This window comes from Chlorocebus sabaeus, chromosome 9 (assembly GCF_047675955.1).
Source record: "Chlorocebus sabaeus isolate Y175 chromosome 9, mChlSab1.0.hap1, whole genome shotgun sequence".
Classification (NCBI taxonomy): Eukaryota; Metazoa; Chordata; class Mammalia; order Primates; family Cercopithecidae; genus Chlorocebus; species Chlorocebus sabaeus.
The window spans coordinates 125,537,852-125,682,030 of record NC_132912.1 but is presented as its reverse complement, the minus strand read 5'-3'; the positions used below and the strand labels follow the sequence as shown (position 1 = coordinate 125,682,030).

At 41.2% G+C, this 144,179-nt stretch overlaps 4 protein-coding genes across 12 annotated transcripts in view; 2 read left to right on the top strand and 2 right to left on the bottom strand.

Moving 5' to 3' along the window:
* Positions 1–35,523: 35,523 nt before the first annotated feature.
* ACADSB (acyl-CoA dehydrogenase short/branched chain) lies at positions 35,524–77,040 on the bottom strand. The gene is made up of 11 exons (XM_007964320.3): positions 76,914–77,040; positions 56,315–56,474; positions 52,955–53,055; positions 50,085–50,291; positions 49,378–49,548; positions 47,567–47,692; positions 46,250–46,342; positions 43,410–43,499; positions 39,498–39,635; positions 37,514–37,613; positions 35,524–36,980 (listed from the first exon to the last, which is right to left on the bottom strand). Exons 1-11 carry the CDS (start codon positions 76,953–76,955, stop codon positions 36,910–36,912), a joined length of 1,299 nt encoding a protein of 432 aa, XP_007962511.1. The 5' UTR covers positions 76,956–77,040; the 3' UTR covers positions 35,524–36,909.
* Positions 77,041–77,160: 120 nt separating this feature from the next.
* On the top strand, positions 77,161–95,922 carry IKZF5 (IKAROS family zinc finger 5). Of its 9 annotated transcripts, none has more exons than XM_007964312.3 (5): positions 77,161–77,290; positions 78,804–78,954; positions 88,065–88,230; positions 90,536–90,718; positions 92,011–95,922. In XM_007964312.3, the coding sequence occupies exons 3-5, from the start codon at positions 88,098–88,100 to the stop codon at positions 92,952–92,954; spliced, it is 1,260 nt and encodes a 419-aa protein (XP_007962503.1). In that variant the 5' UTR covers positions 77,161–77,290; positions 78,804–78,954; positions 88,065–88,097; the 3' UTR covers positions 92,955–95,922. The 9 variants fall into 9 exon arrangements, with proteins under 9 accessions (XP_007962503.1, XP_037865601.1, XP_007962501.1 ...); XM_038009673.2 differs by having other exon boundaries at positions 88,065–88,700; XM_007964310.3 differs by having other exon boundaries at positions 88,052–88,230.
* Positions 95,923–96,333: 411 nt separating this feature from the next.
* PSTK (phosphoseryl-tRNA kinase) lies at positions 96,334–106,489 on the bottom strand. The gene is made up of 6 exons (XM_007964316.3): positions 105,826–106,489; positions 103,461–103,752; positions 103,018–103,216; positions 100,349–100,424; positions 99,768–99,861; positions 96,334–96,555 (listed from the first exon to the last, which is right to left on the bottom strand). Exons 1-6 carry the CDS (start codon positions 106,039–106,041, stop codon positions 96,356–96,358), a joined length of 1,077 nt encoding a protein of 358 aa, XP_007962507.2. The 5' UTR covers positions 106,042–106,489; the 3' UTR covers positions 96,334–96,355.
* Positions 106,490–130,800: 24,311 nt separating this feature from the next.
* LOC103216650 (ATPase PAAT) overlaps positions 130,801–144,179 on the top strand; it is a 19,628-nt gene continuing 6,249 nt past the window's right edge. Inside the window, exons 1-5 of the mRNA XM_007964318.3 lie at positions 130,801–131,229; positions 132,256–132,459; positions 133,260–133,332; positions 136,507–136,713; positions 143,804–144,179. The exon at positions 143,804–144,179 is cut by the window's right edge and continues 79 nt beyond it. Coding sequence (XP_007962509.3) covers positions 131,066–131,229; positions 132,256–132,459; positions 133,260–133,332; positions 136,507–136,713; positions 143,804–144,179 — 1,024 coding nt within the window. The 5' untranslated portion in view covers positions 130,801–131,065. The remainder of the gene's footprint in view (positions 131,230–132,255; positions 132,460–133,259; positions 133,333–136,506; positions 136,714–143,803) is intronic.

Below are 144,179 nucleotides of genomic sequence, written 5' to 3'. Positions count from 1 at the left end.
CAGCTAGAAGAAGGTGGCAGTGCTGTCCCTCGGGTCTGTGTGCTTTGCCACTATGCCAGATGACCTCAGGAGCAAAACCCTTTAGATGTCAGGAGTGATTAATCACAACAATCATGTCTAGTTGCCATAGTGCCTTTTGTCTTGAGGGAGTTGGGAACCAACTCTGCCATGGGGGAAGGCTGCTGCTTCTGGAGCAGGAGGTCTGGCAATGTCATCCACTGGCCAAGTGCAGCAACCAGGGCAGGAAGCCCCTCAGCAGAACCTCCACCCCAGAGCCCACCCTGTCCATTCCATCTGCCCTCCTGACGGCAGGAGTAACTCTTGCTTTAAGCATCAAGGCTTCTCTTGGTGTGCCCTGGTCATATTCCAACAGCAGCATTTCCCCAGAGTGGCTCCCCAGAGTGTTCAGTAGGATGATGGCCTGTGTCCCCTCATTGTTCCAGAAGTCCCCAGGCACATCTCATGGCATCTGAAGGGGTCTCTGGTGAGCTGTCTCACTCTCTGAAGAAAAGTTATCTTTATTCACACCAAAGAATAAACAAGTGGCAGATACTGTCGAAAGAAGGTAGAGGGACATGTGCTTCTACGATCTGTCAGTATGCCCACGTGACCACCGCTCCTGTATGACTCTAGATGGCGGGCAGGTGGGCACCCACAGATGGCAAAGATAGCCATGGCCTGTTCTGTGCCCTCCCCTTCTTTAAGGAAAGTGGCCCTGTCAATATGCATATGTATATTTAAACCCAAAACGCCCCTGTCTGAGGCTGAGGATAAATCTGCAAGGGCTGAGAATTCCATGGCACATGGAGAAAAAGCCAATCACGAGTCCCCACTCGGATATTCGAACTGCTTGCAGTGCAGATGCTGAGATCCTGCCTTCTTGCTTGAACAGGGATCAGGCTCAGGTTTAAGGAAGGAGGAGCCATTTGTAGAATTTGTAGTTTAAGATTTTCCAACCAAATCTCCATTGATACTCTCAAACTGTGTTTTTTAAATGCCTCTGGTCAATCATTTAAGAAATGTGGATTGAAGGCTTATGTGATTATTTCTTTTTTTCTTTTTTTTTTTTCAAGACCCTGGGCAATCTGCTGAAGTTATGTGATTATTTCATAAAAGGGGTTCACCAAAAACATTGGTGGTGGATTTCAAAGAATCTCCCATTATGTGACTGACTGAATTTTACCTTTAAGTGAAATTAAAGAGGCTTGTAGATGCTGGTATCGGCCCCATGACCCACGCATTGGGCTTTCTGAAATATCCATTTTACAGCTCTCCAGTTCCTAACAGGAGAGAAAATAGAGGTGCCAGGTTGTTTGACCTTGGGACCCTGAGGGTAGTGGGGGCCCCCAAACAGCAGCAGGAATGTTAGGTTTGTTTAGGCCCAAGGGCGGGACAGAGTGCCTATGGTGGATGGAACCATCTGGCTCAGCTCTCAGGCAGCAGTTTTGGGTAAGGAGGTTTCCATTCCTCCGATTCATTCTCCAGGAGAGGCTGGGCCTCTGAGTAGTATATCTGGCCCTTCAGAGTTTGTAAGGCATGTTTATATCTATTATCTCATTTGACTCTCACAGCTCGTATTGCTATTTTCTCCATTTTATGGGTAAGAAAACCAAAGCTCAGGGAGAAAAGAACTCACCCAAGGCCACAGTCCCGGTTAAAAAGCAGAGCCAGAACTCAAACATAGGTTTCCTGACTCCAACCCACTCATGTGCAGTCACAGGAGTTGCATTCTTCTGCTCCTTCTTGGGGACTGACTGAAGAGAAGGGATTGGTTGGATTCTAATAAAGGTAGTTCTGAAGATTCATCTGAAGCTGCTAATTTTGTTGCTTTTATGCAAGGTTTGTATTTTCTTGGTGCAGTTCTGGTTGTGCTGAATTTAATTATTTGTAACAAAGCATCTTCACAGCCCCTAGTAAAAATACACATAATTATGATGTATAATGATGTAGGAATCCCCGAAAACCCTCAGCAGCCCCTTCCCGGAGAAGGTGAAACTTCCTGAATGAAGCACCCCACTGCTTTACCAAAACATCCCCCGTAATTAGGGCACATTAAGGATGCAATGCCCGTAAAATTGGATTGTTTAAAAATAATGAAACTTTAAGCAGCAAAAAAAAAAAAAAAAAGGAATTTTAACAACTAAAGATTTTCAGAGGGTAATTAGCAAAGATTTCCTTCCAGTTTGAACAGATTAAAATGTCACTGAGAGAGTGGAATGCAGAGAAGAAATGAAAGGGACACCTTCCTGCCCCTGAGGTGGGTGGGCCGTGGGAGACCTGGCTCCACCAGAGAGAGGGGCAGCCACGTGTTGCTGAGAATAGGGTCTGCAGGCATCATCAGCTACGGTGGGATTATGGGTTAAATAAGGCTCCCATTCTTTGAAAGAAGCCCAAGTCCTTGCCTTTGGTCTTTGATTTGAACACTGTGAGAAACCACTGAACCCCAGTCCCCCAGGTCCATCTCTCCCACCTCCACCTCAGTGACCCTGTCTGGCCCCCAGGTACGGCCATCACCATAACCTGCCCTGTGGTACGACAGCAGCTGATGGGTCTCCCTGGCCCTGGACTTCAGGCTCAACATCAGAGAGAGGAGGACAGGAACCTCCCTCACTCCTCTGAGCTCCCAGAGGCTCTGTGGAGCTTCTGGAATGCTCTCTAGAGAGCCCTGGAAATCAGCCCTGTGAACGCAGAATGGTGGTGGATGGGGGTGTGTGTGGCAGAGGGTCGTCTGCACTTTCCTGCTGAGCTGTCATCCTGATTCTGAGGACCCCTCCTTGCCATCTGTGAATATCGGTGTGGGGCTTGAGTGCCCCTCTCATTCACTCATGCACTCATTTATCCATTTGCTCACTCATTCATTCATGTATTCACTGAAGCACTCATTCACCCGTTCATTCACTCACTCACCCACTCACTCACTCACCTGTGCACTCACTCACTCAGTCACACATTCACTCATTATCCATCCATTCACTAATTAATCCATTCACGAATTAATCCATTCACTCAGTCATTCATCCATTCACTCATTCATCGATCACTCATTAATTCATTCATGCACTCATCCACTCACTCATTCATTTATTCATTCACTTATTAATTCATCCATGCACTTACCCATTCATTCATCCATTCACTGAGTCATTCATTCATTCATTCACTCATTCATTCACTCTCTCACTCATTCATTCATCCATTCCCTTATTAATTCATCCATTCCCTCACTCACTCATTCTCCCATTCACTCATTCATCCATCCATTCATTAATTCATCCATTCATTCACTCATTCACCCATTCACACATTCATTCATCATGCAGTCATTCACTCATTCATCCATCATGCACTCATCCATTCACTCACTCCTCCATTCACTCATTCATGCATCACTCACTCGTTTATTCATTCACTCATTCATTCATTCACTCACTCATTTCATCCACTCATTTACTCACTCATTCATCCACTCATTTACTCACTCATTCATCCATTCATTCAATATTTCCTGAGTGAGTTCTCTGTGGCAGAGAGGAGGCACTGAAGTCACAGCCTGGTATATCCAAGCACTTAAATTTTTTTTTTTTTTAGATGGAGTCTCGCTCTGTCACCCAGGCTGGAGTGCAGTGGCATGATCTTGGCTCACTGCAACCTCTGCCTTCCAGGTTCAAGTGATTTTCCTGCTTCAGCCTCCCAAGTAGCTGGGACTATGGGCGTGCACCACCATGCCCAGCTAATTTTTGTATTTTCAGTAGAGACAGGGTTTCCCCATGTTGGCCAGGATGATCTCGATCTCTTGACCTCATGATCTGCCTACCTTGGCCACTCAAAGTGCTGGGATTATAGGCACGAGCCACCGTGCCTGGCCCAGGCACTTAAATTCTTATGAGAGACTGACAATAAATCAGGACAAAATACACAATTTCAGACTGGGTTAGGAGCAGTGAAGAAAGAGTGAGGATGATATCACAGAGGGTGACTTGGCAGTTAGTGAGATCAAGGAGGTGGGTGACTGTGAGCCAGAAGAGGACCCCAAGAGGGTGCACTGCCAGGCAGCACAGGTGTGTCTGCAGGAAGAGTTCCCTGCACCTGGTTGCAACACCTGCATGTTTTCTGGCCAGGACCCACTCCCGGACTTGGGGTGAGGGCTTCTGAGCAGCCTACTCCCCTGAGCGGGTGGCATCTGGACGCTCCTCTCAAACATGAGGCCTCCTCATCTCCTGGCAAACCCACCCAGATGTACACGTTCCTTACCCCCAGTCCCACTTCCACTTTCCCTTTCTTTCTCAGTGACTTGGCCCCCATCACTGCTGCCCATTGCTGTGGGTGAAACCAGGGGCAATGGCCTCTGGGATCACTGCTGGAGGACACCTCCCAGGTGCACACTGGGGCTCCCTGGCTATGGCTCATTCAAGAAGGCCCAGGCCTTTTGGAAGGAAAATGCCATTTCCTTTCTTTCCTCTTGCCTCAGCTACACCTCTCAGTTGTCAGGGCCTTTCCAGGCCAGTGTTCCTGGGGTCTCCACGTTTATCATCAGATTGGGTGCAACAAATGGGGACATCGAGGTGAACACCCATGATCTAGGCTGCTCAGACTCTCAGATAGCAAGGCCAAAGGTCATGATATTCTGCTGTGTGTGGGGCAACGCTGCGGTTCCCAGGCCTGGCTAGAGTGCTGTGGGTGCCACTTGACCCGGATGCATATGCGGGCAGGCCAGGATTGGCTGTCACAATGGCAATGATGCATTACGCAATGGGAGTGCGGGGAGGAAACTGAGATCAGAGAAAGCATAAAGTGCCTGGAACTATCAGGTGTCAGAGCTCCACCTGGATCCCTGGCCTGCCTCTCTGCATGAGCTTCCTGTGCTGCTGTAACAAATGACCAGGAATGTGGTGGCTTAAAACAGGATTGTTCTCTCACCATTACCAAGGCCAGAAGTTTGAAATCAGTATCAAATCAAGGTGTGGGTAAGGCCTTGTTCCCTCGGAGCCCCTGGGGAGAAGTCTTCCTTGCCATTCCCAGCTTCTTGTAGCTGCGGGCTTTCCTTGGTTTGTGGCTGCATCACACTGTCTTCAAGGCCAACATCTTCAAATCTCTTGGCTCTGTCTTCCCAGTGCCTTCTCCTCTGTGTGTATAAAATTTCCATCTCCCTCCCTTCTATAAGGATTCATGTGATTGCATTTAGGGCCCACTGCCAGAATCCAGGATAATCTCGCATGTCAAGATCACCTATGCAAAGATTCTTTCACTGTATGTGAACATTTTATAGGTTCCAGAGATTAGGGCCTGATATTTTTGAGGGGCCATGATTCAGCCTACCACACTCTCCCACACCACAGAGGCTGCAATGTCAGCTGAGAGTGTCTGAAACATCTTCCAGCTGGCCGTGGCTTTGAGTTGAGTGGTTTCCCCCAGCAGCCATCTACTGGAACTCACACACATATCTGTTGACTCTGCCCCCCACAAACATGTGGGAGGCACATGATTGCCACTGGGGAGACCCCAGGGAAGGAGTTGGATATTCTAAGCTGGGAGCTGCCTTTCAGTTTGCACTAAAGCAAAGCAAAGCAAAGCAAAGCAAAGGGTATGAGTGCCCAGCTTCCCCTGGGTGACAGGAGTGGAGCAGGGCACAGCCAGGAAAGGCTGCCATGACACTCCCATGAGGACAACCGTTGGTAATGAGGCAAGAACTCTGGCGTCCTGGTACCTCCAGCAAGCACGTTCTGTCTCCTACTAGCCACCTGGACTCCTCAAAGCACCACCATGCTCTAAACACTCAGACACATTCCCACTCCCAGAACTGTGCCGGGCTCTTTGCTTTCCTGGTATATTAGTTTGCTAGGGCAGCTGTAAAACATAACCGCCAACTAGGTGTCCTAAATGACAGAAATTTATTTTCTCACAGTTCTGGAGGCTGGAAATCCAAGATCACGGTGTCAGCAGGGTTGTTCCCTCTGAAGCCTCCCTCCTTGGCTTGTAGGTGGCCATCTTCTCTGGGTCTTCACAAGGTCTTTCCTATGTACCCATCTGTGTTCTAATCTCCTGTTTTGAAAAAGACATCAGTCAGATTGACTTGGGGCCCACCCTAATGGCCTCATTTTAATTTTATCATCTCTTGAAAGACCATATCTCCCAATACAGTCATATTCTGAAGTTCTGGGGGCAAGAGCTTCAACATATGAATTTTGAGGGGACCCAGCCTGTGGCACCTGACATGCTGTTTCCTTTCCCATATGGGATTTTCCCACGTTCCTTTCAAGCTTAGTTCTTTTGGGACACCTCCTCTGTGTCACCTTCCTAGAATTCCTTTCCTATGGTAGAGATCTTCATGACAGAATGGTGTCTACACTACTGACAGAGCTCTCACAGTGCATCTCACAATTAGTCACATATTTGCCTGTCCTCCACCTGAAGCTCAGGGACTGGGGTCACTTCACTGTGTCCCCACTCTGGTGCTCCTGGTCCGGGGTCTGGCTTGGGGGACACACTCACCAGACATTTGATAAGCTGAATTGAATGACAGAATCCTCTCTTTTAGACTCTGGCTCTGAAGTCTTCCTTCTTTCTTGCCTGTGGTTCTGAGCTCGGTACAGCTCCCAGTCTGTGTTGCACCCCTAAGACCCTCAAGCTTTAACTGAGTCATGGAGAATCTAAGGACTAACAGAGGGCAGAATATATAGGAGAACTTACCATCCCGTCTATTGTCTGCTTTCTTATTGTGACATTCTGGCTTGTTGATGATTCTGCTTAACTGAGAATCAGTTACCATGAGTATTTCTATCTGATTGTCTTTTCTGAAGGATGAAACACAGTGAAATTTACTCCTCTATTTGGAATAAAGCACCACATCCTAATAATGTGCTGATTCTGAAGGTTGTTTCCAACCTGACAGCCCTGCAGAGCTACCATAGTGCTCCCTGCTTGTCACTGAAGTGAGGACAAGTTAACTTTCACGCTAACACACATTCCTGGTGGGTAGAAAGCTGGCTACGTTTCATTTCTTTGCAGCCCTTGGGCTTCCTACCCACTGCTTTCTTTCCCTTTCTTCTTCCTACATTTAGTGGACAGTGACCTGGTTCTGCTCCTACATGCAGAGTGACCTCAGACTAGCCTGACCTCTCTGTGCCCCGTATATCTTCCAAATGGAGATAATCAAATTTGCTCTGAGTCTCTCCTGGGCTTCTTGTGAGGGCCAAATGAGCTAACGGATGCAAAAGAACTTTGAAAAGAGTTGCTTAAATATATGATTAAAAATCATCACAATCACTGAAAAGGCCTACAGAGCAGGAGCCACTTCATTGAGAAAGTGGACTAGGATGGTCTGCACCAAAACCCCAAAGGCCTGTGGACTGTGGGGGAGAATCAGGGGACCAAGCTGCAGGAAGACACACTTCTGGCTTCCAATCCCCCTGGCCAGTTTGCTCAGGCAGTCCATCTCAAGACAGCAAGAACCAGCTGGGCAAGCCAGGGGACTGTCACTTGCCCACAGGCCTGGAGCCAAGCTCCCAGGGAACGGCATCTGCATGCAAGCCGGAGGACAGATGAGACATTTAAATTTTACCAGCTCTCAGTTATGGGTTTGACAAAGATAAATGACTGCAATTCTTTTTATCAGCTGAGAGAACAGGCATTAAATGACAAAATATTAGCCAGGGCCTAGATTCACAAAATCTACAAGTTCTGAGTGTCTTCATGGAATCTAAACTTCAGGCGAGGCTGGAGGAAGACTGGGCTGGGCTCTCATTTCCAGGCCAGCTCTGGGAGCTCCTTGTCCACTTTTATATTTATTGTTTCACCCAATCACTTTATTCATCTGTCTGTTCATCTCTGTCAACCGATTTTTTTAAATTTTTAATTCTTATTTATAGACTGACCTTAATAAACTCTCCTCAAGTACTGCAGGTTTGTCATTGTCACAGATGCAAACGTTATTAATGGCAGGCTGGCTGACCAGGGACGATGGCTGCCCTTTAAACTCCTCTGCAGCTGCCTGGACAGCAGAACCTGGCTAGGGAGAGGGGCGGCGGTCGATGAGGTCGAGGGTCAGCCGCAGTGGCCCATTACTAACGCGCTTCCCATCATCGTGGCTAGCCACACCCGCAGGTGGAGCGTTCTGCTCTCGCACTCATGAATTGTCCCCAGGTCTCAAATGCATGGAAAAATCCATAGCAGAGACCCTGGCCTATTTATTTAAAATAAAGACAAATCAACGGGAGAGGGAAGGAAGAGGCCCTGGGGTCGCCGCTGAGGGAGAACTGGCAAACACTGTGTGCCAAGTTGGAGAAGTGGGATGCCTTTTGACTGAGCCCCTCCATGAGGTGCCCCGGCCAGATTTTCCCGGCCTTGAAATAAACTCCCGGTGAAAGATTGGAAACTTGGACCCTGCAGCACAGGTCAGGACGGCCATAGCCATCAGGCACAGCAGGCACAGCACCTAGGGCCCACAGAAACGTTTTTATTTTCATTTCTTTTAAAATCAGAAAGAAAAAATAAACAGAATAGAATAGTAATGTCTGTATAATAAGAAGTCCAGCCTAGATTATATGTATCTTTTTGTTTTATTTTTATTTTTGTATTTTTCATTTTTTCTGTTCTCCCACTTGGAAAAGTATCTCATTTTTAAACAGTAATTTTATTTTTTTAAAGGGACATGGTTTGGCTATGTTGTCTAGACTGGTTTCAAACTCTCGACTTCAGGTGATCCTCCTGCCTTGACCTCCCAAATTGCTGGGATTATATGCATGAACCACCATGCCCAGCTGATTATATTTGTCTTGATCCCCGAGAAGTTGTAAAAATATATATATATATTTTCTTATGGAGCAAGGGGCCCACACAAGCAAAAGTGCCTAGGACCCATTAACCTCCTAGGGCAGCCACTAGTCCAGGCTCCCAGGCTGGCTTAAACTACATTCCATATTCTTCCTAGATGGCGAATCCGTAATCTCACTACAAGATTCAACCTGGCTTTGTGGCTGTCTTGTTACCTAAAATAATAAACATTCCAAAGACATAGGCTTGGCACGGTAGAAAAACATTGTGTCAAATTGTAAGTCAGAGCTGCTCCCATTAGCCTTAAAATGAGACATTTCTGCATTAAGTCTTGGGCACATTCTTAACAGACAGTAGTCACCAGTCTAACCGGGAAACAAATTATGAATCCTGTTTGTTGGTGGAAGACTAACCTGCTTGAAATTTGCAGTTTTCCCTTTGTGACTTGAAACAAGCTTAGCAATTATTTGGCAGAGAATCTCAAGTACCTCTTATTTTCATCTCTGGAAAGATCTGCCATGGTCAGTGACACAGTTTGGGTACTGAAGGCAGAGTGGAAGGGCAGAGGTGGCCAGGGCTTCCCTTCGCATGTGGCCACGTGGCCGAAGGAGTCCTCCCTCACCACCGAGCCCAGATCCCGAGAGGTAAATCACGCTACATCCCCATTAACGCCTCATGTTGTTGCACGGTGGTAATTTTGACAGCAAAATAAGCCACAAAACTGCATATGCTATTGGGTGACACGTAATTTTAACTTCATTCGGGAGCAGGACTTTTGAGACATTGTTACTTGCGGGAGCAGGCAATAAAACAAGGATGTACGGGAATGTGTCAAATAGAGGGCCTTCCTAAATTACGCCGGGAGGCACAGATTAATACATTTAATATATTCTGGTCATGAGTGAGGTGCTCATAGCAGAACAACTGCTCCTTCAGCGATATCATTCATGGGAATGAACTACAGTCACACTGACAGGCTGGAAAAATGCCCCCACTTTTCAAACTGTACAAATGGGGGTTGGACACAGTAACTCAAAACTGGACACTTCATTTCAAGTTTAAAGCTAGTGGCCCAGCCACAAACTATTACTCCATCTTCTTTATTTGTGGTCCATGGTTTTGTACTCTTTAAGAATCAAATAAATACTGGTGTAATGGTTAGCAACTGCCAGTTCAACGAAAAATACTGCTAAATTCACCAATAAGTCTTTTTTCCACACACACAAATTTATGCCCGAAGAACAGAGCCCATTCCTGCCACAGGGTCTGGATAGTTTTTTAATGTAGAAGGAGACTCACTTTAGTGATAAGAGTTTAAACCTGAACTCCTTTTTCCTTTCTCCTTGCTCATAGATCTAGCGTAGGGAACAGAGGGAGGTAAACGATCAATACATGTAAGTGGAGGCACATTAGCTCGAGTCATTCGCCGCTGGCAGGACCCACACAGGGCTCTTCCCCCAGCTTCCTATCCCATGGTTCTAGCTGGACTTGGTTTCTGGACTTCCAGCCGACGCTGGGAATGTTCCAGGTTGCTAGCGGCCAAGGGACCTCCTGGGCAACATATTGTTGATATTGTTGCCATGGATACAAACATCTCCCATTTTTAAACTTTTATTATTTATTTATTTATTTATTTATTTATTTATTTATTTATTTGAGACAGGCTCTTGCTCTGTTGTCCAGGCTGGAGTGCAGTGGTGTGACCATGGCTCAATGCAGCCTCCGCCTCCTGGGCTCTAGTGATCCTCCCACCTCAGCCTCCCAAGTACCTGAGACTGCAGGTGTGCACCACCACACCAGGCTAATTTTCATATTCTCTATAGAGACGGGATTTCACCATGTTGCCCAGGCTGTCTCAAACTCCTGGGCTCAAGCAGTCTGTCCACCTCGGCCTTCCTAAAGTGTTGGGATTAGAGTGGTAAGCCACCATGCCAGGAGTTTTTCATTTCCAAAAACTGCTTTATTGACTGGGCTCACACCTGTAATCCCAGCACTTTGGGAGGCTGAGGAGGGTGGATCACTTGAGGTCAGGAGTTCAAGACCATCCTGGCCAACATGGCGAAATCCTGTCTCTACTAAAAATACAAAAATTAGCCCGGTGTTGTGGGTGCATCTGTAGTCCCAGCTACTCGGGAAGCTGAGGCATGAGAATTGCTTGAACCCAGGAGGTGGAGATCACAGTGAGCCAGGATTGTACCACTGCACTCCAGCCTGGGCAACAGAGCAAGACTCTGTCTCAAAAAAAAAAAAAAAAAGCTTTATTGAGCTCTAATTCCCATACCATAAAATTCACCTATGTAAGGTGTACAATAGGTTTTAATATATTTGGGGATACATGCAATCATCCCCACAGTCAATTTCAGAATATTTTTATCACTCCAAAAAGAAACCCTGTACCCATTAGTAATCACTCTCCGTTTCCCCTCCATCCCACAACTGACTCTAAGCAAGCACTAATCTACTTTCTGACTTTCTGTCTCTATAGATTTGCCCATTCTGGACATTTCATCTAAATGGAATCAAACAATATGTGCTCCTTCGTGACTGACTCCTTTCACTTACCATGCTGTTTTCAAGGTTCATCTTTGTGTAGCATGAATCAGTGCTTTATTCCTCTTTATGGCCAAATAATATACCATTGCATGGATGTGCCACATTTTATGTATCCATTCATCAGTCAGTTGACAGACCAGAGGACCTGCTCTCCCACCATATTTTCATAGCAGGCCTACTACGTGCCTCATATGCAGAGTGCAATAACCCATGTGTTTATCCATGGCTTCACGGTCTTCTTCTATAGGCTGAACACTACGCCAGGTGCTATCAGTTTCTGGTAGGTGACAACTAGGGCATCAAGGCAGAAAGGAAAGCAAGTGGCATACGCTGCCTCACATGACACAGCAGCTCAGGATCTCTGCTCAAGGATTTTTCTCCCCAACAGTAGCCCGACAGTGAGCTGGGAACTTCAACTCCATCTAATGAGGAAAGGAAGGGGCTGGACTGTGTATTCTTTAGAAAGGTGATCACAGGGCTCCAAGGAGGTTAAATTACCCTGGCAAAGATCACACAGGGTACCCGTATGACACAGAGATCACACAAGCTGTACCATTCACAGACTAGGGGCTCAACAGGTCTCCTCTCCATAGGGTGAGGAGTTGGTGGTGCCTTAGTCACCATACTAAGGGAAGAAATTCTCTAGGAATTTGGGTGAGACCAGGAGGCACTGGTTCCAACAAGGAAGGCAAGGCAGCGCTTCAGGCACCGCAGCCCCTGCTCCTCTGTGTGCTGTGCAGAGGGGTTGAGAAATTGAGCCCTGGGCTGAGGCTGTGAGCTCCTGCCTGACAACCATTCTCCCCTTCTTCCTCACTGACTGAATGTTGATTGTTTCAGGCACCAGTATACCCAGCTCAAAGACTTCCCTTCCCAGCCTCCCATTCTGCGAGGGAATGAGAAGAAAGTAAATGTTGTTGGGCATTTTATGGGTAATCTGTCCTTTAAAAAACAAGAACAGGCTGGGCGAGGTGGCTCATCCCTGTAATCCCAGCACTTTGGGAGGCTGAGGTGGGCAGATCACCTGAGGACAGGAGTTTAAGACCAGCCTGACCAATATGGCGAAACCCCGTCTCTACTAAAAACACAAAAATTAGCTGGTCGTGGTGGCATGCACCTGTAATCCCAGCTATTCGAGAGGCTGAGGTGGGAGAACTGCTTGAACCCGGGAGGTGGAGGTTGCAGTGAGCTGAGATTGCACCACTGCACTCCAGCCTGGGCGACAGAGCAAGACTCTGTCTCAAAACATACATAAATTTAATTAATTAATTAATTAATTAATTAATTTTAAAAAAGAACAAAACGAAAACTATTTTTTTCTTTAAGAGTTGGAGTCTTCTTTTGTCTCCCAGGCTGGAGTGCAGTGGTGCAATTATAGCTCACTGTAGCTTCAAGTTCCTGGGCTCAAGCGATCCTCCCACCTCGGCCTCCCAAAGTGCAGGGATTACAGATGTGAGCCACTGTGCCCAGCTCAAAACTTTCTATTAGAGAATGTTTGGGAGGCTGAGGTGGGTGGATTGCCTGAGGTCAGGAGTTCAAGACCAGCCTGGCTAACATGGCGAAACCCCATCTCTACTAAAAAAAATACAAAAATTAGCCAGGTGTGGTGGTGGACGTCTGTAATCCCAGCTACTCCGGAGGCTGAGGAAGGAGGATCACTTGAACCAGGCGGCAGAGGTTTCAGTGAGCCGAGATCGCACCAGTGCACTCCAGCCTGGACAACAGAGTGAGACTACATCTCAAAAAACAAAGCAAAACAAAACAAAAAACTCACAAAGACAATTTTCGAACATAAAGAAAGGTCCAGAGACAAGGGTAATGGGCATCATATATACCCCTCATCCAGATCTAATAGTTGTTAACATTTTGCCATATTTGCCCCCTTTTTTTCCTGAAAATTATTAAAAATACATTCACAGACATCATGGTATCTTATCTTTAAATATTTTAGGATGCATCACCAAAAAGGTAGGACATTTTCTCATATATCCATAATGCCTTTTACATCTAGCAAAATAAACGATAATTTCTTATTATTATCAAAGAACAAATCTAGCACAAACCCATATTTAGTAGAGGAAATCTCTTACAGAGAGCTGACTCAGATGGGAGAGAGGTGTCCTTTCATCCCTTCTCCTTTTATCCTTCTGCTTTCCTAAATCACAAGCATGAAGGCTGGCGCTCCAGCAGCCACCTTGTGACTCTGAGGTCACAGTCATACTGATGATAAAAGCCAGGCATGATTATGGCTCAGTGAAAAGAGGGAATGGTAGGTTGCCAGATTAGTAAAAAATAAGCAAAGAAACAAACTTTAAAAATAAGATACAAAAAACAAATATGCAAATAAACAAATAAAAACACCAAAAACATGAGTTTAATTTGAGTTTTAGAACACAACGAATAATTTTTTAATAAATATATCCTGTGCAATATTTGGGACACAGTTATTCATTGTTGGTTGGATGCAGTGGCTCATGCCTGAATCCTAGCATTTTGGGTTGCTGAGGCGGGTGGATCACTTGAGCCCAGGAGTTCCAGACCAGTCTGGGCAACATGGCGAAACCCTGTCTTTACAAAAAAATACAAAAATTAGCCAGGAGTGGTGGCACATGCCTGTAGTCCCAGCTACTTGGGGGACTGAGGTGGGAGGATCGCTTGAACCTGGGAGGTAGAGGCTGCAGTGAGCCAAGATTGCACCACTGCAGTCCAGCCTGGGTGACAAAGCGAGACCCTGTCTCAAATAAATAAATAACAAAAACTTATTACTTGTCTGAAATTCTAGTTTAACTGAGCATCCTGCCTTTCTTAAAGCAACCCTTTAAGAGGCCCATTTGCTCATCACATCTGCTCACCACATCTGCTTATCTCACTTCTTCCTCTCATTCGTTAATTCATTCAGCAAACCTTGCTTAAGCACCTCCCGTGCTGTGGGGTCTGTGATGGTTGTGGAGCTGCCATACAGGCCCTGTAGTGTCCACCTTTTTGTCCTCCTACCTTATCCAATTAATCCATTTAAGGATCACTTATTAAGCGCCTACTATGTGCTAGGTCACAGGCAAAGTCCTGTGAATAGTCAGTGGGCTTATGGGACTCACAGTCCAATGAATAATACAGATATTAAGGCAAATACACAAGTACCTGTGAGGTGAGGAACAAAATGGGGCATTAGGGTGCCCCCATGTTCATCAGTGCTGATTACTCCCAGGTCCCTGGACACTGGGCTGCTTCCTTCCACTGGCCTTTGCCTACCCTGCCCCTCCCCCTGGAGTGTCATCCCCCATGCCTCCTCATGTCACTTCTTCCTCTCATTTGGTAACTCATTCAGCAAACCTTGATTAAGCACCTGCTATGCCAAGTGCTGGGGAGCAGAAAGCCCTGCCTCCGGGGTTTACAGACTCATTGTCATTCGTGAGGCCTTCCAAGTGCCACTGTAAAGGAATGGCCTGTGTGACGATGGTGGTTCAGGCAGGGAGAGGTAGGCCTCATTATTCCTGGGAGTGGGCAGGGGGACAGCAGGGAAAAAAGAGTGGAGTCTTGAGGGACAAACAGGAGCTCCCTGAGCACTCAAAGTGTGAATGCAGCCGTGGATGGATGGACAAGTAGAATAAATTAAGCAATGAGACTGCCCCTTCCTTGGCCTGCCTCAGCCATGGTCCCCCTTCTCCTCCCCATAGGGAGAGGGTCAGATGTAGGGAGCCTTCAGAGTCCCCACAGGGTGGACAGAGCTGCCTGGGAGCCAGATGGCATTTCCTGGCCTCTGGTCAGGCTGCAGTCACGCCCCCACTGTGACAGCCCCGGGTTGCTGGGCATTTGAATCACGTGGTCCAGTTTCTTTGGTCCAAAACTTACCACTCTGCACAACAAGGCTGGAAAGCCCCTGGGTTGGCACATTCTGCAGTCCCTTCCAGCATTTTTGGAGTCCTCTAGAAGGTCAGGGCTGGGAAGTTTCGTAGCCACTATCTGGTACAACCACCCATTTAACTGATGAATAAACTGAGCTTCAAATTCTAGAAAGAACTTTCCAAAGTCACATCCCACAGCATGGTCCAGCCCAGCTCTGTTTGAGCCCTGACCTTCCTGGCCCACCATGGGGCCTTTCTGTGCAACCTACAATAAAAAACTGTACCCAGTAGATTTATAAAGAGCACCTTGCTACCAATTGTTTGGGGCACCCAGCAGTGGTCAAATGTCCTTTCGCACAGACCCCAGTCCTGTTCAGGATGGGAGCCGCAGGTGGCTCAGCTTGCATTGTCCACAAACACCAGCCACCTTGCAGGATAGAGGCCACGGCTCCAGGAGTCAGCTGATGTCAGAAGGTGCCCTCTGGAAGCCAGGGGACATCCTAGGGACCCTGCCTCCTCTCAGCCTTATCTCCCTTTCCTTCCCCTGGAGATTCTGTCCTCCAACTCAGACCTCTGCTGTGGCCAGAAGCAAATACAGGTAAGAAGCCAGCCTCACTTTCTCCCACTGAGTGAACAGGGGAAGGTGCTGAAACTAAGCCAGAGAATGTAGCCAAGGGCAGGGGGAGCTGGGTCAGAGCCTGTGGGAGGCCAGTGGGGAGTTGATGGAGTTGTGGCTGGTTTTCCAGGACTGGGAGAAGTTGAGGACTGGGTTAAAAAAAAGGCTTCTTGGGAAGGCAACCCTGGAGTTAGGGCTCAGAAGACCTCTCAGACCTGCCAAGGTGACCCCTGATTTACTGATGAGGCCAGAGAGGACAAGCAACCAGCCTGAGTCCCCCACAAACAGTGCATGGAACCAGCAGAGGTCAGGGCCTCTCCCTCGACCCCTTGCTCTTTGTGGAGTCCACCTGCTCCCTGGGCCTCAGACACAGATGTGGCCTGCATGGGCCCGTGGAGGACGTTCCAGAGTCCCACGACGTGGCCGTCACAGGGGAGTGCATCTACTCAGGAGTGTTTGGGGCATTACCCTTCATGGACTCAAAGGTTAGGTGCCGATTCCACCTTGCTGCTGGTAATGAGGAGCACAGAAGACAGATGGAGGCGGCTCCCATGCACAGTATGCTAATTCCCTGACCAGTGGACCAGGAAATGGCCAGTCATTTGTGAGGCCATCGAGACTCAGAGATGCTGCCTTAAAGCTGTCTTGTCTGTAATGCCGTGTCCCCATTGAGGCTCCTTAGAGCGATCTCAGCAGCCAATTCCCAGAGTTCCAGGCAGCATGAGAAATGGGACGAGTGATGGATGTGTAGGGCTTTCCAGGGGGTGCTTTGAGGAGTCCTCCATCTGTGCTAAGGCTGCCCTGGTTCTCAGTACGCACTGGGTACCCTTGGGCTGGTCCCAGCACCTCTACTTCTGCTTCTGAGAAATCGAGATTGCTGTGCTCCAGGGCCTCCTCCAGGGTTGTGGCCGGGACCAGGTGGCAGGTACACAGCTTCGAGGGCCAGAAGGCTCCTGGAAGAGAACAGCAACATTTCTGGACTCTCTGCTGACTCTCAGCCCCATCACTCTATGACTTACGGGGCAGTGGGCGAGGGTGGTATTTGAGGAGTTTAGTCTTCATACTCTGTGATGTGCTCCTGGCCCCTTTCCTTCTGACCACCAGTCATGGAGTCCTTTGCTATGGGAAAGCCACCTGAACTGGGAAAGCCCTGCCTACCATGATAACACAGGCCTGGAGAGCCTGACTTCGCCTGGAATCTCCAGGTGAAGAGTGTGTGTGTGTGTGTGTGTGTGTCCTGCTCACACTGACCAAAGTATGTAAGGGATGGAGCTCTGCAGCATTGAGGCCTTAATGTAAAAGGGTGTGCACTGTCTCCTGCAGCTCCCAAGATATCACCTACAGCACATGAGGTCCTTGCTGAACCAGCAAATTGGTGCAGGAAAAATTCCACTTTAAACAAATCTCTTTAAAATAGGGACCCGCTCCTAATAAATGGTGGAAACAAAAGAGGTTTGATGTAGAGTTTGATTTGAAACTTATAATTTGCCTTAAAATTTATGAAAATGGATATATCTCATTTTTAGATTAAGGCTATAATTGCACCTATAATCTTAGACTGAACAAAGAATGAATCGAATGTTAATTTTGGGGGGGTATACGTTTTTCAGTACAAAATTGTATGATGGCTCACTCTGTGGGCCATTCTTTGTGGTTGATTTTCACAGCATGGTCTTAGAGTGTCATTTTTGCAAAATTATCCAAAGGCTTCATGCATTTTCACAAGGGCATATCTTCATCCACGGCACTCAAATCATTCTCTTTTGAGTGTCGACTGTGTCATCCCTCTTGCCCATTTTTTTCTTTAACTCAAGAATGGCCAGATCCTCATTTGTCAATGGCTTTTCATAGGATTCTAATGGCTTTCCAGCGTCATTTTCACAACTCCATGAACTCCTGCAACTGTGGCACAATTTGCAGTTTCATTTTGCCATCAATTTATACGGGCTTTGCAAAGTATTGTTGGAACATCTGACAATTAGTGAGACAGACAGTAAAGATGATCAGGGTTGAGGAAAGACAGCTAGAGTTCAGCAGAAGGGGAAGTTCCAGTGGGTGCTACTTTCATAGGTACTCAGTTCTTTAGTGAGCATAGCTTTATGATGGCTTTCACTGCCCTAAGGAAATGATCTGGATGCAGGCAATGAATCCTAAGATAATTAGGAGCCAGGAGTGTGGTGGTTCTCTTTTTATGTATCCAGAGCCTCCTTCCTGTGAGAAAGAGCAGTGCAGGTAGCCTGCTTCGTTTGGCGTTTGCTCTGCTGATTCTCTCTGGAACATATCCGGCAGGAGCCTCTGAAAAGAATCAAGTCACTTCTAATGTCGTAGAACTTTACCAAAACAGCTCCAGACCTAACTGTGACCTCCTTAAATTGGGCTCTGGCACCCTTCCCATTACTGGATAGGCATAAGGTTCAATCCAAGATGACGCTTCCCTTGCCATTTCCCCAGGACTCAAGGAGACAGTGGGCAGTCCTTTGGGAAACTCATTTCATCAAGCACCAGTGGTCTTCCAGGTCTTATTAATAAGAGTAACAAGTAAAACTGATTGAATACTTCCTTCCTTGAATACTTCCTATGTACCGGGTAGTGTTGGAAGCATTTTACAAGTATGCTTTTATTTATTTCTCACTGTCCTTTTGGTGTTAATTTCATTTTAAAGTTGAGGAAATATGATCAAATTAACATGGGAACAGAAAACTGAACACTTCATGTTTTCACTTACAAGTGGGAGCTAAATATTGGGTAAACATGGAGGTAAAGATGATAACAATAGGCCGGGTGCAGTGGTTCACGCCTGTAATCCCAGCACTTTGGGAGGCTGAGATGGGTGGATCCTGAGGTCAGGAGTTCAAGACCAGCCTGGCCAGTATAGTGAAACCCCATCTCTACTGAAAATTAGCCAGGTGCGATGGCTCACACCTGTAGTCCCAGCTACTCGGGAGGCTGAGGCAGAAGAATTGCTTGAACCTGAACCTGAAAGGCAGAGGTTGCACTGAGCCAAGATTGTATCACCACACTCCAGCCTGAGCGACAGAGCAAGACTCAGTCTCAAAAAAAGAAGAAGAAAAAAAGATGTTAACAATAGAAATTGAGGACTACTAGAGGGGAATGGGGGCAATGGAGCAAGGGCTGAAAAGCTAACTCTTGGATACTCTGCTCACTTCCTGGGTAACGGAATCAGTTGTACCCCAAACCTCAGCATCACACAACATACCCATGTAACAAACATGCCTATGTACTCCACGAATCTAACAAAAAGTTGAGATACATATACATATATCCAAACTATAAAGCAAATACCAAAAATAAATAAATAAATAAAGTCGAGGAAATACAGACATAGAAAGATGATCGTCTTCCAGGTCACACAGGAAGTAAATTGTGAACTGAGATTGGAACCCAGGCAGTCTGACTCTAGACCTCATCCTCATAACTAATACTGTATTGGGGACTAAGTTGGCTTTTTCCTTCTGGGTTTGAATAATGCTGGGGTAGAATGGAGACATTGTGGTAGTCGCACATTCAGGATCGTCTCGCTTCCCTCTCACACTGGGTAAGTGAAAGAAATGAAGACCCCAGGAGATGGTGCCCACCTTGCCTAATAACTTGCTCAATGCAATCTCCCAAATGAATAGCAAAGCGCAATTAAAACCCAGGGTCTCCTAAAACTTTAACAAGCATACTTGCTGTTTAATCATGAACCCATTTTAAAAATTCTATTCCTAAGTCAAGAAACTGTCTTTTAGGAAAGGGCATCCCAGAAAAGCTGTTGCCACTGTCTTAACAGGCACAGAGGTATTTTCTCAGAGACGCCTCATTTCTTGAAACTAATAAAATAATTGGGTTGAACAGGCTCAATGCCGACTTTCCCCTACCAGTGAGCTCTTTTATAGCCACTAAAAAGTCACTTTTTGGGGGGCTCATTATCCCTCAAGATCTTGTGCTGCTCATTTGCATATGAAAGAGGAAGTTCATAAAAGCCCTTTCTTATTTTCTAACACGGGTTCAAATCAGGGGCCATTATCATCCTATAGAAAGACCCAAATGGCATATGGATCATTCTGAAGAAGGGGCGAGCGCCTTTTAAGAGAATTGTTTTAGTTTTTGCAGGAAATTAATCAGAGGGATGGGCTTTGTGGAGCGGGGAGCAAATCTAATCTGTCCTTTGTTCGAATTTGCCTTGCTCCAATTCCTAGCAATTGCAGACAACATGCTCTTTTGTTTGGGAGACACTTGTTACATGCATAATTAGAGACTGCAGTAGCTGTGTTTAAAGAAAAACTGTTTTCCAATGTAATGTGTGATCTTGATAATAGTATTTTCATCAAAGGTAGCAATTACATTCATTAAGCTGGGACTGGCGTGGCGGCAAGGAAATTAAGTGGAAAGTGAATAAAAAGCTCCCCTCCCCCCCTTTATCTCCTTCTCTTTATAAGTTGAAATGCACCATGGTGAGCTGTAACTGGGAAATACATAGTGAATATAAAAAAATAAAGTCCTCCTTAACCTTTCTGAATAATGACCCTGCAGATATCCTAGGGATGGCAACTATAGATGCACTTTTCAAATTAAAGGGCTTTATTCTACCTTAATTTCCTATGCAAGTTTTAAACGAGCTCAACATATGATTCAGGTCTTTAAAGGCTGCAGGGCTCTTTAGGATTAATTCACTGTTCTTTTCACACATAAATTAATAGTTTTGTGTTCTCAAAAAAAAAAAAAAACCACAACAAGGCATAAATCAACCAGTTTAGGAGAGAAACAAGGACAGTTGCCTATTTTTAATTATCCCTTTCACTATTCATTTAGGTTTCTTTATGCTTTAATTTTGAGGATTTTATAAATGAAGTTCACACGTTGAGATGGAAAAATAGCCCAGGAAAAGAGTACCCACAGATTCCTAACTGTCACTGTGTTGCTGTGAGAAACTTATTCTGGAAAGACAAACCTATATGAATATGTATGTATATGTATGCATGTGTGTATGTGTGTGTGTATACGTGTGTGTACGTGTGTGTATGTGTATATATATGTGTGTGTGTATGTGTATGTATGCATATGTGTGTGTATGTGTGTGTATGTGTGTATGTTTGTGTGCGTGCGTGTATGTGTGTGTATGTGTGTTTGTATGTGTGTGTATGTGTGTATGTTTGTGTGTGTGTGTGTGTGTGTGTGTGTGTGTGTGTATCCCCTCCAGGCAGATGCTCTCTGCTTATTCTCCCGGATTAAAAGTCCTGCTTTAAAATGTCCTTGTAATTCCTCAAAAGGCTTGATGATTCCAATTTTATTCCACAGAGCACAGTCAGAGCCAGACATTCCTGGGCAAAAGTAGGTGGAGACACGCCACCTCCTCTCAGCTCCCTAGCTTCACCGTTGACCTGAAATGCTTTCTGAGAAAATGAAACCAGTTCACAAAAATCAATTGGGAACCCTTATTTTTTTTGTGATTGGACACACACAGCTCTGAAGCAGGAATCGTTACCTCTAGATTGATTGACTCAAATGTCATGCAGATCGTCTCGGAGCGGAAGCCAAAATGCTTGGACAGTCTGCTGGCTGCACAGCTAGACACGGCAGTGGCCTTGATGGCAAACCTCTAACTAAGTGGGTCAGGGTATTTTACCCTTGGCTAAAGAAGCTGCTGCAATTTGAGAAAAAGTGGGACTTCAGAAGTTTTACAACTTTACTTTCTGATCTGCTCATTAGCAGTTGCTTTGACTTTATCACGAGACAGGAACATTGAATGAGGAGCTAGGACAGCCAGCCTGTGGTCCCAGCTGGTAATTTATGGAACGGCTCAGTAGTCTGCTGAGGCTCATACACACTGTGTAACTTATGCCTTACAGCAGCCTTTCAAAGTGGGCATTAGTGTCATAATCATGCCCTGTTCACCCTTAAGAAAACAAAACCTTAGAGAGGTCAAGTAACCACAACCTTGGTCAGAATGTTTGTGTCCCCCCACCCGCCACAAAAATTCATATGTTGAAACCTAATTCCCAATGTGGTGGTAGTAAGAGGTGAGGCCTCAGTGAAGAATCCACCCTCATCAATGTGATTAGTATCTTTAGAAAACAAGCCTGAGGGAGCTTGCGTGCCCCTTTGCCATGGGAGGACGCAGTGAAAACGTAGCATCTATGAAGCGGAGTGAGCCCTCACGGGATAGTTTCCTGTCTCCCCGCACCTTGCACTTCCCAGCCTCTGTGAGCAATACGTTTCTGTGGCTTGTAAGTTGCCCAGGATGAGGTATTTTGTCATGGCAGCCATGAGACACCCACTGCAGGTTGGACACTTACGTGGTGGAGCAGGCAGCCAAACTCCAGCAGTCTGATGTCAGTGCCTACGCTCTTAGTCATCTGCTGTGGGAACTTGGGAGCAAGGACCTTTGCCTCTCTGGGCTCAGACGCCTGCTACACAAAATAAGGGGGTAGCAAGCAAATCTTAAGGACAACAGGCTGGGACTGTCCAGGGATGCTAAGACTTATGGCCATCTGATCCATAAGCAGCTCTGGACTCCAGCTCTAGTTCTGTGAAAGAGTAAAAATCACACCCTACATCCTTTTACACCCTCAATCAGTGTGGCACCAATGCTGAGCCCTCGGCCCAATAATTCCATGGAATATCTAACTCTGTGAGGGCTCCTTTCCCCAGCAGTTCTATCTGGGTTCTGGGGTCTTGCCCAGGGCCATGGTGTAAAGGAGCCTCTTAAGCCTCCATCACCTCCTGTGCTCCTTACCTCCTTGAGGGAGAGGTCCCTTCTCCTAGCCCAGGTACTTCCCTCAGGCCAGCTTCTCTGCTTTCTTTGGGATGTGCCTGAGGTCCAGCATCTTTTGCGAGACTGGAGAGATCTGCCTAGGACCCAGCATCCTGCTGTCCCCCATGCCATTCCCTCTTGACACACTTCTTTGGGGTGCTAGTCTAGGCTACTTATGGGACCTGATCATCTCTCTCTCTCTCTTCCCCCAACCTAGGGAAATTTCTTGTCTCCTTGAGCCTTATCCTTCACATTGGACTCAATTTTCCCCTTTCCTTTCAAACCTTGTCCTTCTCTATGGATTTAGACTTTTAGACACAAGTCAGGGGATGCTGCCACCAACCTCGATGGAGGCAAGAATCGTAGGAGCCTGCTTGAATAGGGAGAAGAGAAAAGAGGAAAAAAAGTAATAGCTCCCCAAATTAAGCTTGCCATACTCCTTCAGAGCCCAAAGATCTTAGAGACCATACAGCTCGCTTGGTCAGGAGCTCTGGGCACCACTTGCTGCTTTGAGGGAGAAACTGCCGCATCTTCAAGAGCAGTACAGATGGACAGAACTTTCAGGTAAAACAAAAGTGTTAGATGTCTGTGCTGTCCAACTTGGTCGCCACTGGCCACACGTGACTAATGAGCACTTGAAACATGGCTAATATAATCAAGGAAATGATTGTTCCTTTTTTTTAAAATTTTAACTCATTTAAATTTAGATAGGTATTTGAAATCATAAAAATATAGATAATTTCTCAAATCATTTTATAAAGAAATACAATACAAAACCAACATCTGATTAAAAGCATAAAGAAGAACAATAGATGACTCTCATTATGAATATATATGCAATGATCCTCCAAATAAAATAGCAAAAGACCAAAAAAAAAAACTTAGACACGCATGGCTGGCTGGTGGCCATCATATTGAACAGCACATTTCTAGAGAAATCATGGAAGAGGAGTGTAATCCAACTTACAGTTGAAAGAATGTCTCAGGCTGTTAGATAGAAAGTGGATCAAACACTGGGAATAGTAGAAGCTGGAAGCCAGTTAAGAGGCTTACTGTGCTGCTCCGAGTGAGAAATCATACCTTAGATTAGACTATGGCGTTAGTGGAGAAGAGAGACTGGACAGATTTAAAAATTACTCTGGAGGTGGAACCAGTGGTGGTGGCCCACTGGTGACTGGGACCCAGGTGCCACACTCCACTCTGAAACCGCATTTGCAGTCAAACAGATTCATCCTCCTTATGAATCATTTTGGACCATTCATTGATCTTCATGGATGCCCTTGATGGAGGACGCGTCTTCTTCCAGTGTGGACACCGTTTCAAGCCACGCGAGGTACCTGAGACAAGGATGGCACCTCCTCTATCCAAGTGGTTTATCAAACTGCAAATCCACTAATATGAGCTGGCAAATACCAAAGGTTGATTTTCCAAATGATGTTTTAATATCCCCAAGCAAATCTTAGCTGCCCCCACTCGAATAAAGACAATGAGTAAACGAAGACAGAAATAGTTACTAAACAGCTACTCTTTAAAGAAAAAGCACTAACCAAACAATGCTTCCTATCTGGCCACCCGTCTTACAGATATGTTTTCTCAGTCCCTACTCTCAGCCTTTTTGGAGGCTGTTCCAGAAAGGGGCTGGGGGAAAGAGAAGTTTCTTTCTATTTTACCCCAAATTAGGTAATTCCACACCAAAGCTCTTCAGGGTTTTGGCTTCTCTTCCCGCCTTCTGTCTCTTTGTGTTCCAATAGTTAGTTTCAGAAGTTCCACGAATTGGCTTGTCTTTCTAACAGTTTCACACGGTACCTGAGCAACATTTTGCAATATTAGTAATTCACAATTCCTCCTACCTTATATTAACTACATAGGTCTAGTTGTAACTCGCATGGCATATGATTGTAATTCTCCATATTAGCTGATGGACACTGAATGTAGAATTGTGAATAGTCTTATTTTTTACAAAAAACGTTTAATAACATTTAATTAAAATTTCAACTAGCCCATTGGTTAAGTGAAAGTTTGTTTCAGTCTCAAAATGCTCTTTATTACAAAATACACTTAAAATGCACTGAGTAACAATCAATAAGCATATCCTTAGCCTTTGTCTACTTGCAAAAATCAATAGGGTTGGTACGATGGAGTATTAATGCGTAAAGGAACTGTATGTATATTTTATAGTGATGGGTTTCTGTTATAGACAGAATATAAAATAAGTTAGGGCTCGAAGAACTGTCCACTCAGTCAGATGCTCTCCCTTCCTACTTCCTGACCCTCTAAAGGCACCAAAACTTATACCCCTGCTATGACTTCATCATTAGTTTCCATATTCAAAAGGGAAAAAAATCCATTTCTAAGGGAAATTTTCAAAACACCGCACCTAAGGTGATTTATCTTATCAGCAGTTTCTTCATTAACTCTTGAAATAATAAAGTAAAATCTCATTAAAGCAAGCCCCACGGAGGCTCCTTTTTTGGGGTGGAGAATTGTGAACACATTGCCCTAAATTGCCTTTGGTTCCACCGAACTCGGAGAACAGTTGGTGCGTGGCTTCTCTGCCTCACACTGGGAGAGAGTGAATGGGGATCCGCAAGGACCTCTGACCTCAGGAGGACAGAGGGAAGGGGCCTGCCTGCTCCCCTACTGCTTCTTCGCTAAGTAGGTGGGTCTCTAGGGAGCTTGGGGTTTACCTCGTTGGTCCTGTTGGACTGGGGTGCTGGGGAGAAGTTGGAAAGGAGCACGGACTTTGGGGATGGAATCATTTTGAGCAACTACTCAAGTCTTAGTGTGCAATGAAAATCCCTTGGCAGGTTACTAAACATGCCGATTCCCAGGCCCCAGCCCCAAAGATAAGACTCATAGGTCAGGAAAAGTGCCTTTTTACAGACATCCCATGTGATCCGGGGGCAGAAAGCCCAGGAGACAGCCAGTCCTTCCTGAGTATTTCATCTGACTTTCATACCACCAGACTTATGTAAGACTTCCCGATCTCTGTCTCCTACTCATCCTTCACCTGCATTTTAGACATAAATTTCCAAAGCCAGCCAGGTGCAGTGGCTCACGCCTGTAATCTCAGCACTTTGGGAAGCTGAGGCGGGTGGATCACGAGGTCAGGAGTTCGAGACCAGCCTGACCAACATGGTGAAACTCCATCTCTACTAAAAATACAAAAATTAGCCAGGCATAGTGGCAGGCACCTGCAATCCCAGCGACTCAGGAGGCTGAGGCAGGAGAACTGCTTGAACCTGGGAGGTGGAGGTTGCAGTGAGTTGAGATCGTGTCATTGCACTCCAGCCTGGGTGACAGAGTGAGACTCCGTCTCAAAAATAAATAAATGAAATGAAATAAAATAAAAATAAATTTCCAAACTTGCTGGACAGATCTAAAAATAAACACTATATCCAATGACTGGTACACTCTGGGAATGGCATTCCACAGTTTGCACTTTGAGGTCTCTTGGAGTTATTCTAAAAGCACAGTGAGGTTTAGAACCAATTGTACAGAGAATGAAGAGGCACAATAGCAGAGCCTTGACAAAAAAATTTCCATTTAAGGCCAAAGAAGCCAAGGAGGAGTCAGTGAAAAAGAGGAGGTGCTTTGTCAGAGGAGCAAAGAGGCTTTAGGAAGACGAGGGGTGTCTGAAACTATATAAATTGGGACAAATATAATAGGTCACCAATTACAGGTAAAAAGATGGCTTTTGAGAACATTGTTTAAACTCACTGACAAAATGAACACCAGGTAAAAAGGGATCAAGGAGTAATGAGGATGAAGAACTGCTGTAGAGTGACCACTATCCATCTTTTCAGCACTGTGGAGCAGTGGCTCACAGAAAATTGATTTTTTAAGAGTGGGAAGACATGAACATATGGTTGTCCCCCCTTTATCTATTCACTGGTGATATGTTCCAAGATCCCCAGTGTATGCCTGACACTGCAGTTAGAGTTGAACCTTATATACACTGTATTTTTTTACTGTACATATGATAAAGTTTAATTTATAAGTTAGACACAGAAGGAGATTAACAATAATAATAAAATAGAGCAATCATAACAACACACTGTGAGAAAAGTTATATGAATGTGGTTTTCTCTCACTGTCTCATTGTCGTACTCACCCTCCTTGTGATGGTGTGAGATGATAAAATGCATGTGGGATAGGATGAAGTTGTGTGAATGGCGTAGGCACCGTGATGCAGCATTCGGCTACTATCGACCTTCCGACAACGTCTGAGAAGGTGGAGCCTCTGCTTTGTGCGATCCTAGATCACTAAGCATGACAATGAAGACGGCAGGATGTCAAGAGCAGACAATGTTGATGACCAAGAGGTGGGTAGGGCAGACAGCGTGGATACACTGGACAAAGGGATGATTCACGTTCTTGTTGAGACAGAGCAGAATTGGGCAAGATTTCATCATGCTAGTCAGAATGACGTGCAATTTAAAACTTATCTGTTGTTTATTTCTGGAGTTTTTTGCTTAATATTTTCGAATCACAGTTGATGCAGGTAACGGAAACTGTGGGTAAGGGAAGACAATCGTGTTTGTAGGTTGTAGGAGGGAGCCTATAGGGCTGGAAAGTCTACAAAGAAAATCAAGAGAGAGTAATGGCTCAGGTTCCTAGGGGAAGTCTTCTCTCTTTCTCTTCTTTCGGTATGACGTCAGACAGACTGACCAACCTTTTCATTCAAAATTTGATTCAGAGGCAATCGCTTAATCAGGGGTTGGCAAACTTTTTCCTAAAGGTGCCAGAGAGTACACATTTTAGGCTTTCTAGGCAAGAGGCAAAATTGAGGATACTGTACATACCTATATAACATTTAAAACATAAAAACACATTCTTAGCTTGCAGGCCATAGCAAAAATAGGCAGTGGCTTGGATTTGGCCCTTGGGCCATACTTTGTCCATCCAATTTAAACACAGGACCTGTGCCCTTTGACTTGAGTAGAAGTTTTGAATTTTTCCTTTTTCCTTAATACAAATGTTTCATGTTCAAGGAAATATTACATTTGAATACCCTGGGTCAAATCATAGACAATCAAATCACAACTAAAGACAAGATCCTAATCCCAAGGCCAGTACAAATGGCCCAATTTGTACCTGAGAACAAAAAGCCCTCTCTGTGAAGTTCTGCTTGGCAAAGCAAGTCATACATTCCTTTGCTTAGGACAAGCATTTAAACCTGAACAGTGCTATTTACCTAGGGAGGTCAAACCTTCATAGGTTTCAGATCTCTTTTCTGTGCTCTCTGTGTCAGAGTCTGGTCTCCCATGAGGCTAAACAGAGCTGCCTATTTCACTGTGGCTATTTGAGAAAAGCAGAAAAATCGGTTAAAGGGAGAATGATGCACAAAAGTAAAAGACATCAGTAGCCCGGTAGGTTGTTTTAATTTCCTATTACACGAGTAATATAAGAATATAGTCCTAATATAAAAATTAAAATAGTATAGATGATGCTAATGACCTCCAGTGCCAGCACAGGCCCCCAGAGTTAATGCGGTTATTGGTGTGGCAGTATACTTTCTACTTTTTTCTTTATATTATTTTATTTTAAGAGATGGGGTCTCACTCTGTTGCCCAGGCTGGAGTGTAGTGTCATGATCATAGCTCACTGCAGCTTTGAACTCCTTGGCTCAAGTGATCCTCCCGTCTTAGCCTCTGGAGTAGCTAGGACTGCAGGTGTGCACCACTGCGCCTGGCTAATTTCCAAGTTTTTTTTTCTAAGAATTTATACACGTTTGTATTTACAGAAATATATGTAGCTTCGTATTGTTCTGCACAAATACTACATTACTTACTATCTCCTTAAACAATATGACTTGGATACATGGATCTTCCTTTTTTTAAAAACGGCTTTTGTGTGCATTTTCAATGATTTACCTATTTATTCTCCTACTCAGCCATTTCTAACGTTTTGCTGCTACAAACCATGCTGCCTTGCATGTCCCTGACATGCCTTCTTGTACTGCCTCCCCGAAGCTCTGAAGATTTGAGACCTGAGCTTGTCATATCATTGTCAACATTCATTTTTTGCTTTTTTTTTTTTGCTCTTTCACTCAGGCTGGAGTGCAGTGGTGTGATCTCAACTCACTGCAACGTTGCCTCCTAGGTTCAAGCGGTCCTCCCGCTTCAGCCTCCTGAGGAGCTTGGATTACAGGTGTGAGCCACCACGCCTGGCTAATTTTTGTGTTTTTAGTAGAGGCAGGGTTTCACCATGTTGGCCAGGCTGGTCTCAAACTCATGACCTCAAATGATCCACCTGCGTTGGCCTCCCAAAGTGCTTGGATTACAGGCGTGAGCCACAGTGCTCGGACAACAGTTTGTAATTTATATTTCTATTTATTAATTAATCCAGGTTATTTAAAGTCTAGGGTTAGTTTTTTGCATGTTTTTGAGATGGACCCTCATTCGGTCGCCCAAGCTGGAATGCAGTGGCGCGATCTCGGCTCACTGCAACTTCTGCCTCCGGGTTCTCCTGCCTCAGCCTCCCGAGTAGCTGGTGGGATTACAGGGGCGTGCCACCACGCCCAGCTACTTTTTGTATTTTTAGTAGAGACGGGGTTTCACCATGTTGGTCAAGCTGGTCTCAAACTCCTGACGTCAGGCGATCCGCCTGCCTCTGCCTCCCTAAGTGCTGGGATTACAGGCATGAGCCACCATGCCCGGCATGGTTAGCTTTTCTGTATCTTACCTTTTTTGTTTATATATTTACTTATCATTGTGTATAGTGAGTGCTGCCTGTAAAATTTATCTTTTTGGAATTTGTGGAAATTTTCTTTGAGACAAAATTCTAATGATCGTTCATTTGCATTTGAAAAGAAACAAAAAAGTTCTCTCTCTTTATCAAACCTGTTAATTACGCCACCCAAATCCTCTACATCTGTTCTTACCTTCTATTTGACTTGGTGATTTCTAAGTCAGCAACTATGATAATGGCTTTGTCAATTTTTTCATTCTATTTCTATTTGCTTTGCTCTATGTAGTTTCCAGTGATGTTGTTAGGGACATAAAGTTTGTGACTACTGGACTTTTTTGGTGAATTCTTCCTTTTTATGAGATATCCTTTAAGATTATTTTTGCCTTTAATTCCGTTTTGTTAGATATCAACATTGCTATTCCTGCTTTCCTTTTTGTGGCATTTGTATGGTCTTTTTCCATCTCTTTATTTCAACTTTTCTGTGCTGTTTTGTTTTAGGTGTTTCTAACTTTATGTAGCTGGGATTTAAATTTTTCGTTCGCACCATCTGAACATCTGAGTTTAACCCATTTGCAACTACAAATACTACTATGTTGGCCTATCTTCCCATCTTATTTTCCACTTACCATGATTTATGTTAAAAAATAAGTTTTTTTTTCCTTATATTATGAGCTGTCTGTACAAATAATTGCGTGTCAGACACTGTAGCCACCACTCAGATTTCTTTTCTACCATGGATTTTGTCATTCTCCCCACTCTAGGGTAACTTTGAGTCTTTACTTTTTTCTTTCTTTCTTTTTCTTTTTTTCTTGAGACAGGATCTCACTCTGTCCCCAGGCTGGAGTGCAATTACAGCTAAATGTAACCTCAACTTCCCAGACTCAGGCAATCCTCTCACCTCAGCCTCCAAGTAGCTGGGGCTACAGGTATGTGCTACCACGCCTGGCTAATTTTTGTGTTTTTGTGTAGAAAAGAGGCCTCGCCATGTTGCCCAGGCTGGTCTCAAACCTCCTGGGCTCAATAAATTACTTATTATTTATTATTTTTTAAGATCAGGAGTCAAACATGGCACATAGCAAATCCCAGGCAAAATTCTAGAGTGAGATTATTTGCTGTTTCCTTAGTTTTCTTTTCAGTGCTTTTCTCATCCTTCTAATTGCATCTTCCCATTGCTTTACCTACTCTCCCAGGCCTTCTCCCCAAACACACGTTTCCACCACACCCGTTTGTCTCAAAGGCCCCATTCTCAGCTAGTTTCTCTGCCCAAAGTATCTGAAACTCATTCATGAAGAATTATTAATGAATAAAGGGCTAGTTGTTGGTAGTATTTTACTGGAAGACTCCTGAAGATAAACAAGGCTTAGATGCAAAAGAATAAATCTAGGAGGGCCTTCATCAGTAAGACTGCTGGCGTTTGAGTTTCATTTCCACCATCTACCAATAAGCATCTTCTCGAACCTCTCTATGCCTCAGTCTCCTTGCCTATAAAATGAGATAACCAAGAGAACCTCCCTCATAGGGCTGTTGTGAGTTAATATGTGTCAAGAGTCTAGAATCATGACTAGCACGTGGTATCAGCACTTACTGTTATCATTCTAATGGATGTAAAGAAATATTTCTGCATAAGGGTGACCTTGGTAGCTTTCTACTCAATCTTTCTGTGATGAATAGAAAAGACACCTGAATGGGCACACATTTAAACAAGGAGCTATTCTTATTCATCTTTGCACGGTGGCTCAGAGTCCACAGCACCTTGGACATAGCGACCACTCACTACATGTTGCCGAATGACAAAAAAAAAAAGGGGGGACTAATACGTAAATTTCTAATATGATGTAGAGAATAATGGGGAGGAAATAAGTTGAAATTTCCTATAGCCTTAGGCTACAGTGTATCACTGAGTAAAAAGTGCAATAATACACATTTTCTAAAAGTAATACTATAAAGCACAGGTGTACATATCAGCCAGATAATATCTGTACAGCAAAGGGTGTGCTCAAAAGAGGTGAACTCTCTACTGAAGAGCTGCTTATTTTGCCATTTAAAAAAAAGGGGTCCTCTGGCAAAATTTTCTTTAGCATCATGAATTTAAACTTGGTCTACATTATAAGACCTCTTCTCTGAAAACAAACAAAATTGGCTTATATGAGAGGCAAGCTATTGGTTTGGTAAACAAAGATGTATCTATCTTACAGAAAGATTACATTATTTTCTTATTTCATCTGTATGTATAACAAACAATTTTGCTTTATAAGAGTACCAAAAATCTCCAGTTAATTTAGTCCTTTATTTTTTTCATTCTCCATAGAATATTGGTTTTGTAACATCGAATACAATCCAATATATACCATTAAAACAAAACTTCTGCTTTATGAAAGATCAGCAAAAATACAGAAACAAGGATATAACTAGTACATTTAAAAAATACATCATAACAATGAAACCAAAGGATCCCCCATTTGACATGCTGGTTAGAGCTGAGGAGAGCTTGCTAAATGCTGGTGTCTTTGGCAAGTGATTCATATTGTAAGCGATGACACTGATTAGTCCTAACACTTCTGAAATGTTCATTCTTTATCAGTTAAACCTAAAATAAATCAACAAGAGTACTGAAATATAACAAGAATGAAATCCAAAATTTGTTGAAAGGGGCAATGTTTAATACTAGGAAGAACACTGAATTTAGGGACTAATTCTTGTCCGCAAGTACATTTGGATTCTTGTCTTTGTTCCTGGATGATCTTAGGCAAGTAATCTGTGCTATGAATCCTTCACTTTTAAAGTGAGAGAGTTGGGTGGCTGGTTCTCTAAGGTCTTTCTAGGTTTAACTTTCCATAATTTAAAAATATTTGACACAGGCTTATTTTTGTGTTGTAAAATGAAATCTCTAACAATACTAACTTGGCAGTTGGGTGGAATCCAGTGCCGCCCACACACATCTGCTCAAACAGTTCTTTACCTTCTGAGCCCCAAGACAGCCCAATCCTCAAATTAACCACAATGGCAGGCTTCAGAAGGCTAATGGCTAGTTCTCCACCAGACACAAACGCAAGATAGATAGTTTTAAAGCTCCTGAAGTCATGGTTATCAGAAGAAAAGCTATAATGCAAGAACTATAGGGAAAACCTACAACATTCTCTTTGGAAAAATGATAAAATAACACATTTTACCATTTACTGATTCACTAACGGAAGAAGGTAGGTGCATATATTAACCATAATACATAATTAATTTTAACTGTTATTTGTGAATATGCACAAAATATACATACAAATTAGAACTTGATCAATAAATATAAATTCAAGGTCCAGATGCAAATGGGAAGCTCTCTGATGCTGGTAATTTGAACAAGAGGCTTATTGTACTTTCACATGTTTCTAATTCTACAGGAAGAAGTTGGGATTCTTTTTACTAATGTTGGCTTCTGCTCCATTATCTGTAAAGTCCACCTCTTTCACATAATCACAGAAATTAAAGATGTCCAAGGCCTCTGTAGGGCATTTCATCTATCTCCTACTCTTATCAGATTATGGTCTTTTTGTTCTGAAAGACTGAATGAGTGGGTTCTCATCATCTCTCCATTTGAAAGTCAAGTAGGCTTTATCTCTTTGGATTCAAGGTCTAAATTTGTCCTTGTTTCTTCCTAATATTTTAATATAATTCCTATGTCAATTGTATTTACACAATTTTTAATATTTAACTCTGATTTGCATTATAGAAATTAGTCCACTTCAATAAACATGAATGTGCAAGCGAAATTACTCTGGAAATGTCAGGTTTTTTAAATAAACATTATCCTCTCATTAAAGTACTAAAATGTTTCTCATTTAACAGTAATGATTATTCTAAGCAACTGCATGAGCCTGGGAACATTTTTCATCTCTAACGCATGTTTCTCTTTCAGAAAATATCAAAACTCTCATTTCTCTGTTGTCCACCTTCCTCCTGAAGGGACTCAGGAAGTGTACCACAGAGGGGGTCTCTTCTGACTGAGAATCCCTAATACTGAAGAAGTGGCATCACCAGTGATACGGTTTGGCTGTGTCCACACTGAAATTGCAACTTGAATTTATCTCCTGGAATTCCCACAAGTTGTGGGAGGAGCCCAGGGGGAGGTAACTGAATCGTGGGGGCCAGTCTTTCCTGTGCTATTCTCATGATAGTAAGTCTCACGAGATCTGATGGGTTTATCAGGGGTTTCCACTTTTGCTGCTTCTTCATTTTCTCTTGCCACCACCATGTAAGAAGTGCTTTTCACCTCCCGCCATGATTCTGAGGCCTCCCTAGCAACGTAGAAATGTAAGTCCAATTAACCTCTTTTCCTTCCCAATCTTGGGGAATGTCTTTATCAGCAGTGTGAAAACAGACTACTACAGTAAACTGCCAACAGTAGAGTGGGGCATTGCTGAAAAGACAGCCAAAAATATGAAAGCAACTTTGGAACTGGGTAACAGGCAGAGGTTGGAACAGTTTGAAGGGCTCTGAAGAAGACGGGAAAATGTGGGAAAGTTTGGAACTTCCTAGATACTTGTTGAATGGCTTTGCCCAAAATGCTGATAGCGATATTGTCAATAAAATTCAGGCGAGATGGTGTCAGATGGAGATGAAAAACTTGTTGGGAACTGGAGCAAAGGTGACTCTTGTTATGTTTTAGCAAAGAGACTGGCAGCATTTTGCCCCTGCCTTAGAGATTTGTGGAACTTCGAACTTGAGAGAGATGATTTAGGGTATCTGGCAGAAGAAATGTTGAAGCAGCAAAGCATTCCAGAGATAACTTGGGTGCTGTTAAAGGCATTCAGTTTTATAAAGGAAGCAGAGCATAAAAGTTTGGAAAATTTGCAGCCTGACTATGCAACAGAAAAGAAAAATCCATTTTCTGGGGAGAAATTCAAGCTGGTTGCAGAAATTTGCATAAGTAGCAAGGAGCCTAATGTTAATTCCCAAGACCCTGGGGAAAATGTCTCCAGGCTATGTCAGAGAACTTCCTGGCAGGCCTTCCCATCACAGGCCTGGAGCTCAGGAGGAAAAAGTGGTTTTAAGGGCTGGGCCCAGGGTTCCCACGCTGTGTGCAGCCTAGGGACTTGGTGCCCTGTGTCCCAGCTGCTCCAGCTGTGGCTGAAAGGGGCCAATGTACAGCTTGGGCTGTGGCTTCAGGGGGCAGAAGCCTCAAGTCTTGACAGCTTCCACATGGTGTTGAGCATGTGGGTGCACAGAAAGCAAGAACTGGAGTTTAGGAACCTCTGCCTAGATTGCAGAAAATGTATGGAAATGCCTGGATGCTCAGGCAGAAGTTAGGTGCAGGGGCAGGTCCCTCATGGAGAACCTCTTCTACGGCAGTGTGGAAGGGAAATATGGGGTTGGAGCCCCCACACAGAGTCCCTACTGGGGCACTACCTAGTGGAGCTGTGAGAAGAGGGCCACTGTCCTCCAGACTCCAGGATGGTAGATCCACAGACAACTTGCACTGTGCGCCTGAAAAAGCCACAGACACTCCATGCCAGCCCATGAAAGCAGCCAGGAGAGAGGCTGTACCCTGCAAAGTCACAGGGGCGGAGCTGCCCAAGACCATGGGAACCTACCTCTTGCATCAGCGTAATCTGGATGTGAGACATGGAGTCAAAGGTGATCATTCTGAAGCTTTAAAATTTGACTTCCCCGCTGGACTTCAGACTTGCATGGGCCCTGTTACCCTTTTGTTTCGGCCAATTTCTCCCATTTGGAATGGTTGTATTTACCCAATACCTGTACCTGCATTGTATCTAGGAAGTAACTAGTTTACTTTTGATCTTACAGGTTCATAAGTGGAAGGGACTTGCCTTGTCTCAGATGAAACTTTGGTCTGTGGACTTTTGGGTTAATGCTGAAATGAATTAAGACTTTGGGGGACTGTTGGGAAGGCATGATTGGTTTTGAAATGTGAGGACATGAGATTTGGAGGGGCCAGGGGTAGAATGATATGGTTTGGCTGTGTCCCCACTGAAATCTCAACTTAAATGGCATCTCTCAGAATTCCCACGTGTTGTGGGAGGGACCCGGGGGGAGGTAATTGAATCACGGGGGCCAGTCTTTCCCGTGCTATTCTTGTGATAGTAAATAAGCACGAGATCTGATGGGTTTATTAGGGGTTTCCACTTTTGCTTCTTTCTCATTTTCTCTTGCCGCCGCCGTGTAAGAAGTGCTTTTCACCTCCCACCATGATTCTGAGGCCTCCCCACCCATGTGGAACTCTAAGTCCAATTAAACCTCTGTTTCTTCCTGGTCTTGGGCATGTCTTTATCAGCAGCATGAAAACAGACTAATACAACCAGGTATATATTTTATTGATTTTGCCTGTTTATAACCTGTATAGCAAAACAATAGATTCATTTTTGCCTTCCCAAATATAAAATTATTTTAATATTGAATATACTTTTTCAAACTCTATAGCCCCCTTCTTTCCCTCATTTCTTATGAGATTTTGATACACTTCTTAATGGGCAAGAGATCTTTCTCTTGGGAATCACTGAACCAAAACCCAATTTCTGAATTATTATTCAGGATAAAGTGCAATAACCATGACTGAAGAAACCGTATTCAATTAAAATACAGAAATTGTCAATGGAAAATTAGTGCATGACAGAATATTCCAACACCGTATTGAATATTTTCTGATTATTAAATCAAATTACTTAAACCTTATACTTGAAAATTAATGCACATTGGTTTTTAAAATGACCTACTGAAACCACCATGAAATGTATCTTTTATACAGGTTAATTATAGTAACAAATCATATTGCTTTACATTGTTAAAATAATATTTTCTTCAATTATATGACCTACAGAATTATACCCTTATTTTCCACTGATTCTCATATTTAAAACCAGAATTTTTATATTTTTCTAAATAAATTTTCATCAGTTTTGAACTCACTTGCAACTTAGAGTTGAATCTATAAAGTACTGGATAAAAATTGCCTACTATATAACAAATATTCCTCTGATGCCACAAGATTAAGATTTAATAGGAGTACAAAGTAACTATTTCTATAAGTAATGTTGTACTTCAGATATCTTTATTTTTCAAAATGATGGGATGAAATTTCTGTATACTCTGAAACTAGAATGATAATACAAATATCCGGCCAAGCACGGTGGCTCATCCCTGTAATCCCAGCACTTTGGGAGGCCAAAGTGGGCGATCCCTTGAAGCCAGGAGTTCGAGACCAGCCTGGGCAATATGGCAAAACCCCATCTCTACTAAAAACACAAAAATTAGTGACACATGGTGGTGCACACCTGTAGTTCCAGCTACCTGGGAGGATGAGGCATGAGAATCACTGGAACCCAGGAGGTCGAGTCTGCAGTGAGCTGAGATCATGCCACTGCACTCTTGCCTGGGTGACAGAGTGAGACTCCATCTCAAATTTAAAAATATATATATGTATAGAGCTTTAAAAACAGTTTTGGAAAAAAATACAGGTGCTTATTTCCCAAGTTTAAAAGTGGATCTCCTGTGCCTAAGTTAAACAGCCTGAAAAGAGAAAACCAAAAAGGCCAACCCCCAGGACCCTGACTAAGGGCTTCAGTAAAATATTTGAATGCTGTGGAAGTTTATTCCCATGCAAGGCACTTACTCCTAACAAGACACAACAGTTTAAAATTTTACAGCAGTGACACCAGGGAGAGGTCCCACTCCTACAGACGTCAGTATTCTGCATCGATATGCTTTGCAATGGTGTTCAACTGGATGTTGGAAGCTCCTTCATATATCGTACCTTAAGCAAAAGGAAGCAGAAGGAACAATGAGGAGTTGGCACATAGTTAAGACAAGAAATAGCTCTATAAACATCACCTCTGCGCTTGCCATAAAACAGTTACTAGTCACATCACTTGATGTCCCCTGAATATAGTACTATTTCACAGAGTAATTTTGACTAAGAGATGACAATTTTCCATTTGGTTTCTTGATGTCCAGGATCAGGATTAAACTGACTAAAGTTTAATCAAAAGTTGAAGATTTTGATTCTTCAACAATTGATGCATAAGCTCAGACTGTTACTTGTGGCAGTTTTACTAAAAAACCTGTTGAGGCATTTAAAAAGGCAATTTGATATTTAAAACAAATACAGAACAATTTTTTTTGAAGGACAAGGTAAGAAAAAAATCCAGCCACGTAAAGAGAGCCAATAAAGATATACTGAAGAAATTAAAATTGCCTTTGCCTAGGATAAAATTGACAAATAAAACAGCCAAAATACCTACAGAGACAAATAAAACAAAATAAAAATAAAAATAAATATCTATTTACCAATCTTTGCATCTCGGAAGTATTTCTCCACAGGGTAATCTTTGGTGTAGCCTACTCCCCCCATCCACTCGATACATTTACTGGTTGTTTGTCCTGCAATCTACCAAAAGCAAGTGCAATTACACACTGAAACCACATAACTTCTGCATGATAAACACTTCTGGATAACATTTTCAGCAACATGGATTCACTGTTAGTGGCATTGGAAGGACTGAAGTTATCTTTTAAACTAGCACTGTCTCTTCAGTCCCATTCTCCATACCATTTCACTAAATCCCCATTTTCCTAAGAAATTAGAGCATTGTTCACATGAATCTGCCTGCTGAGGGATATCATTTATTTGGGAAATGTTTACTGGGGGCCTAATGGATGAGCTAAGGGACATTTCAAGCTGAGGACCAACATGTGAAAAGCCTCCAAGGGGAGAATGAACTCTTCAATTTCCAGCCCCTGAGACAGCCAGTGGGCTGGGACTGGGGTGAAGTGTGAAAAGAGAATGGAGGAGCGAGAGACCCTGCAGAATGGCCCCTCAAGGACGTCCACATCCTATCCCTCAGAGCTGTGAATATGCTGCCTTCCATGGCAATAGGGACTCTGCAGATGTGGGTAAGGACATGAGATGGAGAGATTACCCTGAATTATCTGGGTGGCTGTAATATAATCACAGGAGTCCTTATAAGGAAAAGGAGGAGGCAGGAGAGTTAGTCATGGAAGGTGACATGACCACGGAGGCAGGAAGCAGAGTCAGAGAGAGATCTGAACACGCCACATTATTGGCTTTGAAGATGGAGGAAGGGGTTACAAGTCAAGGAATGTCAGCAGCCCCTAGAAGCTGGAAACAACTGTCCCCCAGAACCGCAGAAAGGCAGCCCCTGTATTCCAGTGAGACCCATTTCAGATTTCTGACCTCTAGAAGTGAGAGAAAATGAAATTGCGTTGTTTTAGGTCCCTGACTTTTGGGTAATTTGTTATAGCAGCAATTGAAATCTAGTACGGATAGAGTTCCATTTGTTGTGAGAAGCCACTGAAGGGTTTCAAGCAGGAAGGTGACATGGCCTCACTGCCACTTTGAAAAAGGAGAGAGACTGGATGGGAGGAAGCACCAGGGACCAGGAGAGCAGCAAGGTGACTGCAGTACAGAGGTGGCAGTGGAGAGGGAGGCAAATACACCATTCAAGGAATCTTTTGGGGGCAGAATTCATCTGGGGGGTAGAATTCACAGGAGATGATGCTGGACTCAATGTGTGGGGTGAGGGAAAGCAGGGAGTCAAGATGACGCTCAGGTTCTGATGGTAAAGCAGAAGATGGACATGTTAGTCTGGAATTCAGAAAGAAGTTGAGGCAGGAGATTTAAATTTATGGGCTGGAGAGGTTAAATGAGAATTTAAAGCCATGGAATGAGTAAGATACCACTGAGGCTGCAAAACAGTTGCCCAATGATTTGGCTAAATTCTTTAGCCACAGTCTAATGTGTTAGCTATAGAAAGCCAATGTATGAGCAGAAAGTTTTAGACAATCTTTTCTTGGTGTTTTAAATCTGATTTGTTCATATGATGGACCCATCATCTTCCACGGCATTCACTTTGCCTGAAGTTGACACCATAGGCATGACACCCTCATTCAGAGGAGGCTCAGCCATGGATTTGAAATGGGTGGTCTATCTGAGCTGGGCTACTCACGAAACATTGAGACCTCACAGAACTGAAGGTTTTCCTATGGCAGTTTGAGATGGGTGGTCTAGCTGAGCTGGGCTACTCAACGAATCATTGAGACCTCACAGAATTCAAGTGTTTTCCTATGGCAGTTTTCCTTTCTTGCTTTTCTATTATAAGAAGTAAGAGTCCATGTTATCTTAACTTGAAAAACAACCAAAGTACAATCAACAATCCCAACAGAAAAAGTTAATAAGTATATATCTGGGAGAAAAAAAAGGCGGCTAAATTACTTTTACTTTTCCTTTTTTTTTTTTTTTTTCTTTTTTTACCTCTGATGCATAGTATTTGGCCATTGATGCTTCTTTTATGAATGGCTTTCCAGCTTCTAAAAGCCTAGCAGCATTGTATGTTAGTAATCTTGCAGCTTCCAGCTGAGTGGCCATGTGAGCCACTTGGTGTTGGAGGCCCTGTAACAGTCAGGCCCAAGTTAGAGAATTATGATTTTAAAAAAGCACCCCAACCTGAAAGTCCTGCCTAGATACACAACACTGACAGATTCAAAATATACCCCAAAGGAAATTCACATTCATGTCTTTTAAGCACTTTAAAATTTGTAATCTAAAATGAAATGTGACATTATAAGTAACGTTAAATCCTCTTTTCCTAGAAAAACTTCAAAGTTCATGTAATTCTTCATGATTATCAAGATTTAAATGGTAAAGTATCGTAAAGTTAGGTTTAAACACTTGACTGTTACATTCAATAATTATTTCAACTCTCTTTTGATCAAAATTGAGCTTAAATTAAATCCTGGCACAGCAAAACTTTGAATATATTCTTTATTTGCTTGAATTAAGAAAATGTTGATTTTGCATATGGCTTCCAGGCATTAAAAGATGTTAGCTACAAAGCAATGAAGAATAGATGAAGCACCAATTACTACCACCCTGAAATTTTAGAGGGTGATTAGGTCCACACTAAATGTTTGCCAGTGAAAGAAACAACGGTTAACTTAGTGAGCCAGAATACAAACATTAACATTTGTAAACAATTTCCTGGAAATAACAGGCACAGATGTTTATTACAAACTGAAAGGTTTCTCATGCCTAACCTATCCATCCACCCAGATAGTTATCGGGCACCTCTGAGATGGCAGGCACCGCCCTGAGCGTGACGGAGGCAGTGCACTGAACATTACAGCCAGAGTTCCTTGTTCTCATGATTTATAATATATAGTCCAGCAGGGAGAACAGACAATTAAATAATTACAATAATGTGTGATGAATATTAAGACAGTGAACCTTGATTAAGGCAATCACACACAAATCCCAGGAATGGCCTTTCCTAAACAAAAGGGAGGGACAAGTTGGAGAAAAACAGCACTGTTCGTTAATACCCTACAGATTATTCTCTTTCTCTTCCTGAAATATGTCATACACATGACAATTTCATATGTACAAAAAAAGACAATGTTCCATATATGTAGGCTATGAAGCATAATAGTAAGTTAAACACCCACAAACCTATGTGCAGAGTCAATATCTTCTCCCCTGTGATTTATCTTTTTACTTTATAGCATCTTTCCAGGAAAAAAATTTACCAATCTTACCACCCATCTTATCTTTAGGATTAGTCCTTTTTGTGTCCATTTACAAAAACCTTTCCTACTATGAGGTTATAAAGATATTCTCTGTTTTCTCCTAAAATCTTTAAAGTTTTGCTTTTAACATTATGTCTTTACATCTGACATCTATTTTCTGTGTATGGTGTGAGGTAGGAGTACAGTTTCATTATTTTCTCACACAGAAAGAATATTCCCACTCAGTGATCTGTAATGCCATCTCTATCATACATCAAATCTGCATACATGCATGGGTCTATTTCCGGCTTTTCTGTTTTGTTCCATCAGTGAATTTGTCTGTTTCTATACAAGTATCACTGTTCTAGGAGTTTGGCTTTTTATGTGGAACTCAGAGATTCTGATTATTTTTGCAAAATACATTCAGTTCAATTAAACTGACAGTCACCATCCATGCTGTCTATTCCATTTGCCACATTAAGTACTGAGAGAGGCAGGAAAGTGACTGAGGCATGTCTCCTGCTCTACAAGAACTCACCATTGTGGAATACTCGTTCCCTAACTACATTGTGAACACAAGGCCTGGCATGGAGAACATGCTAAATAAATCTATACTGAATAAACAATTGAAATTAATAAAGATGAATAGGCTGGTCTCTACCCTCAAGGACCATGTTGTCTCGAGGTCAGAAAGATATGAACGAATGCATGCAAAGCAAACATGAGATAACGTGTTAGAAAAAACTCTACTAACTTTAATCAAAGCATTATACAGCTATAATAATGTTGCTTTTTAAGATCAAAATGTCTTCTCCTCGATGTGTTTATTTCACATAGCATGTCTCTATCAAAACATCTCATGTACCCCATAAATGTTTGTGGGTACCTGTGTACCCACAAAATTTTTAAAAACTAAATTAGGCTGGGCGTGGTGGCTCACACCTGTAATCCCAGCACTTTGGGAGGCCGAGGCAGGCAGATCACAAGGTCAGGAGATTGAGACCGCGGTGAAACCCCATCTCTACTAAAAATACAAAAAATTAGCCAGGCACAATGGCAGGTGCCTGTAGTCCCAGCTACGCGGGAGGCTAAGGCAGGAGAATGGTGTGAACCCGGGAGGCAGAGCTTGCAGTGAGCCAAGATCACGACACCACATTGCAGCCTGGGTGACACAGCGAGACTCTGTCTCAAAAAAATAAAATAAAATAAAATAATTAATTAATTTAAAAAATCTAAGTGTTCTTTTAACTACCCCTACTAGGCATCTCTAAAGATGTCATTATGATTATACCTGTTAGTATACCTGACGCCTTCCATCTATCAATCTGTCTATCTATACGCACAAGAACACAGTTTCCTGTGCATAAAGAAGATCAAAAGCCTCCCTTCAAAACAACCTTTACATTCTGTCTCTTTCACTGCAATCTTTGTGGTAGCTGGCTCTGAGAAAGTACTCTAGTATAATAAAAATTCAACTAGAGGCCAAGACAAAAAAATACCTCTACTTTTGGCACCATATTAGCTTTATGACCTTGGGAACTCAGCCTCCATGTGCTTCAGGTTCCTAGGCATAAGATGGGAATGACAGCATGGGCTGTGGTAGGCACTGGCCGGGCCTGCCATGCTCAGTCCTTCTGGGTCTTCAAATGACTGTGCATGTCCACAGCCTCGTATCTCTACACATGTGCAATCTGAGTGTGCTCATAGGAGGCCTAGTCGTTATTATAAACCTGAAGACAATGCAACGTGACAGCTAGCAGTGCAATCAGAAATTGTACTTGGAGCCTAGAGCTGCTTAAGGGAGAGTTTGCAACCATGTAAAGTAATTATTCTGGAATTTTAGGTGACATGCCTTCAGGTTGCCCAAAAGGTTTGGTAAGCTGCCACTCCAGGCTGCCCCCGCCCTGGCAAGACCTCAAGGAGGGCAGGGAGAATACCACCGCCAGCAAGGAATCCCCAGGTTGCCTGGGGAACTCTGAGAAGCCACGGCACTGGACCAAACCAGTATTACCCAAGTGCTTGACTGAGAGCACCTCATTTGTATTTAATGCAGCAAACTGTGTCTTCCATGAGACGTAGGTGTCAAAGTACAGTCCTCTGAGGATTACCATATTGTTCTGGTCTGAATGGGGGCCTATAACAAGTGTTACCATTTACTGAGCACTTGTTATACCCATGCAATGTGGGAAACACTTTACACATACCTCATTTAAAACTGGGTAAGTAAGTAGTTTTATCGTTATTTTATAGATGAGGCAGTTTAAGACTAGAATGAGGTCACTTGCCTAAAGCCTAAAGCTAGTAAGTGAAAGAACCAGGATTTGAATCCAGGAAGTCTGACTCCAGACCCCTGCCCTGAGCTTCTGAAGCAGTGAGGAGACAGCTTCATAGTGCTCACCAAGATATCCTGAATCGCACCACAGCCTGGCCTCAAGGACTACTCCTCTGCCCTTGGCAAAGATCAGGGTATTCACAAGTACACTCCCTGAGACCTATTCCTTCCTCCCCTACCCATCTCCCATTAAAATCCCCCTGAGGGGATTCCCTCCATGGCTTTCAACACAGCCCTTCATGAACAGGAAGCTGGGGAAGTCCAGCGCAGCAGAAAGACCTTAATAATCAATAATAATTGATAATTAATAATAATAATAATAATAATCACCTGAAAATCAAACAGTCGTTTGCCAAATTGCATCCTTTCTTTAATATATGGAATTGTATAGTCAAAACATCCTTGTGCCAGTCCCAGCATCTGTTAATAGATAAAAAAAAAAAAAAGAAAAAGATCAGAATTTCTTACTTTGTTACAAATTTAATTATCCAAGTTGTGAATTCCTTCTAAACATAAATGGAATGATTGGGGAAGGGGAAGGAGATGCTGAGGTGGTGAGGTGTGTGTTCATAACACATCTTTGCCCACTGCATTTGTAGAACTGAACTTCCAATAATTGGGAGAAAAGTCTGAGTGATTTCACGTGAATATGAGCATATTTAATTCTAGCAGAGGTAAATCTCCCAGCAAGGCTGTGTTCACACAACCTTTTCAGGTTAAGATTACTTTTTAGGAATCTTCTTTAAGCTTTGATTCTCCAGGTATAAAATGAGCCATACAAGTTTTGCTCAGAACTGGCCTTGAAGACTGTAAAGGAACTCCCTCCAGTTCTTCTAGAAGTGAAATGTGGAAGATCACGTCTTAACTTTCTACCTTCCCGTCTATTTTGTATATGATTAGGATTAATGAGAGCTTCAATGGGAAGGACAGTAGAACATAAGAGAGCAGTGGTTCTGAACCCGAGCTGCACTACAGAATCATTTGGGGAACCTGATTTAAAACAATACTGACACCCAGGCCTAATGACTGGATCCAAATCTTGGGAGTAGAGTAGGTGGAGGAGTGTGACCTAAACCTCAACTTTATAAAACTCCTTAGTGACTTAATATACAGCTAGGGTTGAAAGCAATGCATAGAAAGCATCTCGTAAAAAACATTAATTTACACAGGACATGGTGACAATTTTAGTTGAACTGTCTCACTGCTAACCAACTTTGATATCTATTATATGATTCAAGCTTAGAAATGGTTTCTAAATGTCAACATTAGGTAGCCATTAAATCACTATCTAATTATGTCAAATTATGGTTTTAGAAAATCAATAGCAAAAGCTTTTGGGGGAAATGCCCAGCAAACTTATCAATTTATTTCATTAGTATTCATTCACATTTTCTTTTAGTCTTTTATTTTGAACTCTCTAGAAAACAGAATAATATGTTAAAAATTAAAGGCACAAGAAAACCACAAACCCCAAATTCAAATGACGCAGCAGACTCACTGCGCTCTTGGCTGTGAGATAAGATGATGTCACTATATCCTTACAGCTAAAATTTGTACATAAATAATACCCTATATTGAAATGAAGACTGAAATGATCAGTTATCCATCAAAATGGGCTTTTCTACCTCTGTAAAATGTTTCTACTACAAACACTGAAAAACTGAATTCTCTTTGCCTGCAAGGTTTCGAGGACAGATGCCTTCAGTTCACTGTTACACTCCATGGGCCTCTTCCTCTCAAAGGCATCCACTGACATAGTAACTACCTGACCTTAACTTTTAATTAGGTTATTAGATAACTTGGAGTAATTAGACTGAAGCCCAGGCCGTGTATTTTATTGCCAGAACATCTATATTATTTATATGTCTGAAAAAAATGAGATCTAGTATTGTAGTTTTTAATGTCATCTCTAAGTTGAATCACAGAAAAACTTTTAAGAGAACTGATAAAACAATATTCTTTAGTGACGCACTGTCTAGCATTGTAGGAAAACTGGACTAAGTTATGGTCTAAAAATAGTTAGCAAAGTAACAGCAGCAGAAAAAAATCTAGAGTAATAATCTAATATTTATTCCAATAGCTAATATATATGTAACATCTTCAAAATTGAAAAGCTCTAAGTTCTTGAGTTTTGTATAATCACTGATTAAAAATATACTCTACAAAGGCCAGGTGCAGTGGCTCACACCTGCAATCCTAGCACTTTGGGAGGCAAAGGCAGGCGGATCACGAAGTCAGGAGATCGAGGCCATCCTGGCTAACACGATGAAACCCTGTCTCTACTAAAAATACAAAAAATTAGCTGGGCCTGGTGGCGGGCACCTGTAGTCCCAGCTACTCCAGAAGCTGAGGCAGGAGAATGGCGTGAGCCCAGGAGGCGAAGCTTGCAGTGAGCCGAGATCGTGCCACTGCATTCCAGCCTGGGCAACAGAGCGAGACTCAGTCTCAAAAAAAAAAAAAAAGAAAAGAAAAATTATGTATGTATGTATATATACATACACACACACACACTCTCTCTCTACAAAAATGACACAATCTATAGTAAAGCCAAATACCTTATTAATTTTGTTAATCTGGAAAATAACTAATATCACTTAATAGAAAAACACAATATGCATTATAAAAGCCAAATTTGGTAAAAAAAAATTTTGAATAGTTCTCATTTTATATATCTACTTAACTGTGGCTATTTTATTTCATGTGCCACCAAAAAAACTGCCCAGTTTTCACATGCAAAACAGTGAGCAACAAATCTTTTATTAACTATAGATAAGAGATCTTTACTACACAGTGGAATGAATATTATTTATCCTTAATGTAAAAAATTCCTTCCAGAATGAATTTCATGCTTTGAGAAGTAGATTTTTTTTAAGTGCCATATTTAATTTACAATACATTTTAAAAGTTATTGGTTCAGGTATTAGATAATACTTTAATGTTCTCAAAGCAGAAACACTGTTACCACCAGGCCATTGTTTGGTTCTACAGACACTGACATAATTGACCAAAAGAGAATTTGAAAGAAATAATCAGAAGCCATTCTATCCCTCATGTAAGGGAACGATGCCATCTTGTGTCCACAAGCTTCCTATTTTCACTGGTCTCATTGCATTTTTTTCTTTTCACATTTTAATTGACTAGCATCATGGAAGAGTTTACATTGGACTTACCTGCGCAGCGATTCCTATTCTACCTTCATTAAGACTCCCTATGGCATACTTATAGCCATGCCCAACTTGTCCCAAGACATTGGCTTCTGGAACCTGAAAATACAAATGTGCACTTATTTCTCAGTTTCATTTTACACGATTCATTTTGATTACGTATTTGTAAGTAGGCATAGACTCCCAATTCGTGTGCTAGCCGTCTCACAGAACTTGCCGGCATCTGTGTCTCCCTCTACACTGTTTTTCCACAGCTCTCTGAGGAAAAGGACTCAAGTTCATGCTGTTCATGATTGCATCCTCCAGAGCCTTGCACAGGTATTGAATGGATGAGTGAATCTAGAGTAAGGGAATCTCATAGAATTCATCAATAACATAAATTAATACTCCCCCCCAATTCTTATCGGTAGGCTACAGTGTAAGATAACAGATTAGGAACTATAAAAATCTGTAAATACTTGCAAAAACAAGTGTAGTAAGCCTTTCTGCTGTTGAGACCATTCATCCTCATAAAAATCAACTGTGGGGCATATGTGTGTGTGCATGTGTACACAGGTGTATGCACAAGAAAGAGAAAGAGGAAGAGAGAAGAAACAGATGAAAATGCTTATTCACAGTCCAAAAAAACCCCAAAGAATTAGGAATAATAAAAAACTATACTTAGTTTTACAACATGGGTAGTTGGGGGAGTGAGCAGGGAAGAATGGAGAAAGAAATGGGAAAGTAAGAATGAGGAAAACAGTTGGGGTGAAGTAGTGAAGCCCGAATGACATCTGTAAAGACATCCTCCCCCTCGCTCCCCACAGCCATGCAAAAAAAGATTAGGCTCTGTGATGAGCGGTGGAAAAGCCGACACCACCTGCTCCATCTACAGAGAGTTCTACAGCACCAGCACTAACATCCGCAATCTTCTGCTGCTCACGTTTAATAGCCTGGCTGTTTCCGCTCTCACTGAACAACACCCCCATCTTGTGGCCTTTAGTGCACTGACACCAGACTTCCTTCTCTGCAGCCCCGTTTGGTTCACAAGTCTCAAGCTCATAAAGTACACATGGTCAGAAGTACATAAGTTATGAAACATAAATGGGAAGAATTCTTGACACTTGCTTCCCAGGACAGCTTCTGGGCAGAAAGGTTTCCACTTTTGTGAAAAGTACATTTGTCTGGTCATGACTAAAGAGCACTGTTCAGGGTTTTACAAAATACTCTCCTGTGTGTGCTTATAGCCACTTAATATTTTGACACCTGTCTTGCACACCTCCTGTGGTTCCATGCAAGGCTTATTTCACATCAGTCTTTTACTGATTAGTCTAAGACACCCACCTTGACATTTTCGAATGTTAATGGGCAGGTGGAAGAAGCTCTGAGCCCCAATTTGTTTTCAGGTTTCCCGATATGAAGGCCCGGAGTATCACGATCTACTAAGAAGGTGGTAATTCCCTTATATCCCTAAAAAGAAGATTTAAAATGCTATTACCACTTGGATTTATAAAACGCCTTATTTCTAAAGAGTTTAAGTAAAAAGAAAACTACAAATGGACTATAGTAATAAATACTAACGGACTCAGAATTGCAACATGGGCATTATGAAACGAGGGCAACTAGAGGACGTGAGATCCAAGAACCTTACCATTTCTTTCACTTTTTCAGAGGCCATTATAAATATTAAAATTATTATTACACGATTATATAATCATGAGAATGCCATGTTCTCAATTTAATTTTACTATGTAAAGTTTTAGGCTGGGCATGGTGGCTCATGCCTATAACCCCAGCACTTTGGGAGGCCGAGTTGAGCGGATCACCTGAAGTGAGGGGTTTGAGACCAGCCTGGCCAACATGGTGAAACAACGTCTCTACTAAAAATACAAAAATTAACTGGGTGTGGTGGCAGGTGCCTGTCAGGAGGCTGAAGCAGGAGAATGGCTTGAACCCAGGAGGCGGAGACTGCAATGAGCCGGGATCACGGCCTTGCACTCCAGCCTGGGCGACAGAGAGAAATTCCGTCTCAAAAAAAAAAAAAAAAAAGAAAAAAAGTTTTAACAATTTAATTCAATTGTTACATTAGTGAAAATACTGTATTTACCAATGAAAAAACGTATTTATCATTTTGCTATATGTCTATTTTCCAACTGAATAAAGTATTCTTAAAAATAAATGTACTAAATAGGTACTTAAATTCTTCATTACTAAACAGAAAATTGGAAATTCAACAAAATTAAAGATTAGGGCCAGGTGCAGTGGTTCACGCCTATAATTCCAGTAATTTGGGAGGCCGAGGCAGACAGATCACCCAATGTCAGGAGTTCGAGACCAGCCTGGCCAACATGGAGAAACCCTGTCTCTACAAAAAATGCAAAAATTAGCTGTGCGTGGTGGTGCGCACCTGTAGTCTCACATACTTGGGAGGCTGAGGCAGCAGAATCGCATGAACTCAGGAGGAGGAGGTTGCAGTGAGGTGAGATCACACCACTGCACTCCAGCCTGGGGGATACAGCGAGACTCCACATCAAAAAAAAAGAAAAAAAAAATAGGAAAAGAAAAAAAGATTAGCTTACTATATAACACATTAGGAGATAAGTAACAATTGGTCCTCCACAAACAGTCATCCCTCCATATCTGTGGGGCAGTGGTTCCAGGACCCCCCATGGATACCAAAATCTGACAGTGCTCAAGTACCTTACATAAAATGGTGTAATGTTTGCATATAACCTGTGCACATGCTCCGGTAGACTCTAAATCATCTCTAGATTATTTGATACCTAATATAATGCATGCACATCACTTTATTCACATGAATTCAACATGGTACTTAGCACAAAGCAAATTCAAGTTTTACTTTTTGGAAGTTTGTAGAATTTTTTTTTTTTTTTTTACCAAATATTTTCAATCTGGAGTTGGCTGAATCCATGGATATGGTGGGCCAACTCTAATTAATAATTTTGTCAACAATATTTACTTTAGGAGATTAATAAATAAAGCAAAAAAATGTCAGCTCAAGTCTGACATTTTCAGTACTGAGAAGACTAAAGAGTTCAAGATGAAGTCATAAAAAGGAAACAGAAGGATGAAAAGATAAAGAAAGAGAAAAGAAGGGGTTTGGAAAAAGAAAGAAATTTCGTTTTCAAACTTACAATGGTAGGGTCTACATTCGCCATCACCAGAAAGAGCCCCGCGTACTCAGCACTGCTGATCCACATCTTTGATCCATTGAGAACATAATGATCTCCCTCTTTATCAGCTCTGGTTTTCAAAGCAAATGAGTCACTACCTGCTCCAGCCTCTGAGAGGCAGAAACTTCCTACCTACATATGGGATAAAAAAATGTCCAAATTAATAACTGTATTTATACTCTGTATAACAAATACTTACGGAAAAATGGACATTTGTAAATCAAATCTTTAGCTGCTTTTTAAAAAAAGCCTATATTTATGAAAATAGAAATGGTGTTCTCAAAGTATTATTTTCCAATAATATACCCTATTTGTCCAAGACAAATTTAAAGACTTACGAACACATACTCATTGAAATTGATTTTAATAATCACAGTAGAAACACATCACAATGTAAATGAAACCATCAACAAATGTATTAGAAAATATAATTAGGACAAAAAGAAATAATTTTATTATCGGATGATTATTTTCTAAATTTCCAAGTGGCAAATAAGAGGTAGAGTGTACTTTTCCAGCAGCATTAATTTATTGAGCATTGCTTGAATTAATGATACTGCATTGTGGTCTTGGATAGTAAGGTCAACATTGCAGCTACTTTTTTCCCGAAAATATTGTAAACTTACTAAAGATTAGATCCATTAGATCAACAATTTATCTCAACTCACTTTTTCTGTAGTGAGCTGAGGCAAATAGGTGGCCTTTTGTTCTTCCGTTCCATGTTTTGTAATCAGTGTGTTAATGAGTGTGTTCTGGATCTCACAAAAGACAGCCACAGATGCATCAACTTTGGCTAATTCCTCTATCACGATCACAGTGGATAAAAATGAAGCTCCTGTACCTCCATATTTTGGGTCAACTTCAATACCCATCAACTAAAGAAAAAACAAGGCAACATAGATTAAGAAAGCTATTTTTATATGGGGAAATTTCTTGCAAGAACAAGTTAAAAAATCAAATGTAACCATATTTGTTTTTTTTTTTTTTTTGGAGACAGAGTCTTGCTCTGTCTCCCAGGCTGGAGTGCAGTGGCGCGATCTCAGCTCACAGCAATCTCCACCTCCCGGGTTCAAGTGATTCTCATGCCTCAGCCTCCCAAGTCACTGGGATTACAGGTGCCTACCATCATGCCCAGCTAATTTTATTATTATTATTATTATTATTATTATTATTTTTAGTAGAGATGGGTTTCGCCGTGTTGGCCAGTCTGGTCTCGAACCCCCAACCTCAGGTGATTCACCTGCCTCAACCTCTCAAAGTCCTGGGATTACAGGTGTGAGCCACTGCGCCTGGCCACCATATTTATTCTTAATTTTAAAATTTTGTATGTATATTTTATTTTAATTTGGTATGGCAATTTTTCCATAGGTAACAAAAAAATCTGTAACAGAAACTGTATATTTGAAAAGGATAAAATTGTATTCCATCATTTGCTTCCTTTTGGGATTCAAAAAATAATGAGAGGTAAAATGCTTTAAAGTGTAGCTTAATTGAATGAGAAAATATCTTATATAAAAATACTTAGATGACCTTTCTTGCTAAGAACTGTTGTTGCCTGCTTAAAGAAGGTAGGTGGGGTTTTGGTTTTTCAACATGCCCTACTCACCTTATGCTGATTTCAATGTAATAAGGAAACAGAAGAAAATAACCTACTCCTCAATGGGAATGTCTATGGTTTCATTTGGCAAAGTTTCTTCCAGTCAGGCTCTTTCACCTTGACTTTTTCAACAAGTTAATAATCGAATGACCATTCCTTTTATGCCACCTTCAAAAGTTCAGGATGGTTAGCAGAGGTGGTGGTGTTTGCTAGAGTCACACTAGCCAAAGAACGGGTGCCTGTAAACATGACCAGTGCCAGCCAAGCCTTTCCAACAACCCCATTCTGTCACTACTGAAGCTCACGTAGTACTCTCAATTTCACAGAGAATGTGTGCCTGTGTAATTCAAAGCCCACCGCTGTTAATAGAAGGATAATTCTCTTAGTCTCTCTCTAGACATTCCTGGAGTCACACTATGCTGCAGTCAGGGCTGTGGCTGTTACATTTTGGGCTACAACAGGAAAACCACCAGAAATGGGAGTGACTGAATGGTGATAAAACCAGAAATGAGGAAGAACGGAAGGATCTGGGTTTGCCTGAGGACTGAGTAGGGCACTCTGGCTACCTCATTACAATGTCTTGAACAGATGTCAGAGACATTGCTTCTCTAAAAAAGTCACTAATCTCTCCCAAAGTGGAAATACTGTTTTTGCAAGCCGTTATGCCAAAAAGCCATGACAATGGGAGTAAGGCAGGTGAGGCTGCATCTGTGCAGCAGCGCTTTGTGGAGATGAGTAGCAGGGTGCAGGCAATGCATCACTCTGCAGACAGCCCCGCTGCAGAAATGACCAGCACAGGGGAGATCTCACGCTGTGAAACCGTGAGACTGCTTCCAGAAGCCTAGAGGGTCTGCAAGCAATAGAAATAAAACCCGGCTGAGGAATGGACTCACAGAGTCCATCTCTTCTCCACATCGGCCTCCCGTTTGACCACTATGGCTCCACATAAGATTCCATTTTCCCAAGAGTTTGACTGCGAAAAGAAAGATGGAAGAATCGCTACTACACACGGTATAAAAAAAAAAGCTGGTTGCTTTAAAACAGAAATAAATAAAACTATCTAGCCAAGCGGCAATGGTTATTTTTCAAACCGGATGGCAGACAAGATTTAGGCCAATGGCTCTGAATCGCAGCCACTTGTTCTGGGACATCTTTAGTATTAAAAATAAAAAAATAAATATTTTATACCTCTGGAGAAGTGAGAAATGATGAGTGTGGTGATTTAAAAAATGTTCTGCTAGAAGCCCCTATGCTAATAGCCTCTCCCCCTATCACAGTGAGAGCGGTTTTACTTGTATCTATTCATATGTTGTATTTCCATTAAAGAGCTATGTGACTTGGAAAGATGGGAATCTGTTGCCTGGCTAATGTGGAATTCATGTATCACCTCTGCTTCTAAGTTTATCACTTACATAGAGATTCAGGTAGAATATAAACTATGCTACGAAGTGTTACTATCTAAAGTAGGGTTTCTTCACGGTGGCATTGGGTTGGATAATTCTTTGTTGTGGCAGTTGTCCTGTGCACTACAGGATGTTGAGCAGCATGCCTTGTCTCTATCCCACTAGAGGCCAGTAGCACACCTCAGCTGTGGCAACCAGAGATGTCTCTAGACGTTGCCCAATGTCCCCTGGAGGGCAAAACTGCCCCCAGTTGAGAACCACTGGTCTAAAGATACAAATAAATTACCATCTTACTTCCAAACTTTTCCTTAAAATATACAGCATTTCCAATTAAAAATGTTAATTCCATTTTTAAAAACTTTTAAGTACATAAATATTAAGTAGGATTTCAACCAAAAAAAGAAAACAGATAATTTTGACTAGGAAATGAAGGGTTCACTGTGCTATCATTACAGTCCCTAAATTTAAAAATATGCCTATATTTTAACACCAAAATGTTTTTATAAAAGCTTGAAACTGGAAGAATTATAAAATATACCCCTTGTTGAAATAATCCTTGTATTATTGATTTCTCCATTTTCGAATTTTCATCCATGGTTGAAACCAAAGGTGCAATTTGTTCCTGAGCAAATTTTTTAACTGTAGGAAAAAGAATTACTGATAAGTCTATGTTAAAGTTACAGTCACATTAATAGTTTGCTGACAAAATTTTACATTTTAACTAAGTTAAAATATACACAGGTACCCTTCTTATATTTTTAAAATAGAATTTATAAAGTTTTATTTTTAACAGAGAAAGGTGTAGTTCCCCATATCCCTTTGTAACTCTTGATGACATCACAAAATAAATGATATGTGTAGATGGTGCAAAAACACAAGCACAAAATGAAACACGAAAGCCATGCTCCACTCTACCCAAAGGTGACTAATTTTAAATTTATTATGTATTCTTTCTGAAAACTTCTCTTTAAAAATCATCTATACTTACCTGTACACACGCACGTTCACACATAGGAATCAGGAGATACACATTGGTGTGTGCCTTGCTTCCCTCAACTATATCTTGATGATCTTTCTATGTCAGCATACTCCATCTAACCTGGTCCTTTTCATCGCTGTGTGGTCATACAGAACAGGGTTTCTCCACCTTGGCACTATGGACATGTTGGGGCAAGTGAGTCTTTGTTGTGAGGCTGTTCTGTGCATTGCAGGATGTTGAGCAGCATCCCGGCCTCTACCCCACTAGCTGCCAGGAGCATCCCCACTTCTAAGTTGTGGCAAATCAAAAATGTCTCTAAATATTGGTAAATGTCCTCTGGGGGCAAACTTGCCCCGGTTGAAAACCACTATTTCATTTTTTAATGTTTTTAAGACTTAGATGCATTTAGAATTCATTTTGATGAAAATACCTTCTTAGGGTTACTACCAACGTAATACCAAGTCGGTAGAGAAGGCAACAGGGTTAAACTGAGAGTTCAGTGCATGCGGCTTGCTTCAGTATTCCTTTGTTTCTGCACAGGCGACTCCCATTATGTAGAATCTCTTCCCTTCCCTTGTCCAACTGGCCAACTGCACTTTGTCCTTCATGGTACAGCTCAAGCTCCACACTCTCTGTGAAGCCTTTCCTGACTGCTTCCTTAGCCCACTTCTGCCACACCTAGCAAATTCCCGGTGTTCTCTGCTTTGCTCCCCAAATACCTCCATGACATTTACCATGTTATTTTGAAACTATTTCCTTTATTTGACTGTCTTTGCCACTAGACTCTGAGTTCCTTAAAAGCAGTGATTTTTTTCTTGCCCGTCTTTATTGCTTCTGTGCTTAGACTAGGTGGGTACTAAAGAAATAAATACGACTGAAGACAGAGAATCAAGATAATCTAAGCAAATTCTTTGATTTATGTACAACTATTTGACGACTCACCCTGTTTTTCCTTAGCCATCCCAAACTCACTTCCCTAAGACCATATCTAAAAGGTGAGGGAGCAAAGGAAAAGAAATTTACTAGCTGGGCGCAGTGGCTCACGCCTGTAATTCCAACACTCTGAGAGGCCGAGGTTGGTGGATCACCTGAGGTCAGGAGTTCGAGACCAGCCTTGCCAACATGGTGAAACCCCATCTCTACTAAAAATACAAAATTAGCCAGGCGTGGTGGCACACACTTGTAACCCCAGCTACTTGGGAGGCTGAGGCAGGAGAATCGCTTGAACCCAGGAGGCAGAGGTTGCAGTGAGCCGAGATAGTGCCATTGCATTCCAGCCTGGGCAGAACGAGCAAAACTCCATTTCAAAAAATAAAGAAAGAAAAGAAATTTACTTATTGTGACAGAGTTCTAAGACAGTGCCAAGATTCCCAGCCGCTAGTGTATACATGTTCTCTCTCAGTTATTCAGACATGAATCTAAGTGCTGCTGTGAAGTTGATTTTACAGGTACAATCAAGCTCCCAAATCAGCTGACCTTAAAACAGGGAGATGACAGTTGGGGGGCCTGACCTAATCAGGCGAGCCCCGAAGAAAGATGGGGCTCTTTCTGGTCAAACACGTTTTAAGGATGAGAGAGACTTGATGCTGGGAGGGAGAGTCACTGGTTTTGAAGACGGCGGGAGCCACATGGCAAGGAATACAGAGGCCTCCAGGAGTTGGGGACAACCTCTGGCTAACAGCCAGCTGGGCAACAAGACCTCAGCCCTGCAACTGCAAAGCACTGCGTACTGATACAACCGTGGGAGCTTGGAAGGACCTTGAGCTCCGGACAAAAACACAGCCCAACTGACACACTGATGTTGACCTTCTGAGACCCTGAGCCTGGACTTGCTCCAGCTGGACTTCTGACCTACAGACTGTGAGCCACTATACAGGCTCTGTTTTAACTTGTTAAGTTTGGAGTGATTCAATACTCAGCAATAGAAAACGAATACACTTACCATCCATATTCTCTAAGAACAACATTCTGATGTTCTGCTACGGATTTTTAAATAGATCATAATTTTACACCTACACCTATACCTATAAATAAATGAATGCAAACTGCTTTAAGGTTTAGTGGTATACAACTTCTACTTCATTCGGGCACCCTGTTTCAACCACAGGTGTTTCGTAGATAAAGGTAAAATTTAAATTCCACATAAAGTATGAAAACCCACTGTCTAGGCTGGGCATGGTGGCTCATGACTGTAATCCCAGCACTTTGGGAGGCCAAGGTGGGCAGATCACGAGGTCAGGAGATCGAGACCATCCTGGCTAACATGGTGAAACCACGTCTCTACTATTAAAAAAAAAATACAAAAAGCTAGCCAGGCGTGGTGGCACGTGCCTGTAGTCCCAGCTACTCAGGAGCCTGAGGCAGGAGAATTGCTTGAACCCAGGAGGCAGAGGTTGCTGTGAGCCGAGATTGTGCCACTGCACTCCAGCCTGGGTGACAGAGTGAGACTCCATCTCAAAAAAACAAACAACAACAAAAAAACCCCACTATCTAAAGAAAAGTGGAATATAAATGTACTTCTAATTCTGCAAGGCTAGATAAGAAACTGGTAACAAGGTGGCAAGAACTGGGGAGCTACAGAACATGGGTGGGAAAGCCTTCACTTTTAACTACATAGCCTTTTATTCTGTCATTTTAATCGTGGATATGCATTGCTTTTCATCAAAAAGAATTTATGTCAAAAAAACTACATTCACAAATTTAGATGAACGTATCTTTCAATCCTGTCATATGTGACTTCATATTGTAGACCCAATTCATGACTAGACGAATAATAAGGTGACATTTGTCCAGCTATTCAGGAGACTGAAGCAGGATAGCTTGAGCCCAGAGGTGGGGCTGCAGGGAGCCATGATTGTGCCACTGTGCTCCAGAGATCCTGTCTGGGGAGAAAAAGGTGATACTCATACATTTACTTACCTGAACTCTTTATCATCATCTCCTCATCTGTAAGTGTTTGCAGGGGAGCCAAGTGTAATCCATTATTTGTTATATCGAGTAGAGCTTCTGACTGGGAAGATTTTGAGACATGAGGAGGAATCTTCCAAGAAGACAAATAAGTTGGGAAATTTCTTCTTAGCTGTAGGAACAGCCCCCATTAAATAGGGAACATATATACACACACACACACAAAGGTACTTGAATATCATTTTCTTTGAGAATAACTTTATAACCCATTCTTATATTTCATGTCACCAAAACAAGGAAACTTAACCTAGCGCATTTTAAAATTCAGTCTTTTAAACACAACACAAATTAGTTTGTTAACATGACGTGATACCTTCTTTATCCAGCAATGAGCTATTTTAAATAAACAAATTTCCTAGATAATTAATTTTTGCCAATCAAGGAGACAGAACTTTCTCAAAAGATTTCATTCTCCAATGTACTTCACATTTCACTGACTTTTTAGAAAGCGAAACTGGAACTATAACACCACTGATGTCTAAAACTGACCATTGTCAAGAGCCTTCTCTTGTGAGGGCACAGAGCTACCTGCCCTGCCCTGAGTGGGCCCAGGGAGCTGGTGATGACATAGAGATACCTGCCCTGCGCTGAGTGAGCCCAGGCAGCTGGGCTTTTGTAATTTCCGCGGCTAATTTTTTTTCCAGCATCTTACAGGCAGCATAAAGATTAAGAAAATAAGCTCTGAAGTCTGAAAGAACTAGTTTCAAATCCTAGCTTCTGATATTTAAGTTATGTGATCTTGGGCAAGTGATTTTTAACCTCTCAGTTAAAACCTCTCAGAATCTCAGTTTCCTTACCTGTAAAATGCAGATACCAACCTCTTGGAGTTTTGTGAGGATTAGTAAGACCATCCATAAAAGGGCTTAGCCTATAGTAAGAGCTCAATACACCGTAATAACTATTTCTACCACAGCTGCTAAGAACACAGAAGTGGAGGTGGTCATCAGAGAAATAGAAACAGTAACGATCTTGTTAACCTGCCAGCCATCATTGCTCGCCATGAGAGTGCCTTCCTGCTACAGTGTCCCAAATCCTTTAACAAACGCAGTAAAATACTGAAGTATGTTTTCTCAGTAGTTTTGATTTACACACTGAAAAGTCAAGAAAAAGAAACTGTGCATGAGTCACTGCGTTTGAAACCACCGTCAATCTTGGCTGAATGTTGGTCAATCTTTGCAACTATGTGCCTAGGAGCAGACATACTCTGCTCTGGATTCACCTGGGAACGAGAAACATCGGCCAGTCAGAAGAAAAGTGGTATGCATCTCCCTTTTCCTAGCTAATTGTTTTGTTTTGTTTGCAGAAGTAGGAGTTGGTTTAGGGCAAAGTTGCATGGAACATTTTTTCTCATTAAAGACAGGTTGGGACAGGAAAACTTTGGGCTAGAAAGGAGGACAAAGGGGACATAAGGTATTCTTGATGAGATGGACAGGAAGAGTTAAAAAGAAGGATAAAGGAGAAGTGAAGTAAGAATCGAGGTGCAAAGGGGCTCAAGAAGGGGAAGAATGCTGCTAGCAGCAGCGGGGGAGAGAATGGTCAGTGGCAGCTGGCACGAAGAAAGAAGGAAGAAAGGGGGGAAAGAATGGAAATTAGAGGCCAGGCATGGTGGCTCACGCTTGTAATCCCAGCACTTTGGGAGGCCGAGGTGGGCAGATCACCTGAGGTCGGGAGTTCAAGGCCTGCCTGACCAACATGGAGAAATTCTGTCTCTACTAAAAATACAAAATTAGCCAAGCGTGGTGGTGCATGCCTGTAATCCCAGCTACTCGGGAGGCAGAGGCAGGATAATCACTTGAACCTGGGAGGTGGAGGTTGTGGTGAGCCAAGATTGCGCCATTGCACTCCAGCCTGGACAACAAGAGTGAAACTCTGTCTCAAAAAAAAAAAAAAAAAAAATGGAAATTGGAGAAGGAAGAGAGGTAAGCATGGGGGCCAAGTCTGCTCACTGGCTGGTGGTGGAGCCTTGAATGGGGTTCTTGATATATATTTGAATGAATGAAAGAATGCATCAACTAGTCTTCTTCACAAAAGGCTCATGAAACTTACTTACTACATTTCAAAAACTATAATACATTGCCCACATTTCTTACTTCTAAGGGAGATTATTTACTTCACTAAATCCATGACAGAATTCTGTGTGTCTGTTAGTTAATATATCACCTTTGTACCTAAGTTTATCTTTAAAAGATAGTTCACAGGGCCGGGTGCAGTGGCTCACACCTGTAGTCTCAGCACTTTCGGAGGCCAAGGCAGGTGGATCATGAGGTCAGGAGTTCAAGACCAGCCTGGCCAAGATGATGAAACCCCATCTCTGCTAAAAACTACAAAAATTAGCCAGGTACGGTGGCAGGCGCCTGTAATCCCAGCTACTCAGGAGGCTGAGGCAGGAGAATTGCTTGAACCCCGGTGGCAGAGGCTACTGTGAGCTGAGATCACGCCACCGCACTCCAGCCTGGGCTACAAAGTGAGACTCCATCTTAAAAAAAAAAAAGAAAGCTCACTACTGAGAAACTTAAAAGCCAGTGAATCTTACATTAATACCTATTTTTCCCACTGACACAACTGCGAGCCTCTTGGTTTCAATACTGCTACTGACAAAGTATAGGACCATTCAAAACATAGCAGTGATTTTAGATTCATAGACATGATAACACAGACAATTGTACTTTAAAAGGTAAGAAATGGTATAGGATCACAGGGTAAGATTATTAAAGATACTCTTCATAAAATATAGTGACAATATGCTAAGTGAATGGAATCCATTTTTGAGCAAAGCATTGAGAGATATAACCTAACATTTTTCGGCAGAAGAAATTTTCCATTTATTAATACTATGACAGTCTTTAATAAAAGAAACTTTTCTTTTCCTTGCCTTTGACTGCACAGCCTGATGTTTTGATGTTGATTTTCTAATGTCCCCTGGCCTTCAGTGTTGACCTCAGCCTTTGCAGCTTTGGTGTCCACTCCATCAAAATGATTTTCCACAGTTATAACCCATTGCACCACATCATCACATTTTTTTGTATAGAACAGCAATTGCTACTTGAATGGAATAATGGTTATTTATGCCTTGCCAAATACTTTCCAGAGGTTGAGTCTGATCTGTTTCTTACTCAATTGACCAGAGTTCTGTTGCACCTAGAAGTGTTGATGATCAAGTCTGGGCCTCTGTGGACAGAACAATAAAGTCCATGAACTTGGACGGGGGTAAAATTACATCCTTATTTCACTAACCTCTAACTAAAATACAGCATTTCCTTCTATTATGAATGTAAGCAATGAGTTACAGTAGTCTTAGCAGTATCTGTGACTCTGTCATCAAAAGAAATTACAGATACTTTTATATCACATTGATTTGGTACAAATATCTTGAAATATTATCTGTGCTCTTCGTTACTTCAAATTCACAGCAGTGAATTTGAATTTGTGAATAGAACTACTGCCGGATCTTATTTAATTAACAAACACACATTACTATATCACAATTAGGTGGCGGGCGCCTGTAGTCCCAGCTACTCGGGAGGCTGAGGCAGGAGAATGGCGTGAACCCGGGAGGCGGAGCTTGCAGTGAGCAGAGATCCGGCCACTGCACTCCAGCCTGGGCGACAGAGCGAGACTCCATCTCAAAAAAAAAAAAAAAAAAAAAAAAAAAAAAAAGTATTTTTTATATCCAGCATCTTTGGGGGAAAAAATAGAATTCCCTTGTAACCCTCTATATTTTATGCACTTTGAATCATTGAGAAAAGGTCTATAAACTTTACTACATTGTTGTTTATTCTTCATTCAAGACACAAAGAAGGTTAAGAACTCCTGACTGTGGAATGTTCTGGTAAAGGCTCTTTTGCCAGTTAGTAAAAGAATTGAGTTAGTTCCCTTCCTCCATTATGCTCCAGCATAATGAAGAATTGCTCTAAACATTCTTAAAGTGCTTTAAACCTAGAAGCTTTCACAATATATGAAAGGCAAAGGAAGATGTATCAGAGGTGTTGTGTTGTCTCCTGAAGCTTCTCCCCAACTACTCGACCCTTAAGAGTTAGGAAAGGTTGTGGAGAGAAAGAAGAAAAGTTTTTTTCTTTTTTTCTTCTTTTTTTTTTTTTTGAGAGAGTCTCGCTCTGTCACCCAGGCTGGAGTGCAATGGTACGATCTCGACTCACTGCAAGCTCAGCCTCCTAGCTTCAAGTGATTCTCATACCTCAGCCTCCTGAGTAGCTAGGATTACAGGTATGCACCACCACACCCAGCTAATTTTTTCTATTTTTAGTAGAGATGGGGTTTCACTGTGTTGGCCAGGCTGGTCTCGAACTCCTGGCCTCAAGTGATCCGCCCACCTCGGCCTCCCAAAGTGCTGGGATTACTGGCGTGAGCCACCATGCCCAGCTAGAAAGGAAAAATTCTTATACTCTGTGGGTTGAGTCTATAAATCACTGTTGCAATCACTTTGGACAATTTAGTGACAGCAAAGATAAAAACATAGGCCATGGTTTGCATGTGTCCCTTCTAAAATTCAGATGTTGAAATTTAATGTCATAGTATTGAGGGGGGGTGCCTTTAAGAGGTGATTAGGTTATGAGAGCTCCTCCTTGGGAATGAGACTAAGGCCCTTATAAAAGAGGCTTCACACAGCATCAGCCCAGCCCTTCCGTTCTGCCAAGTGAAGATGTGGGAAGAAAGCCTTCCTCAGACAACCGAACCTGCCTGTGAATGGATCTTGGAATTCCCATCCTCCAGAACTCTGAGAAATAAATTTGTTTTCTTTATAAGTACCCAGTCTATGGTATTCTGTTACAGCAGCACAAAGTGAACTAAAACAACATATTTACACTAAGGCCCAGTAATTTTACTTCAGTTCATATGCACAAGGAGAGATGTGCAAAAAGATGCAGTGATTTTTGTAAAGGCAAAAAACTAAAAATCCAATTATCTGTCAACAAAGCAATGCATAAATTGTCATATATTGACACAACAGAATATCTTATAGCAGTTAAAGGGAACTTGGGAGCTACACGGATCAACATGCATAAATTTTGAAAATACAGTATAGAGTTAAAGATGCAGTTAGCGAGAGGATTTGTTCAGGAGGACAGCATTTATGTACGCTTTAAAACACCAAATGATAGTATATATTCTTATGAGGACATAAAGATATAGCAAAATTTTAAAAACACCAACAGGAAGCATACAGATGAGCTTCAGGATGGAGGTTATATCTGAGGAGAGGGTGCAAGTGTGAGTTTTGTGTTAGCATTGTTTTATTTCTTTTTTTTTTTTCTCTCTCTCTCTACTTTTTTTTTGAGACAGAATCTTGCTTTATCACCCCGGCTGGAGTGCGGTGGTGTGGTTTCAGCTCACTGCAAACTCCGCCTCCTGGGTTTAAGTGATTCTTGTGCCTCAGTCTCCAAGTAGCTAGGACTACAGGTATATGCCACCATGCCCAGCTAATTTTTGTATTTTTAGTAGAGACAGGGTTTCACCATGTTAGCTAGGCTGGTCTTGAACTCCTGGCCTCAAGCAATCCACCCACCTTGACCTCCCAAAGTGCTGGGATTAGAGGCATGAGCCAGCATGCCTGGTCTGTTTTATTTCTTTTAAAAAAATATGTAGTATTGCTTCACTTGAGTAACCTTTAAAACAAATCTGTAGCAAAGGTGGGTTGTGTGGATATGGGTATCAGTTATATTCATTTTTGGACTTTTTCTGTATATTAGAAATGTTTGATAAGAAAAAACTTTAAGAAACTTTACAGAGTTTTTTCTTTCTTTTTTAGAAATAGAGATGGGGTCTTACTATGTTGCCCAGGCTGGCCTTGAACTCCCGGCCTCAAGTGATCCTCCTGTCTTAGCCTCCCAAAGTGCTGATATTATACTTGTAAGCCATTATGCCCAGCAAAAATTGTAAGACTTAAAAGTATGTACAATTGCCTGAACCATGTATGCTTTGGGATTTCATTTTTATTATTTTATTTTTTTGAGATAGGGTCTTGCTCTGTCACTAAGGATGGAGTGTAGTGGCAGGACCATGGCTCACTGCGGCCTCTACCTCCTGGGTTCAAGCGATCCTCCCAGCTCAGCTTTCTGACTAGCTATGACTTCAGGTGTGCGACACCACACCCAGCTAATTTTTTAACTTTTTGTAGAGACAGGGTCTTGCTATGTTACCCAGGCTAGTTTCAAACTCTTGGCCTCAAGTGATCCTTCTGCCTTAGCCTCCTGAAGTGCTGGGATTACAGGCCTAAGCTACCATGCCTAGCCTGTTTTCAAAGGGATTCAAAGTAGGCTTGCTTTTAAAAGCTAGAAGTAGGTTTTAGATAATGTGCTCAGTATGACACAGAACAATTTTAAGGATAAGATCATAACTGCTGAATATTGTTACAATAATTAAACTAGTTTATTACAGTAACATTTACCAACTAATCTATTAGTGTCTGAGAAAGAACGTCCCTGAGATTTAAATCAGTGTGTAGCCTCCCCAGACCAATCTGATTCAATTTTTACGTAACAAAGTGGTGAGTTGTTTTTCAGTTGCTGTAGATCTCAGGTCACATAAAACTGGACATACCCAAATGAACCAAGCATGCAACCACAGAGGGAACATAAGCCCTCGGACTGAGGAGTAAGGACTTAATTATTCTAAGAAGTGGATAGTTTATGGCAGGATCAAGGATCTAATGAGATGAGCTCTCGGGTCACACCCTGGCAGGATCTGGTCAGATCATGCCTCCTGGCATCCCCTCACTGCAGCATCCAATCAGATCACACCTCATTACCCCATGCTTACAAAAACCTGATCCAGCCCCCAGCTCAGGGAGACACTGTTGTGGGAGTAATCCCAGTGTTCTCCTTACTTGTTACAAGTAATAAAATCCCCTTGCTAAACCTCCTTAGTTGTGGACATTGGATTGATATCTGCCAAGGGATCATACACACCCGTTGTGTGGGAACAAGGGGTTACCACGTTGGCTGCCGTATTAGTCCATTTTCACACTGTTGATAAAGACATACCTGAGACTGGGAAGAGAAAGAGGTTGAATTGGACTTACAGTTCCATATGGCTGGGAGGGCCTCCAAACCATGGCAGGAGGCGAAAGGAACTTCTTATATGGTGACAGCAGAAAATGGGAAAGAAGCAAAAGTGGAAACCCCTGATAAACACATCAGATCTCCTGAGACTTATTCATCATCAAAAGAATAGAACGGGAAATACTGGCCCTCACAGTTAAATTACTTCCCCCTGGGTCCCTCCCACAACATGTGGGAATTCTAGCAGATACAATTCTAGCAGATACAATTCAAGATTTGGGTGGAGACACAGCCAAATCATATCAGCTGCATAGCTGTATCACTTGGAGAACTTAAAAAAGAGCTATCATAGCCACAACATTTAAGATTGTGATTCAAGAGTAGACTCTGCCGTGGGCATCCTTACTGCTAAAAAGCACCCCAGATCATTCTGTCGTGCAGCTTGGGCTGGAATTTGTGGTTTAATGTGCATGACTTTGGAGACTGAAAACTCAACCCATCTTATGACTTTCAAAAACCAAACCATTCACTTATGGCTTAGAGTTCAAGTAATAATCTATGAACGTGCCCTACCCCATGACGTCCCTTCTCCAGTTGGCTTTAACATTTTCTCCTGGTTTTAATAGGCAACATACAAACAAGGCTCAAAACACCTGTTATCACATCCCCATCCAGCCCACTTCTCTACCTATCCCATAGGCAACCTCTTTCTTTTTTTTTAAATTAGCTTCTTATGTATCCTTCTAGTGTTCTCTTAAAACAAATATAAGCACATAGGAATACACGTTCTTATTTTTCTCCCTGTCCTTTCAAAAGTGTAGCATACTATGTATCCTATTCTGTGTCTTCCTTTTTTTTTTTCATGTAGCAATATATTCAAGAGATATTTGCATATTAAGACATAGAGAGCCTTTTCACTCCTTTTTAAAATTTAAATAGTTGCAAAATAGTCCACTGTGTACAAGTACCAAGCTCTTTGTTTTTAGAACTAGGCTCCACCTTAGATTGCATAAAACCTAATAAAAGTCATTAACTCTGGGGGTAGGATAGGCTGGGGAAGGTACAACAGAACTTTTGTTGTAAGTAAACTGAAATGAGGGAGATCTTTGTGAGCATCTAGATGGTGGTGGTGGTTATGCAAATCTACATGTGATAAAATACCATAGAATGATACATTTACATATTTCTCTAACCAACCAGGTTAAATGGTGATGATAGAGGGGCTTTGAACTGACTATAGACAGATTAACAAGAGTAGAGACAAGGTTTATTTACACAGGCAGTTGTGTTTTCAGAAGACTTGGTTTAAGTTTACATAAAGTTTTTCCCTGCGGCTGCTGATTGGATGTTTTCAGTTTAAAATTTTCGTAATACTTTGGTGGACTATTATTAGTTCTGTTTAATCAGAGCCTTGGCCAAAACAGTATGCTGTTTTAATATTTAAATTTTTGTGCCAATCTGATAGGTGTAAATTTGTAACACAAGGTGTTCTTTTGTTTGTTTGTTTGTTTGTTTTGAGATGGAGTCTCACTCTGTCTCCCAGGCTGGAGTGCAGTGGTGCCATCTTGGCTCACTGCAACCTCCCCCCAAGAACTGCTTGGGTTCAAGTAATTCTCCTGATTCAGCCGCCTGCGTAGCTGGGATTACAGGTGCCCACCACCACACCTGGCTAATTTTTGTTTTTTTAGTAGAGACAGGGTTTCACCATATTGGCCAGGCTGGTCTCCAACTCCTGACCTCAGGTGATCTGCCCGCCTCAGCCTCCCAAAGTGTTGGGATTACAGGTGTGAGCCACCACCACACTGGGCCAGGCATTCTTATATTTGTGTTTCTCTTCCTATGCGTTTGAGCATGTTTCCATATGTCTACAAACTATTTGTATTTCTTTTTCTGCATACAGTTTATTCATGTTCTTTGCCCATTTTTCTATTCAATGTCTTTTTCTGTTCCCATTGATTTCTAGGAACTTTATACAAATTAGGGAATTTGGCTCTTTGCTGGCAGAAATTGCAACTTTTAAAAAAGCCAGGTTGTGATTTGTCTTTTGACTTCACTTATAGTTTTGGTTGTTTTGCCACGCAAATACATTATTTTATTTATTTATTTATTTTTGTGACAGGGTCTCACTTTGTCACCCAGGCTGGAGTGCAGTGATGTGATCACAGCTGAGTGTAGTATTGACCTCCTGGACTCAGGTGATCCTCCCACCTCAGCCTTCCAAGTAGCTGGGACTATAGATGCACACCTTTCCCAGCTAATTTTTTGTCATTGTTGTTGTTGCGGAGACAAGGTCTCGCTATGTTGCCCAGGCTGATGTCAAACTCCTAGATTCAAGCGATCCTTGTGGCTTGGCCCTCACAAAGTGCAGTGATTGCAGGCATGAGCGACCGTGCCTGGCCTAAAAGCCTTTTATTTTTATTAATTGCTTTTTCTTCAGGGTGATCTGGTTTAACATTTGTTTTGTTTTGTTTTTGTTTTCAAGACAGTCCCACTCTGTCACCCAGACATGAGGGCAGTGGCACGACCACTGCTCACTGGAACCTCAACTTCCCAGGGTCAAGTGATCCTCCCACCTCAGTCCCCCGGATAGCTGGGACTGAGGCAGGAAATAGGGTCTGGAGGCAGGGAACCTAAGGACTTCCTAGAACTAAATTAATGGAAAGCCCCCAACCTTCTAAAGCCAAGTAAATAATTTTGTAACTCTACTTCAGCTATGGCAGGAAACATCATACACCAAGTAACCAACGGGAAACCTCGAGAGTATATTTGAATCCCAGAAAATTCTGTAACTGGGCCCTTGAGCTGCTTACTTGGGCCCGCCCCAACCCCGTGGAGCGTGCTTTCATATCAATACATCTCTGCTTTTGTTGCTTCATTCTTTGCTTGCTGTGTTTGTGCATTTTGTCCAATTCTTTGTTCAAAATGCCAAGAACCTGGACACCCTACACTGGGAACATATTTTGGTTAGCCAGCCCAAAATGTGCGGTTTATTTTTCACCTTTTCCTTTCTGCACCATCCAGGGGAATCTTCTCTCTCTCTTTTCCTTTCCAACTCAGGATCCTTGGTGGGCAGCATCTAAACATGGAGGCAACTGCAGGTTTCTGGCCAGGGCCTCTCTCCAGCGTTGCCTGAAGGCCAAGGAGTGAATAAGGATAGTTGCCCTCCCTGGAAGAGGTAAGGACTCTTTTCTATCATTTCCGGTTGTGGTCCCTGATCCCTACATGTGGCGCAGCTAATCTGGAGTAAACTCGAACACATTCGAGTTCTCTTCTTATGCTAAATTCTTCCCTTCCCCTATTTGACTGGCTAAGGACAAAAGAACCCACTCAGCCTCCAGTGCCTATCATTACAGTTCATGACTATCACTTTAGTGGAATGGGAAGCATGGGAAAGCAAGGCCTTATCAAATTATGAGGATGCTAAAAGTTGGGGATTACACCCAGGAACCAAAGGAAAGCTCATAGTAGGCCATTGCCTCTGGAGGGAAAACATGCAAAGTGGGATTGGTGCCCACCTAAGGTCAGAGATGTCTGACACTCTAAGAGTGGACCCCACAGAGGGATGCCTCAGGGGATCGAACTCCAGACTTCAACCTCTCCAAAGGGGACACCCTAGGCAGAGGTTCTGAGGTCCAGTACTAAGCCCTCCTTAGAATTTTCTCTCACAGATGACAATGGGAAATTTTGCAATACTGTTTGGTCCCAATATTGTTTGGAATCTGGAGTTTGCTGCTGAATGGGAAAGTGGGATGGAGTTGTATGTACCCAGGCAGGTTTTTGTGCTGCTGTTCTAAGCAGGGGGCCTGGTTAATGAGTGATGCTCTCCTTTGGTGCTGTTTGGCCCCAGTGTTCTTTGGAGCCTGGGGAGGTTTGCCCTTTAAAAACCAAACTGCCATGGAAACTGCTTTACCCACAATTTTGGTTCACAGCCTTCATTGGATTATCTATTGGGGCATACAAAGTAAAACTGTTAAGCCTGTATTGCTATCTCACGGCTAGAGTTCCAAGGTAAAAGCTATTGGATCTTTGTGTGTGTGTGTGTGTGTGTGTGTGTGTGTGTGTGTGTGTGTGTGCCTGTCTAGATGTGTTTATTTGTATATATACTTACTATTAAATGTTGTGTCTACCAAATTGGCTTATAAGTAAAAGATTGCTCATAAATTAAGTACACAAGTCTAAGAAAATTTCAAGTTCACATGACTTAAGTATAAACAAACTGGTTTGAAAACTATTGATAAAACAAAACTAGAAATGCCTTCAGAATTGTCAACATACATTTTTTTCTGGATTTTATATTTGTCTCCGCTAGATATTTTGAGGTGTCAGGGTTTGGCATACAAGATTATAAAACTATAAACCCAGCCAAAACAAAATGATCTTGATTTGCATGTCTTTTTTTGGCGGGGGCAAATGAGAGTAATTTAATGTTATTAGCCAAGTCTTCTGAGTTATTGGTAAAAATATCTGCCTATTTAATTTTGAGGCTCTTACTTAGGTTTAGGTGAGCACTGGATGTTCACTGGCTATTAAAACAATTATAGTGTCTAATATTTCAGTTTGCAGAAGTAATCCAGATAAACTGTTGAAAATGAAGGAATTGAGTACAGTAAACGGGATAAATGTTTTCGGAAAACTTTTTTGGGTAAATTAAAATCTTAGTTTTGATGCTCATTTACTATCTGGGTCATTTTCAATTAAGAAAGGGTTGTGAGGGCCGGGTGCGGTGGCTCAAGCCTGTAATCCCAGCACTTTGGGAGGCCGAGACGGGCGGATCACGAGGTCAGGAGATCGAGACCATCCTGGCTAATAACACGGTGAAACCCCGTCTCTACTAAAAAAAATACAAAAAACTAGCCGGGCGAGGTGGCGGGCGCCTGTAGTCCCAGCTACTTGGGAGGCTGAGGCAGGAGAATGGCGTGAACCCGGGAGGCGGAGCTTGCAGTGAGTTGAGCTCCCACCACTGCACTCCAGCCTGGGCGACAGAGCCAGACTCCGTCTCAAAAAAAAAAAAAAAAGAAAGGGTTGTGATATGGGGAAATATGTTTCTAAAATTGTGCAAATGTTCTTATCTATAAATGCCCATATCTGATACTTCAGAATTTCTTGTTTTTTTTTTTATGGTTTCATTAAAGTTTCAGGTTACTAAGGATATCCTTGGGTTACTAAGGATAAGAATTCTAATTAACACATAATTCTGAATACAAAATACGCCAGAAAGGGTTGTGTTATTAGTGAGAAAAAGTAGAATTTTGTGTAATTCAGAAGTTATCTAAAAGTTAGTTCAAATTACAGATTTGAAAAGGTTCCCTTATAACCATGTGCAATACTTTCTCTCAGTCTCCACCACCCAGACCAGGAATTTTGGTGTTCATGTCATAGTTAGCTGTAAAATCATCTTAAGTAGTTGGAAGTCTTTGCAAACTCAAAATTAACTACTCTAGACTCCTTCTGGGAGGGGCAGTGGAGATTGTCCAATGCTGTGACTCAGTAGCTGTGGCTTCACCGTTTTACAGTGGTGTCACAGGTTCAATCCTGGCTTGGGGAATGAGTCGTTTCTGGTTTGATATCTGTGTGACATTTACCATTTGCTGATTCTCTTCCCCTCCGTGAACTGGCTCAAATGTTTCTTCTCTGAGCACCTGGGAGGTTACCTTTGGTAAAGTTCAAAGCCAGAAATACTGGCCACTTGGCATGGCTAGAATTGGGTAATAGGAGATTTAAAAGGATTTTTTTTTTTAATAGAGCACTATGGTTAAAAGCCTAATTAAGACAGAGCAAGACTTGTCTCAAAAAAAAAAAAAAAAAAAAAAAAAAAAAAAGCCTAATTAAAAGTGGATATCCAAGCTATATGTATACTTAAAAGGCCTTTACGTATTTTTTTTCTCTTCTTGGATCTTGTTTTGCTGGGAAGAAGTTCTTTTTTTTTTATTCTCTTCACAGTTGACTATTTTTCTCCGTTTTGTCTTGCACACGTGAGAGGCCCTAAGATAACTTCGGAGAGCATGGGACTCCTTGGGAAAAACAGAAAAGTCACCAAGGACCCTATTTTGAGGGAAAAACCCTGTTTTCCTCAGAACCCCAAGAATTAAAAGTGCTATGATAGATCCCTCTCAAAATCTATTCTTGTCTTCCAGTTATTCCTGCTTATTAAGCCGTAGAAACTGTGTGTTTTCCTGGCCCTGTTTCGTGAAGAGCTCCACCCTGAGGCCAGTAATCCAATTAGTAGATTGACAGATGAAAAATCTTACAACTACTGCATCTTTTGTCTATCTGTGTAGTTATATATATGTTATGTGTGTGATGTTTATATAAAAAAGACATGCAAGTTGTGTAAAGAAAGCAAAATATGTTTTTGGTAAAAGATTATAACAAGCCATGGGAATGTAAATTTTTGCCTAGTTTAGACGGTTAAAGGATTGTTTTCAGTTAAATAAGATAAAGCTAAAGGTTTGAACAAGTTGTGGAAGGTTTGTAAAAATTAATCTTGTAAAAGAAATTCTCTGTGTGAATATACTGACTACATTCAAAAGGGTATTATTTTATTTTTCCATAAATTGAGCATTGGAATAAAAGTACAAGGTTTTCTTAAGGCACTGATCTGCTCTTTAACAAAAATGTATAAAGAGATTATGAGAATCCCATCTTATGGTCATTCTGATTAAGACTGAATGGATTTGTCTATAAGGTTTCATTTAAAAAATAAAATACTGGGGTTGATATTAACGGTGGACCAATGCAGGGGGGAAATTTGACTTTGTCTCCCTTGAACAAAATTTTCATGTAATTGTAAAGGATAATGAAATACTCAAGCTAGGATTGAACCTGTGACACTATTATTGCCTTGCAAATAAACTACTGAATAGAAGAAGAAGACAGGAGACAGATTGTTTGGAAAGCTAAGTCTTCTTATTTATTTATTTATTTATTTGTTTATTTATTTATTTATTGAGATGGAGTCTTGCTCTGTCACCCAGGCTGGAGTGCAGTGGCACGATCTTGGCTAACTACAACCTCTACCTCCCGGGTTCAAGCGATTCTCCTGCCTCAGCCTCCCAAGTAGCTAGGATTACAGGCACACGCCACCACACCCAGTTAATTTTTGTATTTTTAGTGGAGACGGGGTTTCACCATGTTGATCAGGCTGGTCTGTGGCATTATGGCAACCATTTCAAAATATGTCGAAGTATATTTTGGGGTTAAATATTTTGATTTGCTGCACTGGCAAGGGAGATGAGAAAATGGATCTCTCATACATTGTTTTTGGGAATGTAAAATGGTACAGTCACTCTGGAAAACAGTTTAGCTGTTTCTTATGCAATTATCATATGACACAGCAGTTGTACTCTTTTGTATTTATTCAAGAGAAGTAAGAACATAAGTTCAAAGACCTGTGCACAAATGTCCACAGCAGCTTTAGCCACAACAGTAAAAAACTGGAGACAATCCAGATGTCCTTCAGTGGGTGAATTATCTGTGGTACATCCCTATCATGGTGCAGGGACCCATTTGGAATCCCAGAGCTAGCATAATGCTTCTTTTAAGCTGAAGACATCTGAGATTCAACAAGTGCAGGAAAAGCCTCCTAGGAGCTTCCCTTATCTGACTAAAAGCAGCGACCTCCAGGAAATGAGGCTATCAGAAATTCCGCCTACTGGGGAGATTTTGGCCCTGAAGATGGATAGGCAAATGTTATTACACAATTTCTTACCACCTGTTTGTTTTCCTAAAAATCTGTTTGTCTTTCCCAAGGGGACCTATTTGTTTGTTTTATAGAGGCCCTTTCTCCCCCTTCCTTTATATACCTAAGGATATTAATAGGTACATAAAGGTTAGGATAGTGTTACCACAGGGGCAAATCAGATAACAAGATGCAGGATCTCTCTGTATTTCTTTTTATAACTGCATGAAAAGATGTAAATATTAGATATATAAGCATGTAAATATAGGTATAAATATAGGTATATAAACCCTTTAACCATTTAATGAGCCAGGTGCTTGCTCATTATGCATAGGAAATAAACCTTTTACTACTGTTAATCTGTCTTTTGTTATTTAATTTCCAAGCCCCAGTCACTGAACCCAAGAGGGTGGATGAACATTTTTTCCTTCCCCTACAATAAATTCTATTCAGCAAAAAAACAAAAAAAAGACTGGATGATTCTATTTATCTAATATTCTTGAAATGACAAATTTATAAAGCTAGAGATTAGTGTTTACCGGGGAGTAGAGACCAGGACAGGAGGTTAGGGGTAGCGAGTGGTTATAAGAGGACAAACAACACAATCCTTATGCTGTTGGAACTGTCTGTAGCTTGACTATAGCGGTGGATACACAAACATATGTGATAAAACTGCACAGTCCTACACACACATATACACGTAAAATGGAATATCTGAAAAAGCTTGGTGTGTTGTATTGAAAAAGCTTGGTGTGTTGTCAGAATCAAAATGGAGTCACTAATGTAAAACAAACAAACAAACAGACACAACAACCTTAACAAATAGAGTGAGGGAAGGCCATGAAAAAAGGGTTCTCATATTTGCAAGCCTGATAAAAAACTATCACCAAAGATTGCAAACACCAAAATATTGCACAAAGGCCATCACAACCTTACAGAAAAAATACTTCTGCAAGGCCTACCTGCCCCAGTAACTGCCCGTCCAACCCCGGACCTGCATCATCCTTGTTATTGATCTTGTAGCCAACTATAATTATTTTAAAACAATTATGTAATCCTATGGCACGTGTATTTCCATTGCAATGCTCTATTCCCAAATAAGCATCTTTTCTTTCAGAGAGCCTCTTTCTGTTATTTAGGTTGACAGTATCAATGTCAATTTCTTGGTTGTGATATTGTACTATAGTTTGATAAAGTGTTACCACAGGGGCAAATCAGATAACAAGATGCAGGATCTCTCCGTATTTCTTTTCATAACTGCATGAAAATCTACAATTATCTGAAATGAAGTTTAAACAAATTCTCTCACCACCCCCAAAGGAAAATTAAACTACTTTATGGGCTTTAAAATTACAGGAATTGATATGGCTTATGAGAATTGTATCAACAATTTATTAGAATTTAATGAAAAAACACTTAACACTATATTCAGTTTCGATTTTGATTTCCTATGCCAAATTGTTTATACCTGCTTGATATGGTTTGGCTGTGTCCCCACCCAAATCTCATCTTGAATTGTAGCTCCCATAATCCCTATGTGTCATGACAGGGACCCAGTGGAAGGTAACTGAATCATGGGGGTGGGGTGTTCCCGTGTTGTTCTCATGATAGTGAGTAAGTCTCACAAGATCTGATTGTTTTGTAAAGGGCAATTCCTCTGCACTTCTCTCTTGCCTGCCACTATGTAAGATGTGCCTTTGCTCCTCCTTCACCTTCCTCATCACAATTGTGTGACCTTGCCAGCCATGTGGAACTGTGAATCCATCAAACCTCTTTTTCTTTATAAATTACCCAGTCTTGGGTATGCCTTTATTAGCGGTGTGTCAATGGATTAGATTTTAAGTTGATCCCAATTTCAATTTTCATCCCAAGTCAAAACTTCTACACCAGAATCTGTCCAACCTCTGCTTGCTTTCTCCAGAAATAATAGCTTCGGTTTTAGGTATTCTCCAAAACTGCTGAAAACACAACTTTTCCCATCTACCAGTCTCTGATTCTTCATTCTAGTCTTTAGGAATTCCTAACAATGCCTTGCCCTTTTAAGAATCAGGCACAGTGGCTCATGCCTGCAATCCCAACACTTTTGGAGGCCAAGGCAGGAGGATCACTTGAGTCCAGGAGTTTGAAGTTGCAGTGAGCCATGATCTGTATCACTGCACTCCAGCCTGGGTGACAGAACAAGATCCTGTCTCTAAAAAACTAACAAACTAACTTAATTAATTTTAAAAATAGCTAATGTTTACTGAGGATTTGTTATGAGTCAGCTGTTCTAAGTATTTAAGAACATTTATGATGAGTCAGCTGTTCCAAGTTCTCAGGCTAAGAGGTGTGTCATTCCATAGAGAAAGGCAAGAGAGTGAGAGAGGGTAAGAGAGAGTGAGAAATGAGGGGAGAAAAAGAGAGAGCAAGAGAAGGCCAAAGTTGTCCTTTTATGAGGAACTCACTCTCTCGAAACCAGCATTAATAATTTACGAGGCCAGTTCCCCTATGACCCAAACACTTCCCATTAGGCCCCCGACTCAAAACCTCCGCACTGGGGGTCAAGCTTCCAACACATGAATTTTGGGGGACACGTTCAAACCATTTGTGCTCTCTCTACCTGGATGCCAAATACATGTCCAAAAAAAATACTTCTGATTTTGTTGAAGAGCAAAAAGTTGAACAACAAGAATTATATCTATTTTGGCAGCTGCTGTCTAGCAGATGTTCAGAGAATTAACTGAACAAGAAATCACCTCAAGGATATTTTTCAAGAATCACTTCTTGGCTGGGTGCAGTGGCTCATGCCTGTAATCCCAGCATTTTGGAGAGTGATGTGGGAGGATCGCTTGAGGCCAGGAGTTCCAGATGAGCCTGGCCAACACAGTGAGACTTCATCTCTACAAAACACTTTAAAAATTAGCCAGGTGTAGTGACACATGCCTGTGGTCCCAGCTCCCAGGAAGCTGAAGTCAGAGAATCACCTGAGCCAGGAGTTCAAGGTTATGGTAAGCTATGATCATGCCACTGCACTCCAGCCTGGGCAACACAGTGAGCCCTTGTTAAAAAAAAAAAAAAAAAAAAAAAGAATCATCTCTTAAAAGACATCAAGCGGCCTGGTGTGGTGGCTCACGCCTGTAATCCCAGCACTTTGGGAGGCCGTGGCAGGTGGATCACGAGGTTAAGAGTTCGAGACCAGCCTGGCCAAGATGGTGAAACCCCATCTGTACTAAAACTACAAAAATTAGCCGGGCATGGTGGCAGGCACCTGTAATCCCAGCTACTTGGGCAGGAGAATCACTCGAACCTGGGTGGCATAGGTTGCAGTGAGCTGAGATCGCGCCACTGCACTCCAACCTGGGCGACAGAGTGAGATACCGTCTCAAAAAAAAAAAAAAAAAAAAAAAGAAAGATATCAAGCTACATTAAAATGCTTTGGAACCGCAGGTTAACTACAAGGTCCAATTCTCCACTAATTGGGTTGCTTAGACCAAATTGACAGGGCAGTTCTAATCCATCTGCAGGACTAGGAGAGACCTTCTGAGAAGGCAGGGGTAGGCTGAAGGCCAGTGTTGCAATCTGATTGTTGTGTGACTCAGGAACACTGGTTATTGCCTCTGAGTTCATTTGCAAAATGAAGCCACTAATATACCTAATTCAGAAGTTTACAGGAAGAGTAAATAGGGTAGTGGGTGTAAAATGCTGTCCCTGGTCTACAATAAGTGAGTAAATGCTAGCTCTCTATTTGCCTCTGGATAGAAACCAAAATTAGCCCTACCTTGCATTTCTTCCCACTCCATGCCACCTGTGTCCACAGCAATCTACTTGCCCTGTGGCACTAGGAAACTCCAAAGCTCTTGGCCTTCAATGGCTCCTCACAATCCAAAAGGATCAATCCCCAATTCCCTAAAATGGCCTCAGTCCCCTTTTGTTGCAGTTTTCTGACCACTCCTTTCCCCTCCTAAACTCTAACCCAGCTTCCAAAGAGCCTATCACTTCCCAATGGTCCTAGTCATTTCTATCTTCTGAATCTGCACGCAGATGGTAGCCCCTTAGGATTTGTTCCACACCTACGTGATATGAGGTTAGTTCCATATAGTTCTAACCTCTTCCCTAAAAGATAAACTTCTTGAAGGTAGAGTGTTTTACTCATTATTACATCTGCCGTAGCACACAATGCTTCGTGCATGGCAGTAAGAGCTGATATTTATCGAGAGCTGACTATATGCCAAGCACTATTCTAAGTGCCTCACATGAACATATGAACTCATTTAATTTTCACACCAGTTTTGGAATAGGCACAATTATTCTCTCCATTTACAGATCGGAAAACTGAGACCCAAAGCATAACCTGTCCAAGCTTATACCACTAGGAAGTGAGAGGGCCTGGGTTCAGACCCAAGCAGCCTAGCTGCAGAACCCATGTTCTTAACCACTATGCTACAGTCGACGTTCAATAAATTTGGCTAATTTATGTAAAAGAGCTTAAAAAACTATAAAGGACTATAAGCCACAATAAACCAAAAGTCCAAACAAAATAGGCTTTTGATATCTGTAAGGAAGGGGAGACAGTAGTATATGAAGGTTAAGTTTAGAATCAGACCAGAGTTCGAATACCAGCTCTATCACTTTCTATCTGTGGGCAAGTTATTATTCTTTTTCAGCATTAACCGCTGCATATGCAAGATTAAACTACATGTTAAGATGGTTGTGAGAATTGAGATGACTCAGGTAGAATGAGAACGTGCCTACCACAGATTATGTGGTCAATAAATTTTGGCTCTAAAACAGAGTCAAATGGTAAAACCAAGGAAATTTTCTTTGCTAAGTTATTAACCAACAATTATAAACAGTATTAAACAACAATCACTTACTATTTTTTTATTGCATTTCAGGCCTGTAAAACAAATAACATTAATTATCTCTAATGAGTAAAAAGTTAAGAGTTCTGCCTCTGGGCATAAGACTGGAGTAGCAGTTGGAAAACCCAACTCATTAAAGCAAATGCAAAGGAAACACGAAAAGCACACGTAAGCAGTGGGAAAATTCCCAGTGAGGTGTACTGAGTACTGACAAACACAAGTGTATCCAAATGTGTATGTTCTGGAAAGCATGCTATATAATAGGTCCAAGGGGTGAAGAGCATAGGATGTTTAACACAGGGGCTGTTAACGAACCAACAGTTTGTGTAGGTGCAGAGATCAGAATTAAGCACAAAAGGCTGGTTTCAGCTTAAGTTCATGGAAGAGGGACCGGCACAGGCTCCCCTGGGCCGCGGTGAGTCTATCCACGGAAGATACCCAGGCTCTAGACATAAGATAAGGGGCAGAGGGAACTCTGTCCCTGGCCTGGAAGACCGAACAACTCCGAAGTCCCTTACTACCTTTGAGCGGGGCCGCGGAAGGAAGAACAGGGAGACACCCTGCTCAGAAGGAGACTGGGCCTATATTTTAACAATCTTTTTTGGAGGGGGGGGGGGGTGTGAAATGTAATCACTGGGGAAAGGTGGGTTAGGGCATCAGGGAGGTAACACCTGTGCAAAATCTATCCAGAGATCAAGACTCAGTTGCTCTCAGGACGCAATGGCCTGCAAAGGACATCTTGTTGACGCGACCCTCCGACTCCACTGAAGGCGCTTGCTCCGCCAAAGCAGCTTCTAGACAGCCCCGACCCCCCTGCCACCAGCTGCCGCCCCCAGAGGCCTGAAGGGGGTCGGGGTGGTGGGCTTCCCGCGGGTAATGGTCTGGGGAGATGGGCCCACGACGTGGAGCGGGGCTCAGGCTGGCGCCCCGAGGCCCGTTAAAAGGCTCTGCCAGCTGTGATGCCAGGGGCTAAGGTCTCCCTGGGCCCCCAGGACGCCAGCCTCGAACGCACTCACCAGCCTGCTGCCGCGCAGCAGCCGCACTGCCAGGCTCTCCATCGTCGCCGCAGGCCTCTCGGCTCAGCGCCTCTGGGTGACTAGTCAGCCCGTGGGAGCTACGCGAACCAGGCTCCGCCCACTCTGTACCCGCCCCGCACACACCCCCCTTAATCCCTGCCCACTGCTGCCTACGGAACCCCGAGAGAGACAAACAGGCCCCTCCTCGTTTTCGCCCTCCATCCTGTTCACGCGAGACTTCAGCAAGGCAGGGGGGCGGGAAGGGAGTCGGAGACACAACAAAGATGGCGGCGGCGACTGCGACGGTGACGAAGACGGCGGCGGCGGCGACAGCGTTGAACAAGGCGGTGTGGTTTACTCGATGCAGTTGTCAGGAGGTAAGTAGCAGGCTGCCGGCTCGGACGGCGGCGACGCGGCGGGACAGGGCGGATAAGAAGGAGCGGCCGGAGGCGAGAGCTGGGTTCGCCGCGGGCCGGTTGATCCGGCGAGAGACTCAGTTCAGCGGAGGGTCGGGCGTGGTCGGTAGGCGGGCAGGTGATGGCCCGGGACCTCCTTAGCCGGAGTGCGGTGGACTGCGGCGCCTATGGCCACGAGAACCCTGAGGGAGAGGGGTCTCCTGCTGTCGGCGCCGTCGAGCAGGACCTCGGAGGCTCCGAGGCGGGGACTGCTGCCTGGCTCTGACAGGTGGTTCTGCGGGAGGCGTCCGGAGGTTTGCGTCTTCACGGGGTCCCAGGGGCGAAGGGAGTCAGGCGGGCGCGGGTCTCCTAGGTGTTTCGAATCCTGCCGAGGATGTCGCTCCGAATCCTGGTGAGGCTGCCGCCCCGACGCCGGTCCCAGGCTGCTCGTTGGGAGAAGGACGTTTAAAGCCTTCGTATTTTATCTAATGATCCTGCCCGAATCCGGCTCTACTGCCATGGGCACCCTTATTTTAGGAACATGTGAGATTTGAGAAATACATTGTAGCAAATAACTATTTGGGTTCATTAGGGGTTTAGATCTCTGGATAAACTGTGTGGAGTGCGAGTAGCCAAGCCTAGCTTGCTCGATTACTGGATCTGAAGCTAAAAGAGTTCTAGCAAACCACGTGGCCTACTTAAAGTCCCCCTGATGTGCTGGTCAGAACCCGAAAGAGGTGTGACAAGCGGGAGAAGAAATAAAGGCGTCTTAAATTATGTGATATGAGGAAATTCAGTTTTGAAAGAACAGAACTTATTTAAAACTACTTAAACGTCGGAACTAACAATTTCAAAAATTCAATTTAATTTTAATTTATGTCATGTTGTCACAACAGCTAGAGGTTATTATTATTGATGAGAATTCGTTACAGTGAATTGAAATGTCTGGTGTTATTTTCCCCTAGCGGTCTAGGATGTTTTCCAGAAAACCGTAACTGTTTTGTGTTGTGATAGGATAAAAAGGATAGGATTCAGATATGCCCTTATCGGATGTGCATGTTTTTTTGGTTTTTTTTAAAGCCCTTTCCCATTTCCCTATTTAGGACTAATGCATTGTTTTTATGCAACTATAGCTGTTCAGCAGTCCTAGGCTTGACCGTTTTAGAAGTGTACTGTGACTAAATGAAGTTAATTTTAATTTCGTTAAACTGAAGTTTAACTTAAATTTAGACATTAAAAATCTTGCCAAAAACGAATCCACCAGTGAGAAAACGATAGTCACACCAGTTATTCTTTGGTGATCTTACGGAGTTTTTGCTGAAGTGAAGCTAATGCTTTGTTCTTTGATTATCTGTCAGTTCGTTTTCTTTTCAGCTAATGTAATGATAAGATTGGCATCAGTTATTAGCTCATTCAACCTGTAGATGCTGATTACGTTCTTATCTTAAAGGTTTTGATTTGTGGTGTGCTTTTTGTTTGTTTGTTTTTTATGCAGACCTCTGTATGGCTTTTCAATTTTAGTTGAAATTCTCTCTCCATGGCCTTTTGGAGTCGCTTGCTGTATCTCCAGAGTAAATTTCAATTACTCTACATTTCATCAATGTTGGAGTGGCAAGAAAAAGGAGGAACTGATTTGGGGTGAAAAGGTTAGATTGTATAATTTCTCTTCTGATTTCTTTCAGCATGGTTTTACTTATATTTTATTTTTATATTTTGATTTCTGATTTCTCAGAGCCTCATAATTTCCTTTTTTGCCTTCAAGAGTTTTTGACAGTTCTGAAATCAGGAATTATGTTCTAATTATTTTTGAAGGCCCATGTTACTCCATGGAAACCAATCCTTATTTGTCAGCGTTGACTGTTTATATGTGTTCTATAGCAGAGTAAATCTCAGTGACCATAATTATTAGGCTATGGAGGGTAAACACATCTATTGAACTGTAATCACTTTATGTGTATAGGGCTGCCTAACCCATAAATTATTATGTAAGTAAGTTAGTTGCTAATACTGTATTCTTCCTTATGGCTACCCTTGAGAAGTAAGACTTCGCATGAATGCTAGGTGAAGGAAACATATCCTGCTGTTCCCTAATCATGTTTTTAAAATTCTCCCACAGTTTATAAAAAAGATAGAAAGAATATAGGTTAGAGAGCCTCTTCTCTGGTTGTTTCATAGTTGTGAATGCCTCCTAATTTGCATTTCAGTGCCTGTGTTTTAAATTATTAGCTACTGGTTAAGAGGTGGGGGGGTGCACATATATACACATACATAATTGTGTGTGTGCATGTATATATGCTTGCATTGATCAACTGCTTTACATGTATGAGACTGAAGGAGAAAGATCAGAGGACTTCATACAAACTAAATCCTTTATCAGAAACCAAGGAAGATTGGAAATTAGCTTAAATTATCTACTTGAGGTAGAGGTTTTCCTGTCCTTTGGGATATCAAAGCTTAATTATCATACACCTCTTTTTCCCCTACCGGCTTGCATAGCTTCTGGTTGTTTTCTAAAAGCATTAATTTTGAGCCTTGAATAATAATTTGGGGGATGCTACTGGCATGATAATACTTTAGGTATACCCTAGCCAGTTTCTATATACATATCCACCTACACCCCATGGAATTTCATACTAAATTCAACGTAACTTTAATCAGAATAACCACAGGAAGGACTTGGGAATTTTGCTATATCATAAGGAGCAATCATCATAAAGTATGGGAATATTGTTCTCTTTGGTTGATGTGATTAGATATCTTAGTTCAGGTTGCTATAACGAATTACCATAGACTGGGTGGTTTAAACAAACACTTATTTTTCACAGTTCTGGAGGCTGGGAAATCTTAATATCAAGGTGCCAAGAGATCAGGTATCTGGGGGAGGGCTTGCTTTCTGGTTGTATCCTCTCATGGCAAAGAGCAGACAGGAAGCAAGATCTCTGGGATCTCTTCACAAGGCACTAATCCCATTTAGAGGACTTCACCTTTATAACCCTATTATCTCTCAAAGGCCCCACTCCAGATACCATCAAATTAGGGGTTAGAATTTCAACATACCAGCTTTTAGGGACATAACATTCAGTCCTTGACAATACCAGCAGAAAGAGTACATCTGAGTTGTAATAACACCACCCACATCTATAATAATACTGGAGAATACTTAAGTATATTTCTTGTTTAGATGATGTGATATCACACATTGAAATTTTGTGTAAAGTAATTTTTTGGCTAACTCCAAGGTATTGAGTTCATGTCCCGTATGGGAAAGATTCCACTAAAAAAATTATAGTTTGTGGATTTTCTAAAGTATATTTTATTATGTTTGCAAAGGTTTTAAAATTTATCAGTGCCTTAGAGGCATCTCTGGGTATCAGTTAATTTGTGGAATTCCTAGATTAAACTTTGAGACCTGAGACTGATGATAATTACATTAAAGACAGGAAAATGACTCGGATAGAAAATCTTTATTTTCTTTCTATAAGAGGAAGTCTTTTGTAGTTGCAGAATTTTTTTTTTTTTTTCTTTTTAAAAAGTAGAGATGAGGTCTCGTTCTGTTGCCTGGACTGGTCTTGAACTCCTGAGCTCAGGCAGTCCTCCCACCTTAGCTTCTGAAAGTGCTGGGATTATAGGCATGAGCCACCATGTCCAGCCTAGTTTCAGAATTATTACTATTTTTCCATTTATTGTGCTTAGAAATACTGACTTGAGATGTAGAAAGCTGAGTTTTGAGCCCAAGACTCTACTTCGCTTTAGGCACTTTTCATTCATATGTATCTCTGCTATAGACTCGGGCTTTGCGAGCACCCATCATACCCTGTCTATATGGTCTACTATAGACTGGGGCTTTGCGAGCACCTGTCATACCCTGTGTATATTGTCTACTGTAGACTCGGGCTTTGTGAGCACCTGTCATACCCTGTGTATATGGTCTACTATAGACCGGGACTTTGTGAGCACCTGTCATACCCTGTGTATATGGTCTACTGTAGACCAGGGCTTTGTGAGCACCTGTCATACCCTGTGTATATGGTCTACTATAGACTGGGGCTTTGTGAGCACCTGTCATACCCTGTGTATATGGATACATGGGATAGAGGCCATACAGGTCAAATGGGCACAAAAGTGCTTAGGGATGAAATGACACTTAATTTTTAAATCATGATAGGACATTTAAGGTTATAAAGCATACTAATATATTTAAAATTCTACTTTAAGAAGAGTTTTTCTTCATGTTTGCAATGTTACAATGTTATCTTCTCATTTCAGAGTCTTTTTTTTTTTTTTAAGTTTATCATGCATTTTGGTTGAAAAGCGGCACACAATTTATGGCAGGGAACACAGTGAAGTTTATAATGTGACAATGTGATAATAGCCAAGACTGTCAAAATATGCCAGCCGTCCTCTGTAATTAGGCTCATTTGTGTTCTTAAACTTGAGATGCATGTATAAAAATATCATTTTCTTCTGCTTGCTTTCTGGCAGTCTTGTGTGTTTTTACTGCACTGTCACATGTTGTACTGTAGCAATGTTATGCTTTCTAATCAAGATTTGGTAAGGATTATCTTGCTTCCAGAAGCCTGTCAAAGTACATTCAGACATTTTCCAGGGGAAATGTATTAGTTTTCATGTGAACTGATTGTCAAGAAGTGATGCTAAGTTACAATGTAAATACTGGGATTTCTTTCTTAATTATAGCTTTTATAATTAGAACACAGACAATCTATAGAGCTATACAGCTTTTACAGATTAAAAAAGTATTTTCCCAGATCTTATTCTTGATAGTCTTTTTCATTGGAGCTGACTAGCTTACATTTTCCCACCAAGAGCAAACTTAAAGGACAGATAATCAGCACAATCAACTGTAGTCACAAAACAAATAGTAACACAATGATAAAGAAACTGAGAACTAGTTCAAATAAATGTGATAAGATGGGGAAGAAAACAACTGAAACAAATGTGTTCAAAAGCCAACAATAATCCTTAAGATTCAGAAAATTGAGCCAGACTAAAGCAAGTGATTTAAAGAGGTGGCCTATAAGTAAAATAAGCAGAGATGAGTTTGAGAAATTGCAAAGTGGTCTGAAAAATTGCAAATTGGGATTACTTGAGACTGAGGTGGAACATCTTTGTTTCATTGTAACTAAGAAACAAATAGATGTTCAGTATATTCTCCAACCACATTGATGAACCGATGGAAAAAGGCAAATAACTGAATCAGGGGTGGTGAGAATTTTAAAATCCAAGTTATAACCATTTTGTTTTTTGGCTACAAAAATAATTATTAGAAAAATGGCTACCATTTTCTGATAGCCTACCATATGCAATACATGTCACAATATACTTTATGTATACTTACCTATAAAACTTAAGATAGTACTGCAAGTTGGATTATGATTCCATTTTACGAAATAGGAAACTAAGGCTGAGAGAGGTCCCTCCCTGTTCAGTCTTAAAGCTAGTGAGTTTGACCTAATACCAAAATATGGTTCTACCTCCGTATCCAGTAGGTACTAGTTCCAGGACCCCTGTAGATACCAAATTTATGGGTGCTCCAGTTCTTTATATAAAATGGCTTAGTATTTGCTTATAACTCACAGTCTCATCCTTTTGTGTACTTGAAGCTCTAGATTATTCATAATACCTAATACAGTGTAAATGCTATGTAAATAGTTATACTGTATTGTTTAGGGAATTATGACCCCCCCAAAAGTCTGGTGAAACCCCGTCTCTACTAAAAATACAAAAAATCAGCTGCGTGTGGTAGTGGGCACCTGTAATCCCAGCTACTCTGGAGGCTGAGGCAGGAGAATTGCTTGAACCTGGGAGGCAGAGGTTGCGGTGAGCCGAGATCGCGCCAGTGCACTCCAGCCTGGGCAATAAGAACGAAACTCCATCTCAAAAAAAAAAGAAAAAAGAAAAAAAGAAAAAAAAAGTCTGTACATGTTCACTATAGATGCAACCATCCAGTTTTTCCAAATAATTTTATTTTGCAGTTGGTTGAACCAACAGATAACAGAACCTTTGGATATAGAGAGTTGTCTATATTCTATTTGTCCAGAGGATAAACTTTCAGTAGCCTCAACTTTCTAGACAGTTTTCTAAAAAATAGACTTTTCTACCTGAAAAGGGGTAGTAATTTTTTTTTTTTTTTTTTTTTTTTTGGAGACAGAGTCTCGCTCTGCCGCCCAGGCTGGAGTGCAGTGGCGGGATCTCAGCTCACTGCAAGCTCCGCCTCCCGGGTTTACGCCATTCTCCTGCCTCAGCCTCCCGAGTAGCTGGGACTACAGGTGCCCGCCACCTCACCCGGCTAGTTTTTTGTATTTTTTAGTAGAGACGGGGTTTCACTGTGTCAGCCAGGATGGTCTTGATCTCCTGACCTCGTGATCCACCCGTCTCGGCCTCCCAAAGTGCTGGGATTACAGGCCTGAGCCACCGCGCCCGGCCTTTTTTTTTTTTTTTTTTGAGACCGAGTCGCACTCTGTCTCCCAGGCTGGAGTACAGTGGCACAATCTCAGCTCACTGCAGCCTCTGCCTCCTGGGTTCAAACAGTTCTTCTGCCTCAGCCTCCCAAGTAGCTGGGATTTCAGGTGCCTGCCACTGTGTCTCGCTAATTTTTTTGTATTTTTAGTAGAGATGGGGTTTCATCATGCTGGCCAGGCTGGTCTCGAACTCTTGACCTTCTGATCTGCCTGCCTCGGCCTCCCAAAGTGCTGGGATTATGCTGGGATTATAGGCATGAGCCACCGTGCCTGGCAGTAATAATTTTTTTTTTTTTGACAGAGTCTTGCTCTGTTGCCAGGCTGGAGTGCAGTGGTGCGATCTCAGCTTACTGCAACCTCTGCCTCCCGGGTTCAAGCGATTCTCCTACCTCAGCCTCCTGAGAAGCAGGGAATACAGGTGCCCGCCACTATGCCCGGCTAATTATTTTGGTATTTTTAGTATAGATGGGGTTTCACCATGTTGGCCAGGATGGTCTTGGTCTCTTGACTTTGTGATCCACCCGCCTCAGCCTCCCAAAGTGCTGGGATTACAGGCGTGAGCCACCGTGCCCGGCCACTGATAATTTTTAAAAGCTCCTGGAGCTACCATAGCTTCTAAAAAGGGAAGAAAGGAATGATTCACAAGTATTGAATTGAGAAAAGTGAGAATTCAGTTACCTGTAAGTCCTTATTTGGCTAAATTTGTTTGGAATAAAGAACAGACAATGTGAAGAGAGAAGAAGACAAGAGGTATGAAAATAAGATTTATCAGTCTGAAGCCAGAAAACAGGGAAAACAAAAATAGCCCTGTGTTACTGAGTGGTTGTAAAGTACAATAATTCATATTAGTGGTATGTCAAATCTTGGTCTATTTCCAGTAGATTTCTAGTTAAGTCAAAGTAGTTTTGATTCTTAAAAAGTTGGTCATATTTTTGTAAATTGGAAAATCTGCTTTTGTGGAACCTCTCATTCCTCAACCCTGCAGTTCCACGGTTTAAAAACAGGCTGAAAAGGACCAGTAACAGTCTATTCTTGAAGAAGAAAAACAAAGCTGGGGGACTTAAATTACTGTGATAGCAAGACTTATTATTAAGACTATCTGGTATGGCTGCAAGGACAGATAGGCTAGTGGAACAGAATAGAGAATCCAGAAGCAGAGCCCCATACATATAACCATTTGATTTAAAAAGGAGACATTGGAGCTTAGTAGAGAAAGGCCGATCTGGTAGGTACACATTGCTGGGACAGTTGGATATCTCTTTGGAAAAAAGTATGCTTTGACTCCTACCTCCCACCATACACAAAACTCAAGTCCAGATAAAAATATGAAAGGTAAAATAAAAAGCATTTAGAAGGAAGTATAGGAGAACATCTTCAAGTAAGATGTAGGCAAGGATTTATTAACTAGGACACAAACAACTCTGAATGTAAAAGATAAAAATGGGTAAATTGTACTATATTAAGAGCTTCTGTTCATCAAAAATTACCATTAAGAAAGTGAAGGCTGGGCGCGGTGGCTCACGTCTGTAATCCCAGCACTTCAGGAGGCTGAGGCGGGCTGATCACGAGGTCAGGAGATCAACACTCTCCTGGCTAACACGCTGAAACCCCGTCTCTACTAAAAATACAAAAAAATCAGCCTGGCATGGTGGCGGGCACCTGTAGTCCCAGCTACTTGGGAGGGTGAGGCAGGAGAATGGCGTGAACCTGGGAGGTGGAGCTTGCAGTGAGCCGAGATCGCACCACTGCACTCCAGCCTGGGCAACAGAGCCAGACTCCGTCTCAAAAAAAAAAAAGAAAAGAAAATGAAAAGGCAACCACAGTGGGAGAAGATACTTAAGATGCACATATCCTGATAAATAAGATGCACATATCCTAATAAAGGACTCATAAAGCGTTCTTCCATATTAGAAAAAGACAACACAATAGAAAAATAAGCAAACGATATGAGCAGACATTATACAACAGAGGGTATCTAAGTGGTTAATTAGCATATATTAAAAAGTTTACATCTTCATTAGCCATCAAGGAATCTAAATTAAAACTAATGTGATACCACCAGACACCCACCAGAATGGCTAAAATGAAAAAGGCAAAAAATGCCCAAGTGTTGTCAAGGATGGGGAGCAGCAGAACTCTTGTTTACTGCTAGTGGGAGTGTAAACTTTTATAATCACTTTGAAAACCTATTTGGCATTATCTAAAACTGAATATATGCATGCCTTTGATCCAGCAGTTTCACTCCTATACAATGAACAGAAATATGTATGTAATCAAAAAACATGTAGTAATATGTTCATGGAAACTTTATTCACAGCAGCCAGTTACTGGAAATTACCCAGATGATCTAAAAACAGTATGAGAGATCAATTAGTTGTGGCACGGTCATACAACAGACTCCAGCAGTAAATCTGAGCAAACTTCAGTTGCATGCAGCAGTATGGATGAATCTTACAATTATAATGTTGAGTGACAGAAATCAGACAAAGGTTCATAGTGTGTGATGCCATTTACATAAAGTTGAAGAACAGACAAAACTAATCTACAGAGTCAGAAGTCAGGATGGCTGTAACCCTTGTCAGGGCAGAGGGTCCTAGCTTTGGAAGGGTACATGAAGGGGGCTTCTGGGATGCCGGCAGCCTTCTGTTTCTTGATTGTGTTGCTGATTTTATGAATGTGTTCATTTTGTGACAATTCATTGAGTTCTGCTCTTATAATTTATGTACTTTTCTGTATATGTATGAGACTTCAAGAAAAAGTTAAGCATATGTGTTGAAAGTGAGTAATTTTTTGATGCCTACCACTGGCTACTAAAGACGGAAGCTTTTTTAGATGGAAAATTATTAGTTAAATAGTTTGAGTTTTTCTGAAAAAGAATATTTTATCATAAGGTATATTTACCAGAGAATTGTACTTATTTGCATAAAAATTGTTTTTACTGGAAGAAAAGACTTTTTGTCTCTCAGGTGCTAGGCTTCCTCATCTTATTCTTACTAGAAAACTTTTTGGCTATTTTATTGGTGAATTTGGGCCATAAACCTGGTGAAGACCAGCTTGTGATTGCAGAACCCACAAGAGACTTTCCCTTTCTACACTAGCATTAGGGATTTTCCTTTTCTTTTTCTTTTTTTTCCTAGTCTTGGAGTGGATAGGATAATAGGTAGTAGAAGTGGTGATTTGGATATTTCTAGAGCGGGGGTTGGGAAGCTAAGACCTGTAGGCCAAATCTGGCTCAATGCCTGTTTTTATAAAGCCTAATTGGAACATAGCCCCACCCATTTGTTTACATATTGTGTGTGACTGTCTGTTGTCCATGGCTGCTTATAGTGACAGTTGAGTAATTGCAGCAAAGATGAGCATGGCTTGCAAAGCCTAAAATATTTACTATCTGGCCCTTCATAAAAACTCTGCAACCCCTAGTTCTAGACCACTTATTTGCAGACTACTCATTCATGTGAACACTATGTCTAAGAGCCTTTGCTGGTAGTCACTAGCAGCATGCAGCTATTTCTGTTTAAATTAATAAAATTAAAAACTCAGGTCATTTGTATTAGCCAAATTTCAAGTGCCTCAGTAGCTATATGTGGCTAGTAGCAACTGCATAAGAATAGCACAGATAAGCAACATGTCCATCATCCAGAAAATGGTCTCATTCTGTCCACCAGGATGGAGTCCAGTGGTGCGATCATGGCTCACTGCAGCCTCGACCACTCAGACCCAAGCAATTCTCCTACCTCAACCTCCTCACTTCTAGTGAGGGGTGAGGAACCGGTGAAGCAGGGGGCTTGAATTGTGCGTGTCAGCACTGTTAGCCTCCTGAGATGGAGTAGACTTTTCCTTTGAAGCTGGAACCGTCGGCATGTGCCACCACACCCAGCTAATTAAAAACATTTTTTTTTTGTAGGGACAAGTTCTCCCTATGTTGGTCTCTGGCCTGCTTGGTTTCTTTATTGTCTTCTTTATCGATGATTTCTGCTTGTGTTCTTATTTCTTTAATCTAATCTGAACTTGGTTTTTTTTTTCTGCCTTTGAAATTTCTTCCCATCCTCTATGACTGTTTGAATCCCTATTTATATTTAATTATTAAATATATTGATTTTTTGCCATTTTGTGTATGTCTTCTTTAGTTCACCAGGAAGATTATAAGATACTAAAAGGCAGGCACTGTGTTTTCTCTTGCTTTGTATAGTGTCTTGCACAAAATAGTCTTTGTCATTTGTTTACTATGTATTAGATCTCCCTAAATAGTGTAAAATTATTTCAGTTTTGTTTTCTAGGTATAACAGACTGTAAACGTTAAAAAAGCAAAGATGGGTGAAAAAAAACCAGAGCCTTTGGACTTCGTGAAAGATTTTCAGGAATACCTGACTCAGCAGACCCATCATGTGAACATGATTTCTGGATCAGTTAGTGGGGACAAAGAAGCAGAGGCTCTTCAGGGAGGTAGACTCATTTTAATACTACTAAATAATTCACTTTTTATACACTACTATGATTGTGTGTAGCTGTTACTGTGAAGGCCACTGCGCATTAATGTGAATCATTCTGTTTTTTTCTAGAAAGATACAGGGCATTTTCCCCCCTTTTTAAAACATATCAGACTTCTGCTGGAGAGTGCTTAACATGGTCTGGAGATGCATTATGGCCTTGTTGGAAGGTTAGGGGCTCCAAATACCCTTCCTGTCCTCCAGTTTGTATGAGCTAGCATTAGACACAAGGAACCCAAAGGGGACTGGAACATCAGCTTCACTATACAAACGATTAGGCCACCAGGAAATCTGGATTCGACCTGAGACCAAAATAGGGGTTTCAGTTTCTTCTCTCTTAAAATGAAGAAAGAGCTGACCATATTTACCTGTCCAAGAAGAGAAACGAAAATAGAGAAAGTGGTAACCTCCTTGAGCTTGCTAGAGGTAAATTTTGTCTAATTTGCTTGCCACAAAAAACTGGAATTTATTCCTAACCTAGCTCGGAGATCAGCAAACTATAGCCTGTGGGCCCCCATCTGGACTGCTGTTTTTGTAAGGCCTGCAAGCTGAGAATGGCTTTTACATTTAAAGATGGTTTTAAAAGTGTCAAAAGAAGAATAATGTAATGATATATTAAAATTCTCTGAATTTCAAACTTGAGTACACATAACATTTAATTGGAACACAGATATGCTCATTTGTTTACATATTTTCTATAGCTTTTTTTGTTTGTCGTGCTAAAACAGCAGAGTTGAGTAGTTGTGTTAGAGACCATATGGCCCACAAAGCCTGAAATATTTACTATCTCATGCCTATAGAAAAAGTTTGCTGACCGCCTGACCTAGATAGTCTGGGTAGGGCCTTATAATCCAGGGACTGGCAGCAGGGACTGGGCATCACCTCAGAGCTTGTTAGAAATACAAAACACCAGACACCACTCCAGATCTACTGAATTATAATCTGTGTTTTCACAAGATCCCCCAAGTAATTCATATACACATTAAAATGTGATAGTGACTGGCTTGGGAAAGCAGTGGGAGAGAGGAAGACACTGAGCCTTGTCCCTCTAATGCAGTGTTGCCCTCTTGTATACTGGTCTTGTCTCAACCAGCAGAATCACTTCTCCTAGTGAGGAGTGAGGAACCGGTGAAGCAGGGGGCTTGAATTGTGCATGCCAGCACTGTTACCTCCTGAGATGGAGTAGACCTTTTCCTTTGAAGCTGTAGGAATGGAAATTTTCTTCCTAACACGCAAATTTCCAGACAGGATTCAAGAGACCAGGGTTGTAGTCCCAGCCATTTGCTGATTTTCCTGATTGTGAGCACCAGGTCTCTTCAGTTTCTTTCTACAAAAAAGTAGTCAGATTACCTTAAAAGCAAACAGCCAAACATCTTTTATCTCTGAGATTCTTAAAGCCCTAACCTTCAGAGGTATCAGGGATGATAGTTTCCTTTATGTGCTTAATTAGAATTTTAAGATCCTAAATGGAGCGGAGATCTAGAATGCTTGTATAAACAGTGGGATGTGGTAAACTTATTCACCGCTTCAGACTAAAATAGAGTTAGGGTTTTGGAGATTCTTTGCCAGTTACAGTTGTAGAAATAGCCAGGGTGCTAAACACCTGTGTGTAACTGTGCCATCACTCTCCAGTGAATCTCTTCATTCCCCTTCCTCCTCACCTGTTCTCTTCTTCAAAAACATGTTAAGGACCAATACAATGTGTGTGTAAGTAATTTTGTTTTCTTTTTTTTGAGACAGAGTCTTGCTCTGTCACCCAGACTGGAGTACAGTGGCGCAATCTTGGTTCACTGCAACCTCTGCCTCCTGGATTCCAGCGATTCTCATGTCTCAGCCTCCTGAGTAGCTGGGACTGCAGGTGCGCACCGCCATGCCCAGCTAATTTTTTTTTTTTTTCTTTTAAGTAGAGACAGGGTTTTGCCATGTTGGCTAGGCTGGTCTGTAACTCCTGGCCTCAAGCTATCCCCCCACCTCTGCCTCCCAAAGTTCTAATCCTCTGAAAGGATTACAGGTATGAGCCACCGCACTGGCCTTGTGTAAATAATTTGAGATCCCCCAAAGGTTCTCAGAATATAATAACAGAATGTATTACTGTTTTTGTATAAAATTAGCCTCAGTTCAGAAAGTCTGTTATAAAATGGATTTAACTTTTGTGGGAAGTGAACTGTCAATTTATAAGATTTTTCAGCCACTTAAAACTGAAATGCTAAATTGAGTTGATTCTGAGATGCATAATTTCTTTTGCTGTACTTTGTTTATAGCTGGAACAGATGGTGATCAAAATGGACTTGATCACCCATCTGTTGAAGTTTCCCTGGATGAAAACTCAGGAATGTTAGTAGACGGGTTTGAAAGGACCTTTGATGGGAAGCTCAAGTGTCGGTACTGCAACTATGCCAGCAAAGGAACAGCCCGGCTTATTGAACACATCAGAATCCACACAGGTAATGGAAAGATAGCTGGAAAAAGCATTTCTGTGAGGGTAGGAGAGGGGCCAAGGGGGGCAGGTTGGTTTGTCATAGAAATAGTTTTAATATTCAAAAATGAAGGTTTACGTAAAGTTCGAATAAATGGGAAAGTTACTCCATTTTTACAAAGCAACAACATAACAACATACAAACAGGTCAGAAGTGAAGCCCTTTGTAGATCCTCTCCTTCCTTAGCCATGTTTCCCTCTTGATACAAATAATCTCTCAACATCTGCCTGCCTCTCAGATTGGGAAGGAATAACGCTAAAGCACTGCGATGTGATAAAATGTTTTAATCTTTATCCTATTACGTTTCAGTTGCCCAGTTGCCGAAAGGGGGAAAAGTTTCAGAAAGTATACAGTTGCAGATGGTACTGCTAATCCCAGATCTCACTTTAGCTGTCCCTTCTGAGAAACTTTCCCAACTACATCTGCCCCTGCCCAAGACCAGGTCAGATGTCCTTCCTGTGTGCTTCATGCATCCTGTGCTCATTCATCACATCATCGTGGCCTGAGAGCCTCTTGAGGACAGGGACTGTGACAAGACCATCTTTGTACCACCAGAACCTAGGAGGGCGTGTGACACATACTTATTAGATGAATGACTCTACATCTCATACTCCAAATGTTTATTTCACATAATTGGGCAGTCTTCAGTTAACAACATTAACTATAATTATTCCTTCTGGCAGCTGAAGAGTAGGAAGGTGGAGGAGAAGCACTAGCAATTTTGAAGGGATGCTTTGCATAACTCAGACTAGCAAGCCCATTTCAATTCTGAGCTTTCTATTTCATATAAGGACTTTTAAAAAAACCTTTTTTTGTATTTTTTTTTTTTTTTCTGTGAGGAAAGGGTATGCATATGTGTCTATGTGTGTGACTATGAGTGTTTGTATATAAATGTATACATGAACATATAACTCAGACATACTTTTGATAAACTCATTATTATGTAAGACTATTACTAGAAATACTTCAGTTGTGCTGTTTCTTCTCTCTAAATGCATTTGAAGCCATAACAGTTTTTATACTGTATTGACTAATACAACATCAATGCATATCTCAAGTTGTTGCTGATGAGTTCTTAGGTTTTATTTCAGTTTGTGGGTTTGTTTACAAATTTTAACAATCTCATATGCTATGCAAATATGACTTTCTGAAAGCATTTTTCTTTTTGATCAATTTCCAGTTGTCCAATGAATGGACAAGCAAACTTTCCGTAAATGAACTACTCTTGTAGTCTCTCCATCGTTTTTCTTTTGAAACAGGTGAAAAACCTCATCGATGTCATCTTTGTCCATTTGCATCTGCTTATGAGCGTCATCTGGAAGCCCATATGCGTTCCCATACTGGAGAAAAACCATACAAATGCGAATTATGTTCCTTCCGCTGCAGTGATCGAAGTAACTTGTCCCATCATCGAAGGCGCAAGCATAAAATGGTACCAATTAAAGGTACTAGGTCTTCCTTAAGCAGCAAGAAAATGTGGGGGGTTTTACAGAAGAAAACAAGCAATCTGGGCTATAGCAGAAGAGCACTAATCAACTTAAGTCCACCTTCCATGGTGGTTCAGAAACCAGACTACCTTAACGATTTTACCCACGAAATCCCAAATATCCAGACTGACTCCTATGAAAGTATGGCAAAAACCACACCAACTGGTGGCCTTCCAAGGGACCCCCAGGAACTCATGGTTGATAACCCTCTGAATCAGCTCTCTACTCTAGCAGGGCAGTTGTCCAGTTTGCCACCTGAAAATCAAAACCCTGCATCCCCTGATGTAGTTCCCTGCCCTGATGAAAAGCCTTTCATGATTCAGCAGCCCTCCACCCAAGCAGTAGTTTCTGCGGTATCAGCAAGTATTCCTCAGAGCTCCTCTCCCACAAGCCCAGAACCTCGGCCATCCCATAGTCAAAGGAACTATAGTCCAGTGGCAGGTCCAAGCAGTGAGCCAAGTGCCCACACGAGCACTCCCAGCATAGGAAACAGCCAGCCAAGCACCCCAGCCCCAGCCCTGCCGGTCCAGGACCCTCAGCTTCTGCACCACTGCCAGCACTGTGATATGTACTTTGCAGACAACATCCTTTACACTATTCATATGGGATGTCATGGGTATGAAAATCCTTTTCAGTGTAATATATGTGGATGCAAATGTAAAAACAAGTATGATTTTGCCTGTCATTTTGCAAGAGGGCAACATAACCAACATTGATTGAAAATAGTCATATTTTACTTAGTTTTGCTGTTTTATGGTTTGGTTTTTTTTGTTCTTTGTTTTGGTCATCCCTAATAAAGTGTCTGCTAATTCAAGGCTTATACATTATATTTATAGAATATAAATTTGACAGTGGAATAAAATTTTCCCTTTTTTTCATAAAAATCTGGTCAGGGTCATTTATATATTAGAACAGTTAGACACATTGGTGTCTCTTTTCCTTTCGACATTGGATAATTGGAGTGCAGTCATAATCTTACAAGATATTCATTTGAATTTCTCACATTTATGGTCCATAAAAACTTCAAAAGGCTTATCTATACTTTTGATGTTTCAATATACATTGAACTGGATGTTATTTCTGCCATATTTCAAAATGGTAGAATAAATTTCTTTAACGGAATTTACTACTACTCATTTCAGTGTTTAGTACAGAAATTGCCTTAAAAATTGCTGTTAATTGAAATACCATTTCACATTTCTTAAGTTGAATCGGTAGTTTCATTTCAACTGATAATAGTAAAGCTATTTCGGTTTAGCAAATTTTTCTTTTTTCCACAAGGGGAAATGTAAAACAGTTAAGACTTGAAATTGAAAACTCTTTTAATATTTAAAATGACTTGTTTATTCAATGTCTAAACACACGTCAGTTTTCCACTGGATTTTTATTTTCACAGGTAAATACACTAGAGTGCTAGATGCCTTTTTCCCCTCTCAGTTTGACTTTCATTTAAATCCTTGATTCTGATATCATTACTGTTAGGTGAGGTGGATAACTATAATGAGAATCTCTTATTCTTCCTATTCCGTTGATGACCAAAGAGGTAAAGTGAAGTCCTCCTTAAAATTAAAATGCAGCCTCCAAACAAATTTCTCAAGATTCCTTTTCCTTCCTTCTGTCCATTTATTGCCCATAATTTCCAAGAAAAGGTGGGTATAGAAACACATGAGAAAATGTGATAGTGAAGTCATATTTACAAAAATGAGAACATGTCCAAAATGGATTCTTGTCTCCTCTTCAGAATTAGCTGTTTAAAATAGTTTCTGTGAATTCAAATTGTAATTCTTATTTGCAGTTTTACCAGTCTTCATGTAGAGTGACAAAACTATGTAGAAACTAAATCATCGCTTTAGTGAGAAAGGATAAAAAGGTGTGGAAATGACTATAAAATGCATATAAATATGACATTTGTTTATAAAAATAAGACTTAAATATAGAGTAATTCATTTTGAATAGGAGGCTATTGTTTTTTATATTGTGTAATAACTCACATACTCTGAAGAGAGCTTGGTCAAACAATAAAATATATTGTTACTAACTTGGTTTCTTTTCTGTGTACTTTGCAAAAATTCTATTTTTAATTTTGTTCATATGTTGAATGTGCTTCTCATTGGCATCTTAAAAAGAATATTAAGCACCTATTAACCAAAAAAGACCTCTAATAGTAAATGAAAGGGAAATATTGGTGGCATGTACCCACAAAAACCCCAGGTGCCAAATTAATGGGTCCTCTGCCTTCCCTTTCAGATGCTAAAAAGCCACTGTAATGAGTTCTTGCAGTTTAGCATCCGGTCTAAGCTACTGCATTGTTTAAAGAGCAGGATCAAGGACAGTTTCTCCAAACTGGAATCTTTGTCAAATCTTGTACTTTAAAATTCTACAATTCTGTTACATTGTTGCTTAAATCACTGCCTGCTCAGATCCCTTTTTACTGCAGTAGTTTCCAAGTGTATAACTTGGCTTTAGTATTTATCAGTTGCCAGAAAGAAACAGGTTGTCATTTGGAAGCTTTTGTGGTGATTTTTTCCCATTTTATTCCTCAGATAAAAGCAGTACCCCAAAACAGAAAATGAAAATTTTCATGAAACAAAGAGAAAGAACTCCCTTGTTAAAACCAGCTTATTAACTCTATATTCTCAGTCAAATGCATTTTTTTCTAACAACTGAACATGGATGTTGTGAAGGTGCATTTTAATTTAAACATGGAAAAGATTTTTTTCATAATTACATACTAGAATGTAAAATTATAATTTTGCTATGACTTAAAGAGCACAGTTGATATCCCAAAGGTGTTGATGCTTAGAAGCTACAGTTATTCTAAATGCACTAAAATTTTTGAGGCAAATCTACCTTAGAGGCTTTTTTGGTATTGTATTTTTAAAAATATTTAGATTTTATTTAAATTTCCTGTGAGTTAAATTCTGTATTTGGAAAGATGTTCATGTCTTCCCCTCTGTATTGAATGTTTCTCTCATTTTATTTTTAATCAAATATTTTATAGAAATGAGTTGCTGGGAAGAGTTTAACATGCACTATTTATAGTACTTTGCCGTTAACAGGCAATGTTCTGAAACTAAATTTATTTTTGTTCAGTGAACATATGTTTAGATTTTTAAAGTTGGTAGATAATTTATCTCCACTAATATTTTTTTAAGAAACTGTGAAGAGATTAACTGGGAATAATTTTATTTCAGATTTTACTAGGGTAGTATGTAGCTACAACTTCTTGAAATTCAAGTTAAGGCTAGACTTTTACTTTGAAAAAATTCCGCTGGGTGTTTCCAGGGCTATTTCATTTTAGAAATAAGTATTTGCCATTCTTCTGCAAAAACTGAACAAGGGGAATACTACAAAAAATAACTCAGAGATAAAATCCTCATTTCAAGTTCTACAAAATATTTATCAAATGAATGTTAATTTTTGTTAAAATTCCCTGCTAAAAACGTTTTCATTAGTCTTAGAGGATACATGCTTTCTAGAACTTGTTTTTGTTAACATGTGCTTTGATGTAAAGAACATATTTTGTATGCAAAACATAACTTGCATTATGGTTGTAAAATACACTATATTGTTTAGGGATTCTGGAAAGCAGTTTAATGCGGAAATAACTATATCTAGTATGCAGTTCATATTGTGAATGAAGCTTTGCTTTTGTAATAAATAAAAAATAAGACTTTCTAATGACCTTGATTTTTCTTTTTTGGAAAATAAGATCAAATTAGTGTTTTAGTAATTTTCTGCTAGTAAAATGTTAAGTTAGTGGAAGAAATAGATTTTATGGCTACACTGCTTTGAATTTCTAAAATACCTTACCTGAGAAGATTCATCACGAGCTAAAAACCAAAACAGCTCCATATATCCGCAACTTGTCCCCCTCCTAGTTTCTTCTCTTTATTCAAGATCCATTTAATTTGACTCCTGTCCCCCAAGCTCTACCCTAAGTGTTCTGGCACATGAGGAAGGCTGCCTCTGAGCTTAATTATCCACATCACGTTTGACAAGTGACTGACTCACTTTGGCATTACTAGCCTAGAAAACATCGTAATACAACACTGTTGTTTCAACAAATTTGCAAAAGCTTACCAAAACGAGACATTTGATTGGCAATTCAGAAATTTTAATGCTGCTTTGAAAAATACTTCCGTACAATATTATCTTTCTCATAATGAAAAAAAGAAATGACATCTGATATGTCAATGGTTTGCTGAAAGCACAGGTATTTTTTGTTTCCTTGTTTTAGGTCTTCCAAAAACTCTGCTTTGAGCTTGTTAAGTTCTTCTGCTAGAAGCTTCAAGTTGTGAGGAAGCACTTGTTCATCTAAAATAAAAAGATATTCTCAAATTACTTGTAAATTAAAGTAATCCGGGGTGTCTAATGACATTAGGAAATCAATTTGATTACTTTAAACAAACCAGTTAGATTCTACAAATAATTGCAATTGAGTTGGTGTAATATATAGAAAAAAGGTCACAATGTGATATTCAAAAATCATCTGAAAGAAGTCAAAGAATTTAAATAACTTGTTAGGAAACATGTGAGCAGAAAAGACTAACCTGAAAGGGACTTTTTGTTGTTGTTGCCAAGAAAAATCAAGACAGCTGACTTACCACCTTACTAAATTAAACAGGCAAAAAAGCAGACATAGATGACAATTTAGTTTTGAATCTGATAAATATCTAGAACAGTAGTTGTGCAATATAACTTTCTGCAGTGATGGGCCTGTTCTATATCTGCTTTATTCAATACAGCAGCCACTAGCCACACGTGGGTAGTGTTACTGAGAAGCTGAAGTTTATTTTTTTGTTAGCTTTATTAGGACATAATTCACATACAGTTTACCCATTTAATCTGTATAATACGGTAGTCTTTTTGTGTATTTGCAGGTATGTGCAACCATCACCAGTTAACTTTAGAACATTTTCATCATCTCAAAAACTCATATCCTGGTGGCTCAAGCCTGTAATCCCAGCACTGTGGGAGGCCAAGGCAGGCAAATCACCTGAGGTCAGGCATTCGAGACCAGACTGGCCAACATGGCAAAACCCCTCCTCTATTAAAAATACAAAAATTAGCGAGGCATGGTGGCACATGCCTGTAATCCCAGCTACTCGGGAGGCTGAGGCAGGAGAATACTTGAACCCAGGAGGTGGAGGTTGCAGTGAGCCGAGATCATGCCATTGTACAACAGAGCAAGACTCTATCTCAAAAACAAAGCAAAACAAAACCCCATATCCGTTAGCTATCATACTGCTTACCACCTTCCCTTCTGCCCACCCCCCAATCCCTAAGCAGCCACACAACCACTGTCTTATCTCAAGATTTCCCTGTTCAGGACATTTCATATGACTGGAAATATACATATACTTGGTCTTTGGGACTGACTGCTTGCACTTTGCATCATGTTTTCAAGGTTATTCCACATTGTATAGCATATATCAGCATTTCATTCCTTTTTATGGCTGAATAATATTTTGGTATGGATACACCAAATTCTGTTTGTCAGCTGACAGACACGTAGGTTATTTTCATATTTTGGCTATTATGAATAATGTTGCCATAAACATGTGTACAAGTTTTTATATGAACATGTTTTCATCTCTCTTGGGTATACACCTGAGAATGGAATTGCTGGCTTGCGTGCTAACGGAATGTTTGAGGGACTGCTAGCTGTTTTCCAAAGCGGCTGTACCGTCTGACATTCCTAACATATTTCTACACATTCTCAACAACACTTGGGTGTTTTAATTCTAGACCTCCTAGTGGGTATGAAGTGCTATCTTATGGTTTTGATTTGTATTTCCCCAATGACTCATCATGTTCAGCATGTTTTCCTGTGGTTATTGGCCATTTGTATATCTTCCTTGGAAAAATGTCGACTCAGATCCTTTGCCCTTTTAAAACTTGGGTTATTTGTGTTTATTATTGAGTGGTAAGAGTTCTTTATATATTTTGGATACAAATCCCTTATGAGATATATGTCTGCAAATACTTTTTCCCATCTATGGCTTGTCTTTTCACTTTCCTGATGGTAGAGGAACTGAATTTTTAAGCACAGATTAAAAACTACTGCCTTCCCTCACCAAAAAAAAAAAAAATATATACACACACACACACACACACACACACACATATATATGGCTCTATATCTGTACGTTTTTAAATGGGTGTGATATAAGAGTGATTTGAGCATAACCGTACCTCCCACAACCCCCCAGGACCTTGCTTCATTTTATAGACAGAAAAGAAGAAAAGCAAATGGTTGAGTGAGAAGTCCTGGAACTTTTTTTTGTTTTAATTATGATGCCATTTCTGTTCTGGTCCTCTGTTTCTCAAACTTTGCATTGTAACCCATTAGTAAGTGGCAATCGGTATTTTTCTAAAATGAAATCAAGTAGAACACAGAGTTCATTAAACATGTGAATGTGTTTTGTGAAACTTGTTTCCACACGAGTTCGTGTACTGGGTTATACCCTGGGTTACAATAAAATCAACTTATAGATCATAGTTTTATACAAGTTTGAAAACAGTATGGCTGGTATATTGTTTCCTTTTCCAATGTTCTAAGCTTTTGTAAAGGTAATAAATGATGGTGATGCAGGGGAGCAGAATGGGAAGCACAGACTGGAACTGGATGTAATTCTGGCCCCCAGGTTACCCAAATATTTAGTAGCTGTTCAGCCTTGGACAAGTTACTTGTTCCTCTATGAACCTCCATTTTCCCATTTGTAAAATTATACCTTATAGGACTAAGATTAGAAACAGTATTTGTAAAGCACTTAACATACAGAAAGGTGCTCAAAAAATGTTCGTTGCTGGTTTTAAAGGTACAATTTTAAATATAGCCATACAGTATTCAAGACCTAATGGAATTGTGTAAAACTCTAGTTACCACATATTTCATCTTTTATATAAATTCTGGTTTATAATACATTGACTTTATTCAAATTCCATGCTGATCTTACACCTGGCCCCTGACTACCTCTCCTACTTTCTTACCTCACCCCATGCTCAATGGCCTCTTCTTGATTCCACAACACTCCAGCCAACCTCTGGGCTTCTGCACTTGATGTGTTCATTGCCTAGAATGATCCTCCAGATATCTGCATGGTTCGCTCTTTCCCATCTTTGCTTAAATGTCATCTCTGAGAAGCCTTCCTGATTACCCTTTTAAAAATAAATCCTCCCATCACTACACTGCCTTACCCTACGTTTTCTTCAGAGCATGGGCGTATACTCATGTAATTATGTTTTGTTTGTCTCCTCATTAGAATGTTCTTCTCCCTGCCGATTGCCCAGCATCTACAGTAAGGCCTAGTACAGTAAGGCGACTCAGTAAAAATTTTGTTGGATGGATGAATACTCAGTTCCAGAGTCAGAATTTTTAGTTATATTTAGTCAAATTGCATAATTAAATTGAAAACATGATGTGAATTTTTATGACTGAAAACTAATAAACTGAGTGTCGGGAATACAAGTAGCAGCAGAAAGTCACAATCATACCAACTCAACACATAACTGACACATCATACCTTTTGCTCCCTTCATTGTCTGAGATACAATCCTTCGGAGTGTCTGATCAGCTTTATGAAGAATGTTAGTTGAACAAATAATTCTATCTGTCTCCTATGTAATACAGACATTGTTATTAGAAGTCACATCGTTTTATAAAATAAATGGCTAAAGCATAGGTCACATGTATTTGAAGGGACTAAAAGAAAAGTTTAACTGGCTTTTCTGTTATTCTTCCCTACAAGAGTCCAACCAAATCAGATCCAGTGGTAAACTGGGTTCCAGCTAGGGCGGTGATATGCTGGTGAATGTCTAATAACTGACTCTCCCAGAGAAAAACCCCAGACCTATCTGTAGTGCTTGCCAATTTCTGTGGTGTAAACATTCCTACCAACAAAACATCAACAGGCTCCAACACTTCTGAAAGTTTAACAATCGGCTTTGGCCAGCCCGCATGAGCTGCCAACAGTGCGTGCCAGTGAGAGGCCAAGCCAGTGACAATGCATCTCTCATTTCGCTCACCTTTTATATTCAGCTCAAAAGATCTTCCTACAAAAAGTTGTTCCTTCTCATTTACATTAAATCCACACTAGAAGTTTACCTTTTGTTCCATATTGTCCTCAGCATATTTTACCGGATTTTCCAAAGCAGTGAGCAATAAATCAGTCACCTCCAGGCTACAGAGAAAATGGGATAAAATACAATAGATCCGTATATCCAACATCTGACTCAAAGAACTTGTATTTATGAATATTAAACTGAATTCTAGAGGAATGAAACTGCTATAACCCAAGATCCTTAACAAAAGGAAAAAATCTAAATGATTTGGAAGCTAGCGTCCATGTAGAAAATCCAAATGCAGCAGCTCAAAACAAATGATAAGCTAAGGACCCCTCATTAAAAAATACCAATTTCCTAAGACTCATGTCAATAAGCTTTGAAAAGTCATTCTCCCTTCCCCTCTTAAGGCTGAACTGGGGGCCATAAGAGCTCAATTTTAGTCCCTACGGAAAGATGCTTGGTCTTTACTTTCTGGCTCCCGCTTATTTACTGGATATGGATGAACAAAGTTTCTCACTGAGCAAGGTCCATGAAGGTTTCAGGTAGAATTCATTCACTGATTTAACAAATATTTATTGAACGTCTTATATGAAAAATACTGTACAACCACGTGCTGAGCTGGGGGTGTAGCAAGATCCTTGCCTTTGCCAAGGCTGATAATGTAATAGAGACAGATAAACAGTTATATAAAGCAAAAAATAATTTCAGATGGTGGTAAGTAGATAAGTGAGCAAAGACAATGAACAAAGTGACAATGATAAGAGTGACAGGGCAGCCCAACTAATGTTCTTTGCTTTAGTTAGGATGGTCAGTGAAGGCAGCCAAGTATCAATATGTTGGAAGGGCAGGGGGGCAGCAAGTACAAGGGCCCAAGGGCGAGAACCAGCTCCTTGTGTTCATGCAGTAGAGAAAGGCTGAAAAGAAGCAAGGAGGGAGAGTGGCAGAATATGAAGTTGGAGAATTCATCTGGGTTAGAACATATAAGTTAGGGTAAGGAGTTTAAATTTTACTCAGATTATGGGAGTGGCACTAAAAAGTTTTAAACGAGTGAGCGCATCAAGTTAAAGCTCAGCCTCAAGATGATCTTCCTCACACTGAAAAGAACCCAGGTGCTGGAGTGAGTGAGATCCCACTGGGTCCAAATCTTGGCTCTGCCACTTCCTACCTGGGTATATTACTTTACTTACCTGGGCCCCAGTTATCCCGTCTATAAAATGGGGATGATAGTTTCTACCCTTAAAGGGTAGAAAACTACCCTTTCTTCCCATCAGGTGGATGGTCTCAGGAGGCAGTGCCTGTGGCCTCTGGCCATTCCTCTGTAAATAGGTCTTAAGAGGACAATCTAAAAAGAGCTAGTTGTGAGGACTGAATGCGACCATATATATAATTTGAGTTTTAGTGTCTATTTAGCCAGTGATCACTAGCTAATTTTCATATCCATGCCCTTTTGTTCTATTTAGTCTGTTTGTTTAGAGACAGGGTTTCACTGTCACCCAGGCTGGAATGCAGTGGTGTTATCATAGCTCACTGCAACCTCGAACTCTTGGGTTCAAGTGATCCTCCCTTCTTGGCCTCCCAAGTGCTGGGATCACAGGTGTGAGCCACTTGTTTACAGTCTTAAAAGAGGTAAAGCATAGCAAATAGATTTTTAAGGGAACTATAACCTTAAGAGAAGATTCCTAAAAAGAAATGCAAAAGGAATTATAGACACTGTTCCCAATATAACCCAAAATTTAAGAAAATATTAGCTGGGGGTGGTAGCTCATGCTTGTAATCCCAGCAATTTGGGAGGCCAAGTCGGAAGAATTGCTTGAGGCCACGAGTTTCAAACCAGCCTGGGCAACATAGTGAGACCTTGTTACTACAAAAAATTAACTGGGCTTGGCAGTGTGGGCCTGTAGTTCCAGTTACTTAGGAGACTGAGACAGGAGAATTGCTTGAGCCCAGGAGGTCAAGGCTGCAGTGAGCTGATACCAATCCCTCGTGGACAATATGCAGGAACTAAGGGAATGTGGTCAATATACCTCTAGAACTGCACAGTCCAATACAATAGCCACTGGCCACATGAGGCTATTTAATAAGTTAAACACAAAATTCAGGTCATCAGTTACACCAGCTACTTTTAAGGGCTCAACAGTCAAATGTGGCTAGCAGCTACCATATTAGTGCAAATCTAGAACATTTCCATCGCCAGCAAAGTTTCTGCTAGAAATATGCTGCTCAAGAACTCTCACGACATACGTAATGAATGAAATGCATTAGACAGCACAGCCTATAAGCCTCACATACAAAAGCAATGTAACGATGGTGAGCTCTAAGGCAAATAGGACCCAATACCAGTTGCACTCTTTCACAGATTTCTTTTTATAAGAAAACTAACAGGCGACCTATTTAGATTATGTATTTTAGCAAGAGAATCAGATGTGTTCTCTGAATTTCCTGCTCCAACTTTTGAAAGACAGTATAATCCTAACAGTTATGAGCAGACATTTGCAAATAAACTTGGGTTCAAATCTCAGCTGTCATTTACAAGCTCAGTGATTCTGGACAAACTAAATTTTCCCATTACACTTGTGGCTTCCACACAAAGGGGGAAATAATGTCTCTCCAATGCCTGTGTGAGGACTAACTAAGCCAACACGGATAAAGCACTGACCATGAACCTGGCACAGGGGAGCATCCAGGGAGGGATGACGTTGAGTGGAATACCTGGCCTCCGAACCACATGCTGGACTCGGAATTGTGAGGCTGTTGTGTTCCCAAGCATTTTTCTCAGGGTTGGGCTTTTCTAGCTTTCTTCCCATCAGGTGGATGGTCTCAGGAGGCAGTGCCTGTGGCCTCTGGCTATTCCTCTGTAAACAGGTCTCAAGAGGACAATCTAAAAAGAGCTGGCAAAAGCCCAATGAATCTGAAAACAGTTTAAAATGACAGAATTACTGCTATACTATTTTTCCAAAATATGAAATAAACATATATTAGACAAATTATGACAATTATAGGAGGAAAAACTCTATTTGCAATACTGAACATCTAGCTTTTAAAATGAAGTCAATCTACATAACCTAATCAAGTTAAATTCTCATTGAAGACAATAGTATTTTTGATATGTGAGTAAGAATCTCCATGTGTAAGAAAAAAAGAGTTTTAATTACATTTCCGAGCCAGCTGGTAGACTTCATATCTCATACTCTGATAATAAAAATTGTCATCCAAAACCAGAAACAAAGGTCTAGAAACAGCAGTTTTTGTTAAGAGGTAGCAAGACTGGGCCTCATATGCTGCAGAAAATATCAGATCTTGATCCTTTAGGCAGGTTATAAAATCTTCCCACATGGCTTCAGTCCTGCTGGGTGGGACAGACATCTGACACCCATTAATGACGGCCATCAAGAAGTATTCCAGGTACTTCAACAGTTCCTGTCGAAGCAATTTCCACTGGGATGGCTACAAGAGACCAAAGAATTGCAATTCATATTAGGCCACTAGGGTGGTTGGTCATCTGGCCTCACTGCCACCCTGCCCCATATGAAAATTTCACCTCACAGTATGGAACCATCTGTAGTTCTCTAACACGCCTGGTTTCTCATGACTTTCTCATGGCCATTCCTTCTGCCTGGAAAACTAATGATACTAGTGCTGTGTAAAGTTTTCTCAGACTCAACCATGCAGAAGGCAGCTCAGCCTCTCCCTTGCCCATCATGACTCCCCATTCTACACATATTATCTCCACTCTGGCAGTGCTTACACAGTTTAAGCATTTGTTTACGCTTCTCTCTCTGCCAGATCACTGTCCATTGTATACTCAGCCTCCAGCAGAGGGTCTGGCACCCAATAGGTGCTCTAGAAATGTATATTAAATGGATGACTGACTGAATGAGTGAACAAATAATTTACTTATCATCCAAGAGAAAGGTGGAGTCAAAATCGGCATCCTACCAAAATAGTCTGGCTAAGATATAATAATGCAGGTTTTCCCTTGAAATGAGAAAGGTAGTAGACAGCAAAAAGATCAGGTGAAAAGTCCCTGGGTCAAGAAGAAAAGACCTCAGGCTAACAAATAAGTTGATATGGGATGGGGAAAGATGGAGGAAACAGACTGAGGGGAATAAACAGCTTGAGAATACAAGTAATCTTGTGCTGGTCAAGGGCTGTGGAGAATCCTGACATAGTTAAGAAATCTAAGCTGGAGGGAAAACGGGAGGACAGGAGAGTGAGAACTCTCACTTGCCCGCCCATGCCTTACCACCACTGAGATTACACTACATACAACAAACACATCAGCTAAACCCCCTAAATTGGAAACACATATCACTTCCTAAGAGGTGAGCAGATGAGTCCCACAGTTTTTGTCCATAGGAAAAGCGTGGAAAAAACAACATAATACAAGTGAAGGGAAAGCCAGCAAATACAACAATCCCTATCGACAACTTTCAGATGTCTCCCAAGTGGTGAAAATACTATCATCCAGGTCAATCCTGTGCTATCCCGACACTGGACTTACTTCGCAATTAACCAAGAATGAGAAAGTAGATACACTTTGCTGGAGAGCCCATGCACCAAATGTACTGTATTTATATATACTTAAGAGAGTGGAGTCACATAACATTTGCATTTGATTTCTGTAAATTCATCTACATTAGGCATTAAACAACAAAATAATAATGTAAAAATTTCAGAATATTTCAAAGAGTATTTACTCTAGAGTAAGCATGAGATGAGAGAAACGAATGTAATCTACTCTTCCCCCACTGGTCTCCGTTTCCACATGCTTCTCCAGGAGGATGTATCTCACCGTGCTGTGAGACGAGGAGGGCTTAAAGAGATGTACGTGGAACATACAACTTGTTCCGTAAATACAAACCCATTACTTCCTCTGGTGGTCAACTAAGAAACAGCCATCTTTCCCAAAGCTGGCAAAGGCAGATTGACTTTACAAAGATTAAGCTTCATAGGTCTGATAATGCATTTGTACAGCCTCTTTCTATCGTTCTGAGGGACCCTAGCAATTCTGTTACTTATGATTTGTATTCTTTTTCTTAAAGAGGATTCCTCAAATTACAAAACCTGAGCCCACTCGTAGCTAGACGTTTAGAGCTTCCTTCCCTCTCTTAAGGAGAAACTTTCTAAGGGATTTTCAAGAGTGCATTTGACTACAGGGGCTGTCCACCTTGCATGCTGACTTGAGAACCTGACCCTGTCTTAAGACTGAACTGTATAGACTATACAATATATACATGCATCAAATATACAGATAAGCCTCTAAAATGCATCGCTCTAACCGTTGGCTTTGTAACTACTTTATGACACATTTCTACAGCCAACTCATTCACCCTCTGCAGTAACTATGTTAACCCAGCTCCACTTTTCTCGAACTTCACCTCCCACACCAAGCACGGCCTAGCGTGCAGTTGGCGCTCATGGCAAATCACCCAGCACCGAGTGGACGCCAGTGGCCCGGCCCGGCCCCGCCCCGTCCCGCCCCGCGCCGAGGCCCAGGCCCCGCCCCTCCGTGCTGACCGCCGGTCGCGCTCTTGCCCCGGCGAGAAACGCGTCGGGCATGACATCATCATACGCGACAACACCAACGGCCCAACCCTGCTCCTGCCGCAGGCGGTGGGCGAGGGCGCGCGCGAAAGTCGATTTTCCTGCCGCGGGGAGGCCGCAGAGGACGCAGAGGACTCGTTTTCGCGGGCCGTCGCTGCCTGTTCCTCTGGTGGTCTCGGCGGTCTTCATGCTGCCCGGGGAGACCGGAGGAGGCAGGGAGAGTCGTCTCCGGGCCACCGTCTGCCCAGCGCGCACGCGCAGCGCCTCCGCCGCCTGCCGGCGCAGTGGAGGAACTGGCGTGGCTGGATTTCCGTGCGGCCCCAGAGGCACCTGCTCTACTGGTGCCCTTCTGCTCCCGAGGACCAGAGGCTGGAGAGACCGCGGCGCTGCGTTCCTAGCTCCTGGACATTCCCAAGGGTCCCAGAGTTAGGATTAATCTTCAGATAGAATCCCTTCCCTGCCGAAGGTTGCCAGCCAGCAGGATTGGCGCCTTAGTTTTATTAGGATGAGGTCTTTCTGCTCAGGAAAATCCCAAGAGACGTTGAGCCTTTCCCTCCAGCAATCTTTAGAAAATAAGTTGCTGGAAATCAAAGAATAGGAGGCGAGGCTGACAGTCCTACCACCTCACTCCTTTGCGGTTCCCGGATGTGAACAGTGCAAGGGCAAAGTAAACATTCGTTATTGTGCCCTCACACCACCAGTGGGCAGCAAGCGTGAAGAAATATGGTCAGGAAAGGCATCCATAGACCTCAATTCCAGTGCATGCAGGCAGAGAACAATAGGTGTTTGAGTTAAAAAGTAATACTAAGCTATGGAGAAGTATAAAACAAGTTTTTTTGTTTGGGGGTGTGTTGTAGAAAAATTGAATTCAGATAATAGTTTTTTGTTTTTTGAAACAGGGTCTCACTCTCTAGCCCAGACTGGAGTGCAGTGGCCCCATCTCAGCTCACCGCAACCTCCGCCTCTCAGGCTCGAGGGATTCTCCTGCCTCAGCCTCCTGAGTAGCTGGGATTACAGGCGCACGCCACTACAGCCCAACTAATTTTTGTATTTTCAGTAAGAACAGGGTTTCATCATGTTGGCCAGGCAGGTCTCGAACTCCTGACCTCAAATGATCCACCCGTCTCGGCTTCCCAAAGTTCTAGTATTACAGGTGTGAGCCACCGCGCCCGGCCCAGATTCTAGTTTTAACCTTCTATTTTAGGGGATAATTCCTTCTTACCTGTAAAGGGTATGTTCAAAATGTGAAGACGTGAGGACAGAATCAGTGTATACTGGGTCAAAATATGCTAAAGCTGATATCTTTGTGATTATAAAGCACATACAAATAATCTCATTTTCCTTTTGGATTGAAAGAGCAATGAGTTAAACTCTTCGTTTCATGACATTTTATCATTATTGGTCCAGTATAAGGTCCCTCTCCTTAATTTGCCCCTCCCCTACTTTTTTAAGAGACAGGGTTTTGCTTTGTCACCCAAGCTGCACTGGAACCATAGCTCACTGTAACTTCGAATTTCTAGGCTCAAGCAATCCTCCTACCTCAGCCTCCTGAGTAGCTGGGACTATAGGCATCTGCCACTGAGCCTGGCTCCACTGTCTTTTATCTCCCATCCTCCACATCCACACCCATTTAACCCCTGCAGGCAACCGTGATTTTTTTGTTTTTTCTTTTTATCATAGTTATTTTTGTTTTGGTTATGTATTTTTTTTTTAAATAGGCTTAACTTTTTAGAGCAGTTTTAGGTTCACAGCGAAACTGAGCAGAAAGTATACTCCTTCCCCTCCTCATTCATAACCTCCCCCACTATCAACATCCTTCACCAGAGTGATACATTTGTTACAATCAATAATCAATGAACCTACATTGACACATCATTATCACCTAAAGGCCATAGTTTACTATTGCTATTGGGGTTTACTCTTGGTGTACATTCTGTAGGTTTTGTCTATGTATAATGACACGTATCCATCATTACGGAATAGTTTCACAGCCCTAAACATCCTCTGTGCTCCGCCTGTTCATTCTCCCTCTCCTCTAACCTGACACCATTGATTTTTTGGGTGTGTCGCTGTAGTTTTGCCTTGTCTGGAATAATATACCATTATATAATTGTAATCACACAGTCTTTTCAATTTGCTTCTTTCACTTAGTAATATGCATTTAAGGCTCCTCTGTCTTTTTATGGCTTGACAGTGCATTTCTTTTTAGCCATAAATAGTATTCCAATGTCTGGAGGTACCAGAGTTTAGTTTTCCACTCGCCTACTGAAGGAAATCTTGGTTGCTTCCAAGATTTGGCAATTATGAATAAAGCTGCTATAAACATTCATGTGCAGGTTTTTGTGTGGACGTAAGTTTTCAACTCATTTGGGCAAATATCATACCAAGGAGTGTTATTGCTATATCATAGAGTAGGAGTGTTTAGTTTTCTAAGAAACTGCCAAACTGTCTTCCAAAGTGGCTGTACCATTTTGCATTCCAATCAGCAATGAATGAGACTTCTTACTGCTCCACATCCTCCCTCGTATTTGGTGTTGTCAGTGTTTTGGATTTTCGTCATTCTAGTAAGTGCGTAGTGGTATTTCACTGTTCTTTTAGTTTGCATTTCCTTACTGACATATGATGTTAAACATCTTTTTTCTTTTTTCTTTTTTTTTTTTTGTGAGACAGATCTTGCTCTGTCACCCAGGCTGGAGGCAGATCATGGTTCACTGCAGCCTCAACCTCCCAGGCTCAAGCAATACTCCTGCTTCAGCCCCCTGAGCAGCTGGGACTACAGGCATGACCATCATGTCTGACTAATTTTTATTTTTGTAGAGATGAGGTCTCCCCATGTTGCCCAGGCTGGTCTCAAACTCCTGGGCTCAAACCAACCTCATGCCTTGGCCTTCCAAAGTGCTAGGATTGCGGGCGTGAGCCACCATGCACAGCCGAACATCTTTTCATATGTTTATTTGCCATCTGTACATCTTCTTTGGTGAGGTGCCTGTTCAGATCTCTTTGCCTATTTTATTTACCATTTTTGAGATGGGGTCTCACTCTGTTGCCCATGCTGGTCTCAAACTTTTGGGCTTGAGCAATCCCCCACCTGAGTAACTGGGGTTACAGGCATGCACCATTATGCCTAGCTTCTTTTTGCCCACATTTAAATTGGGTTGTTTTCTTGTTGTTCAGTTTTAAGTGTTCTTTGTATATTTTGGATAACAGTCCTTTACAAAGTCCCTCTGGCAAACATTTTCTCCCAGTCTGTGGTTTATCTTTTCATTCTTGTCACAGTGTCTTTTGGAGAGAAGTTTTTAATTTTAATGAAGCCTAGTTTACCAATTACTTCTTTCATGCATCATACCTTTGGTGTTTTATCAAAAATATCATCACCAAGCCCAGTCTTCTAGATTCTCTGTTATCTTCTAGTCTTATAGTTTTGGTATTTCCATTTTGTTCTATGATCCATTTTGAGTTAATTCTTGTGAAGGAGGTAAAGTCTGTGTGTAGATTTTTTTTTAATGTGGATATCTAGTTTCAGCACCAGTTGTTGAAAAGACTATTTTTTTGTCCATTGCATTGCCTTTGCTCCTTTGTCAAAGATCAGTTGACTGTATTTATGTGGGCTCTCTATTCTGTTCGTTGATCTATTTGTCTATTCTTTTGCAATATGACACTATCTTTATTATTATAACTTTATAGTAAGTCTTGCAGTCGGCTACTATCAGTCTTCTAGTTTTGCTCCTTCTCCTTTAATATTGTGTTGGCTAGCCTAAATCTTTTGCCTTGCCACATAAACTTTAGAATCACTTTGTTGATATCCACAAAACAGCTTGCTGGAGTTGAGACTGTGTTGGATCTATAGATCAAGTTAAGAAGGAATGACATCTTGACAATATTATTTCTATTCATGAACATGAAATATCTTTTAGTTTATTTCTTTCAACAGAGTTTTGTAGTTTTTGTCATATAGATTTCATGTATATTTAAAACATTTTATAACTAATAAGTTTTAAATTTAAGTATTTCATTTTGGGGGATGTTCATGTAATGGTATTGTGTTTCTAATTTCAAATTTCACTTGTTCATTGCTGGAATTAAGAAAGTGGTTGATTTTTAAGTCTTGACCTTGTATTCTGCAACTTTGCAATAATCATGTATTAGTTCCAGATTTTTTGTTATGGATTCTTTTGGATTTCTACATAGACAATCATGTCATCTGCAGACAAAGTTTTATTTCTTCCTTCCCAACATGTACACCTTTTATTTTATTAGCTAGGACTTCCAGTATAATGTGGAAAAAGTGGTGACAGAGGACATTCTTGCCTTGTTACTGATCTTAATGGAAAAGTCTCTAGTTGGTCACCATTAAGTATAATGTAAGCTACAGGTGTTTTGTAGATAGTTATCAGGTTGAGGAAGCACTCCTCTATTCCTAGTTTGCTGAGGGTTTTTATCATGAATGTCTGTGGTATTTTGTCAAATGCTTTTTTTGTATCAATTGATATGATTATGTGATTTAATTATTTAATCTCTTGATATGAAGAATTACATTAACTGTTTTTCAAACATTGAACCAGCTTTCTGTAGTCTACTCACTTGTCCCTGCATGCAGTGGGGTCAAGGCTGGGTGTTCTGCGTAGTTTAGTATGAGAAAATAGTTATGTGGGAAAAATTATTCTGTATCATGTAAAATGGTCATCCCCATTATAGTTTGGATATTTGTTCTTTTCAGATCTCATGTTGAAATTTGATACCCAATGCTGGAGATGTGGCCTAGTGGGAGGTATTTGACTCATGGGCATTGTGTTAGGCCATTCTTTCATTGCTACAAAGAAATACCAGAGAATGGGTAATTTATAAAGAAAAGAGGTTTAATTGGCTCATAGTTCTGCAGGCTGTACAGGAAGCATGGCACTGGCATCTGTTCAGTTTCTGGGAGTTTTTACTTATGGCAGACAGCCAAGCAGGAGCAAGCATGTCACATGGTGAAAGCAGGAGTAAGAGAGAGTTGAGAGGGAAGCGAAACATACTTACACAACTAGATCTTGTGAGAACTCACTCATTATAATGAGGACAGCACCAAGCCATGAGTGATCTGCACCCATGACCCAAACACCCCCCACCAGGCCCCACATCCAACATTGAGGATTACAATTCAACATGAGACTTAGTGGGGACATATATTCAAACTACATCAAGGATAGATCCTTTAGGAATAGACTAATTCCCTCCCTGGGGAGGGAGAAGTGAGTTCTTGCTCTGTTAGTTCCTATGAGAGCTGGTTGTTAAAAGGGCCTGGCATCTCCCCTCTTGCTTCCTCTCTCACCATATGATCTCTGCACATGCAGGCTCTCCACTTTCCATGACAAGTAGAAGCAGCCCGAGGCCATCAACAGAAGCAAATGCTGGCTCCATGCTTCTTGCACAATCCACAGAATCATGAGCCAAATAAGCCTCTTTGTAAACTGACCAGCCTCAGGTATTTTCTATAGTAACATTAAATGGGTCAAGACATCTCCATCACCCCTTGTTACCAGAGGGCTTTTTCGCAGGCCAGCAACTGTTGCAGCTCCCACTGTTCTCTCTGAGCTCAGTATATGTTTGGTGGACTGACACTTACAAAAAACCTTTATGTCAGAAGAAACCTGGGCGGCAAATTAAGTGGAAACAACAGAAACTGAGTGACTGTGGAAGAGGCTAGTGACAGCCCACTCCCTACCAAGAGAGCCTGCATGGAACAGAAGAATCAACTGAACCAGGAATTAGAAACTCTATTTATCCACAGAGGGAAAATGGACCAGAGATTGATAGCCATCTCCTAGAGTCAGGGCAGCTGAGAAGGAATGTACAGGGAAATAGTATTTGAAAATTACATCAAGGTCAGTCCAACAGCAGCTGTTACAGATTTAAGCATTTATTAATACCAGATCAATGTGATTACCCTTCCAAATCTATGTAGTCCACATTCCCATTCCCCATTTCAAGAAAGGACACTACCTTTAGCCCTGCTAATCTAGTAGTCATCCTCGATTCTTCCCTCTTCTTCACCCCCAAATCAAGTTTATCTGCAAGTCTCCTCCATTTTATCTTCAAAATATATCTCCATTGCTGCCTTTCATTCCAGGCCTCTACAGATTCACAAGCTCTTAACTGAAACCACTGTATCCAGATGTACTTTGAAATTAGTAATATTTTAGAGTTTGGTAGGCAATACGTATAATACATTACATGCTCAGTGGGTGTCTAATACATATTCAAATATATTAATACATATATTAATAATCAAATGCATTAATATTTCTGCAATGAAATTGGCACATTTTCATCCACCCCAAATAACCATCATTTGAAATCCCATGTTCATCCTCTTCTTGTACTTATAATCCTGAAACACTTCTTCATGTTTAAAAAAATTACAAAAATGGTATGCTATTTGTAATCTTTTATGATGTAACTTTTTTCACTTTTATTACTGGGAGTCATCCATCCATAGTACTGAATATTGATGTAGTTCATTAATTTTGACTGAATATTTCATTATGTAACTATATCATAATTTATTCATTTTGTTGGTGGGCATTATGGCTTCAAGATTTTGCTATTGTGAATGGTGCTACAATAAACATTCTTGTATATGTCCCCAGTTGTATGTAGGCAACAATTACTATTCTGTACATGTTTAGGTGTAAAACTGCTAGACTTGAAGTTTTGGAGATAATGCCAAACTATTTTTCAAAATGATTCCATCAATCTACATTCCTGTTAATATTTTATTTTAAAAACCCAGTAGACCTACACCTTCTTCAACATTTGATTTTTACTTTTACCAATCTAATGGACATAAAATATCATTGTGGCCTTGATTTGCATTTCCCTAATCACTAACAACGTTGAACACCTCTTCACTTGTTCCTTCAGTTTTTTGGCTGTGTGTATTTACTCTCCTATGAAACCCCTGATGTATTTCAATGTATTTTGCACACTCCCACTGCAACTAACCCACTTCCATGACAAAAGCATTCATCATTCCTAATACTGTTACATCGAAGATTAATTTTTCAACATATGAACTTCTGGGGTATACATACAAACCACAGTATTTTGCCCCCGCCCCCAAAATTTATGTCTTCACAATGCAAAATACAGTGATTACATCCCAATAGCCCCAGAGTCTTAACTTGTTCCAGCATCAACTCAAAAGTCTAAAGTCTCATCTAAATCAGATATGGGTGAGACTCAAGGCCTGATTCACCTGGGGCAAACTCCCTCCAGCTCTAAGTTTGTGAAATCAAAACAAGTTATCTACTTCCAAAACACAACAGTGGGACAGACGCTGGATGGACATCCCCATTCCAAAATAGAGATATAAGCAAAAAGAAAAGGGTAACTGGTCCTAAGTTCAAAACCCAACAGTAAAAACAGCATTAAATCTTAAAACCAGAGAGTAATCTCCTTTGACTCTATGTCCTGTATGCTAGACACAGCTTATAACTTGTTGGGGGTGAGGGGTTGGGCCCCTCAAACCTTGAGCAGGTCTGCTCCTATGGCTTTGCAGGGCTCAGTCCATGTTTCAGTTCTCTTGGGCTGGAGTTGCAGACTGGTGTCCCTGAAGTTCTGGGATCTTGGGGGTGGCCCCACTTCCACAGCTCCACTAGGCACTGCCCTGGTGAGCCTCTCTGAGTGGCTCCACCCTGGTGATACATCTCTGCCTGGGCACCCAGGCTGTCCATGACTTTGAGGTCTTGGTGAAGGAAGACATGTCTCCACAGTTCTTGCATTCTGTGTACCTGCAGAATTAGTACCATGTAGATGCCACCAAAGTTTACAGTTTGTAACCTCCAGAATGGTATGGTGAGCCACACCTGGGCCTGCTTGAGCCACAGCTGGGGTGGCCAAGAGGTACTGCAGTGAAATGTGGGAAGCAGGACCCAAGGCAGCTCTGAAGAGTGAGCCTGTGGAGAATGTCCCAGGTCTGCCCCCAGAAACATCCTTCCCTCCTAGAGCTCTGGGCCTGTGGTAGAAGGGGAAGCCTCAGAGATCTTTGAAATCCTTTGAATCTTTTCTCCCATTATCTTGATGAATAATATCTGGCTCCCTTATAGCAATAAACTCTTTAGCAAACAGCACTTGGCCCACATGCGTAGCAATCTCTCCCAAACAGTTTTTCACTCTGTAAAGTTCACTCTACAATAGCTTGACTCAGTTTTCCAAATCTTTCTGCTTTACTTTCAATTATAAATTCTGTCTTTAATCATTGCTTTGCTCTCACATCTCATTGAATGCAGTTAAAAGTAGCCGCACAGCAGCCTGAATGCTTTGCTGTTTAGATGATTCTTCTGCCAGATATCCTAGTTCATCACTTTTAAATTCTCTATTTCATAAAGCCCTAGGGCATGGACATAACCTAGTCAAGGTCTTTACAACTTTGTAACAGGATGGCCTTTACTCCAGTTTTCAATACCTTATTCCTCATTTCTGTCTGAGACCTCATCAGAATGGTCTTTACGGTCCGCATTTCTACCAACATTCCAGTCACAACCATGTAAGTAATTTAAAAGAAGATTCAGACTTCCCCTATAGCTTGCCTCTTTTAAACAATCATTACAATTGCCCCTAATGTTCCATTCATGGCAATACAGTCATTTTTCTAGCCTGCTCTTCCAAACTTTTCCAGCCTCTGCCTACTACTCAGTTTCAAAGTCACTTCCACATATTCAGGTATTTGTTACGGCAAGAGCCCCATTTCTAGGTACTATTTTTTTTTTCCACAAAAAATTATTTATTTAAATGGAGATGAGGTCTTGCTACATTGCCCAAGCTGAAGTACAGTGGTTTTTCACAGGCAATATCATGACACACTAGAGCCTCGAACTCCAGGGCCTCAAGGAACTGAGCCTCCCAAGTAGCTGGGACTACAGGCTTGACCAATGGTGCCCAGTTCTTTGTGTCAATTTTCTTAGTTTATTTTTTAGTTTAAAACCACTGACTTGGTAACTTTTTACTTTTTTATTTTTTTGAGGAGGAGTTTCTCTGTTGCCCAGACAGGAGGGCAGTGGTGCAATCTCTGCTCACTGTAACCTCCGCCCCCTGGGTTCAAGTGATTCTCCTGCCTCAGCCTCCCAAGTAGCTGGGACTACAGGCACCTGCCACCACACCCGACTAATATTTTTTTGTATTTTTAGTAGAGATGGGGTTTCACTATATTGGCCAGGCTGGTCTTGAACTCCTGACCTTGTGATTCACCTGCCTTAGACTCCCAAAGTGCTGGGATTGCAGGCGTGAGCCACTTGCACCCAGCCACACTTTTATATTTTTAAAAAATCTTTTAAATTCAGAGGTATGTGTGCAGGTTTGTAATAGGTAAATTTGTGTTGTGGAGGTTTGTTGTAGATTATTTCATCAGCTAGGTATTAAGTCTACTACCTAGTAGTTATTTTTCCTGATCCTCTTCTTCCTCCCACCTTCCAACTTCTGATAGGCCCCAGTGTGTGTTGTTCTTCTCTATGTGTCCATGTGTTCTCACTTAGCTCCCACTTACAAGTGAGAATAAGTAGTATTTGGTTTTCTATTCATGCATTAGTTTGCTAAGGATAATGGCTTCCAGCTCCATCCATGTCCTGCAAGAAAAAGAATGATCTTGTTCTTTTTTATGGCTGCATAGTATTCCATGCTGTACATGTACATTTTCTTTATTCAATCTATAATTAAAGGGTCTTTAAGTTGATTCCATGTGTTTGCTATTGTGAATAGTGCTGCAACAAATATACGCATGCATGTTTCTCTACAGTAGAACAATTTATATTCCTTTGGCTATATACCCAGTAATGAGATTGCTGGGTCAAATGGTATTTCTGTTTTTAGGTCTTTAAGGAATTGTCACACTGTCTACCACAATGGTTGAACTAATTACACTCCCATTAACAGTGTATAAACGTTCCTTTCTCTCTGCAGCCTCAGAAGCATGTTATTTTTTAATAGTAGCCTCTCTGACTGGTGTGAGATGGTATTTCACTATGGTTTTGATTTGCATTTCTCTAATGATCAGTGATGCTGACCTTGTTTTCATCTGGTTGTTGGCTGCACGTATCTTTTTTTGAAAAGTGTTCATGTCTGATATGGTTTGGCTCTGTGTCCTAACCCAAATCTCATGTCCAGTTGTAATCCTCAATGTTGGAGGAGGGGCCCCATGACAGGTGACTGGATCATGGAGGTGGACTTTCCCCTTGCTGTACTCATGACAGTGACTTCTCACCAGATCTGGTTGTTTAAAAGCGTGTAGCACTCCCTTTTCTCCCATTCTGTAGGTTGTCTGTTTACTCCGTTTATAGTTTCTTTTGCTGTGAAGAAGCTCTTTTAATTAGATCCCATTTGTCAATTTTTGCCTTTGTTGCAATTGCCTTTGGAGTCTTTGTTGTGCCTATGTCCTGAATGGTATTGCCTAGGTTGTCTTCCAGAATCTTTATAGCTTCGAGTTTTACACTTAAATCTTTACTCCACATTAACTTTTGTATATGGTATAAGAAAGGGGTCCAGTATTGATCTTCTGTGTATGGTCAGCCAGTTATCCCAGCACCATTTATTGAATAGGGGATCCTTTTCCCATTGCTTGTTTTTGTCAGGTTTGTTGAGGATCAGATAGTTGTAAGTGTGCAGTCTTATTGCTGGGATCTCTATTCTGTTCCATTGGTCTGCGTGTCTGTTTTTGTACCAGAACCATTCTGTTTTGGTTACTGTAGCCCTGTAGTATAGTTTAAAGTAAGGTAGCGTGATGCCTCCAGCTTTGTTCTTTTTGCTTAGAACTGCATTGGCTATTGGAGCTTTTTGGTTCCATATGAATTTTAAAATAGTTTTTGTCTAGTTCTGTGAAGAATCTCAATGGTAATTTAATAGGAATAGCATTGAATGTGTAAATTGCTTTGGGTAGTATGGCCATTTTCATGACACTGATTCTTTGTATACATAAACATGGAATGTTTTTTGATTTGTTTGTGTCATCTCTATTTCTTTGAGCAGCAGTTTGCAGTTCTTGTAGAGCTCTTTTACCTCCCTAGTTGGCTGTATTCCTATGTATTTTATTCTTTTCGTGGCAATTGTGAATGGGAGTTTATTTCTGATTTGGCTCTCAGCTTGACTGTTATTGGTGTATAGAAATGCTAGTTATTTTTGCACATCAATTTTGTATCCTGAGACTGAGCTTGAGTTATTTATCAGCTTAAGAAGCTTTTGGGCTGAGACTATGGGGCTTTCTAGATATAGGACCAAGTTGTCTGCAAACAGGGATAATTTGACTTCCTCTCTTCCTGCCTTTTCTTTCTTTCTTTTACCTGACTGCCCTGGCCAGGAATTCCAATACAATTTTATTATTCACCCAAAGGTCATTCAAGTGCAAGTTATTCAATTTCCACATAATTGTATGGTTTTGAGTGAATTTCCTAGTCCTGATTTCTCATTTGACTGCACTGTGGTCCAAGAGACTGTTATGATTTCAGTTCTTTGCATTTGCTGAGGAGTGTTTTGCTAATGTTTATGTGATCAATTTTAGAGTATGTGCCATGCAGCAATGAGAAGAATGTATATTCTATTGTTTTGGTATGGAGAGTTCTGTAGATATCCATCAGGTGCACTTGATCTAGTGCTGAGTTCAGAATATCTTTGTTAATTTTCTGTCTCGATGATCTAATATTGTCGGTGAGGTGTTAAAGTCTCCCACTATTACTGTGTGGGGTCTAAGTCTCTTTGAATGTCTCCAAGAACTTGGTTTATGAAACTGGGTGCTTCTGTGTTGGGTGCATATGTATTTCGGATAGTTAGATCTTGTTGTACTGAACCCTTTAACATTATGTAATGCCCTTGTCTTTTTTTTATCTTTGTTGGTTTAAAGTCTGTTTTGTCAGAAACTAGGATTGAAACCCCTGCCTTTTTCTGTTTTGCATTTACCTGGTAGATTTTTCTTCATCCCTTTATTTTGAGCCTGTGTGTGTCACCGCATGTGAGATGGGTATCTTGAAGTCAGCATACCAACGGGTCTTGGTTTTTTATCCAGCTTGCCACTCTGTGTCCTTTAATTGGGGGCACTTAGTCAATTTACATTTAAGGTTAGTGTTGATAATGTGTGGATTTCATCTTGTCCTCATGATGTTAGCTGGATATTTTGCAGACTTTTTACATGTGGCTCCTTTATAGTGTCACTGGTCTGTGTACTTCAGTGTGTTTTTGTAGTGGCTGGTAAATGGTCTTTCCTTTCAATATTTAGTGCTTCCTTTAGGAGCTCTTGTAAGGCAGGTCTGGTGGTAACAAATTCCCTCAGCATTTACTTGTCTGAAAAGGATCTTATTTCTCCTTTGCTTATGAAACTTAGTTCGGCCAGATATGAAATTCTGGGTTGGCATTTCTTTTAAGAATTTTGAATATTGGCCCCCAATCTCTTCTGGGTTGTAGGGTTTCAGCTGAGAAGTCCAGCATTAGTAAGATGGGCTTCCCTTTGTATGTGACCTTGCCTTTCTCTCTGCTTTTAACATTTTTTCTTTCATCTTGACCTTGGAGAATCTGAGGATTATATGTCCTGGGGATGATCTTGTGAAGTATCTTACTGGGGGTTCTCTGTATTTCCTGAATTTGAATGTTGGCCTCTCTAGCTAGGTTAAGGAAGTCCTCATGAATGCCATCCTGAAATATGTTTTCCAAGTTGGTTTTATTCTCATTTCTTTCAGGTGCACCAATCAGTTATAGATTTGATCTCTTTCCATAATCCCGTATTTTTTGAAGGTTTTTTCAGTTCCTTTTTATTCTTTTTTCTCTATTCTTGTCTGCCTTATGTCAGAAAGCTAGTCTCCAAGCTCTGAGATTCTTTCCTCTGCTTGGTTTATTCTACTATTAATATTTGTGCCTGCATTATGAAATTCTTGTAATGTATTTTTCAGCTCTATCAGCTAAGTCATGTTCTTCTTTATATTGGCTATTTTGTCTGTCAGCTCCAGCCATGTTTTATGATTTTTAGCTTCCTTGTATTGGGTTACAACATATACCTGTAGCTCAATGAACTTTGTACCTATCCATACTCTGAATTCTACTTCTGTCATTTCAGCCATCTCAGCCTCAGCCCAGTTCTGAACCTTTGCTGGAGGTGATGCAGTCCTTTGGGGGAAAGCAGGCACTCTGGCTTTTTGAGTTTTTGTCATTCTTGTGCTGATTCTTTCTCATCTTTGTGGGCTTCTACCTTCAATCTTTGAGGCTGCTGACCTTTGGGTTTTTTGTTTGTTTGTTTTATCCTATTTGATGACCTTGAGGGTTTGATTGTGGTATAAGATGAATTCTGTCAACTGGCTTCATTTTTTGAGAGATTTTAGGGGGCCAAAGCTCAGATTCCAACTCCTAGACTGCGTTCTCTAACTCTGGGGGACTTGCATCAAGCCCTGCCATTGTCCTGTGGCTCCTCATGGTTTAGGGTCCACTGTGCTAGCGAGTGCTATGGTGTGGCAGCTGCAGCATAGTGCTGGTGGATACGGGGGTTCCTGTCTCCCTGCAGGTGTTAATGGCCAAAGAATGCCAGCAGGGGTGGCTGGAGGCTCCAGTTGGGTGGTCCTGCCCAATGAGGAAGAACAGAATCAGAGACCTACTTAAAGAAGCCGTCTGGCCACATTTTCATAGAGCAGCTGTGCTGCACTTAGGTACCACTTCTACCCTCTGGTGGGCATGAAGGCTGGAATGGCTAAGTCACCCAAACAGCAAAGATGGCAGCTCGCCCTTCCTTCTGGAAGCTTAGTCCCAGGGAGGTTTCAAAACTCTGTTGGCCCAAGAACACTGGCAGGGGTGGCTGGAGACTCCAGCTGGGAGGCCTCACCCAGAAAGGAGAAACAGGATCGGGGACTCACTTTAAAAAGAAGTCTGGCCGTGTTTTTGTAGAGCAGCTGTGCTACGCTGGGGAATCCCTTCCGCCCCTGGTTGGCTTGGACTTTCCAAAGCCCAAAGGCTGCTATGGTTAAGTTGCCCAAACAGCAAAGATGGTGCTCTTCCCCTCCCCCAGGAGCTCCAATTTGGCTACCGGTGGCTGGCTGGAATTCCAAGCCAGTGGGTCTTGTCCCGTGAGGTGCCGTGGAAGTGGGGCCTGTAGATTGTTGCTGCTCAGCCCCCTGGATTCAGCCTTTTTCCTAGGGGTATATATGGGTTGGGGTGTCTCACCTCCCAGTTTGCTGGAGTTGCATTTGCTTTTGCTGGGATGCCCAGAAAGCCATCTAGTATCTAACGCTCCCAAGTCTCCATGTATCCCCTTGTGGGGGCTCTGCTCAGACTCCCTGTAGCTCTGTGTGTCAGTCAGACTGAAGGCCCTGGTGAAATGGGTCCACGACAGCATCTCCCAACCCAAGGATTGCAAAGATCCATGAGACAAGTGTGGGTTCCTGGGGTGACACACTCATTCACCACTTCCCTGGGCAGGGGAGGTTCCCTTGGCTCTGTGTTGCTCCCAGATGGGCCATTTTCCTGCCTTGATTTTCTCTGTTCTCTGTGGGTTGAGTTGTTTCCTTGATTATTCCCAAAGCAAGTACCTGCATGTTTCAGTTGAAGGTGCTGTATTTACTTTCTCCTTCCATTCGTTTCTGTGAGAGACACAAACACTAGCTGCTTCTAGTTGACCATCTTGGCCACCTCCTGTTAATTTCTTTAATTTTTTTTTTTTTCCACAGTTCTAGGAGGCTGGGAAGTCCAAGAGCCAGGCACCAGCATCTGGAGAGGGTAATCCTATGGCAGAAGGAGGAAGCAAACATGTGAGACAAAGAATAGTGGGCCAAACATCCTTTCAGTAGGAGCCCATTCCTGTGACAGTTCACTCTTGCAATAATAGCATTAATCCATTCATGGGGGATCTGCCTCATGAATCATGTCCTAAAGACCCCATCTCTTAATAGTGTCACATTGGGGATCATGTTTTCAACACATGAACTTTTGGGGAACACATTCAAACCACAGCTCTTGACTTCTCACTTTTCTCCATTGACTGTCTTTTTTCTTAAGAATGGGCCACACTTTCTTGTGTTTTGTCTATCAAGTAATTTTGGATTATGTTCTCAACATTGTGCATGATATACTGTAGACATTCTGGATTTTTTAAATTGATTTTTTTGTTTTTAAATAAAACAGTTAACTTGGCAGAAATAAAACTAAAAACTCACTCTGTCTTACCTGCAATGAAAAGTTGTTCAAATTTCAATTAAGTTATTTTAGCTGAAATGTCTCCCCCTGCGCATGAATGGGTTGGTGCTCAAAATAGTGCATTCAGAAGTTCCCTGGGCTATTTTTGTCCCTTATCTTTGTTGACTTTTATTATATTTAAGTACACAAAACATTAACATGGTTACTTTCCATCTTCTCTATGCCATTCCTATCCAATTCTTGCAGGTAACCAATCACATTTTATTTTGATTTCTTTCCTGTATTTCTTTGCAAAGATAGGCCTGGGAGGCCAGGTGTGGTGACTCACACCTGTAATCACAGCACTTTGGGAGGTCAAAGCACGAGGACTGCTTGAGCCTAAGAGTTTGAGACCAACTCTGAAATCACAGCAAGACCTCTGTCTCTAGAATTTTTTTTTTAATAGGTAGGCACGGTGGTATATCCCTGTAGTCCCAGATACTTGGGAGGCTAAAGTGGGACGATCATTGAGCCTGAAAGTCAAGGCTGCAATGAGCTGTGATTGTGCCACTGCACTCCAGCTTTGGCAACAGGGCGAGATCCTATTTCAAAAACAAAAGAAAATAGGCTCATGTATTTAAACTCCCCCTTCCTTCTTATACAAAGGTAGCATTATATAAATTTTTTTCACTTTACTTTTTTCCCCCTGCATAAAGTATATCCTGAAAATCACTCTGTATCACTTCATAGAAATCTTCATTCTTTTTTGTGGCAGCATAGTACTCTATTGTGTGGATGTACAATATTTAATTCAATCACTCTCCTATGTCTGGACATTTAAGTTTCCAACATTTTAAAATGATTCTGAAATAAAAAATATTGCGTGTTTATATTTCTGTATTACTTAACACTTATCTTCAGGTTAAAAATCTTAGAAACAGGAGCAGAGTCAAAAGGCCAATGCATATGCAATTTTGTTAGATATTGCCAAATTCCCCTCCATTAAAGATTATACTTGCTGAGAGAAGCAATTTTCCATGTGCCCTTAGTATCCCTTTGCCCTTAGTATGGCAATAATAAAACCCTGACTGCTCTTTACACCTAAGTTATTTCTTAGGATGATGTTTCAATCAGCAATCTTGAGAGATGAAGTGCAGTGAGCAATTTTCAGAAATGAAATCATGTCTTCCTCCAGACAGAAAGCAAGCTTGCTCCTGTTTGCTACAAACACAGTGGATCTTGCAAAAAGAAAAAAAACAACAACAGTGTTTCTGTTTTGCAGTGCAACTCCCTGAGTATATAGGCACCAATCATGGGCCCCCTGTGTCATCACTGTGGGAGTAAAGGAATGGGAAATAGAAAAAGCCAACATGAAGCTGTGATTATTGCTTTGCTGTGAGTAATAAAGTCCTTAGTCTCTGACCCAGGAGTCTTACATCTTCTGCCACTAATCATGAAAGAGTAACAGCTTCTAACTGATTAGCTTGTGAGTAAGCTAAGTACACAGGGTAAAATCTCAGACCTTATATAGTTCATGACAGTTTTGGTAATGATGATGATGAAGATAGAATGCAGTTGCTTTCTAGAAAAGAAAGAACAAAAGGTCCTTGTGGGCCGAGTTAGGATATTCAAAACTACCCAAGACCTAGAAGCAAATGCTTTTGTCCAAGTTGTGGATAGGTGAAGGGTAAAAGTCCACCAGCATCCCACTTGTTAAATTTTCATTGTCTGAGTGGTAAGAGGCAGGATTGAAACAAGCTGCCTAAATGGCAACTTGGTTGCTGCTTCTTTGAGTGGGAAGAGGAAGGAATGTTATCAGGACAAAGGGACAGCAATCCCCACTTACCCCCAGCTGATAGGCAATGTGGTTGTGGCTACTATGTCACCAAGTGCCCAAAGCTCAAAGAAGTGGTGTTATCAATGAAGATATACAGCTTGGGCAGAGGTAAAGCAGTTCATTTTGTGTGCCTGAGCAGGCAGTTGCTTGCTTCTATTTTTTTTCAGACATGGTTTCGCTGGTCACTCAGGCTGAAGTGCTGTGGAACGATCTTGGCTCACAGCAACCTCCGCCTTCCGGGCTTAAGAGATCCTCCTAGCTGGGACCACAGGCACACACCACCATGCCGGCTCATTTTAGTATTTTTTGTAGAGATGAGGTTTCACCATGTTGCACAGGCTGGTCTCCAACTCCTGGTTTTAAGCAATCTGCCTGGCTCAGCCTCCCAAAGTGCTGGAACTACAGGTATGAGCCACCATGCCCAGCCTGAATCTTAAAGTAAATCTTGCTTCCTGGCACTCAGTGACTCTGCCCCTTTGTGCCACCTTTTGCCTCTCTCTTTACCTAAACCTTAGCCGCTTTAAGGAAAAAATTGAGTATGCTGAGGAACTTTGCAGAGGAAAGGGATTCAAACTTTTATCACTCTGTTGGATATAAGTACTCATGTTTGGACTAACCTGGTCTTTGGTGTCACTGCCATTAATTATAGGGGGCAATAAATGAGCCAAAAAGCAATCCTCATCCCCAGTGGAGATGAGGCCAACTTTCCTCACATACAAACATATAACCTGAAGGGGCATGTGTCACTCCTATTAAAGATTTGTTGTTAAAGTTGATTTAAATCACAATTATATTAGACTGGTTAAGTCACATAGGCAGTGTCACTGAATAAGTTCAGTTTCAGTTGTCATCATTCCATCCCTTCTGATCCTCAGAGAAGCAATGACATTGGTAGTAATGCTTCATGCTGGAATAGTCACTCTACTTTGAATTCAGGGTAAGGCTACTTGACCCACCTCACCTTACTGGCTGTTCTTTCAGTGCTGCCACTTAGGGCCCTGGGCATTGCATGAGGTTCTTGCCTTACCTCTTAGGTCTCCTGACTACCACATAGGCTGCAGGAAGTACCCAGCACCTACTTCCAATTTCAGCCTCAGCTAGATTTTCCCATGCTGTTCCTAAGAGAGCTTTCCATTCACTTTGATACAGATTCCTGTTCCAAACATGTTAATAGTCCTTAAGGGGAATTGTATTCATCCGGGAATAAGCAGAAAGAGCAAGGTGACAACTCTGAGTCTAAATACCCTGATATCTAAAATGAATGACATCCTCAAAAGGACACTCAGACATCTTAGAAAATCTGAGATTCCACCTCTGCCATCCCCAGTATCTTTAGAAGAAGGCTTTCTCCTCTAGTTTCCTTCACAGTATTCTACCAACTTAGCAACAGGGTTCTGTAACTGGTAACAGAAATTGCTAACAGTCTAGCTGCCGAAGCCCAGCTTTTCTTAATCACAGCAATGGCAAGTAAAACTCCACCCCCAACTACTTTTGCCCATCTTTTCCCTTCCTTACCAATTCATATAGCTAAGCTTTCTGAAACTCTAGTTACAAAAAGAATTTCACCTTTAAAAATACCTTGGATGGCCAGGCACAGTGGCTCAGGCCTGTAATCCAGGCACTGTGGAAGGCCCAGGTGGGTGGATCGCTTGAGGCCAAGAGTTTGAGACCAGCCTGGGCAACATGGTGAAACCCCATCTCTACTAAACATACAAAAATTAGCCAGGAATGGTAGTGCACGCCTGCAGCCCCAGCTACTTGGGAGGCTGAGGCACGAAAATCGCTGGAACCCAGCAGGCAGAGGTTGCAGTGAGCCAAGATCACGCCACTGCACTCCAGCCTGGGCAACAGAGCAAGACTCTGTTAAAAAAAAAAAAAAAAAAAAATTGCCTCAAACTGTTTCACCTTTGCTTTGCCAGCATGACTTATTCATAACCTCTGCAAAAATCTCACTTCTAGTTGCTGAGATGGTCTAAAACATGTTATTTATAGTTTAGTAGACATTTAATAAATGTTTGTCCCTTGGCCACCAAAAATTCATGGGCCTGTGAAAACGAACTTCCTATTTTACTCTCTAATGAGGTATCGCTCACACCCATTTCAACAACTCCTCCTACAAAATATAGGTCCATATAAAATTTATAAGCCAATTGGCTCCCTTTTTAAAAACTCAACATCAATGTCATTTGCAGTTGAATCATTTTCAAGTCACCAGTCTTATCTTCCTATTGAATTTTTATAAAAACATCATAAAGGTATCCTAAAATGTGAGCCAGACAGTCAAACACTACTATATCTTGAACTAATCTGACAATATCTAGTGTTTATTTCCCCAAGATTACTCTGTTCCTGGTATTGTGAGGTTCAAAGTAATTACCAAATCTGCTGAAAGCGGGTAGACTTAGAAGAATCATCAATCTCAGTAACCCTAAGAACCACCAAAATGTCTGAGGAAAGAACAAAGCTACAAGATCCATCTCTGCTAATGAAGGATCTGCCTATTATCCACCTCTGCTATTTAGAAACAATGATGTAGTAATAGGTTTTAATTCCATGGTTTCTGAAGCTTTCAACACAACTTTGGAAAAAAGCAGTTCCCACAGATTTCCACTGCTTTCTCACTGTGTTCTTACTTCCTACCACTGTTATATGTTTAAAGTAATTGTAAAGATAAATTTATAATTATAAATTATTATAATTTATAAAGTAATTATAAACAATTAACAGTTTAATAAGAGGGCTTTGTATTTTAAGGCTGCTACTCATTCAATATTCACTTTATATTTGTGTACCAGACAATGCATTAAATGCTGGGGATTCACATGTAACTAAAGACAGCTGCTGCTATTTGAAAAGTTCACACTTGATTTGAAGAGAGAAAGTGAGAAAAGTAAAATGTCCACACTAAGTAAAGAAAAATATAATTAAAAATCAATAAAACTTACCTTTGGCTGTTCATATGTTGTGCGAAGCCCCATTAACCTCACTAGAGAAGGCATCAGGTTCAAGAAGCTAAAGAAGAAACCCAGAGCCAGCAAATGAGACATGGGTTTTATCAGGGGCTTACATACAGGGGAGAGGCCAGTGGCGGCAGACTAGACAACGTAATTGCACAGCCCAGTGGCAGGGGCTGGGCATGAAAACTACAACTGCCTGCAAAGACATGCAGTTTATACAGCATTTTCACTTAATAATCTCCCCATAATGACCTCTACCTGGCAACCTTCATCTAACTCAAAACTCAGGGCCTCAATCCCTTGTGCTGCCCAAGTTCCACGGGAAAGGCCAGGGCATCAGATGTTTATCATAAATAATAAACGAATCTCCAGATTGGCCACGCCCTGGATTCCCTAGCTCAGAACACACATTCAGGTACATCTGCCATGCAGGGTCATTGTAAGGGCATACTTAAGTTATTGCTGTCAGGTATATTTACACTACATCATAGTATGCTGTATATAAAAGCACGGCTATCAAAAGTAAAACTGGTAAAAAGGACTCTGTGGCTTCCCCTTAACCTGCAACCCAACAGTACAACATATTCCTGAAGGGATGTTAATAAACTTACCTCAAAATTCTATCATTCTGCATAAAGATGGGTTATTTCTGTAGGAAACGTGCAATATTACAAATGAGTTGACAGCATATTATGTAGAATTTTTGATGAGTTACGTCTTCTGAAGGTGCAAGTGCCATGAATGCATAATGAAACATAACAAATCCTACAGCTGATTTAGCTTGGATGCTACTTTCCTTCATTAACATAAAAAATGAGTTTGTTCACCCAGACCTTCCTTTAAGTCTCTAAAACCCTCTAAGTTATTGCCAAGTTCCTAAGAAAACAGGATAAAACTATTTTACGAATAAGGTTCATTAAGAAAGTTCATTTTAAGCCAGGTGTCCTGAGGCTGAAGTGGATTTTTCCTTTTTCCCTTTTAAATAAATCACAAAATATAGTTGGTGATATGGTTTGGCTGTGTCCCACCCAAATGTCATCTTGAATTGTAGCTCCCATAATTCCCTCTTGTTGTGGGAGGGACCTAGTGGTTATCTTTTCAATCCACTCTTTAAATACTCATTCCCATTAGTGTACATTACTATAGACTCAAGAACAATGTTGCTGATTTTTTAATTAGAAAGATGTAAAGGTGTAAAAGGGCTCTGGAACCGAAGTGTTAAGGAACTCTGTTATAAAGCCCACAGTTGGCAGCAAGCTATGGTTATGTGATTCCCACCTACCTCACCCCCAAAAACCTTTCTCTGTATCTAGATAGGTATAGAGTAATTATTATTTAATTAATTTTAAATAATTATTTAAAATTGACCTCCAGAGATCAAACTGATAGAGTGTGGCTCAAGCGTGGCCTTACTATATAAATCACACAGTTGATATAAGCTAGCTAGGTATACAAAGACACTCTTATCAGGCAGGGCATTCCAATAGGTTAGCGGTCATCTTCCCGGAGCTGGTCAAGAGCAACTTTTTTGGAAGCTACAGGGTTTGAACCTCCCAGACTTCCTGAGTTAACCCTTTATTGCATAACAGTTTTAGACAAGATTGGGTGTGTTCAGGGTGGTATGACCATAGACTGCTGCGTAAGAGTTTTAGGATAAGAAGGTGTCATACAGGTGATAACCATGGACGTGGGCACAGATTCAGCTCTAGTTCAAGAGCCTCTGCAGCATTTCCATATTTCCTCAGAAAGGTTGTATTGAAAACGATATACAGTCTAACAATGATTCTAACTAGAACAGAGGTTCCAGTTAAAATGAGGTAGAAAGCAGCTTAAACGAAGGTGGGAGAAAAAGATAGGGAGGTTGTTCTTTTCCACTCCTCCCTTAGTTGCAGGCCCTGTATTGAGGCAGGGTGAGAAGGAATTCCTGGCAACTGTGGGACCTGCAAGGACCAGAAGAGAGGGAAAGGAGGAGAGAAGGTACAACTGGAGTGGTCCTGAGAAGGAAGTTAAGTTCCTATAACCACCTTGCTGGGAAGTATACTCCTGTGTAAAAGGCAGGGCGTATACAGTAAGAACTCACTCTACTTAAGATAGTCAAAACATCTAAACTGTGGCATTACTAGATGAATGTGCTCAAGAAAATTAGTACTCTAAGTTACTTTTTTCTAAAATGTACCTTTCAAATGTGTGTTGGCTCATATTCTGAAAACAGATTTGAAATATGCTCCTAAATATTGAGTTCTTGCATATCATTACTGGTGGGAAGTTTCCAACTGTATTAGTCCATCTTCATGCTGCTGATAAAGACATACCTGATACTGGGTAATTTATAAAGAAAAAGAGGTTTAATTGACTCACAGTTCCATGTGGCTGGGGAGGCCTCGCACTCATGGCAGAAGAGAGGAAAGAGAGAACGAGAGCGAAGTGAAAGGAGCTTCCCCTTATAAAACCATCAGATCGGCCGGGCGCGGTGGCTTAAGCCTGTAATCCCAGCACTTTGGGAGGCCGAGATGGGTGAATCACGAGATCAGGAGATCGAGACCATCCTGGCTAACACAGTGAAACCCTGTCTCTACTAAAAAATACAAAAAAATAGCCGGGCGAGGTGGTGGCCGCCTGTAGTCCCAGCTACTCGGGAGGCTGAGGCAGGAGAATGCCCCAAACCTGGGAGGCGGAGCTTGCAGTGAGCTGAGATCCGGCCACTGCACTCCAGCCTGGGCGACAGCGCCAGACTCCCTCTCAAAAAAAAAAAAAAAAAAAAAAAAAAACCATCAGATCTCCCAAGACTTATTCACTCCCACGAGAACAGTATGAGGGAAACTGCCCCCACCATTCAGTTATCTCCCATGGGGTCCCTCGCACAATAAGTGGGAATTATGGGAGCTACAATTCAAGATGACATTTGGGTGGGGACACAGTCAACCATATCACCAACTATATTTTATGATTTATTTCAAAGGGAAAAGTAAAGCAAAAAACTCATTTGTAATTCATGACAAGAATAATGGATCATATTAAGATTGAAGTCAGCTTTGAACCATAACCATCCTGGCTTTGGAAAAAAGCTTAAGATTGAATGTACAAATTTTCCTTTTTCTGCTGCTTAGTTCATGTGATAAAAGCTGTCACCAACCTATCAATTCCACACAACAAACCTGTACTCAACATAATGCCTAATCTCAGCAAGCATGCAGATAGTAGGGAACAGATACATAAACTGGCAAAGTCTGACAACAAAGGAGAATTATACTATCTAAAAGAGTGGTAAGTGCAGCACAGAGGAATTTGTTTAATTCTATAACAGGATGAAGTAAGCTTGGTTTCGCATGATAAATAGGATTTTTCCCACTATTGAAAAAACAGCATTCTAGGTAGAGGAAACTGGAAGGTAGGCAGGGTTCATAGTACAAAGGACTCTGCCTGCTATGCTAAGGAGTGAAGGTGTTGATTCAGTCAGGAACATCAATCACCAGAAGGAGAAAAGGGCAGTGCAAAGAATGAAATGGAAGGAATGAAAATGACAGCTACTGACAGAAACTCCTGGAATTGTTCAGATGAAGCTAGTGCTTGGAAACAGAAAAAGCCAGATAGGAAAATCTTTCTTTAAGAAAATGAAGACTGGTGGTTTATTGGCTCTATGGAAATAAAGGAAAGGACAGACCATAGGAATCTTTCGTTTTCTGATTCCTGGCCATTCAGCTTTATTTAAAGAAGTCAAAATCCAGTTTACAATATTGATATTGTTCATGAAATTGCAGATTAGTTTCTGAAGAGCCTATTTTCCTTCGGACTGTCCACATTTTTAGGATCAACGTTAACTTATGACTACAAGAAGCAGGACGTACAGGACAAAAATAATGACAAAGACAACTTAGAATGAGTCTGAAATATTAAAAAACCTTTGCAAACGAGGACTTTGCAATTCTGCTATGATAGACCTTTGGTGACATTTCTCTCTTCCAATCTTGGTGAATTCACCTACCATACATACATTCTGGTGATTACTTATAGAAAAATACAGTTGGTCATCATTTTTCTTGCTTTGACACAGGTAAACAGAATGCAAAGGTTACTCTATTCTCATTTTTAGCTAGAGGGCACACGACCTAGTACAGAAACTCAAATGAAAACATAAGCAAAAAGATTAAAGTAATGTGCACTGAGTCATGAACCCAGAATAGACAGCTCTGAAACAAAATTAGATTATGGGTGAGCAAAAACGTTATTTCCTAGAGAGGATACCACCTTAAATACAACTTTGGAACTCTAGATTACAGACGAGTGGAGTTTCAGAGTTTCCTTTTTTCAAAAGACAGAAAAATAATCTGCACAAGCCTCTACAGGAAGAGGATGAGGGGGCACACTATATACAGTCCCATCCTGTGGGGCATCTAGAAAGTTCCATCTGCTCCCACTATTCTGTATCCATAGCCTTAAGCTCCTTCAAGACTGAGTTCACATTCTACTTCAACAGAGTCCTGAGACCCCCTTTCCACTTGCTGTTTCCAGTGCCATGAGTAGTGATCTCATGGTGCAGCCCCTGCCTTCGGTCCCTGGGTCTTTCTTGCATTTCAGATTTCTGTCACCTAGAGCGTCCAGTCCTGGCTGCCCGGGTTCCCGCGGCCCGAGGGGCAGGTTTCACATGGGGTCAGGGGGCGTCAGCCGAGATGGGCACCCGGCGAAGGCCAGCGTGGCTCAATGCCCATCACAGACGCCCTTCAACCCCCACTCTAACGCGAGAATATGTGTGAGGGAGGCTAGGAGAGTTCGGAGTAAAAATAACCGGAATTGGCAGCGCGTCCACCGCGCTCGCTGCCACAAACGCTGCAGACCCGACGGAGCGGAGGCAAAAAGGCCCTGGCGTCCCCTCGGGAAAGAACGAGGTCAGGAGTCGCGTAGAGCGACGAGACCACACCTACCTGACCACAGACATTCCACACCAGATCAGCAACGGCAGTCCACGCCGCCTGCTGTTTCTCCACAGCCAACGGCAAAAACACCCTAGTGCCGGCGCGCAGTGCACCGCGCCTGCGCATAGTCTCCAGCGAGCGAGCGAGGGTCTGCCAGTCCACAGACTCCACTCTCGACCGCTTCCCCGCACACTTTGAGCGCCGCGCCTGAGTCCAGCAGGCACATGCGCATGCGTGGCTCTGGTGCCTGCTCTCCCCACCAAAGCCAGGAGTGGCCGGTACTTGAAGCGGAGTGAGCCGGAAGTGGCTTTGCCGCCCACTTTCACGCTGTACCGGCGGAAATTCAAGCACTGGAAGAGAGGTTCCGGGGCTGGGCTGGCCTGACTGAAGGCGGCAGAATGGAGACATGGAACGAGGACCGGGGCCTCACCCGCCGCCCCACGCTGGCCTCTTCTTGGGATGTTGGAGGCGGGACCCTGACCCACAACCTCCTTCTCACCCGGGCCGGTCTCGGCCCCGGTGACTTCGACTGGGAGGAGCTGCTGGCGCCGCCTGCTCCAGGGTGCGCCGAGCCGACGGGGACGGGGTCGCTACGCTCGGCAACTGCCGCGCTCCTCTGGGAGCTGTGAGGGGAGGCGAGAGGGTCTGAGCCTGGGATCCGGGAGAGCAGTTGGTGCCGGGTCTCTAGTGGGGGAGGGGACTGCGAGGTGGTCCGGGGTGGGTCCGGCCGGGAAGGGGCCGAGGCTCCCGGGGCATGAGCGGGGGAAGGTGACTCGGACTCGGAATTTCATAAACGTCCCGGACAGGCGTGACAGCTCCTCAGGGCTGCTGTCAAAGTCAGTCCTCCCACCTACCCTCAAACAAGCCACCTCCTGTCCACCAAAACAGGCTGTGTAAAACGTCTAGCTATAGACGACCGTCGTCGACTTAATTTCGAAAAAAATACACTTTTGTCTTTTATTGTGCCCTGCTCCTACTCCTGTGCACACAGTAGGTGTCCAGTAATTTATGTAATTATCCGAGAGTCAATGGCAGGGGATTGAGTACAATGTTGATGATTAAGGGAAAAATGAGAGGGGAAAGCCCTGATGTGTGACACCTCCATTTCCATATGAATTTGTTGAGTGCTTGTTGGATGCTTGGGAAGGTGCTTGGACCTCAAGGGCAAGTGGAAGTGAGTTAGAAGAAAGAAGCTCCTGCCGGGCGCGGTGGCTCACGCCTGTAATCCCAGCACTTTGGGAGGCCAAGGCGGGCGGATCACGAGGTCAGGAGATCGAGACCATCTTGGCTAACAAGGTGAAACTCCGTCTCTACTAAAAATACAAAAAATTAGGCGTGGTGGCGGGCACCTGTAGTCCCAGCTACTTGGGAGGCTGAGGCAGGAGAATGGCGTGAACCTGGGAGACGGAGCTTGCAGTGAGCAGAGATCCTGCCACTGCACTCCAGCCTGAGCGACAGAGAGAGACTCCGTCTCAAAAAAAAAAAAAAAAAAAAAGAAGAAGAAAGCAACCTCATGACCTAACAAGTGGGTTATGAGTCATGTTCAGAGAAGTATACTGTGTGATGTTTTCACCAATTTTCTTCTCAGCCAGGATCTGGTGATTTTGAAGAGAAACCTAAACAACCAAGATGAAAACCCCTGCTTCCTTTACCTGAGGTGTGGCCCTGATGGAGGTGAAGAAATCGCTTCTATTGGCATTTTAAGTTCAGCAAGAAATATGGAAGTCTACTTAGGAGAGGAGTACTGTGGAACCAGTAGGGGCAAGAATATTTGTACTGTCCTGGATGACAGGTGTGTGGCTTGTACACGGGAAAGTGTTCTTCTGAATTAGTGTTTTGATTTTTCTCACTTTTTGCAATAATTATTGATTCTCTGACATTGATGCCATATGTTATGGGAGAGAAGATAAAAATGTGCCAGTAGGCATAGAAGTTTAGAACTTTAGAGATCTTAAAGACAGTGTAGATCAGCCTGGTTATTTTTTAAATGTTGAAGTTTAGAACTAACAGTGGAGGTGAATTGGTAGGAGGTCATAGCTAGTTAGTGGAAGAGTTTTATTAGAATGAAATTTTGAGAAGTATATCTCTTTCCTTAAACTCACAGCAGTCTGTCTTCCAAAAGTTAACTTGGTAGTCAGTCGAACTTTGAACACATTTTCTTTTTGGAAGCCCATTAGAAATGGTGGAGGGATCTAAGACTGTGCTACATAAACCTATTTATTAACCTGTAACACAACTTGTGATTTTTTTTCTTATGAAGATTTTTCCCCAGTCTGTCTTTAATGTAAGCCAAAATATGACTGTTTTGTATCCTTCATGTTGGAAACAATTGCTGTGTTTATTGAGCTTTAAAATACGGTCTGGCTACATGGTTGTACCTATGTTGTATAATGTAATTTTCTCATTGAGCCTAGTAAGTGGTAGATGTAGTCATAGGCAGTGTGCTTCAGTAATGGATCCCAACTCTTCATGCCTCACCAGGAAAACTGAATCTTAGGATTTAAATATTGTTCTGGAAACATTTATTTGTAAGTGTAAATATTAAAAGTGACAACATATGTAAGTAAAACAAATTCTTTTTTTTATTTTTAGTGAACATGAAAAGGTTATTTTGTACAAAAAATATCTAAAATTGGAGTCCTCCACACATGCTTGTAAAATAAAGGTAAGTTGTCAGTTGTTAACTAATTTGACAATTAAGTTGTTTTTGTACTCTGTGTATGCTTGTTTTCTTTTGGATTAGTAATACAATTAGTCCAACTTGCTTGCTTGTTTTTTTTTTTTTCTTTTCAAGACAGTATCTTGCTCTGTTGCCCAGGCTGGAGTGCAGTGGGACAGTCATGGCTCACTGCAACCTCATCTCCCAGCTCAGCTAACTTCCCACCTCAGCCTCCTGAGTAGCTGGGACTACAGGCATGCACCACGATGCCTGGTGTTTTTTAATTTTTAGTAGAGATGAGGCTCAGAAATACTTAGTAAACGTATAAAAAGAAATTGCTTTTCTAAAAAATTGTCAGCGCTTTTTAACATTGTATTTAAAAAAAATTTTTTTTTTTTTAAATTTTTCACCGGGTGACCAGGGAGTAGACTTTTTCTCTTAAAATTTAACGATGAGCCACGTGCAGTGGTACATTTTTATAATCCCAGTTATTCAGGAGGCTGAGGTGGGAGGATTGCTCAAGCCCAGGAGTTCAAGACCAACCTGGGCAACAGAGTGAAACCCCATCTCACTAAAAAAATAATAAAAATAGAATTTGACCATTTATTAACTTTGGATAATGTATTGTTGATATAGTAGTGCTGTGTATTTTGAAGTGTTGGGAAATTGAGCAAAAAACATTTTTAAAAACTCTGTATAGTGGTGGCAAAAACCCATAAGCAGTTTTGGCCCCATTTATAAAAGAATGAAATTAGAGAAGTTTCAAGCAAGAGAACCAATAAGTTTAAGGGATTGGACTGTTGTCTTCAGCATGAAAAATATTGTTAAGGTAACTGTTAGTTGTGTCTTCAGAGTCTATGGATAAGGTAATGAGTTGGAAGTCCTCAGCCCTGAGTGTTAATTCAGTTCTGTCGCTGACTAGTGGATTAGTCTTGGGCAAATTTTGGACCTATCTCAGGGGTAAAATTAGCTGAAGAAAATTCTTGGATTTTTTTTATCTCTAAAATTCTGTACTTACTATCATTACTTATAGAAGATTGAAACTTATTTTTACAATAAGAAAAAATAAGTGATATTCACAGGCAGATAGCAAACTCACAGAACTGATTATCCCAAGATGTTGTTTTGGATAGTGTATATTAAATAACTTCTAAAACCATTTGAATAAAGTGATATATTCATTCAACAAAGATTTGAGTGCCTCTTAATGTCAGGTACTATACTAGTCATTCAGGAATTAGCAATAAGTAAATAAACTGAAATGTCTGCCCTTATGTTGCTTGTGTTCTAGTGGGCGAGACAGACAATAAGGAGACCAATGAGTATAATAAGTATTATATTTAATGCTGAAAAAGGCTATGGGGTTAAGAAGAGAAAGGGGAACTACAGAGAAGTTGAGAGGTAGGAGGTTAATAACGTGTTTCCTTAAAATGTTGAAGACAGTCACGTCTTTGGTTCAACACTCAAGAGTTCTTGGATCATGAGTCTGTATTGACCTATGTCCTTATTTGATATATGAACCTGTGTGTGTCTCTGAAAGTGAATGGTTTTTTTTTTTTTTTTTTTTAACTGTTCTATGAAAGTACATGGGAATGCAAAGGGTTATTTCAGGGAAACTCGGATTGATAGGAAAGCTTGTTCTGACGCAAGGTTTTTGAGCACTTACAAGTTTTTGAGCACTTAGTGGTCGCTACTGGACATTTTAACATATAATCCTCACAACAACTATGTGAAATCATTGCTACTGTCTTCTCTCATTTTAATCCTGACTCAGATTTAGCATTTGCCCAGGGTCACACAGGTTGTAAGTACCAGAGTCATAATTTAAACTCAGGTTTGTCTGATTCTAAAGCCTGTTCCTTTTCAGTTTTGCTACTCTGTTGTCTGTACCACAAATGAAATGTCTCTTGTTTCAGAAATATGGACAGAATAAAATGTTGGATAAACTACAGGGATAGAAGCCAGAAGAGCTAGGTTTCAAGCTGGTCCTTTACTAATTGAGTGTCCTTTAACAAGTTAGAAAATCACCCTTGAAGTCATCATTTCTATGTGTAATCCAGCAAGCTATGTTACATCATTCTGATATTCTCTTATAGTTCTGAATTTGAAAGGATTGAGTATTACTTATTATTTCAGTAAACATTTTGCATGGGCATCTGGCCAGCCTTATTTTTTGTTAAGTAGCAAGTTGTGGTATGTTAAGGTCTCAGATTGGTAGGTATATAGTAGTTCCCCTTTATCTGCGGTTTTACTTTCCCCGGTTTCCATTACCCACAGTCAGCCGAGGTCCAAACATATTAAATGGAAAATTTCAGAAATAAACAATTCATAAATTTTAAATTGTGCTTCATTCAGAGTAGTATGATGGAATATCCTGCCATCCTGCTTAGTCCTGTCTGGAACATGAATCATCCTTTTGTCTAGTAGATCCCTACTGTATATGTTACTGCCCATTAGCCACTTACAGCCAAATGTATCACCAGAAGGTCAGTAGTAGCCTAGTGCTGTATTACAATGCCTATATCATTCACCTCACTCCATCTCATTACGTAGGCATTTTACCATATCACATCATTACAGGAAGGGTAATGAGATGAAGTGAGGTGAATGCCATAGGCATTGTAATATAGCACTAGGCTACTATTGACCTTCTGATGATACATTTGGCTATAAGTGGCTAATGGGCAGTAACATATACATAACTTTTATTATATTGTCAAAATTATTGTTTTATTATTAAACGCTTACTATACCTAATTTATAAATTAAACTTTATCATAGGTATGTATGTATAGGAAAAAATATAGAGGTTGGTACTATATGCAGTTTCAGGGAGCCACTGGAGGTCTTAGAACACATTCTCCACAGGTAAAGAGGGACTATTGTAGTTTATTTTTAGTTCTTTAAATAGGTAAACATTTATTTAACCACCTCATTTGTTATTGTACATGAAGTCTTAATTTTTGAAAGGACTCTTTTATTTAAATAGTTCATCTGAGCCTCATGATAAATTGGAATTTTTCCTGACTATTGCTGTTCTAGAGAAAAGTTTAAAATATACTTGAAGTTAGTTTTTAGATTCTTGAATGCTTCACTCTTGTTTAGGTGATACCAAGAAGTGACCTTAAATGATGATTGTTTTTAATATCATTATTTTCTGGAACTTTTGTTTTATAATAGTTGCTCTCCTTTGGCGAAAGGCAGCGTGTGTTCATCAGTAAAGTTGTGGTACACATGAGATCAGTTTTGGCAAATTCTTCAACAAGCTTTCCTGCTGTAGGATCAAGGATAGACCTTGACAAGGTCCAAACCATAATGGAATCCATGGGGTCAAAGTTATCTCCTGGAGCTCAGCAGTTGATGGATATGGTTAGATTTCAGCAGCGGGTAAGTAGAAATGGATTTCTTTCCAGATACCATTGACAATTTCAAAACGATTGCTTTTTGTAAAGAAATGTAGTGACTTAAAATTTTCCTTTTATACTGATTTAACTGTTATCTTTTAGTTTTAGAGAAGTTAACTTTATAGATTTGCCCTTCTACAAAGTGTTTTGACTACACATTTTCATACTTTTTATGAATTCATTCATTCAGCAAGTTTTTTTTCTTGCAGTGAACAAGGCACTGGTTTGAGCAATTTTGAGTGTGCAAAGATGATCAGTTAGTCTGTAGTCTTTAAGAATTTTTACATTCCGGAGCATGTAAGTGGGGAATGATGAAAACACTAAGGAAAGGCTCACTAAAGGAAGTGGTATTTTATCTAGCCCTTTAAAATGAAGGGTGGGATTAGGCAAGTAAATTAGAAAGAAGGCCATTTCAGACAAAAAATAAGGTGAATAAAATCTTCAATGCTAGAAGAATTTGATATAGCTGAAAAATGAATAGTAGTTCATTTCTCTGAAGCAAAACAGTAATAGGGGAAGTTTAAAGTAGATTTCAGCTAGATCATAAAGAGCTTTGGATCCTACTTTAAATTTGTAGATGTTTTTAACTTATGTTTCAAGAAATGTTAAGCCACTGTCATGTGTAAGGTGAATCTGAAGAAGGTGAGACTATAAGGAGAAGACAAGCTGCACGTTATTCCCCTCATCCAGATAAGAGTGAATGAGGTCTAAGATTGAACATAGTAACATAATGCTGGATTGTGAGATGCTAAAATGATGGAGCCATTGGGACTTGACAGCTAACTTAATATTGGTATTATGATAGAAAAAACAGTTAAACATGAAATCGAGGCTCTGAAGATGGTGATGCTAATAATATAAATGCAGCCCAAAGGAGGAGGATGCTTGGAGGAAAAAGGAATTTAATTTTGGGAACATTGAGTTTTAGCTGTGAATAAGACATTCCCTGGAAGTATGTTGCAAACATCTGGAAACAGAGGATTAGGAGAAATGGAATGAACCTTCAGTGGCTGGAAGGGAAGTTTAGGGGTGTTCCCACAGTAGCTAACAGGTACTGTGGTGAAGGGAGGGACTGAAGCAAGGAAGAAAGACCCTTGGAGAGTAGCTGCATTTGTAAAGATACAGGGAGAGGAGAAAGGTAACCAGAAATGTAGAAGGCAGCAGTGTGATAGAGTAGCAAGAGAAAGGATTTGATGTTAGGCAAAGTGACTTCAAGCTCTTGTCCTGCCTCTTCTTAGTTCTGCATCCTATGGCAAGTTGATTCATATTTTTTTCAATATGAATTCCTCATATACAAAATCTAAATGATAACACTAAGGATCACAGAATTGATGTGAAAATTTTAAATAATGCAAGAACTCCTTGTAGATTTTGTGTGGTTCACAAATATTAATGTCCCAGTATTGTAATATGGGCTGAGTTAAGAGAACCAGGAAAGCTGAAGATTATGGAAACCACAGAAAGAAGAATTTCAAAAAAGATGGAAATGTGTACTTTTCTTCCTCCCACACCATGTTCTCACCTGGACACCTCAGGAGATTCCTAACTGGCCCTCCTGCCCTGCTACAATCCATTCTCCACAATGTACCGAGAATGACCTCAAAGGGTAATTGGATCTCATCCTTCTCCTGTGCAAAGCCCCCTGACTGCTTGCCTCCCTTTGTACTTAGAATTAATCCTGATTCCTTACCTTGATCTCTAAAATATAGGCCCTGCTTGCCTTCTCAGCCTCATCTCCTGCCATGTTTCTTTGGGCAGCTTGCTCCAGACATTCTGATGTTTATATTCCATAAATATCTAAATATATTCCCACCTCCAGACCTTTGCACTCATAACTGCTGTGTCCAGAAACCCCTCTCTGTGATACTTCTGTATCTACATTTTTCTTATTCAGATCTCATTTTAATGTTACATCCTTAATGACAACTTTCTTAGCCAACCAGTGTAAAGTAGCATGTACCTCCAAATCCATATCAGTTTCATCAGTGCCCTTTTGACCACTTTGTTGTTGTTTTTGTATTGGTTGCATGTTTATCTCACTAAAAGACAAGCTTCAAGCAAACAAGACTTATCTGTCTTGTTTATGGCTCCAAGTACGTATACACAGTCATGCGTCAATTCACAGTGGGGATATGTTCTGAGAACATAGGTGATTAGGGGATTTCACGGTTGTGAAACCATCATAGTATGTACTTGCAGAATCCTAGATGATATAGTGTACTATCTACCTAGGTTACAAACCTGTATAGCATGTTACTTTACAGAATACTCTAGGCAGTTATAATGGTAAGGATTTGTGTATCTAAACATAGAAAAGGTACAGTAAAAATACAGTATACAAGATGAAACATGGCACGCCTCTGTAGGGCACTTACCATGAACTGATCTTGCAGGACTAGAAGTTACTCTAGGTAAGTCAGTAACTGAATATGAAGGCCTAGAACATTACTGTACGCTGCTGTAGACTTTATAAACACTGTACATTTAGGCTATGCTAAATTTTTTAAAGCATTTTTTATTTTTCAATAATAAATTAACCTTAGCTTATTGTATTTTTTTTTTTTTTTTTTTGAGACAGTCTTCTTCTGTCACCCAGGCTGGAATGCAGTGGCGTTGATCTTGGCTCACAGCAACCTCTGCCTTTCTCCTCCCTCAGCCTCCCTAGTAGCTGGATTGCAGGCACATGGCGCCACACCAGACTAATTTTTTATTTTTAGTAGAGATGGTGTTTTGCCATGTTGGCCAGGCTGGTCTTGAACTCCAGGTTCTCAGGTGATCCACCCTCCTCAAACTCCCAAAGTGCTGGGTGGGATTACAGGCGTGAGCCACCATGCCCAGCCTATTGTAACTTTTTAACTTTGTACACTTGAATTTTAAAAAAGTTTTTGACTCTTTTGTAGTAGCACTTAGCTTAAAACACAAACTCGTTATATAGCTGTAAAAATATATTTGGTTTGTTTATATCCTTTTTCTATTAATCTTTTTTTGTATTTTTTTTTTTTTTTTTAATTTTTAAACTTTTTTGCTTAAAACAAAGACACAAACATTCACATTAGCCTAGGCCTACAGAGGGTCAGGATCGTAAGTATCACTGTCTTTCACCTCCATATCTTACCCCACTGGAAGATCTTCAGGGACAGTAATAGCCATGGAGCTGTCATATTGTATAATAACAATGTCTTCTTCTGGAAGACCTCCCAGAGGACCTGCCTGAGGTGGTTTTACAGTTAACTTTTAGAATATATAAGCAGAAGGAATATACTTTAAGACTAAAAATATAGTATCGTAAATACATAAACCAGCAACATAGTCATTGATTATTATTATTATTATTACTGTGTAGTATATGGTGTACATAATTGTACATGCTATGCTTTTTTTTTTTTTTTTTTTTGAGACGGATTCTGTTGCCCAGGCTGGACTGCAGTGGCACAGTCTCGGCTCACTGCGAGTTCTGCCTCCCGGGTTTATGCCATTCTCCTGCCTCAGCCTCCCGAGTAGCTGGAACTACAGGCGCCCACCACCTCGCCCGGCTAGTTTTTTTGTATTTTTTTTTTTTAGTAGAGATGGGGTTTCACCGTGTTAGCCAGGATGGTCTTGATATGCTGACCTCGTGATCCGCCTGTCTCAGCCTCCCAAAGCATGCTATGCTTTTATATGACTGGCAGTGCAATAGGTTGGTTTACACCAACATTGCCACAAACATGTGAGTAATGTGTTACTGTGATGCCACTTGGCGACTGGAATGTTTTAGCTCCATTATAATCTTATGGGACCACTGTCATATGTGGGTCCATTGTTGACCAAAACTTTGTAATGTGACACATACATACATATATATGTGTGTGTGTGTATGTGTGTATATACGTGTATATATACATGTATGTATGTGTGTATATGCACACACACCTATTGAGTTGATCAACTGTTTCTTGGAGATCCTCAGGGAGTAAGTATGAATAGTGACGAGACATAAACCAAGTTGTGAGGGATTAGGTAGTAAGGTATTTAGGTAGTAACTGGGTATTTGGGATGTGGAGTTACTAAGTGCACACGGGTTTTTTTTTCAAGTTTAGAGATAAAGGGGAAATTAGAAGATACTTTTGTAAAGGAATATTGAAGATAAATAAAGACTTTGACAAGCTTGTGAGATTTGAGCTTTATTAAGAATTTATTTAGGGCAGTGTATTTTTTCAAGTACAGTCCATCATTGAACACCTGTGTCAGAATCCTTTGGAAGGTCTTCAAAATGCAGATTCTTGGCCCTCACTACTCATTCCCAGAGGGTGGGGTCCAGGAATCAGTGTTTTAAACCGTCATGTCTAAGTGAGTTTTATGTACATTGTAGTTTGATAATAACTCTTTTAATGGAAGATTTTAAAAAGGAAGCAATTGTTTGTGAACAAATTTTGGAAACAATTAGAGAATATTAGTTTACTGTCTGATTTCTCTTTTAAAATCTTGACTTTAGGAAAAAATGAAACTAGATATATTTTTATTTTGGCCGTGTCTTTAAATTTTTATAGTTTTATTTATAAGTAATTTTTCTTCACCATAAATTTTAACCAACACGGCCACCTGAGAATTCTTCATTTCCTATGGTGGCATGTAGACATATCTGAATTTCTTGATATTTAATCCAAAGAGAAAATATCATCTAAAGAGCTCTCATCTCAGAAAATATGACCTTTTTAAAATTGTGGTAAGAATACTTAACATGAGATCTACCCTCTTAACAAATTTTTAAATGTACAATATGGTGTTGTTAACTATAGACCCTGTTGTACACAAGATCTGTAAAACAGATTCATCTTGTAAAGCTGTAACTTTATACTCATTGAATAGCAATTCCTGGTTTCTCCTTCCCCCCCATCTCCTAGCAACTACCATTCTACTCTCTGTTTCTGAATTTAATTATTTTAGATACGTCACATTAGTGGAATCATCCATTATTTATTCTTCTGTGCCTGGCTTATTTCACTTAACATGTCTTCCAGATTGATCATATTGTCACATGACAAAATATCCTTCTTCTCAAAGGCCGAATGGTATTTCATTGTATGATATTCATTCAATGATATTTCATTTTCTTTATCAATACATCAGTCAGTGAACATTTAGGTTGTTTCTGTATCTTGGCGGTTGTGAGTACTGCTGCAGTGAACATGGGAGTGCAGATAATCTTTTTGAGATCCCAATTTCAGTTCTTCTGGATATACGCCCAGAAGTGGGATTGTTAGATCATATAGTAGTTCTATTTTTAATTTTTTGAGGAGCCTCCATACTGTTTTTCATCACTACTGTACTATTTTACATTCTTAACCAATGACTAATTTTCATAGTCAGTGAATTTTTATAAACAGAATATTATATGTCAGAAAGGAAAAATTTACATAGCAAATACCTTTACATGTAGATTGTTTAAATGTTCTGCCTCCTTAATGTTCACCCATAATTTTGATATTGACTGTAGTGTAAATATTATTATTTTTAATGTAGTTTTCCACTGTACATTTTGTTTTGAAATGTCATAGAGAAATAAATGGACTTTCCTGTTATAACTGAATAACTTTGAGCTTATGGGGAGTTGTCCAGTGTTAACATTTTATAATTTTACTTAATTCATCTTATTCCAGGAATATTTAAATATTCAGGTTTATTCAAAACTTGCATTTTATAAAACAAGATAAACTTACAATAGGTTAACATTTCTCTATAAAGAGCACTTTTCCAAAGTGCAGTTTGGTAAAAAGTTAGATGGGGACATGACATTACAAATCTTCCCCCAGCTTCCCTGGCCCTTATTTTTCTCCTTTCCGCTTTATTTTTCCCTGAAGTATTTATCACCATCTCCATTTCATGATACATTTTTTCTTTCTTTTCTTTTCTTTATTTTTTTCTCTTCTTTCTTCCTTCTTCACTTCTTTTCTCTTTCTCTTACTTTCTTTCTTTTATTTCTCCTTTTTCCTTCTTTTCTTTTGTAGTTTGTCATACAGGTTCTGTGAGGTCAGGGATTTTAATTTATTTTGTTCACTGCTTTATTTCCAGTGCTTGAAACAACACCTAGCACAGAGTAGATTCCTGGTAAATATCTGTTGAATAAATGAATGTTGTTCTGGCTTAGTTTAGTAATAACTTTTTAGAATATCTGTAAGTATATGAACTGAGTTTCTTCAGCTAATTTACATATTGCTTTTTCAGTCTGTTCCACCAGCTGTTGAACAGCAATAAGTGTGGGATGATACCCCCTGATAAGAATCTACAGTAGACTTTTATGTTTTGAATTTAGAGTAGAGCCATATGCCTTAACACTTAGGCTAGAGGTATTTTCTTTTATCTAATGGAAAAATTAAAGAGCATAAAAGGCAGATATTGTAATCATCCCTTCAAGATAAGCCAGAATCTTCTCAGGAAATAATACTGCATAAGCAGTTGAATTGAGGCTGCAAAACAACTCTCATTATCCTGGGAATTCTTAAACCCAGCCAGAAGTAGCTAATTTCAGTCATTGAAAATGTCACAAATGTATCCATAGAGCATCTAACTTTAAATAGCGTAATTATCTGTGTAGTTTCCAGGAAAAATTCATTGCAAAAGATTCTACTGGATAAAAGTCAGTGACTTACCATATTTTGACAGTTGGGAATGATATAATTGAATTTTAAGAAACTTACCGGTTCTTGTGACTCAGTTGAGAGTAGTACATTTTATTATCATAAAGAGACATTTGTAGTGGAAACATTAGTGTCAGTGCAGTTTGACTATTCATGCTAGTATTTATTTGATATTTTATTTTGGGAAAAACTACAATGAAATAATTGAAAGTCATGACTGTGGAGTTAAGTGGCCTGCATTCATGTCCCAATTCTGCCACTTACTGGCTGGTTACCTTGGCTACATACCTTTAGCCTTGGTCTCCTCAGCTTAATATTGGGATAGTATTAGTGGCCTACTTTATAAGGATGTTTTGAGGATCAAATGAAACAATACACAGTGCCCAACTCATAGTAATTACTCCAAAAGTTAGCTGTCAGTATTATTAATATTAACATTTACTTCTTTACTTTGTTTAGAATTGTATTCCCATTGGAGAGCAGCTTCAGTTGGTGTTGGGCAATTCTGGATACAAGCATATGATTGGACTACAATCCTCATCTACCTTAGGAGCCTTAGACAAGTCATCCTCCACACCTTTTCCTTTTAGAACTGGATTGACATCTGGGAATGTGACTGAAAACTTACAAACTTACATTGATAAAAGTGCACAACTACCTGGTGGAGAGAATTCTACCAAGCTTGATGAGTGTAAAATTGTGCCTCAAAACCATTCCCTTCTTGAAAATGATCTTAAAAATGCAATGTCCTCTTTCTTACCAAAGAAAGCAAGTGACAACTCAAATATACCTAACTCTGAGTTGCTGCCTTTTCTCCAGAATTTATGTAGTCAAG

What these genes read in the sequence shown, in the direction of transcription:
- ACADSB (XM_007964320.3), bottom strand. Translation starts at nt 76,955, where the DNA reads ATGGAGAGCCTGGCAGTGCGGCTGCTGCGCGGCAGCAGGCTG. An exon ending in GATGATGATAAAGAGTTCAG is followed by an intron (nt 53,056 to 56,314) that starts GTAAGTAAATGT and finishes TTTTTCCTACAG; the next exon opens with TTAAAAAATTTGCTCAGGAA. An exon ending in AACGACTGTTTGATTTTCAG is followed by an intron (nt 39,636 to 43,409) that starts GTGATTATTATT and finishes TGACTGTTACAG; the next exon opens with GGCCTCCAACACCAAGTGGC.
- PSTK (XM_007964316.3), bottom strand. Translation starts at nt 106,041, where the DNA reads ATGAAGACCGCCGAGACCACCAGAGGAACAGGCAGCGACGGCCCGCGA. An exon ending in GGGCAAGAGCGCGACCGGCG is followed by an intron (nt 103,753 to 105,825) that starts GTCAGCACGGAG and finishes GGTCTCTTGTAG; the next exon opens with CCATCCCAGTGGAAATTGCT. An exon ending in CTACCAGCTGGCTCGGAAAT is followed by an intron (nt 103,217 to 103,460) that starts GTAATTAAAACT and finishes AACTGTTTTCAG; the next exon opens with ATTCATTGGGCTTTTGCCAG.
- IKZF5 (XM_007964312.3), top strand. Translation starts at nt 88,098, where the DNA reads ATGGGTGAAAAAAAACCAGAGCCTTTGGACTTCGTGAAAGATTTTCAG. An exon ending in AGCAGAGGCTCTTCAGGGAG is followed by an intron (nt 88,231 to 90,535) that starts GTAGACTCATTT and finishes CTTTGTTTATAG; the next exon opens with CTGGAACAGATGGTGATCAA. An exon ending in ACACATCAGAATCCACACAG is followed by an intron (nt 90,719 to 92,010) that starts GTAATGGAAAGA and finishes CTTTTGAAACAG; the next exon opens with GTGAAAAACCTCATCGATGT.